The sequence below is a fragment of the Pelodiscus sinensis genome, chromosome 26, assembly GCF_052426305.1.
Source record: "Pelodiscus sinensis isolate ZL-2025 chromosome 26, ASM5242630v1, whole genome shotgun sequence".
Taxonomy (NCBI): Eukaryota; Metazoa; Chordata; order Testudines; family Trionychidae; genus Pelodiscus; species Pelodiscus sinensis.
Window position 1 is genome coordinate 2,117,715 of NC_143077.1, and position 141,824 is coordinate 2,259,538.

Genomic DNA, 141,824 nt, shown 5'->3' on the forward strand with positions numbered 1-141,824 from the left:
AAGAAGGCAGAAAGATTCTATGGGAAATATACAGCAGAAATTAAACAGAACTTGGAGAGAGGAACAGCTGTCTAAACTTTCGGATCTCAAGAGGCACTATTCTACAAAGCAGATTGTTCAACATAAGCTAGGCATACTGTGCTGAAAAGCTTAAAAACTGTATCAACATACTAATAATGCAAATATAAAACTTGCGATAGTCATAATATTCAAATAACTAGTAAAACTTTTTAATCCAATGGTGTGCCTTGTATACATGCTTGAATGATGGTGGGTGTCATAGTTGTACATAGCTTTCCCTTCCAAAGGGGGCTAGTGTTGTCAATTTAGCAAACTTCAAAATGACTGTTACTCAGATCAAAACCTGAAGTTTTATAAATGTAGTTTTTGTTCGAATCAGATTTTGTGAAGTGGTTTTGACCATTTAAAATAGATGTTAACTAAACAGAACTGTGTGCCTGACTTTTTTTTAAAGCATTTCTTCCACACTAACAGGCTACATCTAGACTTTTTTTAATGACAAAAAGTTTTCCGTTTAAAAGCATTTGCGGAACAGAGCGTCTAGATTGCCACGGATGCTTTTCCGCAAAAAAGCCCTGATCGCCATTTTCGCGATCAGGGCTTTTTTGCAGAAAACAAATCTGAGCTGTCTACACTGGCCCTTTTGCACAAAAGTTTTGCGCAAAAGGACTTTTGCCCAAACAGCATAGTATACAGCATAGTATTTCCACAAGAAGCGGCCAGTGTAGACAGCTGACAAGTTTTTCTGGAAAAGCGGCTGATTTTCTGGAAAAACTGGCTAGTCTAGACACAGCCTAAGTGTATAGGATCTTTCAAGGTCAAATGTAGCCCAATTTGAGTCCTGGTGTGTGGGGCAGAAAGACAGATTGATATATCCTTGTTCTGTATAACATTGGAAACATTTGATTTTGCTAATCTTATTGAGAGATGTTCCCAGTTCTGCTATACAACTTTGCTAACCTGGTCCTGTGGTCCGGATGCCTGATCAGGGCCTCCCAAAACAGGTTCTGTTTTCTGAGCTGAAGGAAGGATGGAGGAGTGTTGGGGACCAGAGGAAGCAATTTACGGACACGTTGAAGGCAAACATGAAAAAGTGTGGCATCGGTGTACACACTTGGGAGAACCTTGCCCAGGACTGTCCCTCCAATAGCCACCAGCAGTTGCCCCATTTATGGTAAGACCTGTGGCTCCAGAATTGAGCTAGTTAGCCGTCTACGGATCCACAAATAGGAGGATAACAGGAAGATGTCCTACTCGTTATCGAGTGACTGCTGAGGGAGATGTGACAGTGGGCAAGTATCTAATTTCTCTGCTGCAGTTTTCCCCGTTTGTACAAAGGCAAGGGTAATACTGCCTCCCTGAAACTCATTACAAGTGTATCTTCCTACCTGCTATGCTATGATTAATACATGTGAGCAGGTGCTGTGAATATAAAAAAGTTTTCAGGTAGACATAAACCTCTTACTAACATAGTAATGCCAAAGAAGCAAGACTTCACATGATCCTGGGGGAGGTCTTCTACTGACTGCATATGGGAAGAGGCTGTTTCTTTTGATGCTGTGACAGACAATGAATTCAATTCTCCTTGGAGTTTGATGGGAGGGTGGCTCATGCTCTGCAACCCACTTGACGTAATGGTGCTTTCAAATAGGAAACTTAGTTTTAAGTTTATATCATGTGAAAGCACTTGCATAGTAATGTTTGTTTCAGATATGCTGCAGGTTTGTTAACCTTTTGTTTATGCCTGGCTCGGTTGGTCTGTAAACTCCTGAAACACGGGATTTACACTGGGGGGAGAAGGCAATTTTTGATGGGGAGCCACTCTGGGAATTTGGTAAATGGTGAGAGGTCACACTCTTCCATGATACTAATAGAGGTGGTGTGGAGTCTGGGATGGAGGTTGGGTTGGAGGAGGGGGTGTGAGATCTCTCAGGGAGTTTAGGAGGAGGGGGTTGTGAGGGGCAGGAAAGGAATCTGATGTGGAGGAGTGGAGGCCGGGTCTGGAAGGGGATTTGGGTGCAAGAGCAGGGGTGCAGAGGGTCTGGGTAACTGGCTAGTGGTGTTGAAGGAGAGCAGAGGGTGGCAGGCTGGGGTGTTAGAAGCAGGCTCTGGCCAGGTGGTACTTACCTTTGTGACTCCTAGCCAACAGCCCAGCTTGTTCCTCAGCCAGAGTCCCTGCCTTCCATGCCCCAGCACCAGCTGTAGTGGCATTTGTGGCTCTGAATGCTAGGAGCCCAGAGGGGGGAGGAATACTTCATGCAAACAGGCAGCTTCCATTGGCTGGAGACTGGCCAAGGGTGGCTGCAAGATATGCTCGGGGGTGGAAGCCTTTTCCCCTCTCCCACGGGGCTTGCAGCAATGTTCAGTGAGCTGCTCTGCACAGTGTGCAGGGGTGGGGCATGCAGGGAGACTGGCAGAGGCTCCAGCCCATAACCTTTCAGATGCGGATCTGGCCAATGTGAAGGGGCTAGAGTAGTGGTTTTCAAACTTTTTTTCTCATGACCCAGATGAAGAAAATAGTTGATGCTTGTGACCCAACATAATTTGACTAGTGTGTGGGCTCTAGGGTAGGGCTGAGAGCTTTGGGGTGTAGGAGGGAACTTTGCCTGATATTCCATGACCCACTAGCAGCTTGTGACCCATAATTTAAAAATGTTCTAGCCCATGGCTTTTCAAAATAAAAGACAAAGTTTGGGAAATGTGGCTGGATGGTAAGAGGGAAAAGGACCCTGGGATGGGAAGTATCAGGGTTCAATTCATCTCTGGGGGCATGTGTAAAACCTAAGCCTCACCCTTCCCACTGAAGGTGGTGTAGTGGAAGATGGAAGAGTCCGAGAACAATGCCTGCATTAAGTGGTAAAAAGGTTGGGGGGATAGTTGATCCCTTATCACACTCAGAACAGCCTTTTGCCCACAGAGCTTGTTTGTTAAGGGACAGGGGTGCAAGAGGTTAATGAAGCAGCAAATTAGTGGTGGTATAAGCTGGAAATCTTTCTAGTTTGACACAGCCTTCATGTACTTGGGTCTTTTTGAGTAGCTCATTTCCTCAGTGCATGTAATCACAGAAGCAACTGTACCCTTTTCCCAATGAAGTAGGAGGAGCTAGAGAGTATGACAGAGCAGAGCAGTGTTGTGAAACAATGGACTTTCTCACAAGCTGCATCATTTACCATGACTATAAGCAGCAGAGCCATCAGCCCCCTCATCTTTTTCTCCCACTTTGTAGCAATTGTCACAGTAAGTTCCTACAAGCAGGGGGAAAGAACTCTGAACACATGAGATTGATGCTGAAAGCACAACTAGAGCCCAGGAGCTTAAGTGATGCTCATGAGTTTTCAGTTTTGTTGCAGCTCCTGAATAGGCAGTGAGTATTCCTATACAGCACTGCAGTGTAGCCAAGACAGGGGTGTGTAGTAATTTTTGATACAGGGGCCAATCCCACATTCTGGTAAGTGGTCCATGATTGTATTTTTCTATGGCTAGGGTGGATGCTACATTGAAACATTTCTATTTGATTCCTACTGGTGATGGGGTGTAGTAGAGCTCCTCCCCACATTGTTCAGAGTTGACTATCCTGAGGAAAGTGATTTATTCACAAGAATAGACCACCACAAAGGTGGGTTTATTTCAGCTAAGTCTTAAGAAAAAGAGTGTTGGACATTTCCTAGTCTAAGACTAATATTTCCATTGGTCAGCCAAGGGAAGTGCAGCTAAGGGTGGTTTTTTTTTTTTTGGGGGGGGGGGGGGGGGGGGGGAAGAAGGTTGCAATACCTAAACAAAGAGTTTTGAAAGTAGTGCATGCTACTTTACTAAAAAAAAAAAAAGACACCACTGCATACAATGCAAATTTTATTGTGCAATCTATTTACATAAATTCCAGTTCAGACTTCACCCCCCTCCCCCAAAAAGTGAAGTGTTGTAAAATACCCTTAAGCCCCAGGAAATACTTAAACCTCACATTTATCTTCAAACACTACAAAGTTTAGAACTGCTGAGGACAGAAGGTTACTGTACACCAATGCTTCATACTGAAAGTGGCACAGATCACCAGTATAGGTTCAGGACTAGAAACAAATTAGGATAATATAACTTCGATTATCTTCACTCATCTCCTTAACTGCTTTGGAGTCCAGAGTATTTGAGTGTTATGATTTTAGAGGGGATTTGGTCATAAGTGTTTACAAGTCTGGAACTAAAGATGACCTGCGCTTAAATGTTAAGCATTAGAATTTACGTCCAAATTATAAAAAAGCAGGGACTGATCCCTTAAAGATTTAAAAAAATAAGTAAAGATGCTTGCATAGCAATCAATCCTGCAGAGATATTTAAGAATCATTCTCTGGAATAGGCTTATAAAAAAAAGCAGGGTAGGCCTTAAACATTTTCAAATTGAAATCCAGGTGTTGGTATAAAAAAAAACACTTTAAAAGTTGCTCCAACTGACTGACTTTCATATTTGCTTGTTACTTCATTTACTCAAAGCTAAATAAATGCCAGTTTACACCCACAGAGCTCAGACAACAAACAGAGGGCAGCTTTCCAGCATAACGGATTACATAGGGCCTTCAAGTTGCTACCACACTTCAACTTTTGAAAAGTGAAACAGAGGTTTTACTTAACTACATTATGAATGTTCATCAGTCACTGCTAAAGTAAGATTGAGAAAAAGATTACCCACCTGTAATTTCTACTCCATTAGTGATACAAAAATATTTACAAATATACACACAAGATTTCCACCACTTGTTTCTGAACCACTGTGCTGTGTTTTCATATCTGGAAAAAACCTAATGTGAAAATTAGTATCTTTAAAATGCTTAAAAATATACTGAACCTGATGCAAGGATTTCAGACATCACTTCTGGAAATAATGCATTTGCCAATAGTTCACAAGGCAGTGAAAGGTACTAGTGTGCTCAGAAAGATGCACTTAGGTGAAAAATTTAAAAAATAAGCGGTTTTCTTCCTTCTTGATAGGAACCCATTGCCCATAGGGATTTTGCTTTGTATCTTCTTTTCCCAAGGATACTGTTGGCTCTGTAGCAGAGGGACTTCCTGGTTTCTGGAGTACTGGCTTTGCCACTGTGTTCTAGAAAGAGATACTTGTTTCAGTGACCAGTTTTAAAAATTGAAGATCCACAATGCTACAGTTTACAAATCTATGGCTTACTTCTAAACGCTCTTTCCTTCAGAGCTCCTAAACTCACTAATTATATCCCTAAACACCACATTTCTCTGAATTACCTAGCTATATTATAAGAGGGTAGGTAGTAAGAGGAACTCAATTGACTTCCAATGTTAGGTTCAAAGTACTACACACATGCAAGTAACTTGGAAATCAGTATTTTCCATCTTAGCTATATGTACTTACATTAAGGCTGAAAGATATGACTTTTGTTGTGGGAGCTCTCAGTTCCACTTTTGGTTAAGTCTTCTGTTAGTCTTCTGGATTGCTAAAGAAGGAGGCTCAGTTTAAAACATGGTTACAGATGTTCTATGTGAACTAAGGAAATTCTCTAGAGTATGTGAATATTCTAGTATAAATTCTCTACTTTACTGATCAATAGTAGCTTAAATTATAGAGTACTAGAATGCACATACTGATCAGTGTTGATAACTCAAATTAGGAAAGTTTTGGAATTTATCAATACAATTGTGTCAATGTACATGATATAAGGCTATACATATACATGTTTTAGCTTTAGAGAATTTAAGTGATAACTGACTAAGCATGGACTTCACAAACTGAAATGGAATTGTTACAGCAAGCTGTGTGTGAACCCTGTATCCACCCTGCAGAGCTTTGGAGAAGGACAATAAACTTATCTGCAAGTGATGCAGGCCTCTTCTTCTGTAATCTCTCAATATCTGGAATATATTACATACATTATGCCTGTGCCATTTATGTAGTTGTCTAAGAAACCCTTATTAATTTTACTTTGACACAAAAGTTTGGTAGCTTGCTATGTAGTTACTATTGTAGAGATCATCCGACCACATGTAAAACATTTAACATTTCTAGTACAGCGCCAGTTAAACCTGAATAAGTTACTTCTTTTCCCTCCCTTAATTCACAGTAACTAGAGCCCACAAGTCCTTTAATTACCACCAGATTTTCTTCATCAATGTCTGGAGACCATATTCATGATTTCTATAAGACAGAAATACAGCATGTAAAATGCATTTGGGGTCTGGGTATGAGATGTCTGGGCACAATTTTGATGCACATGAAAACTGACAGTTAAAGATCATCTTTACAAAATCCTAATAGGCTTTGGCAAGTGACTCCCTAATTGTTTTAGGCTTTGGCAAGTGACTCCCTAATTGTTTTAGGGCAAAAACAGATCAGCCAATGAAACTGGCACTTCCTATAGACTGGCAATTTCTCTCTCCTAACATGCCATTAGTGGCAAGTTTGTAGGCAGAGAGAGCAGCCAACCAGGTATGCAGTAGGTCTACAAAAGTTGTTGGCATCTTGGTAAGTTTAAAAGCTTTTTGATGTTTTGTCATGAAGTAGTACTTGAAAATTTAGACACTTTGCAATGGAAAGCAAAGGCAAACAGCTTTTCATGCATGTCATGTCAGTAGCATAGGCCTTAAAAAAAGATGTTTACCTTTAAATCTAGATTTCTCTAGTACATAATTACCTCAGACTCCACAGAATCTTCGCTTCTGCATTTTCCACCATTTGTCTCTTTGGATGTGCTGCAGACTCGCAAGCTAGCTGGCAAGACTATGTTATCTGTTCCCAGGGCTTTTGCAGCATTAGCCTTTGCAATTTCTAGGAGTTCCCGCCTTTCTACATTTAAAAAAAAAATCTTCTGTTAAGATAATCCTGGTGTAGTGACTAACACAAAAAGAAACAGTCCAGTGCAAGTCATTTTCCTTTGGAAAAAGCATGTTTCCAAACTAAAAAACTTAGATACTACACCCTTATTAAACATAGTTAATATGGCAATTCTAAAAAGAACATAACATGGGGCAAAGCAATCCCAGTCAGAGTGGTAGCAGAGTTAATCTGTAGCTTTAAAAAAAAAAAAAAAAAAAAAAAAAAAAGAGTAGTCCTGTGGCACCTCAGAGACTAATTCAAATATTTTAATATGAACTTTCATGGGCAAAACAACACCCACTTTATTTCTCTCCAGCTCATCTGATGAAGTGGCTTTACCCCCCCAAAAAAAGTCAGCTGACCTAAGACAGAAATACATCCCTGAGTCTATATGACTCTAGCAACAGGAAAAGCCTGCAAGTGAGTCAGTCTTGAGTTCATCTGCTTCCTAACATGGATGGGAAGGAATAGTATAGCTACTCCGAGTGTAAATACCTTTTTCACTTAAACGCAGAGGTGTTCTACTATGAGATCTTGTTCGTGATCTGCTTCTCCAACTTCTGTAAGCCTCAGGATATATGGTTCTCCCAAATCCATAGTATCTTCGACCTCTTGATCGTGATCTGCTCCTTGAAAAACTTCTATAATATGGTCTTCCACGAGACCATGACCTTCCACGAGACCTGGATCTGGTACGTGATCTGTATCTTGGAGGAGAACGATGATATCTCCTGTACATCCTAGGATGGTACCTTCTTCTGTATTGAATGCTACGTGATCTTGACCAACTTCTGGAATACGATCTGGAGTATCTTCTATACCTTCTGAAACCATTTCTTCTAGCTCGTGATCTTGATCTGCTTCTGGACCTACTCCAACTCCTTGAGGAAGCTGAAGTGCTTGAACTAGAACGTGAACTGTAAGATGATCTGCCAGATGATCTTGATGATCTGCCAGATGATCTTGATGATCTGCCAGATGATCTTGATGATCTGCCATGACTAGTATTAGACTTTGAGCGACTCTCTCTCCCCCTTGGTGAGCTGAGAGTTAAGTCATCCATGTAGTTTGTCATAGCCTCTGTCTTTGTGTTTGCCTTCAGTTTATCTGAACATCCAGTTTCAGTTCCTGTTTAAAAAGATTGGTCTAACATTTATTCCTTGCCAAGACAAGCTAAAATCCAAGTTGTAACTTTGTCTTCTACAACTCACAAGCCTTGTATAGCTAGAAGTGAAAAACGTAAAAGCTGTTTGGCAGTCTTACTTCTGCCCTAGTTCTGTTTCAAATTTCTCTTAAGAGTTTCTCCCTGGCTTCCACATGCATTTCCATAAATGACATCAGAATGTGGCTAAATTCCCTAAAAAGCATACGGCTAATACCTAGTTATTTTGTGCAAAGTGAGATACTGCATTTAATTGGTTGTGCCATTTAATTGTGATTTTTTACAGATGTTCCAACAAAACTATTTTCAGTTTCTAAAGGGTTATTTTACATGGGGGAAAAGAATTTGTTGTGAAATGCCTTTGCCCAATGAATAATCCCAGTAAAGACATCAATTTATACACAAATACTAGAAATGTTAGTTTGCATTCTTAGCTCTAGTAAACACACAGAGCTAAGATGGCTGCCATCATAGCAACAGCTGCCACTGTTTTGGTTCAGTTATTAAGATGGTAGTGCATTCTAAAGAAATACTCCCTATTTCCACCTTTTAAGTCCTCTCTTGCTTTTATTATAACTGCCACCTTCTTCTGCTTGAAGGAACTCCAGTGAGGACTACATACAAATGCCAGAAGTGAATGAATTAAGAATTTATGGAGCAAATCTTAGGACTTTATCACCACACCACCCACAAGCACAAAGCCTTTTTATTTCCCTCAGTATTAATATGAATAGCTTCATTTGCATATCCAACTTTGCCTTTAAATAAATGCAAAGGTTGCAAGTCCTGGAGCAGGGTGCACCTAGAACAGGGAGCCCCGCAGTGAAAGCTGGGTTCAGTGCTGCATGTGTTCAGAGAAAGCAACGTTGGCATCTCTACCCCCCCCCCCCATGGCCCAGAGGGTCTCCGACCTGCCCCCCAGCACTTGGGTGCATCCTCAGAGCACGGAGCACAGCAAATGCCAAGGTGTGCGAGGACACGGGCAGGAACGGGGCTGGCTGGGCAGAGAAACGACTTCGGAGGAAGTGGGTCTGGCCCACGAAAGCTCGTCACCCAATAAAGCCATCTTGTTAGTCGTTAAAGTGCTGCAGAGTCCTGGTTTGTTTCCCTGCTCACGGGCACTTACCACTGGGGGCCGCGGGACTCCCCTGCTCCTGGCTCCCGGGGGGCATCTGCGGGCTCCTGCAAGGGACACGAGCGTTAGCGCGCGAGGCGAGCCCCCCCCCCCGACCCACAGTCTCCCCAATGACAAGAGCCGGCGGGGCAGCCCAACAGCTTCAGGGCGCAGACGCTTCCGCGGGGAAGGGCACGTCCCGCCGCGCAGGCGAGGGAGCGGGTCGGGCCTGCGCCCCCAGTAACTCACCGGCCCCAGGAGGCCTGGTCCCCGCCACACGGATCCCGGGCTTGCGGCGGCGCCTGAGGGGACAGCCCCGTCTCGCGGGTCACGGCCATCGCGGGCACAGCGCAGCCTGCCGGACCGGGCCCGCCGCCCTTCAGCCTCCTCCCGACGCCGCGAGCCGCGCAACCTAGCAACAGGCGCTCGAGCCGAGCCGCTCTCAGCCGACAGCGCGAGCCGCCGCCCAACCGCCACTAACCGCCGCTCCCGACTGAGAAGATTCGAGAACCGCCGCACAGTTTATGTAACCTGGGCAACAGGGCGCATGCGCCGCCGGGGGCCTAGAAGTTTCTCCCCCTCCCCACCCAGAGCCAGCTGTAGCGCATGCGCATTGAGCGCACTGTCCTCTGACCAGCACCAGGGGGCGCATGCGCAACGAGAAGCCTGCCCCTTCGCGTTGCTAGGGGTTACAGCGCATGCGAAGGGGCAGTAACGCCGATAGCGTCTCCGCCTACTGGCGGGGGCGCCTGCGCGGTGTGACCGACACCAGTCGGTGACTTGTGACGTCTCAACATCCGGGTCCCTGAGCCTCAGGTTTGTTTACTGCGCCGCGGGGGGGTGGCGCGTCTCCGCCGAGGGGGAAGAGCCCGCGCGCTGCCCGCCGCCCGCCTGCCACGCGCTGGGTACGTGGGGCCGCCGGGCGCCCCTCCCGCCGCTGGCCCCGGGCGAGGCTGGGCGCTGGGGTGCGGGGCGCCCGTCGCCTGCTTCCTCCCTATTGGCTGGCGCCCCGGGCCCCCTGCGCCGCTGGGCTTTGGGCACGGCCAATGGGGGGCGACAGGTCACTGGCTGCGTGCCATTGGCTGCCCCTCGGGGGGGCTGCGGCCCATTGGCTCCCTGGGGCCCCAGGCCACTTGCTCCCCCGCCCTATTGGCTGCCACAGGCCAGGGCCCGCCGAGGGGGGGGCACTGTCCCCTGACCGGCACCTCGTGCGTCCGTCCATTGGCTGGGCCCCCCGGCGCTGGGGGGGGTGGGGCCGGCACGGGGGGGAGCGGCGCTGGGGGGCGGGGGGCCGGCAAGGGGGGAGCGGCGCTGGGGGGCGGGGGGCCCGGCAAGGGGGGAGCGGCGCTGGGGGGGCGGGGGGCCGGCAAGGGGGGAGCGGCGCTGGGGGGGCGGGGGGCCGGCAAGGGGGGAGCGGCGCTGGGGGGCCCGGCAAGGGGGGAGCGGCGCTGGGGGGGCGGGGGGCCGGCAAGGGGGGAGCGGCGCTGGGGGGGCGGGGGGCCCGGCAAGGGGGGAGCGGCGCTGGGGGGCGGGGGGCCGGCAAGGGGGGAGCGGCGCTGGGGGGGCGGGGGGCCGGCAAGGGGGGAGTGGCGCTGGGGGGGGCCGGCAAGGGGGGAGCGGCGCTGGGGGGGGTCGGCGGGGGGGGGCTCTGCCCCCGCACAGGCTGGCTGTGGGGTCTGGTCTGAGCAGCCTGGGCTCAGGCGCCACCAGCGAGCACAGGGAGCCGAGCGCAGCCGCCCCCGAGATCACTGGTCACTCATCCTCTAAAACAATGGCTGGGCCTCTTCCCAGCCAGTCCTTAGGAGCGCGTGGCGTTATACCGGGGTTCAGATCCCGCCTTTTATCAGTTACGAGGCAGGACCCAGTATGAGTCCTGCTGTGAGGGCAGGGGACTGACTCTCATGGTCCTGTCCAGTTCTGTGAGATGGTATCTCCATATTATGGATGATACGATTAACAGATAAGCCTAGAGTTATCCATTAATCTTGACTACTCGCATTTCCGGCCCCTTCTCCCCCTGTTCTTGGAGCAGCCTCTATTTGCAGGGAGCTCGGACAACCCATGGACAGGGGCTGCTGCCACCCTGCACTGCTGCCTCTGTATGAGAGGCAGCAGCGTGGGGCAGTAGGGAAGCTGGTTTTTAAACTGGTTCCCCTTGTGGACTATCTCCCACCTGTCACCCCACACGCTGCTGCCTCAGACACAGTAGCACGTGGGCCCGGGAGTGCACTGGCTGCCAGTCCCACCCTCGGGGACTATGAAATAGTCGTGTAACTGATAAGATTTCATGTGGTTACTTGATTGAAATTACTTGATATCTAACATCCCTACTGAGTATCCGTAGATGATCTAACAATGAAGGATTAGAGATCCATGCTGAATTTTGTCAGCTGTCTCTGGTTTTCTTGATTGTTAGGTTTTGTTAACCCTTGAGGGAGTAAAGTGGTCTGCCTTACAGTGGATTCATTCTTATCTCTTAGGGTACATCTACAGAGCAGGGTTTAATTTGAAATAAGCTATGCAAATTGAACTATGTCAATTGCATAGCTTATATTGAAATTGGGAGTGTCTACACAGCACTTATTTCAAAATAGAACGCTCTCCCTACGACTTCCCTTACTCCTTGTACAGTGAGGGTTACAGGAGTTGGAATAAGAAATCCTCCGGCTTGACAGTATTTCAACATTATTTTAAAATAATTCATGTTTCTGTGTAGACATACTCTCAGAAAGCAATTTTGGGCAACTGCTCTTCTGCTCCGAATGGTTGCATTCTGACTTACTTCACTGTGTGTAGGTCCATTGTCGTGGTTATTGAGAAGACTGTTTTTGATTATTCTAGCTCTTTTTAAAATCTTCATAGCATTTCCATGTCATCTTATATTTGTTTCATACTAGTATGAGAAGATGTTCTTTGTAGGAGGGGGAAATAAAAATCATTTCATTTTCTAGTTTTTCAGAGAACTGAAAAAATGTCTGGATTTCTTGAGAGCATGAGATGTTCAGAGTGTGTTGACTGGGGAGAAAAGCGAAATACAATTGCATCTATTGCTGCTGGTGTGCTGGTGTGTATAATTAACTATTTTTATATTACATGTGCTTTTGGCCTGTATTCAACAAGTCAAGTACTGCACTGAAAAGTCCCTGCATAGGACACAAAAAGAACACCACTTTGAATGTACAGTAAAGCTCCATTGGTCCAGCATCTGATGGTCTGGCACTCCTGATGGTCCGGCACCATCAGGAACCCGGAAGTGCTCCAGGCAGCCAGACCATTGGAGCTGCTTTGCCCCCGGCTTTCCTGATTCAGCCGCTGCTGAAACTGACCAGCGGCTGAATCGGGGAAGCCAGGGGCAGAGCAGTTGGAGTGCTGCCGGGTTGGTCCTGTAGCGCTGCCCCTCGGCGCTGCGGGACCAACCCGGCAGCACCCCAGCTGTTCTGCCACAGGCATCCCGATTCAGCTGCTGCTGAATTGGGGACGCCTGGGGCAGAGCCAGACTGTCAGAAGGGGGGGCTATGAGGAGTCTGGGGTGGCATCCCCCCACACCACCCTAGACCCCTCATAGCCCCCCCCTTCCGATAGTCCGGCATATCTGATAATCCAGCACCCCTTGGGTCCTAAAGGTGCCAGATTATCGGAAGTTTACTGTATTATGCTGGCAGCTAATATTGGATATTGTGTGGTTGTCTTCAAAATAAATTATTCTGAAGAGGATTGGTTTACTTAAGGAAATGGTCTGCAGGACCAAATAATGTTACTGTCTTAAGAAAATCAGTGCTAAAATTCAGTTTGGTCTATACCAGTGCTTCTCAAACTTTTTGGTTCACGGCCCACCCCGCTCAACACAGACTTTCCACAGACTACCAGCCAACCTCCCATGATGACAGAATGGGTGCAGGTGGAGGTTGGGAGGTCTGGCTGGGAACTTGGGTCAGGAGCTGGTTGGCGGTAAGGGTCTCCACATGAGGTTGGGTGTAGGTGAGGGCGCAAGATGTGAGCAGAGGGGAGGATGCAGGCGCAGATTGGGAGTGCGGGGTCTCAGTGGAAGGGGGATGGAAGGTGCTTACCATGCCTCTTTGCGGCTTTCTGCACCCCCACACCCTGAGCCCCGGCTAATGGGATCAGTGGGGAATAGCCTCCAGGCAAGTGGTTTCCTGCGCTGCCTTTCCCCATACAGCAGTGCACAGAGCCACTTCCTTCCCCCGCAGGTTGGATCTGGCCTGCAAGGCACATTCCTCACCCCTCAGCAGCGGGAGCTGGTGCTCCAACCTCACAAGCGGGGCAGGGCCCGTCTTGCAGGCCCGCAGCCCACCTGCAAGACCTAGCAGTCCACAGTCCACACTTTGAGAACCCCTGGTCTATGCATGTGAGAGATGACTTTGTAACACTCTCGGATAATATAAAGCACATTTTTTGGTTGTTCTTGGTACTATAGAAAGCCTTACAAGCTGATCAGTTAGCACATTTGTGTCATATCACAGTTTGCCTGGTCTTTAGCCACTGTCATAGCCGCTTCATCCTTTATTCTATCCCATGCAAGGAACTTCTGGTGTACCACAAAGCTAGTTTACAGCAAGACTTAATTCAAGTGAATTACAATGACATGCTTTAAATATATGCACTAGCTGATATTACATCACATTTTTAAGAGGCTATTGTAAAATGATCTTTCTGTAGAAATTGTAAGCATGTGCTACTTTATTTTTCTCAGTTTCTTCCAGTTTAGTGCTGCATGTCAGTGACCTTCACTGACTTGAATGAAAGCTAAATTGGCTTTATCTAGTGTTCCGATGGGGTACTAATATTAATTTTTGCTAGACAATGTTGTAATGATGCTGCATGTAAACATGTCTGTATTTTAACTTGTATTTTAAATAGTTTTTTACAGGCTGGTGGATTATCATAGATGCAGCTGTTAAATATCCTCATATGGAAGACTTCAACCATTCCTACCATGCTTGTGGAGTTATAGCCACTATTGCATTCCTAATGTAGGTGTAATTTCTTTACCAGTACAACATACATTATTGAAATTGCATCATGTGGTTAATACTTTTTTAAATTGCAGGCTCTTATTCTGAACTTCCACAGTCTTGTTTATAGCTATATGTCTATGTTCAGCAGTTAAACTAACGCTATTTCTGCTGTATTGAGAGGTTATTGTGTGGAGTATTTTGTCACCTAAATCATGTGAAATGTATATAAATCAGCACTGAACCACATATATACAAATTTACACGTAGGAAAATCCTCATATTCACATGTGACCCTGTTGATCTCTTTTTAAATTATACAGATTTTTTAATTGTGTAGATTTAATTAATCTGGTTTTGAAACTGCTTTAATTTTTTTCAAATTTGAGCAACTAAATTAACTGTGCCCTCCTTTTCAGAGCAACAGTTGGGGAAAATATTTATAAAGTAATAAGATGCCACCATTCTTGTAAATGAAAATAGAAGAAATTATTCAAATATGCATTTTCTTTACAGCTTCATCTGCATTTCTCAATTGTATTCTGTTTTCATGCAGGATCAATGCAGTATCCAATGGACAAGTCCGTGGTGACAGTTACAGCGAAGGCTGTCTTGGGCAAACAGGTAAAAATGTTATAAATAGCTGGTTGGTCCCCAGCCTGTAACAATGCTTGGGATTCTTCCGTCCCAAGTGCAGGACTCTGCACTTGTCCTTGTTGAACCTCATCAGTTTTCTTGTGGCCCAATCCTCCAATTTGTCTAAGTCACTCTGGACCCTATCTCTGCCCTCCAGCATATCTACCTCTCCCCCCAGCTTAGTGTCATCTGCAAACTTACTGAGGGTGCAATCCATCCCCTTATCCAGGTCATTCATAAAGATATTGAACAAAACCGGTCCTAGAACCGAACCTTGGGGCACTCCACTAGAAACCGACCACCATCCTGACATCGAGCCATTGATCCCTACCCGCTGGGCCCGGCCTTCTAGCCATCTTTCTATCCATCTTACCGTCCATTTATCCAATCCACATTCCCTTAACTTCCTGGCAAGAATATTGTGGGACACCATATCAAAAGCCTTGCTAAAGTCAAGGTCTATCACATCCACTGACTTTCCCACGTCCACAGAGCCCTCATCATAGAAGCTAATCAGATTGGTCAGGCACGACTTGCCCTTTGTGAATCCATGCTGACTATTCCTAATCACTTTCCTCTCATCCAAGTGCCTCAAAATGGATTTCGTAATGATCCCTTCCATGATTTTTCCAGGAACCGAAGTAAGACTGACCGGCCTATAGTTCCCTGGATTGTGTCTCTTCCCTTTTTTGAAGATTGGCACTACATTTGCCTTTTTCCAATCATCCGGGATCTCTCCCGATCTCCACGACTTTTCAAAAATAATGGCCAAAGGCTCCTCAATGACATTTGCCAACTCCCTCAGTACCCTCGGATGCATTAAATCCGGACCCATGGATTTGTGTACGTTTAGCTTTTCTAAATAGTTCCTAACCTGTTCTTTACCCACCAAGGTCTGTCTATCTTCATCCCATCTTGCGTCACTTAGTGCATTAGTCCAGGAGCCGACCTTGTCCGTGAAGCCAGAGGCAAAGAACACATTGAGTACTTCAGCTTTCCCCACATCATCTGTCACCAGGTTACCTCCTTCATCCAGTAGGGGCCGCACACCCTGGCTGATCACCTTCTTCTTGTTAACATGCTGTTAGCAGCAGCAGAAGAGCCAGCACTACCTGAGCTGGGATGGGGGGAGAGTGCACAGGGGAGAGGCAGGGCGGCTGGGATGCACACCTGCCCCCTGGCTGCGGGGCTCCGTAGCTACCCTGCCTCTTCAGCAAATGAGCTGTTTGCGGCACTTTGGAAGCTTCCCCAAAGAGGAGTTGCTGAGCACAGGCCCAGATTTTCCCCATGAGTGCTCCAGCCCAGAAGCACCCAGGGAAATCAGGGATGTTAATGGTTAACGGGTAAGCCGGTAGAGGCTGGAGCAGCCCTCTGCCCACTCCCCTTCATCCCATTTCCCCAGTTTAATCGGTTAACTAGCTACATGACCGGCTGGTTGGTTCTCCCCCACTTCTCCTCCCGATCTTCCCCGGCCAGCCCCGCTGCACCCATTTAAGGTGTCAAGAAACTTTATCTCTGCATCCTGTCCTGAAGTAACATGTACCCCATCAATAGGGGGATATTTGAAATCTCCTGTTATTATTGGGTTTTATTTGTATAGCCTCTCTAATCTTCCTTACTGTGCACAATGTGCATCCCAATCTTGAAATATGTGGTATTTGTATAAACTGTTTTGAAACTAGAGTAGATGGAAAGTCATTATATTCATGCGTGTGTATATTTTTAAGGTGCTCGCATCTGGCTGTTTGTTGGTTTTATGATGGCTTTTGGGTCTCTGATTGCTTCCATGTGGATCCTCTTTGGAGGCTATGTTGTTAAAGGTAAGATATGATACAAATCTTATTTTTTCATGGTTTACTTTACTGTGATAGTGTTTTAAATGAATACTGAATGAATGAGTGAGGGTTGTCTTTCTGCGACATCTTCAAGAGAGCATTTTTTAATATTTAAGCCTTAGTCAACTGGTGCAGGCCCCATCCCAGACTTTCTCTATTTTACCCTCTTTTCCCGTCCTCTTCCTTATCATCCATTTCTATTGTCACTATTTATCCTATTCTGTACTTTTCTTTATTCGTTTTTTCTCCAGCTATATTTTTCCTCCCCTTTTCCAGTCACCTTTTCTCAATGGTAATATTCCAGCAGATAATCTTTTCAAAGAGTCTGTTCCAATTTCTGTAAAGTGTATGTTACTGTTCATCCGTCTTCTGTGCTATAAAGCCAGCAGTTGGCATCACTGAGAACTGAAGGAGTGTCTACACAGAAAGATCTAGTGGTGTAGTTATGCCAGTTTAACTCCCTGTGGACACTCTCATTCCAGCATATCTTTCAACCACTTCCAAAGTGATATAAACAAAACCCGAAAAAAGGCATTCTTTGCAGAATAGAAGTCTCTGCATATAGAGTTTTACTAGTGTAACTATAATTTTCAAGTTACATTTTTATATTGGCGTAATTTCTCATGTAGACAAGCCTTGAGAAACCTGAGGGAATTGGACACTGTTTGGTTCTTGTATAAATAAGAGATCATTTTATAAAATATAAACAAAGCCATGAGCCAGTTCCAGCCAGGAATAGCAGAGGTGAAGGTAATGTGATGTTGAAGTTTGGCAGGAGTCATAGAGTACTGGCAAGGGTGAGAGACATTCTGTTAAAAGTGAACCTTTACATTCTTTTCTGCACTGATATTAGTTACCCATCTGCTCTATGAAGCATTTAGGGTGGATTTCTGAAGGAGCCTAGCAGAGTTAGCTAGCCAACTCTCAGCAAGATCCTTCCCAACTCCTTTGGTTCTGTTCTATGTACAGGCAGTCCCCGACTTACGCGGATCCGACTTATGTCGGATCCGCACTTACGAACGGGGCTTTTCTCACCCCGGAGCTCGCGGGCGGCGGGACCGCCCAGAGCGCAGCGGTCCCGTCACCGCGTCCTCCGGGGTGAGAAAAGCTGCTCCGGGTCTCCCTGGTGTGCTGGGGGGGAGTCCCCCCCAGCACAGCAGGGAGACCCGAGCAAAGCCGCAGAGGCAGCGGGATCTCTGCGCCTCCGCGGCTTTGCTCAGGTCTCCCTGGTCTGCTGGGGGGGAGGGGGTGCAGCTAGTGCGCCCCCCCCCCCCCCCAGCAGACCAGGCTTTTGTTGCGGGACGCCTGGGGTAGAGCAGCTGGGGTGCTGCCGGGTTGGTCCTGCGGGGACCTACCCAGCAGCGCTCCAGCTGTTCTGCCCCTGGAGTCCAGATTCAGCCGCTGTTGAAACTGATCAGCGGCTGATTCCAGGAAGCTGGGGGCAGAGCAACTCTGCCTAGGGCTTCCTGTAGTCAGCCGCTGATCAGTTTCAGCAGCGGCTGAATCTGGAGCCAGTTCCGACTTGCATACAAATTCAACTTAAGAACAAACCTATAGTCCCTATCTTGTACGTAACCTGGGGACTGCCTGTATCTGTATATTGTACTGACTTGTTCCTCTAAGGTATTTGAAACAGGGACATTCTTATTTGTGCAGCACCTTGAATATATGCAGTGTCGTACAAAACCAGGACAGTGCTGATAGTCCCATGTGGTCATTGCATTTATGATCTATGTTTTAGTCTAAAAAGTGAGGTATGTCTAAGGTAGTAAACTAAATGTTTTTTTCTGAACAGAAGGCTATTGTATGATGCTCCCAGGGAGCTGGACGTTATGCTTTTTCTTCTGGTGCACACAATTGACAGATGGCGGGTGGAGGTTCATCATGTTAGAAATGGACATAGAGAGACAAACTTCTATCCCATGTCATAAGATAATAACAAAATTGCCTAAGTGAAACTGTAATGACAGCAATGCCCAAAAAGCTACACTATGCTCAGTTTACTTGGCTATGGAATCCTATTCTTCCTTTCTGTGCCCTTTTCAACTATTTTTTTCAGGCATTTACAATGTTAACTGCAGCATTACAATTTTGAAGTCCTTGTTGATTTTCCCTATGTACATTTTTTCCTGTTACTTTGCATCATTTAATGTGTATGTGTTAGTGTTTAGTTCTGGTTAGTGCTTTCCTGTCAAACTAAATTTGTTCCTTAAAGTTACTTGACAAAACATAAGCCAGATTTCTCCAAATATGCTTTTCCTGCACTGAGCTGCTAATATTTGTCAACGTGACACTGGAGCCTAGTGTCTCTGAAATATCAGAAAGAGAGAAACAGGATATTGTTGAGAAAACCATTCTGAAAATCTAATAGAATTTTTTTTTCTTTTGTCAGAAAAACCACTAGTATACCCAGGAATAGCTGTCTTTTTCCAGAATGCATTTATCTTCTTTGGGTAAGTCTGTTTTCCTTCGTTTTATCCCTTTATCCTTCTAAACCAGTGGTTTTCAAACTAGGCTATGGGAATTCTTAACAGGGGTAAAGGAGCAAAATCCTGTAATGGCGAACCATGCATTCTATTTAGTAACACGTGGCAATCTAATCAACCTTTAATCTCCTTTCAATTAAAACTGCAGACATGTTGGTGATAGTTTCCTCAAATTGTGGTGCACACTCCACTTGGGAGTGCAGAGGAACATTCAGAAGAGCAATGCAGCAATACCAAATCACTTTTGCCACAAGCTGTTGTGGCTGTGCACATCCCTGAATATTTCCTTGCATCCCCCAGTTTAAAAACCAAGAAGCTGTTGCTAAATGGAAGGCAGAAATTGGGGGGGTGAGCCTGGGGGAGAGCCCACAGGAATCCCACCCCTTACGTGTCACCTCTGCCTATCTTAGGCTATGTCTGGACTGCATTACTCTCTCGAAAGAGGATTTACAAATCTCGCACTTCATTTGCATTATCGCGTCCACGTACTTTTTTTTGGGGGGGGGGAACCCCGCAGTCTAGATGGGTTTATTTTGGGGGGGGAAACCCTTTTTTGAAACAACCCGTACACCTCATTTTCTCAGGAGTATGGGTTCTTTGGAAAAAGGAGTGGGGTGTTTTGTTTTTTTTTAAAAGAACCCTGTCTAGACTGCGGGGGGGGGGAGGTTTTCGAAAAACGCTTTTTCGAAAAAGCGCTCAGATGCGATTATGCAAATGAAGCACGAGATTTGTAAATCTGTGCTTCATTTGAATATTCTATCTGCTTCATTTGCATTCCTCTTTCGAGAGAGGAATGCGATCTAGACAAGCCCTGAGTCTAGTTCATATTAATATCTCACATCGAACATTAAGTATAAAACTAGTCTATTGTAATTACCTGTTACTGTTATTTCTACAACCCGCTCACCCCCAATCTTTGAATGATACACATGTGGCTAGATCTCCAGTGAAGTTAGTGGGGTTCAGGGATCTGCCTCTATGGATCTGCTTGAAGGATCAGGCCTCAAGTTTGTGGGTTACAAAAGTCTATACTATTTGAAACTTTGTCTCAAGACTTGCGATTTTGAGTTGCTTCCTTTTGAAGTTGATGGCTCTTGTATCCTGTGCAGCTAAACTTTTGTATTTATGCCTATTTGTTTTATTTTTGAACAGAGGGCTGGTCTTTAAGTTTGGTCGCACTGAAGACTTGTGGCAGTGAATGGGTCAGGGGAAGTGAGTCAGACCTATGACTTTTTTTACTGCACTGACCTGATTGGTTTTTGTTTGTTTGTTTGTAATGCAATTTTATAAGTGGTAGCTCTTGAATTATTGCTAAGGATAAAAATGAAAATATAAAATCATGAGGCAATACAATTTCCATTTTCTGTTCTGTTTAAAACCGTTTTTTACTATTGGCTGTTGGTTTTAAGTGTTGTATCATGTGAGTGAGATGAAACGCTAATGGAGAAAGTGTAACAATGGAAAACACTCGTATATTTGTTACAAGTAAATATAGAGGAAAATGTCTGTATTTAACTAAATGTTTTGCACTGTATTTGAGGTCCAAAACTGCAATTAAAAGTACTTTAAAACAATTTTAATACTTATTTATTACAATATGGAATGTCCTACATGATGCTGAACACTATGAACGTCCTGGATTTCAGTATTTGATGTGGTATTTCTTCATAGTGTACAGTACTCTGCCTCATTTGGTTTTATATGAAAATATTTGATGAGTCATACTGAAATGGTTCAAAAATTTAGAATAAAAATTAGTTATTGTTGTGTAAGAGTTCATGAAGATTAGAGAGTCTGTAGCCAGGTGTTTAGGATGGGCATCTGGGAGGAGAGACCCAAATTCAAGTCCATGTGCCAGTGACTCTATAAAACGTGAACCTCCTTCTAGGGTTGCCAGATATTTTCACAAAAAATACCGAACATGGCGGGGGAAAAATTGGTTGAGCAAAAGAAAGGGTCACTGCGCCTTTAAATCCCAGTGCTCCACACTCCCCGCTCTCCCCACCAGATGCGGCAGGGGAAGAATGTCCCAAGTGGCCTTCCATCCGAGACACACAAAATACCGGACATTTTACATGTCCGGTATTTTCTGGTTTTTTTTACCGGACAGAGGCCGCAGATACCGGACTGTCCTGGCCAATACCAGACACCTGGCAACCCTACCTCCTTCAGCAGGAGAGAATTGTCGCAGGATATCTGAGGCCAGGAGCTAGGCCATGGCATTCTCCTGACAGGTGGGAGAGACCAGTTTCTGTGCAGGGCTCTAGAGATAAGCAGGTCAGTGATTATCTTGTGACACAGAACTACAGACTAGCTTTTCCTGTACCTGGAGCTCCTTCATTACTGCCAATGGAGTAATAAGAAGCGTTAGTGACCAAATAAGTGTTAGTTTCCCTTGCTCAAGGACCATATACACATTTCTGTATCCAAGAATATCATTTCAATCTATTATGGCAGAGTGTTGCCAGTTTGCTTTATTTTCAAGCAACTGTACTAATTCAAGACAACCAATAGAGGCAATAGTAATAGAAATGTAGCCGTGTTAGTCTGGGGTAGTTGAAGCAAAATGCAGGACTATGCAGCACTTTAAAGTCTAACAAGATGGTTTATTAGATGATGAGCTTTCGTGGGCCAGACCCACTTCCTCAGATCAAATAGTGGAAGACGAATGGAAGAGTGGAAGAGCCAGACGAATATCCAGAAACCATCTACTTCAAGACAGACCCAAGAAAACCAACAATAGAACACCACTTGTCATCACCTACAACCCCCAACTTAAACCTGTCCAACACATTATCAATAAACTACAGCCTATACTGGAACAGGATACCATACTCCAAGAGGCTCTGGGAGACAGACCCATAGTCTCCTATAGACAACCACCTAACCTCAAGATGATTCTTACCAACCACCACAGGACATACCACACTAATACCAACCCTGGTACCTTCCCTTGCAACAAACACCGTTGCCAGCTTTGTCCACATATTCATTCTGCTGATACCATTATTGGACCTAACCAAGTGAGTTATAAGATCAAGAACACATATTCCTGCGCATCCAGAAATATAATTTATGCTATCATGTGCCGAAAGTGTCCGTCTGCTATGTACATTGGACAAACGTCTCAGACGCTTCGCCAAAGGATCAATGCCCACAAAACAGATATCAGACAAGATCACAAAGAAAAAACTTTCTTGCCATTTCAACCAGAAAGGACACTGTCTCAACGACTTAACCACCTGCATTCTGCTACAAAGACCTTTTACATCTGCACTTGAAAGGGAATCCTCTGAACTGTCATTCATGTTAAAATTTGACACTCTCCGGGGGGGGGGGGGGGGGGGGGGGATTGAACAAAGACCCCGAACTAGCTTCCCCAATTATCACCTCTAATACCATTAGCTCACAGACATCTAACTCTCCCCACCTCTAATATCATTAACTCACAGACACTTATCTTCCTTCCTCCCCCCCCCCCCCCCCCCGCATCCCCCTTCTGTTCTGAAATGTGATTTGTCCTTTTCATACGTGTTCATTTTTTTTAATTGTATCCTTTGGTATATATGGTTGTGACTATTTTCTTCCACTATTTGATCTGAGGAAGTGGGTCTGGCCCACGAAAGCTCATCATCTAATAAACCATCTTGTTAGTCTTTAAAGTGCTACACTGTCCTGCATTTTGTTAATAGAGGCAATGTCTGTATTAATGTAGGCAATTGAAAAGCTTTGAGTGAAATAAAGAAAGAAACTCTGACTTAAGATGCTCAAAAGGTATGTAATGGCCTAACTCGTGGAAGTCAGCAGAGGTGCATGCCTAAAGATCTTTGAAGATTGGGCTCTCAGTAATAAGGCCTCAGTCCTACAAGGAGCTCCATGTGGGTACAGGAATCTGCGTGCACAGAACTCATTACAGCATTGAAGATAACTATATACTAAGATGGGGTGGGCAAGAATTTTTTACCTGGGGCCACTTTAGAAATTTTTGAAGTGTAAGGGGTGAGGGCTCAGGCAGAAGGGATGGGGCCAGGACATTTCCATGCTTCCCCACCCACAGACCCTGATTAGTCTGGGAGTGGGGGAGCATGCAAAGTCTTTGCCCCTCCAGAGAGAACCGCCAGATGTTCTGAACTGCTGGCAGTTCCCTCTAGGCACCCGTGTCCTGGCAGAGGCAGGAGACTTCACCTGCTGCCCCCCGCTCAGTCAGGGCTTGGAGAGGGGGAGCACAAGAAGTTTCTCGCTCCTTGCCTCCACCCTGCAAGGGAGCGCCGGACCTAGAGGGAACCGCCAGCTTAACAGCAGCTGGCAGTTGACTTTATGTGCTGAATCCCTCATAGGGCAGGAGGAGACTTCACGCGTTCCCTTGCCCCTGTCCCCAGGCCAATGAGGGCTTCGGGGCAGGGGGAGCACGCTGTCTCCTCCTGCCCTGCCAGCAGCACACAGGCATTCCTTGCAGGGCGGGAAGAGACTTCATGTGCTTCTCTCCTGCCCCCAGACCCTGATTGGCCTGGGAGCAGGAGGAGCGGCAGGGCCACCGCAGGCTGGATCAACTTGCTTAGTGGGCTGATGTGGCCCACGGAGGTCCTTTTGCCCATCCCTGTGCTAAGACCATGGTCCTGAGTCCAATGCAGGTAGGCCCTTGTGGTGACTGCTAAAGTCTGTGCAGAGTTGAGGATTTCAGTGCAATCTGATGCAATACTTGTCTGCTTTTAACTACAGGGGATGCATTTTTCAGACAAACTGATTTCTCATCTTGACTGTGCCCCATAAAAGGCAAAATCATGTTGAAAACTCCCCCCGCACAAGGCTTTTTACATTGTTTGCTTTAACACGTGTTTAAAGGTAAAGCATTCAATATTAGGGGTTATAAACATCAAGCCAGGATAAAGCCCTTTAGAAAGTGGCTTATGATGAGCTCTGTTACCAGAACTGTCTGTTACACTGTACAGGCCCTATTCTGCAAGCCCCGTACTCCCAAAACTAGCTCCATTTGAGGCAATGGAGTTACTTGTATGAGCAAAAACTGCCCTTAGTCACTTCAGTACAGTAGAGTGCTGCTCACATAGCCGTGGCGGCTCTGACCCTTTGAACAGCTGAATATTTTCAACTGCCAGGGAAGATTGTGATTGAGACCAGTGGTCCCTGTAACCTGGGCACTTGGGCAGCCGCTCAGGAGAACTTCAGGTGCTGCCCAGCTGATTAGCAGAGCACCCACAACTAGGTGGTGCACATTCACCCATTACTCAGTGCACCTAAAGTTTGTTCCACACATGGAGGGAAAAAATTAGTGGGGCACTGATTGAGACTCCCAGGCACTCTCCACTGCTCAGGATTGAGTACAGGCAGTCCCCGGGTTACGCGGATCCGACTTATGTCGGATCCATACTTACGAACTGGGCTTTTCTCGCCCCGGAGGAATTGGACGGCGGGACCACCCAGACGCGCCACGGTCCTGCCGCCCGGGTCCTCCGCGGCGAGAAAAGCTGCTCTGCGTCTCCCTGGTCTGCCGGGGGGGGGGGGCACCCCCACCCTCCAGCAGACCAGGCTTTTCTCGCTGATGCCTGTGGTAGAGCAGCTGGGGCACTGCCGGGTTGGTCAGTTTCAGCAGCGGCTGAATCAGGATGCCTGGGACAGAGCAGCTGGGGTGCTGCTGGGTTGGTCCTGTAGCGCCGAGGAGCGGCACTACTGGACCAACCCAGCAGCACCCCAGCTGCTCTGCCCCAGGCGTCCCCAAGTCAGCCACTGCTGAAACTGACCAGCGGCTGACTACAGGAAGCCCGAGGCAGAGTTGCTCTGCCCCGGGCTTCCTGGAATCAGCCGCTGATCAGTTTCAGCAGCAGCTGACTTGGGGACACCTGGGGTAGAGCAGCTGGGGTGCTGCCGGGTTGGTCCCCGCAGCGCTGAGGTGCGATGCCGCGGGAACCTACCCAGCACCGCCCCAGCTGCTCTGTCCCAGGCGTCCAGATTCAGCCATTGTTGAAACTGATCAGCGGCTGATTCCAGGAAGCCCGGGGCAGAGAAACTCTGCCTCGGGCTTCCTGTAGACAGCCACTGGTCAGTTTCAGCAGCGACTGAATCTGGACGCCAGTTCTGACTTACGTACAAATTCAACTTAAGAACAAACCTACAGTCCCTATCTTGTACGTAACCCGGGGACTGCCTGTACTCTGTTCGCTCGAGCAAGTCTTGTACAAGTAACATGTAAGCCATTGATTTCAGGAGTTCTGCTTACACCTCAAGCCTTTTCATTTCAATTACATGTCACATTTTCGCTTCTTACCATTTGAACTCTCAGAACTACTGGCCTATGCCAAAGCAGCTACAGCTTTCCTTTAACGAGTTATTTTAAGGATGGGCCCTTGCAAGATGCAGGGCCCTCTGGCCCCAATCTAGAACAAGCACTTACACCTCTCCTTGAAGTGAACCTCGGTGGGACTGTATGTGCTTGAAAATATGCACCTGCTGACGTGCTTTGTTGGATCAGGACTATCATGCTTAGCACTTACAGAATCAAAACCTTCATGTGCATGATTATTCTGGACATTCGAAAGAGGAATTGCAAATATCTTCCTTCATTAAAATCTGGAAGCAGCTTAAAGTGGTAAGTTATCCAAGCTGGATGGATCCATTTACTAAAGAAAACATTGAAGGCAAGGCTATCTATGAAAGCAGAAAAGTGGAATTAACTATTTTACCAGTAATTTTACATATTGTATAATTTAATAGGAGTTGAAAATAGCCTAATGCAATGTTTCTTCATTTTGAAATTCAGGAGTGATATTTAACCTTTTTTTTCCTCCCCCTCCCCTTTCATGCCAGTTATTTTCCTGTCAGAGAATAAAAAGAGTTTTCTTCATTTTGATGTAATCTTCTGTAATTTGGTTCCCTCTGTTCAAAATCCATGAGCCAAATGAGGAAACTGTGAATATAAAGATACTACTGTAACATCATCTTACTCAAAAAATTAAAAGCTATATAAGACACTGAAATCATAGGGTATCCTGCTTTTCTTTAGCATCCAGATTCAGGAAAGCTTTTTTATTCCAGATGGCACTTAGCTAACTTTAGGCATGTGCTGATCATAGAATCCTAGATTTGGAAGAGACCTCAGGAAGTCAAGTCCAACCCCCTGCTAAAAGCAGGACCAATCCCAACTAAATCATTGCAAGGATTTAAAACGCTAGTGATGGAGATTCCACCACCTCCCTTGGGAACCCAGCCCAGTGCTTCACCACGCTCCTAGGGAAATAGTTTTTCCTAATATCCCAGCTAGACCTCCCCCGCTGTGACTAATGTTTAAGTGCTGTCATAAATGGGAACCCATTTAATCATATGCTTAAGAGCTTTTATTATTTAATGCCAGATGCATGTAGGACCTGGCCCTATTCATAGAACTCTGTGAGGGTTCTACACATAGGCAAAGGTTAGGATTTTCAAAGCAACCTGGGCTATTTGGACACCCAGTTTCCTTGGGGGCTTTGAAATTCTATCCAAAGTTGGAATATATTTATAATGTCCAGTCTCAGATTCAACTTAGACCAGGCCATCCAAGAATTATCAAGAAATATTTTTAGTATTATTTTAGCAGCTGGAAACCCAGACCTTGCCATAGGGTAGCATGGGCATATATATACACACACACGCAGAGAGAATGAACTTTACATTGAAACTTACCTCCCAGTAAGCTTGATCATCAAAATACTTTGATGCAGGAAGTGTCTTCCATAGTTTGAAAGTTAAGAAGAAACCTGTGTTTAATAGTGATATATGTGGGTGAGAGGAGATGTTTGTAAATGGCATATTTATTCTTCACATATCACAATATAATGCAGAGCTAAATATGAAATCAGAACTATAGCCATGCTCCCCTCCCCCACTAATCTTTCCTGTGTCAAAGTCTTTAATTTCCGCAGAAGTGAATTTCAGATAAAAATAACACCACTGGTCTTACTTTTAAAAGCATGTGAAGCCCTTTATGTTCCAGATTTCCTAATCCTGTATAAATTATTGTAAAATGTTCCCCAGAATATTTTTCCTTCTTTAGCTCATGGAAATGAGACAATGTTCCCCACAAGCAAAATACTTTATTCTAAATCCATGATGCAACAGAGCATCCTAGCCATCAGATTCTTTAAGCTTGACATAATTTGGGGAGAAAACCCATGTTTCCAGAAAAGCCAACTATTATTTTCTCTGTAGGATTACATGGATTCCTTCTTCAACCTTCAGTCATGCTCACACAGTGAAAGCAATAGATTGAAAGCAAAGCTCCTAAAAATATCTTAGGCCCCAATCTTGCAAGCTATTTAGTCTGGGTCAAACCTACACATGCCCCTTTGAATTTCAGGAGACCTGCAGAAATGATGCCTTCATTGTTAATAATTAACACCACAAGTTACAAGAAAAAAGGTAACTGTCTTTTCTGTACTAAAGCCAAGTGAACAACCTGCTAGATTCTCAGGATAAACTACATGATGATGAGCTTTTCATATGAAAAGTTACCCAGGCACTTTAAACAGGCAGGCTTAGCTCCACTGTTAAACTTGAGAGTTCAGCTGCGAACACCCTGCTTGTTAAATGACTGGATCAACACCTAATGTTTGTTTATTTTTGCTGTTTATTTTTTCCAGGTCTTGCAGTCAATTGAAGTAGACACTTAAAAGTCTGCTTGATTAGCTCAACCTCTTAATTACATTTGCGCAAGTTCAGGGAGTTATAATTAATTATAGGCTGAAACATTCATTGTAGAAACCGGTATTTCACAGAGGTTCTAATATGCCGTTTCACTGAACTGAAGCAGGTGTAAATAGCTGTAGAAAATATTGCAATTGCCATAATCCCACAAGAGAGAGAGATGTTCCAAGATCTACAACCAGAAGACCAGATCCTCAAGAGCAGTAAAATCTACTATTGCATTCAGGAAAGCTATGCTGATTTATAGCAGCCGAGGATCTTTCCCAGCAAGTGGAAAACAGTGTCAATATTTTTTTGATCACTAAAGCAATATTCCGCATATAAAGATTTCTAACTTATCCTCTCTCTTATCTGAAACCTGGAGGGTGCTAGTGAAGCATCAATTAAAAATAACCTCGGCAAGCAGAGGAATGATGCTATAGTTTGGGGCACACTGAACATCACCCTTTCTCCAACGCTGCAACTGAAAGAAGCCTCATCACTCAGTATTTCTTCTGGCTTTTCCTACAGTAGCAAGTCATTTGCCTACATGTATATTTTGAGTGTGTCAGTCACCCCTGTATCTAGGTACCAAGAGCTGCAATAAGCCAGTGAACACTGATGTGACAGCTGATGTAACAAATGCATACACCTGCTCTTCCAAAGATCAAAGCCAAAGGTAATGCAGAGAGCTTTCCCATACTGACCTGTAATGAATCCTGCTCCCAAACCTATTGCAGTGGTCAGCATGAAAGAGCCAACTTCAATCAAGACTGGATAACCCAGGCTGAAAGTGAAAAACCAAACTTTCACACTGAGCAAAGGACTGTAGTAAAAAATATTCCTAGAATATTTGCTGCTTACAGATTCCAGGGTACACATTAAGGCTGTGCATGTGTCTGCTTGAATATATATATCATTGCAACTTCTCACTAACTGAAGAATCATGTCATTCAAAGTTTATTTTTAATCATCACATTATTGTTAGCGTCACTTGAAAGGGTTAACACATTCCACTGGTTCAAAGACTGCTGCAGAATTCTACGGCCAGATTTTGCCCTTAGATTGCAAAGCCCAGCAACACTGGCAGGTGAGCATATACGTTAAAGGGCAGAATTCAACCCATGTACAGTCCCGATTCTGCAATCTGATCTGCCCACACAGTGCCCTAATTAAATCAGTGACACCATGGAGGAATAAAGGTTGGAATGGGTCAATTATAGATGAGATCTAAAAGAAATACTGGGACATTCAATCCTTCCTCACTCCCCCTGTGAGTGCAGGATGGTCCCCCAAGCTCATGCTCCAGGACTTTGTCCTGTCTAGTTTTAACCCTTAAGTTTGCATCTTCTCATTTGTATTGCCTCTCTTTTTAAAAGTTGCCCTTTATTGCCAATTTTAATAGGTCAGATTCCCTGACATGTGAAGTGTCAATCAAAAGCCACCATTGGGAAAGGATTCACATCACCTCAGGCCTCTTTGTGGCAGGGGGCTGCTGCCAACCCACCTAATCCCCCCAGTGCAGGCTACAATCAAGGGGGATAGATTGGGGCTGGTTGAAAAGCTTTATGTCTGCCGGGCAACCAACACTTGCCAGCCTGGTGATCTACCCAGGCTGGGAAGGAGCCAGAGAGATGGAAGTCCTCTAGCTGCTTACTGACCCAGCCTATGGCAGGGGAGAAATCTATAAAGACTATACAAAGTTGGGCATGTAGAGCTGATCATTTTCCCAACTGGACGAACAGGGCACCTTTGCCATAAATGGTGTGCGGTCCATCCGGTCAGGAAAGCTGGCAAGCCTCGGTGGGAAGATGCTCACCGGATGAAGGAAACGGGTGTTGCATGCAACCGCCTTCTCCCTGGACTTAACTGGCAGAACAACCAGGGCTGGAGGACGAGGGGCTGGCTGTGCACCCCGTTCCTGAGACACTCCTCAATGCCTCCTTGTCTTCCTCTTCAATTCAAAGCTGCTCACGTTCAGTCTCCCTTCCACTGAATCTCTGCTCTCGTTTCCTCCATCTCACATAGCTGCGCTCCCTCTCTCCCCCAGTGCCGGCGACCTCGCCCATTTAGCAAGTCAACGCTAAACGTTACTTTTGAGATCCTGATCCAAAGCCCACTGGTGTCAATGAGAGACTCCGCTGATTTGAATGGCTTTGGATCTAGTCCTACGTTGCTATGAAGGGGATTAATCTACAGTGGCCATGTAGAGCTATCTGTGTGCTGCATGTGCGCTCTATGACAACGCGTAGCCATTAGGTGAACATGTTACATACTAAAAGGACCAACCTACCTTGATAAACTGGCCCATTTGATTATGATGAAGAGGATGACGTTGGCTATTGCTCCAAGCAATCCAGGCAACCCAAAGGTGTAATGGATGCCACAGGTGTCATGAATCTTGAGCACTGGGTTCAAATATATCTGGGGGGAGGGAAATGTTTAATAACTACAGAGATTAACATATTTACTGAGCAGGAAAGTTTCAGCTACACATCCCAAAACAGAATGCGCCTGCTCAGTCCCATGTGCTAGGACCAGGCTGCACTGCAGCCTGCTTCCCAGGTGATTAGTCAGCCCCGCCCAGTCAGAGGCTCAGGGCTCCCAGCCCGGGGCTGGCTAATCACCGGTGAAACTGTGCTGCCATGCAGCTTAGAGGGAACCCTGCCCAGGAGTCCTGGCTATAAACTCTAGACGTGCTATTTCTTAGGGTATGTCTGCACAGTAGCACGTAGCTCAAACTAAGCTACACAACGTGAGCTGTGCAAGTTGCATAGCTTCTCTCATAACAGGCTATTTTGAAATTTGGCGCCGCCTAACCAGTGCTAATTTAGAAGTAGAGTGCTATGCCGACGAGTCCCGTAATTTTTGTGCTGGGAGGTTTACAGGATGTCGGAATAACAAGCCCGGTATTTCCAATATATTTCGAAATATCAGGCTTGCTGTTAAGACACCCAGAATGCTATTTCAGGATAATGGACATTCTCCCAAAATAGCGCCACCACGTAGACACACCCTTTGGGCCCGTCTACACTGCAGGGCAAACCTCGAATTAAGCGACGCAACTTGAGCTACGCCAATTGCGTAGCTGAAGTCGAAATAGCTTAATTCAGCTTTTGGTGCTGTCTCCACAGCAGGAAGTGGAAGGAAGAACACTCTTCCCTCGCCTTCCCTTCCTCTTCGTGAAATGAAGGTTACAGGAGTCAGAGTAAGAAGTCCTCCAGCTCACCAGTATTTCGAAATAACGGCTTGCAGTGCAGACACGTTCTCTGTTATTCTGAAATAACGCTGCTGTGTAGACATAGCCTTAGTGTGTAAACCCTCCCACGACAGCATGTGCTGGGATTTCAGGTTTTGGACTTTACCTCTAAGCAGCGAGATCCCAGTACCGCGATGTTGCTGGCAAGCAGACCCAAAATCATGGCAATCCAAGGATATGGAATAAAGGGAGCAGAGAAACCAAGAGCAACCCCTCCTGCTAGTGTTGCCTGGTGGATATGGATCTGTGGGTTAACATCACAGAAGTCAATTCACACACACGATATTTCACTCTTTGGCTTAAATTCCCTCCAGTGCAGCACAATACCCCTGCGCCCCGTGGTGTTAAGTGCTATTTTGTGGGATCCAATTGGAGTATAACTGGCCCGTTGCAACAGGGCAAATCTCACCCTTGCAGCACTGAGGCTAGTGAGCATCTTCAGCGCTCTGTGCCTGGGGACTGGAGATCGTCGTCGGGCTGAGAGGCTAGCGGTGTGGGAGCTCATTGGCCGTTTTACTTTCAATGCTTTGCTAGAGAGGAATGACAAGTGACGTCTCCCAGCAAAGCAGCCTTTGTTTTCCTCTTACCATCTGGATTTTTCCGTCCCTGCTGCTCAGGGCTGACAGTGCAAAAGCAGCCACGGCGCTAACCCCCATGGCGTAGTAAGTGTTCGAGATGGCGTTTCTCTTTTCCGTCACATCCACGATCAGCACAGAGTTGAAGCTGGGCCAGAACATCCACAGAAAGAGGGTGCCTTGCAGACAAAGAGAAGCAGTCGCTGGTCATCAGAAGGCTCCCAAACGCAGTGGGCCCGCCCCACGTTGTTTCCGCTGACAGGTTCTAAATCACATAAAGGGCACCCACTGCACCAGCTGGTGGGACTCCATTCTCCTGACTGCCCCTAGCGCTCACTGCCCAGCAGAACCAGGCAATGAAGGGGCACCCGGAAGGGAGACTTAGTGGGAAAAGCACCAAGAGCCTCCTGGGCAGGGCCAAAGGCCCTCAGGGCAGGAGATGCTCAGTATCTTTCATGGTCAGGTCTCAAAGCATCAGCCTTGCAATCCCCGCGCTCCCTGGAAACAGATTCAATTCTCAACGGGACGGACTCTGCCTTCCCTCCTCAAGAAGTATGTGCAGCATGCAATTTACTGCGCGGGGTCCTTTCGGAGACCTTGAAACCCAACACCCTGCCTGCCTGGCTGCTGCAGTACCTCGTAACCACAAGGACCGTGAAGTCAGTGGAGGCATCCAGCACCTCTGAGCATGAGGTCTCCAAGGGCACAGGAGGGCCCTTCCTGAAACGTCTTTGGCCACAATCTCCCAAGTCTCTCACTGCTGTACAGCATGCTGGTCACCCGGCTCAGGGGCACTGACCACGATAAAGCACATGGCTGTATTCAAACCATCCTTCATGGAGGAGTATCAGAACACCAGCACAGCTGGCACTAGCTGGCTCCCTCCCTGACAACTTAGCAGAGAAGCTGAGGGCTGCGTGAACCAAAGCCTGAATCCCCCTTAGTGCGGACTCCGTGCCCGCGGCTACACGCAGCATGGAATAGGTAATTCGAATTAGGCTAATTCGAACTACCGTTACACCTAATGGAACAAGGAGTAACGGTAGTTTGAATTAGAAAGCCTAATTCGAACTACTTACTCCGTGCCACGTGTAGCCGCGGGCATGGAGTCCGCACTAACAGGGAATTAAAAATGGCGGCGCCCGGCAAGATGCAAATGAAGCCCGGGATATTTAAATCCCGGGCTTCATTTGCAACTTCAAACGCCTACATTAGCCACCCTAGTTCAAACTAGGGTGGTAGTGTAGACATACCCCTTGAGACTTATTTTGAGAATATCCACCACTGTAATAATTGGATCTAGGGTATGTCCACACTGCAGTCCTCTTTCAAGAGAGGGATGCAAATGCAGCCGAGCAAAATTGCAAATGAAGCACGGATGTGAATTTCCCACGCTTCATTTGCATAATCGCATCTGGCCGCTATTTCGAAATACCCTCTTTCGAGATAAAAAACACTGTGTAGGCGCGGTTATTTAGAGAAAAAACCCTTCTTTCGAAATAACCCTTACTCCTTATCAAATGAGGTTTAAGGGTTATTTCAAAAGAAGGGTTTTTTCTCTAAATAACCGCCTCTACGCAGCGTTTTTTATCTCGAAATAGGGTATTTCGAAATAGCGGCCAGACGCGATTATGCAAATGAAGTGCAGCAAATTCAAATCCGCGCTTCATTTGCAATTTCGCTTGGCTGCATTTGCATCCCTCTCTCGAAAGAGAACTGCAGTGTAGACATAGCCTAGCAGAGCAATTAGCATTCCTGTTAGACAGCTAGGCCCCTGTGCGGTAACAAGTCCATGGCTGCATAGACTGTAAGGCGAGACATGGGGTCTTTCTGCACTAATAACTACTCCTGCTGAAATTCTGTGCTAGTGCACAGTGCAGAATGAGCGCAGGATTAACGTTCCCTGCAGAATTTTATTTTTTTCTCTGTGGAATTTGTGATTCCCCCCTCCCCCACGGCTGGCACAGGCAGCTGGGGCTCCCGCTTTCTGGCTGGGTGGATGGCCACAGGATTCTGTTGCACTGTGATTATATTGTGCTGTTTTGACAAAATATGTAGGTTTTTCAGACTTTTAAAATATTCATGCAGAATGTTTAATTTCTCCCAGACGTAAATAACACAGGCCCCAATCAGCAGCGAATGGGCCAGCCACCGAAGGAAAAGGACATTTCTCACACCCGCGCATATCTGAGTCCATCCAATAGAGGGCAGAGGGTGCACTCACAGGGGCTCACATACTGCACATTTTAGGAGCCAGCTTTGTTCCCAGGAGTTTTATGCCACGCTGGACTATTTAGGGACACAGGCTGTATTAAAGACAAGATATGGTTTATCTTCCCTCCTCCTACCTCTATGGCAGAGGGGACTCCGACACAGACTCATTAATGTTCTACTGTGTGCTTGAATTATACACAATACATTCCACATGCTAGTCACCTCATAGCAAATTTCAAGTGCTCTCGTTAAAATCGGTAACGAAAACACACGTGTCCAGAGTGCAATGTGTCTCCAGAAAAACCCGGCTGGTTAATCGCTGCTCCCAGCAACATCACATCTGCATGAGCAGGAGTGGGGGGCTCATGGGTAGAGGCTCTTTCAAGTTCCTAGATGCTTTTGCTGCTCACTTTCGACCCTCCAGCCTGAGGAATGATCCCCTGACACACAGACTGGATTTCAGCCCAGTGACCTTGATATGCTCTAAAAAACCAACAGGGTCCCCAGCAAAACGATATTGTCTGGTCAGATCGTGTTCCAAGCAGCTCCTTTTCCATAAGCGCAGAGTCATTTCCATCAGGCATAGCCCCTGCGAACTGACGTAAGCTGCACTTACCTCTGAGTTCATCCCTCCTGAGTCCTCATGGTCTATTCTACTCTTTACATTACAGTCAGGACGCAGCTCTTCCATTTTCTTTAGCAGGGCTGTCAGTTGCAGGATGACTTTTTGCCCTTCATCTTGACCCCTGGCATCCTTCCCTTGCAACCAACATGGCAGATGATGGTTGCAGCTTGTTACCATCTGTGCTTTGAGCACACCCCTAAAAATACACTCGACATGCTGTCAATCACCCCCTGGTAACAAACAGTCGGAGTCAAGTGGATGTGTTATGTTATCTCACATCCCAGAGACAACAGGTGCTGGGGCATTTATAATTTGTGGCAGCCTGCATGCCAAGACTGGCAGTCTCTGAAGTCAGCAGAGACTAGGCAACAGTATCAGCCTTATGTCTAAGAAATAACTTGCTCAAGGTTGCTATTGGATATTCTGTGTCCCAAAGGTTCCAAGTTCTCCCATCCCTCCTCTTTATCCCTTCTCCTTCTCTCATTTCCTCCCTCTTCTCCCACTTTACTTATTGTTGCCTGGAGGGCAGAAAAGTAATGTAAATGTTCAGAGGGATCTTATGCCCTCAAGGTCGCCTCCTCCATTCTCCTGAGGTTGCCCTAGGTGGCAGTACTCCTACAATTTACCCGTGGAACTCACAACTGCATGAGATTGGTTAATATTTCTACAGTGCTTTGAATATATAAAGTGAAGTGCTGCATTGTTACAGATGCAAATCCTGTGTGTGTGAAATTCAGCCATGTGCAGCACATGACCTACAGCTCTACGCTGAAATGAAACAAGTGGTGTACAGGTCTTGTGCAGGGTTGAATTTCATCCAGATAGGAATAAGAATCACAGCTGCAGCTACACTTCCACGGGTTATGATTAAACGGTTGAGCAGGCTTCATGCTTCAGGGTATAAATTAGCCACCGGCTAGGGCTCAGGAAGAAACAGACACCCTTTTCCAGCGTGGTGCAGCATTGCACAAGAGGAGGTTTTACATCCTTCTCAGAAGGATCTAGCATTGGTCACTGTCACAGTCAAGACTCGGAAACCCCATTGGTGTTTCCCACTATGGCAATGCCTGGCCAATGGCAGGAGTGGGGACTGGAAGGAAGGATCCAGATTGCGAATCTCTTATTCCCACTGGTCAAGTAGCTATTCCCATAACTGCAAATAGGCCATTCATAGGAGTTGCAAGTGTCCATGAGGCTCTGAGTTTCTGGGAGGGGCAGGGGCCAGTGAATTCTGGATAATCTTTATCCCGCCCTCCGGACACATTGTGAAATTGCTATCTTGGTCGCTCATCTGTGAGTGTCTGCACTACCTCGGCACCGCTTTCAGGAATTATTCATGAAGACATAATTACTTTCGATAGCAAGCACTTGGGGGTAGCGAGCTGGCACTAAAATTATAATGAAGAATTAACAGTGTCTTGATGAGTTAGATTAAAACACCAATTGCTTTGAATCACACCGCAGAGCAAGAGCTCTGGGGACTCCGCAAGATGAGCATTTAATTTTGCCTTTTTACCAGTGGGTGAAGGCTGTCAGGCTACACCAGACATGTGCCAGTGAGCCCTGGGGAGGTTCCAGCCAACGTCCAGAATCCGCCCTCCCGCTGACAGCAGATCTCAGCATCCCATACAGGCGCAAAGAGCAAGCGGAGTGAGCCCAATAACCAAGGCCAGAGTGGGGATCAGAGGGGCAGATGGAAAGGACCCAATAGAGCATCCGCTCCCTATGGGCAGAACACAGCTCCCAGTAAAGGATGCGGGCACTCCCATGCTCCAGGGAGAGGTGAGATAAGTATTCACTGGATTCTAGCCACAGAAATCAAGGCCTCTGTCTCGATGTTGTTTCTTTAAAATACGAAATTCATTCGGGGACGGCACGAGGTGACAAACTGACAGACCTGGAAACCTGCATTTTCTGTGGTGCCAAAGCAGGGCAATGCCACAGAACTGTGTCCCGGAGATGAAAATAAGAGGGAAAGACATCACGCCCGGAGCGTTTCGCACGTGTCGCCTGTCGTTTCCCCGGCCCTTTAGCCACTTGTTCTTTTTCGATTATTGTGTCTTTGTAAGTGTTTCCACAGCACCCAGCAGGGCGTGGCCTCACTCCAGCTTGGGCCTGCAGGCCCTGCTGCAGTACAAATATTAATAATGAAACTGCCCCTGCCAATAGGCAAATCCACAGATATCCGCTCTACAGCCACGAGTCTCTGCATCCTGCAGGGGGCGCTGACAGGCTTCATGAGCCCCTGGTCCAGAAGGGCGGCGGCTCTGTGCTCCAGGGAAGGGAGGGGCTTTGGACAGAAGGGGCGGAGCTAGGGAAGCCACCCAGGTCATGCCGTGTGGGCTCGGGCAGCGATTTAGAGGGCCTGGAGTTGCAGTGGTGGCTGGGAGCCCCGGGGCCTTTGGAATCGCCAGGCCCCCGGGCACCTGCCCCCTTTTCACACACCCCGTCGGGCCTGCGTCCGGGCTGCAGTCGCAGCGCGCGGCTCGTTTGTGCAGAGGTGGATACTAATCTTGTATTCATGCGGCCTCTACCGACGTGTGGAAACAGCGAGGGAGACACCCGTCGTGGTGCGGGAACCATTTCGCCACCCTGGCCATCCTGCGGAGTCTGCCGAGAAGGGGCCCCCCGGTGGCACGGCAGTGGTGGTTTCCAGGACGGGGCCTCAGCCTAGGAACAGGGCTGAGACTCCCCATGTCGGTAGCATCTGATGGTAACACCCTTTGGTCCTGGGGGCTGTATTCAGCCCTTCCATTGCACAAAGGTTCCAAGCCCCATTCCCACTCCCCAAGGTCTGTCATCCCACTGCCCACCCTAGGCTCAGAAGTTCAGAAAATGCCTTACCCAACATTGAAAACAGCTCAGACAGCGGATTCGCCTTCTCCTTGTCCACCCCTTTGCTCAGGGAAGAATGGTACAGCCACCAGGAGGCTGCCAAGCCGAAGTAGGTTCCAAAGATGTGGACGTGCATTAAGCTTGTGTGCTCCTCGACCTGCAGGCAACAGAGAGATTCCAGGCCTGGGCATCAAGCTGCCGCTGGACCCCCGGCCTCATGGCTCAGTGACTGATAAAAAGGGGTACGTCTACACTACAGCGCTAATTCGAACTAACGCATCCAGACTAAAAAACTAGTTCGAATTAGCGTTTTGCTAATTCGAACTAGCATGTCCACACAGAGTGGACCCTGAAGCGGGGTTAAGGATGGCCGGAAGCAGTGCCGGCAGGGCATCAGAGGAGGACTTAGAGCGTGGAGCTGCTGTCTCAGGCAAGCCAAGGGCTGTGCTTAAAGGGACCCGACCCCCACCCCAGACAGACAGTTCTCAGGGGTGCCCCACTTGCAAAGCAGTCCTGGCTTGGAGTGCCTGGAGTACCCACACTGGGCACATCACAGCACTCGGCCATCAGCCCGGCTGCACTTGCCGCAGGCTCCCATCTGGGGAGAGGAGGCAATTGGGGGGCTGCAGGACAGCTTCCACCCCCAGAAGCCCACAGAGCCAGCCCAGTCTTCCCCATCGGGGGCTCGTATCCCATTCCTCCCTCACCTCCTTCCACGTACCCCTCCCTAGCCCCCCTTCCTGATGTACAAAATAAAGGACAATTGTGTTCAAAAATAGAATCTGTCTTTATTGAACAAAACTGGGGGAGACTGGGAAAAGGAGGTGGGAGAGGGGAAGAGAGAGGCTGGGAGAGGGGAGGGCAACTACAATGATGAGGGGTTTGGAACAGGTCCCATATGAAGAGAGGCTAAAGAGACTGGGACTTTTCAGCTTAGAAAAGAGGAGATGGAGGGGGCATATGATAGAGGTCTGTAAAAGCACGAGTGGGGTGGAGAGGGTGCATACAGAAAAGTTCTTCATTTGTTCCCATAATAGAAGGACTAGAGGACACCAAAGGAAAGGAATGGGTAGCAGGCTTCAAACTAACAACAGAAAGTTGTTCTTCACAAAGCAAAGAGTCAACCTGTGGAACTCCTTGCTGCAGGAGGCTGTGAAGGATAGAACTAGAACAGAGTTTAAAGAGAAGTGAGATCAATTCATGGAGGTTGGATCCATGGAGTGGTATTAGCCAGGGGGTAGGAGTGGTGTCCCTGCCCAAGGTTTGTGGAAGGCTGGAGAGGGATGGCACGAGACAAATGGCTTGGTCACTGTCGTCGGTCCATCCCCTCCAGGGTCCCTAGGGTTGGCCGCTGTCGGCAGACAGGCTACTGGGCTAGATGGACCTTTGGTCTGACCCAGTACGGCCTTTCTAAGCTCAGGGCTCAGGGTCAGGGGTCTCAGTGGACCACCTTGATTTTCATGCAAACCTGTTCCTGGGTGGCCAGGCTGGCAGCTATCCTGCCCTAGACGGCTGCTTTCCTGTGCCTAGTGCGGAGGTCGTGGACGAGGTCCACGATGTCTGCACTGGACCAGGCGGGTGCCCGTCTCTTGCGGTCCTGAGCAAGCTCCCGGGAGCCGCCAGCCTGGTCCCGGGAAGAGGGGGAGGGCTGGGGGGCATCGGGTGGCTGGCTCGAGCTGTGCCAGGTGCAGGGTCTGCTGGCTGGGTGCTGGCAGGCTTGCACCTGGCACGGGCACTGTAGCCAGCCCGTGCCCCTTTAAGGGGTCCGGAGCCGGGAGGGGGGCAATAGAGTTTCCCTACACAGCCCTTAACTGGAACTAGTAAGTTCGAACTAGGCTTAGTCCTCGTAAAATGAGGTTTACCTAGTTCGAACTAAGCGCTCCGCTAGTTCGAATTAAGTTCGAACTAGCGGAGCGCTAGTGTAGCGCCTGTGAAAGTTAATTTGAACTTACGTCCGTTAGTTCGAATTAACTTTGTAGTGTAGACATACCCAGGGTGTCATAAGGAGGAGGGAGAAAACTTGTTCATCTTGGTCTCTGAGGACAAGACAAGAAGCAATGGGCATAAACAAGGGAGGTTTAGGTTGGACATTAGGAAAAACTTCCTACCTGTCAGGGTGGTGAGACACTGGAATAAATTGCCCAGGGAGGTTGTGGAATCTCCATCTCTGGAGAGATTTAAGAGCAGGTTAGAGAAATGTCTCTCAGGGATGGTCTAGACAGTATTTGGTCCTGCCGGGAGGGCGGGGGGCTGGACTCGATGACTCTCGAGGTCCCTTCCAGTCCTAGTGTTCTATGATTCTATGATACGGTGCCCTCCCTAGGCACCAACTCCACTCTCACATGGTGTTCAGGAGCGCATCAGTGGACACAGCTTTGTGCGGCTCCAACACAGCTGGCCCTGCTGCAAGGAGCCTGCAGGCTAGTTCAGACAAATCAAAACCACTGGTCCTAGTTCTAGTGCAGGACGAGGTGCTGATGCCCGCCGGCTACAGCAATGCTACCCCGAGGGAGCGGTTGGAAGGGATATAGGCTTGGTGGATGCTGGGGCAGAGAAGGCTGCTCCTAGCTTGGGGGGCAGCACGAGGGAGGGAGCAAAGGGGCCGATTCATTCATATGACAACTACTCTAGGGGGTCCCCGCTATAAGTCGCCCTGGTATTCATCCGTTCCACACTCAAGTCAGTGATGTTTATAGGAACTGACGTGTCGTAAGTCCTTCCATTCCCCTCTATGAGTCGTGCAAAACACTCCCCCCAATTTACTTAAATGGACGTCAGCCGCGGGGAAAAGATGCCCTGCTTGAAGTTGTTTTGCTACAAGTCCCAGTTTTTTGGAACGTATCTTGAACTTACAGCGAGTACCCCCCTGTACTTGCTGGTGAAGGGAAGCCATAGGGAGGGCGAGGCAGGAACCTACGGAGGAAGTGAGAGGGGGCACAGGTGTGTAGGAGCAGAGCCCTGAGGGTGAGGATAAAGATCTGTGACTGAATGCAAAAGGAAAGACGCCCCTCCAGAGGCTGGGAAGGGGGGATCAGAGCAGCTGGAAAGAAGCAGCACCCGTGGGCAAGGTGGGAGGAGAACGGGTGAGGTACAGCAGGCCAGAGAGGAGATGCTGTAAACAGAGAGAGGCAGAAGGAGCATCCCCAGCCGCAGAACCCTCCCCCAGGCCAAAGGCCCATCCACTTCCGAGGCAGCGGCATGTGTGCATCCACCGCAGGATCGGGCCTGGGTGGGCCAGCTCAGGAGAGTGTCAGTCTCGGGCCAGCAAAGGGGAATGTTTCTGAAGGAAAATATGTATTTGTTTAACTTCCACCCCCATAAGCCTTCCCCCACACACGTGGAAATGAGGTTTTCCTACTGTGACGAAGTGGGGATTGCATTCGCTCTCGTCCCTTTGTTCTGTTGCATGCGATTTCTGCTGAGCTGTAGTAACCGCGTGTGTGTGCCTCAGTTTCCCTGGAGACCTGCACCACTACCTAGGTGGGGATGGGAATTTTGGAGTGTCTCCCTCACGTACACAAAGGCTGAGCCTGGGAGGGGGTGTGACCGGGGGTGCGCTATGCAAATTGCGTTGCTTATTTCAAGGTAATTTTCAAATAGCTTATTTCCAAATTTGGAGCTGTCTACACAGCGCCAAGCTTCGAAATAACCCGCTGTTCCGAAACGTCCCTTAGCCCTCGTGCAATGCGGTTACAGGGACATCGGAATAGCAAGCCCCTTGTATTTCAATAACCGGGCTTGCTCTTAAGGTGCGGAACGGCTATTTGGGTAGCGGCGGTATCCCAAAATAACTCCGCAGTATAGACATAGCCCAGGTGACATCTTTTGCCCAGGAAGCTGGACAGGGGCCAGGAGTGGGGCTGGCTTCTGAGTGAGTGGGCTGTCTTGCTGGCTTGGGGTGCAGGGCCCGGGGACTCCCCGCACCTCTGGCACCTACCTTCAGGAATTGTACATTGATCCACCTGCTTGCACTGAAAGCTGCTACCTCCACCATCGCCATCCAGATCAACTGAATTGGGTTAGCCTTGCCCAGGAGCGCTCCAGCTGAGATTAATACGGCAGTGACACTGATAGTGGCCTTTGCTACGCTTAGAAAAAAAGAAGGAAAAAGTTCATTGAGACTAATGGAAGCAGAAAAGAGTCCTTCGCAGGCAGCACAGTTCCAGGCCTTCTCCTCACACCTGAGACGCACTGCTCCATTTTACAGCGGGCTAAGCCTAGACCCAGAGGTTTAAGGGCCACCTTTTCAAAAGTGGCCTCCGATTTGGGGCGCCAGCATGAGATACTTTGGGACCAGTTTTCAAAAGCGCACACAACTCTGACTGACGTCAGCGGAACTGCAGGCGTGCAGCCCTACCGAACCCCACCGCACGGTGCAGCAAACTGAGCACCCCACCCCCGAGATGCCCTAAATCAGAAATCACCTTTGGAGATGTGGCCTTGGTGGCTCGCTGTCCACACTGCGCCGTGGCTCGACATAAGATACGCATTTCAAGCTACGCAAATTGCGTATCTTAATTCAGTCTTATTTTGCAATTGCTTATTTCGTCACTTCAAATGACCCACTAGTCCGAAACATCCCTGACTCCTAATGGAACGAGGTTACAGGGATGTCGGAATAGCGCGCCTGTTGTATTTCAAAATAACGGGCTGCTGTGAAGAGGCAGGATAGCTATTTCGGGATACTCTGATATCCCAAAATAGCCCTGCAGTGTAGATGTAGCCAGAGGGGGTTCATACCAGAGCCAGGCCTGGAGCTCTGGGCTTCTTGGCTCCCGATGCTGTGCCCCGACAAGTAGGTTACACCAGTCTCCTGCACAAGGGATCCACGGTCCTACCGTCCGCACCGCACGGTGCCCTTCTCTTTCGCCCTTCTCACAAGGCTGTCCACAAGCTTGTCCCCCGTGTGATGTTTGCCAAGGAAGCAGGGGCACAGAATGACTTGGAGACACTGTAATTTATAGACCCCTTCTAGGCTGCGCTTGACCTTCACGATATTCTGGAATTTCAATTAGTTGCTTCTCCTGACTCTTCCCATGAGAAAGAACATGCTGGAAATCCTACTCACTGTCCCTGCCAAGGTAAAGATTTGGTCTTGCTGCTGCTAAGCTGATCTGAGAGGGTATGGTTCTGTAGCTGCAGACGGGTTTCTTGTGCATGCAGCATACACAGCTGGGGCAGGAGAGGATTTTTATTTAGATTCTCTGGCTTGAGAGCTGTGGAGACCAGCCTCAGTCTATCGTCAGTTGCTTTCACATTGCGGGGCCAATGATTCTTAACCCTGACCCGGCGAGATCACCTGGAGGAGTAAAGGGACTTCAGTCTCTTCTCGGGGCCCTTGTCTCTTTGCTGGGTCTGCCATGGAAGTTGTGGTTTGTGAGGATGATTTTTGTAAATGTAAACTCCTCTAACGCTACCCCTAAGGCCACCTTCCTGCCTCACAGGGGTGTTGGGAGGGTAACGGCTCAGAGGCGCTCACATACAATGGTAAGGGGGCTGCAGAAGGAAAGTGACTAGATGGAGAGATGGCAAAATGCAGTTAAAACTACAGAGCTAATAATGACATAAAAAGTCCTGCCGTGTGACTGTGTTGCTGAGTAAATAGAACCAAAACCCAGGAAAAATTGCCCTTAGCCATAGAACTCGGATATGCTCCCTTAAGAACAAAGGATCCATTCCGGGAGGTAGAAGTTACCTGGGCAGGCTGATTTTCACTTTTCCTGATGGGGAACTAAACAGAAATCCTTCCATGAGCAAAGCCCACTGAATTCCAAGGGTGGCAATTAGCAGGTTGAATCCAGTGCTGCTAAATCCGTATCGTTTCAAGAAGGCCAGGAGGAAGCCAAATCCCAAAATCACCATGACGCTGACATCTTGAAATGCTGTGAGGCAGAGGGACCGAGAATCAGTCAAGTTATCAGTGCAGAGCAGACACAGCGCAACGTCACAGCAGACATCAACACACCTGCTGACAACCCTCAGCCATCCTGGCCGACAGGCAGGGTGGGGCGAGACCAGGCTGGACTGAAGCCTGGAGCAGAGACTACAATGCTAGCACAGGGTGGGGGGATATAAACTAATAACAGTGCATTTTCAGAACACTGTCAAGGGGCAAAGCCTTCTGTATTAATCCATACGGCCTCCACTAGGCATGGAAAATCCCGTTTATTTGCTTAACCAGTTAAACATTAAAATTAAAGGGGACATGGGTGGGAGGGTAGCTCCAGCCCTCCTGGACTGGAGCACCCCCTCTCCCACATCTGCTGAGGCTGGGCTGGAGTGCCCTCCCGTTTCCCCCACCATAGCCTGGGGCCAGCACAGTCTCTGCATGCACAGTGCCTGGGTCTGCCACGGACCGGGTCTGCTCCAGATGCCCCTGTGCCCCCACTGGTAAGTGGTAAGTGGGTGCCGGGTGACCTTTCACATCCCGAGCCTTCACCTGTGAGGGCGATCGTCTTCTCTTCCTTTTCCGGATGAGGACCTGAGGCCCTCGAAGGTTTAGTGTCCTGCCCTAGGTCAGAAGAGCTGGGAATGGGAGCTGGGTCTAGACCAGTGGTGCGCAACCGTTTTTCAACCACAACCCCCATATTTTATTGTACTCGTGTTGTGATCCCCAAGGTAATTTGAGCAGCGCGGCGCTTAGCTCTGGGCAGCCGGGGGCTGGACCCGGCCGTCGGCAGCCCCACAGTGCAGCGCTTAGATCCAGGCGGCCGGGGCTTATGCCCACCGCTCTGGCAACCCCCCAGAAAGACACCCGCGACCTCCTTGGGGGTCGCAACCCCTGGGTTGCGCACCATGGTCTGGACGATGAGTTACTAGACTGGATTGGAGAGGTCTGGGTTTGTCACTACTCCTGGATTCTCTCAATGACCTACTGTGTGACCTGTCTTAGGCTTGCACATCCCCACTCTGAGCCTCTGTTAGTGCTTCCCCTCTCGTGGTCCCACTCTCGTGTATTTAGCGTGCCAGCTGCGGGTTACAAGCCTGGGAAGATGTTCATAAGCACAATGAGAGACAGAGGCAGGAATACGTTTACGAGAGCTCTGGTAATTGCTTTAAAATTGTCCCCTGCAGTCAGTCTGCACAAAGGACCCTGTTCTGTCTTCCGCAACCCCCGACCCAACCAGCAGGAGGGGCGCAGAAGTAACTGAGCCAGTTTGGGCCAAGATCTGTAAAGAGTCTCGTCTTGCTTCCTTTGCAAGCACTGACGCCCTCCTTTTCCAAGTGGCCCCCGCCCCATTTCACCCTCCCCGGAGGAGTGCTGCGGCCAAGATAATGCTCAACGAAGCAGAACTGGCCTCGACCACAGCTCTGCCTGCTAAGCAACATGTCTTCAGAACAGAGTTCCCTTATCAAGGCGCACGCAGAGTCTCTGCTCCCTGCTGATTTGAAACCCCACTTAGCGCACGCACCCAGCCCCAGCCCCACCCCCAGGTCTTGCCTGAAACATCTTACGCCTGTTCAAAGTGGCCACTGGCAGTGTGCAGACGTGCTGTGCCCAGGGCTTGGGATATGCCAGTCAGAGTGCCTCTCCGAAAGAGCCCAACCCCCGGATGATTCTGCAGGGACTTACGCGAGTAGTTTCATCAAAGCCCGGGGAACGACGGCTGCTGCATCCGCCACATTCCTGTGGGCACTTGACAGCGTGGCCCCTACGCCGACGACCCTTCCCTGTGATTTTAGATGGGACGCAGAACGGGAGAAGCAAACAGCAGGAGAGGAAATAGAACTAGCGAGAGCTGCAGCCTTGCTGGCCCCAGCGTAGGAGAGAGTCAGTGGGGGTGAGGCAAGATCTTATTGGCCCAACTTCTGGGGATGAAAGAGAGGAGCGTTCGCATTGTCACCTCTGCTGGCAGTCCGATCCCCCCGCACGTGCCCTCCTGGGCAGCCAACACAAAACGTGGTCCCTTAACAAATCATCACTGTTCATGACTCGCTGGGGGAGAAGGGAATGGGCAGGGCTGTGAGGGAGCAGAAGGGAGTGGTTTGGGGAAGTGCCTGGCCCACGGGGAGGAGGGATGAGAAGAGAAGGGTCACAGGCTGGACCCGCGGAAGAGTAGAAGGGGTCATCCTGTGTATAAATCTGTGTCCTAGGCCTGGTAGCCCCAGAGTATGTGCTGATGGGTCTATTCTGATGTCCATGTGCAGGGCTCTACCCTTCAAAGCAAGGATTAAAGCCAGTTATATGGCTGCACATTTGTGGCTTTTGAGTAATTCACATACAGATTATTAATTGAATCCAGTGCAGTGCACGAGAGTGGAAAAGTCACATTCCTTCTCCGTACTCTGGGTCATCCCATCTGTGTAACGGGAGGGAGGCCCCTACTAAGACGTATCGACCTTCCTTACAAGGATGTCATGAGGATGAATTGGTAAATATTTGTACAGCCCTGTAGACAGGTTACACCGTATCTATGTTTTATTACCATTGCTAGTATAGCTGTGTATTTGAGAGAGTCTGTCTGTCTGTCCAAGAACTCCGCCAAAACGGTAAGAGCTAGGGCCCCCAAATTCGCTAGACAGCTTCTTCTCATCACAGTTTAAAGCCAGGCCAGGGTGTGGTTGTGCCAGGCCACTGGGATGTGCTGGGAATGGGATTGCTTCTCGTCCAAGCACACAGAAAAGAGAGAGAATCCCAGCCCCACGCCCCTCAGGCACCTTTTAGGGGGGGAGGGGATCACTCAAGTTCACTCCCCCCGAATGCTACAGGGACACTGCCGGCTGCCCCAAGCAGCTGTGGCAAAGGAGTGCAGGGGTTGTTGCCTCTCCTCGGGGCAGCCTGCACACTGACCCAGCCCCCACCCCAACCCAGAGCAATGATTGAAAAGAAGCCCCGACTTTTCATTTTATTTTCTAAAAAGAAAAATGAATTGAGTGAAGGCCCCAAACAACACCGGGTAAATGTTCTAGTATCTTCCATAAATGTAGAAAACACATTTCTCAGCTATAGGATTGCATACAGCACTGAAAATGCAATGCTTGCACGCAGAAACAACATTTGGGACCATCAGATAATCTCCAGGGGTATGTCTACACTACAAAGTTAATTCGAACTAACGGACGTTATTTTGAATTAACTTTGATAGGCGCTACACTAGCGCTCCGCTAGTTCAAACTTAATTCGAACTAGCAGAGCGCTTAGTTCAAACTAGGTAATCCTCATTCCACGAGGACTAAGCCTAGTTCGAACTTACTAGTTCCAATTAAGGGCTGTGTAGCCCCTTAATTCGAACTAGTGGGAAGCTAGCCCTCCCCAGCTTTCCCTGGTGGCCACTCTGGCCAACACCAGGGACACTCTATTGCCCCCCTCCCAGCCCCGGAGCCCTTTAAGGGGCACGGGCTGGCTACAGTGCCCGTGCCAAGTGCAAGCCTGCCAGCACCCAGCCAGCAGACCCTGCACCTGGTACGTCTCGAGCCACCCACCAGATGCCCCCCAGTCCTCCCCCTCTTCCCGGGACCAGGCTGGCAGCTCCCGGGAGCTTGCCCGGGACCGCAAGAGACGGGCACCCGCCTGGTCTAGTGCGGACATTGTGGACCTCGTCCACGACCTCCGCACTAGGCACAGGAAAGTGGTCGTCTAGGGCAGGATAGCTGCCAGCCTGGCCGCCCAGGAGCAGGTGTGCATGAAAATCAAGGTGGTCCACTGAGACCCCCGACCCTGAGCCCTGAGCTTAGAATGGCCGACCTGGGTCAGACCAAAGGTCCATCTAGCCCAGTAGCCTGTCTGCCGACAGCAGCCAACCCTAGGGACCCTGGAGGGGATGGACCGACGACAATGACCAAGCCATTTGTCTTGTGCCATCCCTCTCCAGCCTTCCACAAACTTTGGGCAGGGACACCACTCCTACCCCCTGGCTAATACCACCCATGGACCCAAGCTCCATCACTTTATCTCACTTCTCTTTAAACTCTGTTCTAGTTCTAGCCTTCACAGCATCCTGCAGCAAGGAGTTCCACAGGTTGACTCTTTGCTTTGTGAAGAACAACTTTCTGTTACTAGTTTGAAGCCTGCTACTCATTCCTTTCCTTTTGTGTCCTCTAGTCCTTCTATTATGGGAACTAATGAAGAACTTTTCTTGATGCACCCTCTCCACCCCACTCATGCTTTTATAGACCTCTATCCTATCCCCCCTCCATCTCCTCTTTTCTAAACTGAAAAGTCCCAGTCTCTTTAGCCTCTCTTCATATGGGACCTGTTCCAAACCTCTGATCATTGTAGTTACCCTCCCCTCTCCCACCCTCTCTCTTCCCCTCTCCCACCTCCTTTTCCCAGTCTCCCCGAGTTTTGTTCAATAAAGAGAGATTCTATTTTTGACCACACGTTTTCTTTATTTTGTACATCAGGAAGGGGGGCTAGGGAAGGGTAAGTGGAAGGAGGTGAGGGAGGAATGGGGTACGAGCCCCCGATGGGGAGGACTGGGCTGGCTCTGTGGGCTTCTGGGGGTGGAAGCTGTCCTGCAGCCCCCCAATTGCCCCCTCTCCCCAGATGGCAGCCTGCGGCAAGTGCAGCCGGGCTGATGGCCGAGTGCTGTGATGTGCCCAGTGTGGGCACTCAGGGCACTCCAAGCCAGGACTGCTTTGTAAGCAGGGCACCCCTGAGAACTGTCTGTCCAGGGTGGGGGTCGGGACCCTTTAAGCACAGCCCTCGGCTAGCCTGAGGCAGCAGCTCCACACTCTAAGTCCTCATCTGATGTCCTGCCGGCACTGCTTCCGGCCATCCTTAACCCCGGTTCAGGGTCCACTTAATGTGGACGCGCTAGTTCGAATTAGCAAAACGCTAATTCGAACTAGTTTTTTAGTCTGGATCCGTTAGTTCGAATTAGCACTGTAGTGTAGACATACCCCAGCATATTATGAAATAGGGAGGAGGGTTACTTTTGCCAGCTATGATACCCGTTTGATAAGGCCTAATGCAGAGCCCATTATTTAACAGTTTCTCCTAGGAAGGGCACAAGCCAAAGCCCAATTCAGAACAGCCCAAGATCCTTAGGGAAGGTTGGATTCAGGTGCTGCAAGTCATCCCAAATGTTATCTGTTCCTACGAGCGGTCACAGTATTTCAGTCCTTATGCTGGGTTCTTTGTTGCCTTTCACCCTCTGCATTTATTTGCACAGGATTTCCTCCAGCCTGACTTTTATGACTACTCTTTTGTATTATCAGAGCCAAGATCACCAATGTTGGCCCAGGACCCATTGCGCTAGGCACCGTACTAACACCGATCAAGAAGTTCTTTCCCCCCAAAGAACTTACAATCCACACATTAGACAAGAGACAGGTGGCTACAGACTGATGACGGAGCACAAGAACACAATTCAGTAGCATTTTCCACTCGCTTTGGCCTGCTGTAAATGACTGCAGACGGTGCAAGGCAACAAGGTACTTAAAGGGAAGTACCAACATTGTATTTGCACTCTCAGCTGTCAAACGTACAGCACTGTTGAAAACAAGCTCCAACCCAACAAATAAAAGTGCACACGGCACGCTGCCTTTAACAACAGGCTTGCAAACTTACCGGGATAGATTGTGAGGTCTTCTGATTGACTTTGACATTCATATGAAAAGCAAAAGTAAAATATGAGGATAAAGGCAGTTTCCAAAATGAAGATGAGCCCAGGCAGGCCACTTCGGAGACTGGGCGAATATTCAGAACCCATTGTACTTTAGCTCTAATGTGGAAAACATCCATACACACTAATCGTCTACTTCCATAAAAATGTTCCAGCAAGCTCAAACCAAAAGAAGGTGGGGAGTGAGCAGTTCAGCACGATAAGAAAGCCCAAGAGGCGTTAGCAAGAAATAGCTCCTTATCTCCAGCAGGTCAGAAGACCCGCTCACAACGACGAACAAGTAATCGTGTGACGTGTAAGAGCCGGCATATTAAAATGGTAAAATACTGGTGTGTCAGAGACCTCTTCACCAGCTACACCATCCGTGGATGAGCCTTATTTGTTAGCTGGGTCATAATGAAAGACCAACATGAACCGAAACGTGGGAGTTTTGCCATTGATTTCAATGGAACCAAGATGTCACCATGAATCTGAAATGCTCCCCATACTGAGAGAGGAAATATCCTGATCGAGGGGCTTGGTTTGTGAGTCTGTTAGGGTGGCTTTGTGCCAATATTGCAGCAAACAGCCTCCCTAAAAGCCGGTGGATCTAACCAGTTTCTAATGAAACCATACAAAATTAATCTGGGGTGGTGTAGAGCGACCATAGTGCCTCTTATGTTCCCCCTCCAGGCCTCCCGTGTACAGAGTGTGGCTGTGGAAATGGGGACATGGCAGGAGCATCCCTAAGGTGCAGTGATCCCCAACTGCTAGGACAGTTATCCCCAGTCATATTTTCATACCACAATTGCTTTTCCATAGTGGGACCATCTCAGAGCCCTGCATTCCCGCCTACCTGGGAGCCGCTTCCCTTTAGCAACCTCTCAAGGAAAAGGTGGAGAGCACCAGGGTTCACAGACAGCACTTCATGCAAGCTAAGGCATTCCAGAATCAACATACTCTTGCTGCTCTACTTCTGCTCGCTAGAGTCTGGCTGAGATAAGCAGAATGATGAAGATTGCCAAAGTCCAGATGTGGAGATCTGTTCAGCCTCTGCACCCGCAACACCACTCCGGATGGATACCTTGACCAGCTGGCTGAAAGACAGGCTGTTTCACCACCAGCTGCCTAACCCTCAAATAAACACTTGTGCTTTGCATGTTCAAACACTTGTGCTTTGTGATTGGATTCCATCCTGGGACTTGCCCACTGCCTCCCCCACACCAACAAGCCACTGTTAGTATTGGAAAGAGGAACACTTTAGAAATGAGGGTCATTAAACATTTCTGTAAGCTCTTGGTTGACTTTAAATACCTCCTTGTCACAAAGGAGCATTGTACCTTGCTTGATTAAAGACTGTTTGGGTGTGATGGAGGGATAAGTTAACGAGTCTGTAATCAGAACACCCTTTTCACATCTCTCAGTGGCCAGCACTCTGTTATGCACAGCTAGTCTAAGGGCCAGTCCTGGGGGAAATCTGCAATTTTGCTATGGCTCCAAATGCAACAACTGGATTTCCCCCAGGACTAAAGAGCTAATATTATAATGCACCGTGAAATAATGATGCCCAAAGATGTGAGTCCACTGACTGTAGTCCATCTTAAATGATCCCATCCTTGATTTACAAACTGCTTAACAATCAGTTTGTGGTGGTGCAAATCAATTATTCCACCACTAAAATGCTGCCACTTCTGGGAGGAAACATGGTGGCTGTAGAACAGAGCACAGCAATATTACGCAAGCGCTCAGGGTGGGAAGCAAAGAACGATACTGATAGTCAATGGTGCTCCAGGGGAAGGTAAGGAGGTGGAATATGATAATTATCCAGGTTGGAGTTTAGCTGAGCTATCGCCTATTAGTACCATTATGCTGGGGGGGGGGGGGGAGTGAAACCATGCTAATGCTGGTAGGCAGCAATTAATTAAGCTCCCATATGGAATAAGTAGTTAAATAGGAGGAACTGTTACTGAAAACACCAATGCCATGGAAGGCCAGTGACGAATGTGAATTACCTACGTGGAAGTTTTTCACTGGGGGCTGGGTTGGATATTGTTTGCTGGAGAGGCTTGAGCGTGAGTGACAGAGGCAGCTGATGCACCACAGACAGGAGCAGGGAAGCTCTTGTAGCATGGCTCTGAGAAACTGAGGGAGCGCTTTAGTGCTGAATGAAAAGGGGCTTGGAACTGTGTCATGTTATTGGATTTTGAGCGGAGCAGCTGGGTCACTGCTGCGCCCATGGGGGGTGTTTGCCCCAAAAGTGGTACAAAGGGGGCCATGTGAGGTATCTAACCAAAGCTTACTTTCTACTGATCCTGTATATGCTCTTCATATAGCTGTATAATGTCTGTGTGTGGAGTTATGAATAGGTACTCTGTATGGAGACTGGTAGTTTCTCCATATGGGGTTGAGTAATGGGCCAGGAATGTTTGCCCATGGACATGCTAATGAGCAAGTCTCCATGGAACAGTAGCCCTCTATAGGCCAAGGACACACCTCAAGAATGGTGACTGATACCTAAGGGCTACCAGCAGGAGACACAGGGATAGGCCACGGGCCAGGTGACCTGCTGCAGCCAAGAAGAGACCAGGAAGGAGGTATAAATATGCCATGTGGTCAACTCCATCTTGGTCTCCAGATCTGCTTCTGACCCCAGATGCGGCCTCGCAGGGATTCACGAGTCGGGAAGAACTGTGGACCCATCCTGGCATAGGATGTGCACCAAGGACTTTTAAGCCAGCAGTTATAACATCTCTCCTGCAAGCCTGCATCGAGAACTGGGAGATTCGATGCATGTAACGTATGAAACTTTAGCAGCCTTATTCTCATGCTTTTCTTTCTTATAGTAATAAACCTTTAGATGTTAAATTCTAAAGAATTGGCTCAGCGTGATTTGTGGGTAAGATCCAGAGGGTAAATTGACCTGGGAGCTGTGGCTGGTTTCTTGGAACTGGACAGAACTTGTTTGGGGTAGGTAAAATTGGGTTCTAAGACCCCTCACCTGTGTATGAGGCCCGGGGCCATCTGGGGCATGGATATTGCTGGGGTGTCAGAGGAGTTTTGCTCGTGAGGCTTCAGGTAGGCAGCTGAAGCGCTCTGTGGGACTGTTTTGTGGCCTATTTGGGAAGGGGGCTGTAAGGAGCCCCGCATTTGAGCAATTCGCCCTGAGCGGATGCCCTCAGCTGTACCCAGACCCAGCCTGGTCCGTCACAGACTGTATGCAAAGAAACCATTTCCCGCTGTTTGATTCCTACTGTGCTCAGGAAACCAGGACATTGCAAATGGGGGAGGGATAGCTCAGTGGTTTGAGTATTGCCCTGCTAAACCCAGGGTTGTGAGCTCAATCCTTGCGGAGGCCATTTGGGGTAAAAATTTGTCAGGCATGGTACTTGGTCCTGCTATGAAGGCGGGGAACTGGACTCGATGACCTTTCAAGGTCCCTTCCAGTTCTAGGAGATAGGCAATCTCCATTAATTAAAAAAAATAATAATTGGGAGTGCCTCAAAAATACCTGTCAGCAATTTCTTCTCCCAAGAGTAACAACCTACAAGACCCCTAATACTAGCTAACTGCTCACATCAAATGGGGCGGCAGCATTATACACTGAGTGCCATCAATGTGCTCGGTGCTGTACAATGAGAGGGACTTTGCGTCAAGGATTCTGCAATCAAAGTTAGTTTATCTTAGACACATAATTAGGATGACTAGATTGGGACCCTATTGTTCTGGACACTATACAAACCCAGAACAAAAACATGGTCCCTGCCACGAAGATCATACACAATTCACTGAGAAGTAGCGGTCAGAGAAAGAACTAACGGCGAGCTGGGCATCAGAGCAGTGGAGAGGAGGTAACCCTCCGTTTGCCCCTTGCCCAATTCCAGTGAAAGCAGGACCGGAGCGCGCCGCAGCTTGCGAGATCCAGCTCTGCATGGCTGCGGCAGGTGTGCCGAGGCTGAGAAGCCGCACAGAATGGTTCCTGGATGTTCCTGGGATGCTCTGAGCAGCCTGAAGATTTCTGCTGGTGCTGGTGAGAAGACTCCTCCTGAGCCAGAAACACGAGCCAGGGACACGGCCCCTCCTGGCCCTGGCCCCGGGAACACGAGCAGACGTGGGGTGCTGGGGGGGCGGTTAGTCGAGGCCGCATGTGGGGGGGGGCCAAGGGCGTTGCTGGCCTGTGGGGCCCGGGGGGGTCGTGGATGGAGGGAAGGGGGGGGAAGGGGGGGCTGTGCCGTAGCCCCCCCCCCCCCCGACCTGCTCCCAGGCTGACTGACAGCTGCCAGTCACTGCAGCTTGGGGTTGCCCGCCCCTCACACCTGTCGGTTCCCAATGCTCCCGGACCGGACAGCCCTGCCGCATCATGTCATCCCGCACCCCCCGGCTCGGTCGGGAGAGTTGGCAACCGCCCTCGGGCAGGGGGCACCCCAGGCCAGACCCATTCTCATTGGCTAGTGTTCGTTCCCCAAGCTGAGCGAGGTAGCCTCTGATTGGCCATGCCCAGGTTCCCGCCCCATTATGATTGGCTGCTCATGAGCCGGGTCCTCTCTTCGGTCCGACCATTGGGACGCGTTGCTGCGCCGCCTCCTCCGTTCAGCGATTGGGCGGCTCAGCTGCCAGTTCTCCTCTCGCGACTCCGTCAGTCACTCTAGGGCGGGACTAGGGGCGGCCTGGGAGGCTGCATGACGGGGAGCCGGAGCCGGACAAAGGACCCCGTGTCCTCCTGCGCCGGGGTGTCGCTCTCCCATTCCTCGTAGCCTATTAGTCAGCGTGGCTGTCAATCAAGGCGAGGGGTGGGACTCTCCTGTCCGTCAAAGAGAAACGAATCCCTCCTTTTTGTCCGTTTCCGAGAGGCTAGTGTCCCGCCCACTCGTGCTTTTCTCTCTGATTGGCCAGCTGTGCTGTCACTCCCAATGCGGGGCGCGTGCCTGGCGCGGGGGCCCGGATGGGAGGGTTGCGAACAAAGTGCTTTCCCGTCATTGGAGGGGGCGCTGTCAACTCTCCCTGCTCTCTCTCCGCCAGGCGCCACTCACGGCTCGGGGGCGGGCCTTTGACACGAACTCGGAGCAGGGGGCGGGGCCGCCGTTTTGGATGGGCTCTGCCGCCCGTCCGTCCGTCCCTCGCGGTCGTTGATTGGTTCACCCTCCCGTCAGTCCGGGTCTCTCCTCCTCGGATTGGAGGGGCCAGGCAGGGGCGGGGCGGGGCGCGGCGTCTGCGCGCGGGGGACACGGCGGGGTGGGACGGACCTGGAATTATTTTTATTTCTTTGTTTCTGAGGGGGGAGGGGGAGCGCGCCCCCCCTGCGCGGCCGCGGATGCGGGCGCCCTGAGCGCGCGGGCCGGCAGCATGAAGCGGCGCAGCGCGGACTGCAGCAAACTCCGGCGGCCGCTGAAGCGGAACCGCATCGCCGAGGGCATCTACGGCAGGTACCGGCCGCGCGCCCCCCCCCCGCCCCCTCAGCGCGCGGCGCCGGGCCCGCTAGGCCGCGTCTGGGCCCGCGGGCCGGGCTCCCGGCAGTGGCGCCCCCCCCCCCCCCCCCCCCCGCGCTGCCGCCTTTTCCCGCCCCGGGACCGACCCCCTTTCCCAGCCGCTGCCGACCCCTCCCCCTCCCTCCATTCAAACGCCTCCCCCCCCCCCCTTTCCGTGTCATCGGGGCGAGGGAGAGCGGGAGCTGCTGGCCAAGGTCCTGGTGGCGCTAATTGAAGGGAGCAACTGGGGGGGGCTGTTCAGGGAGCTGCCCCCCCCCCCCCCCCGGCAGCCTCCCCGAGCGTTGCGCGCTGTGGCGAGGGGGTGGCAGGATGGGCCGGGGCCGCGTGTCCCGCACTTCGCTGTGCTCGGCCGCGTGAGTGAGTGGGGCCAGGAAGGCAGAGGAGTGGGGCACGGCGGCGTGTCACGTGAGCCAGGTTTTTGTGTGGGGTGTAAAACCTGCGAGAAAGAAGAGAATTGAGGCATCACCTGGTATGATGATTTGGTACTTTAGAAAAGTTCACAGGACTTTAAAACAGCACGTTGAAGAGTAAATTTGGCTTATTTGAATCAGAATTAGTACAAATTGTTTTTCTTTAAAGGGACATTGCCAATTTAAAACATAGTCCTGTGTGGAATCTTGTAAGGAACACCTAAGTTTAATGTAACTGAAAAAGATGAGAGGTTTAGTTTGTGTCTTTGACAACACTTTATAGTCAGTTTCACTGTATCTCCTGTTGTGTGTTTTTCACAATCGAGGAAATAGACATTTTTAAAATATAAGAAAGAATAATTGGATAAATAAAAAATGGTAGCAGTTTAAGGTACAGTCCATAAAACTGACTTTTAGTTAATTTTTAAAAGTAATTTATTAGATTGCAAGTACAGGCGTCCCTTTAAACTAGAGTTCTTTGATAGTAAACAGGAGGCATATATTAAAATAAGAGCAAGAAAATGTCAGATAGAAAGACCTGTTGTTTGCTTTATTGTAATCAGCAAATATATGGCTTGTGTTTGTGTGATAGAAATATGAAATTACAGAGAAATAATGAATAGGTAGATTGGGATACCTGAGAGAGTACTTGACTATCAATATATTTCGGCAAAAATTGAATGACTATAAAATGTGTTTAAAGAGTATTAGACATTTTGGTGCTTGGTAGTAACTGATGGCATCTTTTTTTGGGGAGTGAAGATGTTGTCACCACAAATTATCAGGAGATCCGCCTTACCTCCTGATTAAGGATGTGCTTGCCCTCTCCTAGCATACCCTAATATACTAAAGAGCTGTGTCCACACAAAACTTTTGTATTAAATTTCCCCACCATTGCGGAGCTGCATCTCTAGTAGAAAATATGGAACTTGGGTTCATTACTCCTTGGATTAAATCTAGATGACTTGGTGGTAAAAAAAAATGCCAGCAGCTGCCAGCACCTTGTCCACATTAGAATTTCTGGCAGTGGAGCTGAAACAGTGAGAAAGTTTAAGAAAAAGTATCAGAGGGGTAGCCGTGTTAGTCTAAATCTGCATAAACGTTGAGGAGTCCTGTGGCACCTTACAGACTAACAGATTTATTGGAGCATAAGCTTTCGTGGGCAAAGACCCAGTTTGTCAGATGCATCTGACAAAGTGGATCTTTGCCCACGAAAGCTTATGCTCCAATAAATCTGTTAGTCTTTAAGGTGCCACAGGACTTCTCGTTGTTTAAGAAAAACGTTTGCTAAACAAATAAAGGTAGATAATTTGATCAAGAAGGGCTCTGAATATGCTTACATTATATGTAATTGCATGAATCTTGACTTGTTAAAATAAAATGGCAATAGTTTAAAATAAAACTTTAAATATTAAATTATTTGTAAAGATGGAGATTATAAGTATCTATACTACTTAGGTGGCAAAAGGCACCTGACTTTTATATGGTGTGAAATAACTGAATGCATTGGCATGTTCTATATGGTACACATACATCTTGTATCTTTTTGAAACTCTGGTAAAAATGTTTTAATCTTAAGAATGTTTTAAAGAGCAAAGTTAATTTAAAGTATACTTCGTTTGAGTATTAAACTTGGTAGCTTCCTTAGTGAACAAGCCCCCATCAATTAAACCCCTAAACAGTTAGGAGGAAGCAATGTTTCTGAGCTAGTAAGAGGCATGTCAAATTCAGGTAGACAGTAATTATATAATTCTTGAAAAAGAGAAATTTTGTTATTGATAGTTTTGCAATGCTGACTGATGAAAATTGAGCTGTGGCAATGTCTCATTTCTAGTCATAGTTCAGTTGAGGTCTGTATGTGCAGTAGATTGAAAATGTGAGCAAATGGACATAATATCAACTTTAGCTTTGTAAAAGAGAACTAGTTTCATAGTGAGCTCTGCTATAATGAAATTCCCACAGAGTTTTACTTCTTTTCAAAATGCAAATTGTGACTGGTTATAGTGACCCTTTGCTTACAAAAAAAGTTGTGTGAGTTATACAGTCACTCTAAAAGTGTTCCTTTGTATTTCTATATTTGGTTGGTATCTGGAATCCCTTATCTATACATCTTAATTACAAATTATATACTGGCACTTGTTTGCTAATTTAATAATTACTTGCACTCATTTTTCAGAAAAATATATATTTGTTACTGATTATTTCATTGGATTCTTTTTATCTGTTTTCTGTTTAATCTCTTGTTCATGTCAAATTGAGAATTTTAAATGTAGTAGAAGAGTAAAATAGTTTTACTTGTAACCATTTGGAGGTTACAAAGTAATTTCATCTTCTGTGTATAACAGAGGTGGCCAAACTATGGCTTGCAAGCTATATGCATCAATAAAGTGAGGCTCACCGAGCCTCCCATGCCCCAGGATCTCAGCTTTGCAGTGGAATGGTGGGGTAGCGTCTTCTGACCAGTGGAGAGTGGGGTCTCGGGGCTTCTGCCCAGCACACCTGTCAGGGCTTGGGGCCTCTGCAGGAGTGGAGCTTGAGTACAGGGTTTGGCAGGCCTCTCCTGTGGGACTGAAGCCCTGAGTCCTGGCAGGTGCACTTTGACTTTCCCACTTTTGAAGATTGTTGTATGAGGCTCATACATTTGGCCACTCCTGGTTTATAAGATAATATTTAGGGGGCACAGGCTCTTGGAATATAGTTTATATATAGGGAAACCCTTCTAGAATCCTACAATCAGTTGCTTTTAAACAGAGATTGAACAGTATATAGACCTTCTCTTTATATCTGAACAAATTTGGTGGTGGGGGAGGAGGAATGGTGGGTTGGAATATTAGATGGACTATTAGGTGGGTGGTTGCATACACAATCACGCTTGCTGTAGGTATATCTTCAATACTGAGCATCACATTTCTTGTAGTAATTGTTTCCTATGGAAACCTTTGTTTTACACTTAGGCTTTTCATTTCATACTGACATTTTCTGTTTTGAAAATTCAGAAAGCAGCAGAGTATTTTTCCAGGAAGAGGGTAGGGTAAGCTAATATAGAGGGTTTGCTTCTTTGGTAACTAACCAGCAATAGGTTTTTTTATATGGAATGCTCTTTCCTTCTCTCTCATCCCTTCTCTTGTCTCTCTTCCCTCCCATCTTTTTCAGTCATCGTTCAGTGTATATAGTATGCAAGTAGTCTCTGATGTGACATGACAGAGTTCTTAAACTTTTAAGATTGGTAATCGTTATCAGTGGCCCACTAAAAATGGTAGTAATAATCATTATAGAATGTTAGGGTGATAACTTAATAGGTTTTGTGCTTGGTGATATGAGGCTCCAAGACCTGATAGGTGAAATGAAAAGACCCTTGCATGCATCCTGACTCTGTTAAAAACAAAATAACATCCATAATACAATGTTGTCTCCATGATTGGAATTGGACACATGCCCACAGCATTCTTGCCCTCAATTTTGTATAGCAACCAAGTGACATTTATGAGACTCCTGGTCACCTCAGTGCTCAGAGCAGCATTTTTGGTCAAGCGAAGTCTCTTGTATGCAAAGAGAACATACAAAAAGGGAGAACAGGAGCCATTATTGTTTAAAAGGCAAAATTGATGCTTTTAATCTATGTCGTCCAGTTCAGCAACCTAAGTTTATTGCAGAATTGTTAATGAATTTTGCAAATGTTGCACACACACTACAAACATTTCTCCATAGGTTTCCTGTGCATGGTTTAACCTCTCACAACTCATTGGCAGGGCCCCTTACTGTGTTCACACTTAGTTTGTCTTAAAGACCCAATTCTGCTGTGCTGCTAGTACCTCCCCTGTATCTAGTTGACTTTTATTAAAAATCTGTTTTTAAGCTGGTTCTCCATGGGCACTGGCTCCCGCCTCCTCTTCCCTTGCTGCAGAGGCAGCAAGGGGCGTGGAGTGCCTGTAGTCGTTAGAACTAACCAGTAAGCCCAGGCTTATCAGTTACTAGTTTACATGATATACGCTAACATCCCTAATATACAGTAGGGCTATAAAACATTTACAAAAATTCGTCCATGTAGCCAATCAAAATTCTATGTTATGTGGTTAAATGTTTTCAGAGGATATGGGGTAGGGAGTGAAGGGTGCTGGAGGGGTCCCCCCCAACTCTAGGCTCTCAGCAGCCGGCCCCCCACTGCGTGCTCCTTTCCTCTCCTGGATTCTTGGCAGCCAGTTGTGTGCCACAGCTCCTGGCCATCAGGGTCCTAGCAGCTGGGCCTGCTGCTAGCCCAGCATCTGAGTTTAACCATTAACCTGATGTTTATTGTTTTCTATTATCATTAAATGGTTAAACTCTTACATCCCTAAAATGCAGCGCTTTTCCCAGTGTTCATTCCATGTATTAAATTAGCTATTTCAAGCAATGGCCATTAAAGTCTCTTGTCTTTGAGCGGTCCTCTTCTTGTTTTCTCCTCTCTCCAGTTTACAGTAGCTGCTCTCCTGCTTCTTCCATTACATTCTCTGTCTTTTCTGCGTTCCTCCCTTTTCTCATTTAGTCTGGTTCTTCATGTACGATTTGAAGCTACTTCAGGCCATGATTAAGTGCTGTGTAGTGTAGGATGCTGGCTCAGTTGCTGGCTGGCAGCTTTGTGCTTGTCTGTGGTAACTGAAACTGCAGATGCCAGTAGTGCAATCTCACAGTTTAAAATGATCATTGCTTCTGAAGTACTGTGATAGTCTGGAGAGGCTAGACCTCGATCAGTACTGTGTGCAAGAGTGATAGTTCTGTGCTGTAGTGCAGGATTTACAGTATTTTTCAAAAGAACTTCACAACTATTTAAGCATACAGTGTTCCCATAAATCTTCTGGTCACCTTTCTAGAGAAGCACTTGCTCTTTTATTTTTCTATAAAAATACAGTCATATGTCTGCATTTCCATTTGTTAAATTACCTATTCCCAGTATTTCACAATCTTCATTGGGTGGATCAGGTCTTTTCCCTTTTCTACTGTGCATATATTAAAATCTTTGTTAATCAAAGTATCCACTGCAATTTGACACTAATTCTTTTTACCTCTCAAGCTTTTTTCTTTTCACTTGCTGTATCTTGTTTTTAGTAGTCCTCCCAAGCCTCATTTTTACATGATCTGTTTAAAATCTTTCAATTTAATTTCTGATACTGCCCATTATATCCCTACTTAATCATGTTAACACTTGATGCCAGTTTTATAGCCAGTTAAGTTTTGAGATGAATTCCAAATGCAGTCTCTACAGCTGGCTTAATTTCTACTTCTTCTGACTTTCCTTATATATCCTAGAATTCCAAGCTATGTTGCCTAAAGCATTTTGTATGCATTCAGTGTTGTCTTTTTTTAATACCATATATTGCCCTCAATCACAAGCATTTTCCTGGGCTGCCAGCCAAATGAATGCTTAGGAAGCTGTGTATATGTCTGAAATCTTCAAGTGATTTGTGAGCTCCACATGTGGAGTGAGGACAGTATGTGCCTCTGAATGTCCAATGCCTTTTTGCTGCTTTTCTTGCGGAGATGATCCCTTTCTGACAAAATATTCACTAGATTGTGTGTTCTAGATAACTTCTAATTTGAATTATATCCAAGTTGTTAAGCCTTTGACTATACTGGAAACACAATAAACTGTAAAGAAAATGGTACATTCTAACTCAAGGAATATGGTCTTTGCTTAGATTTTTTTTTAATCCATAAAGATTCTTCCCAATGATGCTTTCATGTGGCACATTTTGTCATCTTCCTTTTAACAGAAAAACATTTTTTGTTTACCCTTCTCAAACTGTCCTGCACATCTGTAACAAATCAACAATGCTGCCTTTTCTACCTAAATTCAAAGCCAGGTCTCAGATATAATTTGGCTTGTAGTTAAATGTTCTACTATGTGAACCCCACTACTGCAAGTAATATTGCTTCCCTTTGCTTATGTTTCTTATTCTGCACACAATGCAGTTCCACTTCCTGCTTTTCTTTTACCTGTTCCATAGCTTGGTATTTTCAGCTGAGTTATTTTGTAGGTATAACTGTGTGTATTTACAATAACATACGGTACTCTTTGCTGAGTGCATGCCACTATTTTAGCCACTGTATAGTATTTGCTTGCAGAATTTCTGTAAAAGATATGTAACTTTTCCATTTCATTGTCCCTTACTCTCATTCTTGTATACAGATTTTCTCCATATGATGTCCTGGTGTAGGCAGGTCCCTCTCGATTTTTCAAATCTCTGGTCCCCATTGTAAAATATTTTCCATATACATTTCCATATTAGCCTCAGTCTATTTGCTTCATACCATTTATATGTATTCTGTCCTGTATTGTTCTATTTCCTACTGTTCTTCTGCACATCTTGTTTCTCCCTCCCCCGCTCCCCGCCATTCTATCCCCATTTCTCTCCAAAAATCACCTTTGCACATATAAAACACTTTTTTCATCTGAGAATCTCCATTCATAGATCCTATATATCCCAAGTATTTGGCTGGAGTCCACTAGACAGCCTTGAGATTTTGTTGACTGACTGTGACCTCTGTAGTAATTCTGCATAGGTGCTACACTTCACCTCTTTGAAGCCTACCCCTGCATTTGGCATTTTGCCAGTCTCAAGATGCCTTCCAGTCCATTGTGTTGTGTGAGTCAGACTGCAAAATGAAACATGCCATCAATTCTGGTAAGATTCACTTTGCTGCCTTTGGGACTCACCGATCATGAAACAATAAAGTGGAGCAGTGTAACTTGCTATTGCTTTGGATTTTGTGTGCGCTGCAGACTGTAAAATAGTTCTTACCAAGTATTTTGGAAATTTTTTACCTTACAGCGCGTGCACATGCAGTGGTGTAAAATAGTAGAGAGAAAATAAATCAAATAAGAGAGCAGCTTTGGCCCTTAGGGGAAAAAAATGACAAGAACTGACCTTTCAAAAATATAAAAGGAGAAAGATCATGTGAGGTTTGAAGCAAAGTTGTATATTCATTGTATGAGTATACTAGTATCAACCTTTCGCGTCAGTGCCTCTTTCTTTTGTCTTTACCTGCTCTGGCCTCTTACTCAATAGTCAGATCTTATATCACTTTTATAGGGAAAGCTGTGCCTTTGTCTGACGAGCCCTGGGCAGATGCAACATTTGTATCCACAAAAGTGAGCCACAGAGATCCGCATCCACATCTGCAGATGCAAATATCTGCGGGTATAAAGTGGATATCTGCAGATTTGCAGGGCTCTACTTTTCAGTTAACTGGCTGAGAAGTGACTTCAGCTTTTTGTATGATTTAGTATACCAGAAAACTAAATATCTAAAATGCAGGATAATTATCTACAACCTATTTGAGCATGCATGTTTTTCTCTTCTATACTAAGAATTAACTTGGGGAATTAAAATGGGTGCAGTGTGATACATTTGACTCTTTCTAACATGGAGGGACTGATATTTTGCTGTGCGATAAATATTATCTGTAAGTGAGGATACTGACATAGCAGCTCTCAAAATTGGAGAGACGTGTGGATGTGCTTAGAAAGATCAATGAATATGAGAGGGTCATAGATAATAAATGGCTGATGCCAAACACCAATGGAATACCAGCAGTTTGAGTTGCAGGATGAGCATGTTGGAGGTGAAGCACAGTAGGGACAGTGACTAGTAACAATGAGAAAATGTAAAGAAGAATATTGTCCAGAAAATATCAGTGGTTGAAAAGTGTAAATATTAAGGCAGTAGAGGGGAATAATACAAAGCCGAGGAAAGGAAAAGAGCAATTGAGAAATATTGTTAGTAACTCAATCATGGAATATTATTTTAGCAATTTTGTCATAAGGAGCAAGCTAACAGAATTGTGTATCAACCACAGATCAGGAAAATGATTTAGAAATTGTTATAAAATCAATATTGTAGAAGTGGAGTAGTTGACTTAGTCCAGCAGTAGACAGTGTTTGAGATCATGAAGCTTCTTATCTCATTGCCTATTAGATTTCTTATAGTATCTTGTTGATGTTTGAATGGGGCTAGTCACAGTGAGTAAGAGTTGCAGAAATGGACCTACCAAAACACGAGATCCTAACATTTTTTCTAATAATTTAATTTTACATGTACATCCACAGCTATTTGAGATGTTTACCACATCAGCATCAGTGAGAGTGCTTTTTGTCTACTTAGCCCCTCAAATTTGGGTGACAAGTCTGCTAAGTAGACAATAGAATTTGTCAGCAAACAAAGGTACACTATACCTAGGTGGAACGAGGACATGCAAGGGGTTTTGGCGCACTCTTCTTACTCCTAAGGATCACTGCCATCTGGCCCAGTGAGTGGAAGACATCACCAGTGTCAAAAACAGGATTAATTTTGTGTTACTGTTTTTAATCCCCGTGTAGAATCATCAAAATATATTTGTGCCTTTTATGTATATTTTGTGTTTCATGCATATTTAGAATATACTGTACAATGATAACTCTGCTTTCAAAACCAATGAGTAGTCCTGTGGCACCTGAGAGACTGTACATGTTTTTGTTAGTATCATGAGCTTTTGTGGGCAAAACCCACTTCTTCAGATGAACTTTAGCCCTGCTTTCAAAGGCAGGTACTTCCTGAGGCCCATACAAGTGAATAGCATCCCCTTTTTAAAATAATAACTCTGTTGTGTTCCAGTCTTATCTAATGAAGCTCTTAATTAGCTTGAGTTTCTTGAACAACAGCAGACATCTGGCGAAAAAAAGGCTTTTTTAATATTGGTGTGAGAAACGTTATTATACATGTTAAGAGGGCCTCTTAAAAATATGGGTGGTCAGCATAGTTTTCGAAGAGTTAAATGAGTTTAATGGCTGTATTTCAAAACTGTACATAAAAAAGATTTAACCGAGACACACTGAATAATTACTAGATTTGCATTACGTTTAGCAAAACTAATTTGTTGGAGATGTTTATTATTATGGACTTCAGCTGCACAAGAGTAGACACTGAGTAAATGTCTTTTGTTTCCCAAAATGTGCTATGATGGGGCAGTCAGGTAGGTTTGAATTGATGATTGGTATTTTTGTATGTCATTATCACTCTCGATGTACAAAAAATAAAATAAAATAATCTAGGCATGGAATTCTCAAATAACGCACCTGACTTGGGTAGTTAAGCTTGTGTCCACCCTGCACGTACCAGTCACTCTTCCGCCACTTAATCCCAAGTGCAGTGTGTGCCCTTCACAGCTCTGTCTCCAGTCTAGTAGCACTAATAGCATCTGCATGAAGGTTCCTTCTGTTGGGTCTGCTTATATGCAAATCCAGTGGCCTATTCAGTACTGACATGAATGGAATCTACTTATGAGGGATATGAAGTTTAGAGGTTCTGTTACACAGCCATAACAGCTGGCCTCCTATGCATCCCAGAGTTAGCATTGCACAGGTTCTGTGTCATGGAGGGTCTTTGTACAGGTCCTTTGTCAGAGATTGAATTTAACCCCAAAATAACACAATATAGTGTACAACTAAAATCCAACTTTTTTTTTAAGTATGTGGTAAGGTGAAGTTATGAGGTTTCTGCTGTCATGCTGCTGTTTTGCTATCCTTTAAGGATTATTATTTGAATTGAATGGTATTAACAATGCTGCAACCACCTAAGAAATGCTGGGGCATCAACCTAGGAGATTAACATTTCTTATTACTTTATTAGGCTCATTTTAAGGACTGCATTTAAAATATATGCAAATATTTTCATTCTGTGGGGTAAACACTTCAATCACAAGTACAGGAAAATGATTTTGAAACTGTTTAAAAAACCAATATTTTAAAAGTGCAGGAACACTAGAAGATTTACCCAGCATTGCTCCGGCCCTTAACTCAGTTTTTGCTCATTTAAATCATTGCTCTGGGGTGGGGCTGGGGACAAAGGGGTCAGTGTGCAGGCTGCCCCAGAGAGAGACAACTACCCCAGCCCTCTCTCAGGGGTAGGTGAGAATCGCCTCTGCATAGCTGTTGCAGCTCCAGTGGGCACAGTGAGGGGAGGAGTGCATATCCCCTGGCTGGGGCAGGTCCAGGTCTAGGTTTGTCTGCCCCCGTGCTCCCCATCCAGGTTGAGGAATGGAGCAAACTGTGCATTTCCCTTTGCTCCCTGACAAATGGGAACAACCAACAATATTCCCATACGATGAGGTGGGGGTTGCAGGCCTCCCTCCCACCCTTCCTAAAGAGTGCCTGAGGGTTGTGAGGCTCAGGGTGGGGGCAGTCCCAGATGGGGGGGGGGGCGGGGAGGAGGGGGACACACTTCCAGCCAGCCTCTTACACCTGGCTGGTGATTCTGTCTCTTTTCTACATGGTTTTATGTGTTCCTGTATTAATTGGGGTGTGGGAGGAGCTTCAATCCCTCCTCTTCCCTCCCCCTCTTCCCCCCCCCCCCACAACCAAATCCTTGCCTTGCTTTACACTGTCATCAAAGGAAGCTGCATACCGAATTTGGTGGTGCTAGCTCTTACCATTTAGAAGTTCTTGAACAAACAGACTCACTTGCTCAGTGTCTCAAATATATAGTGGTTGCTTGCTCTCTTGCAAGCAATATAGGGTACATGAGAATTAAATTTATAAATGAATTAATATAGGTTTCCAAAGATTTAAGGCTTCACCTTTTAAACTTAAAAATTACATTGCCTCAAATATATAGTAGATTTATAAATCTCTTGTTAATTTGAGTAAAGGTTGCAGAACTGGGCCTTCAGTAGGTTTTTTTAGTAAGGTGAGAAGGATTACCAGCTGTTCCTCTGCTCTCCAAGAACAGTGGAGTGAAATAAAAAGACCACGAGGGTTAACAAATGCAACGTTTGCTTCCCATATAGTCATTTGATTTAACTATGTGAATCCAACCATTACAAGAAATTAAGGTGGAAGTATGCTGTTTTCCCAGTCTTAAATCTTGGGATCTGATCTAATTGTATAGATAGATGTTAGGGATGTTAAATGTCAATTGTTTGGCTAATCGAATAGTCAGTGCATTTTGCATCGACAGTTTGATTAGTGGATAAGGGTGCCTTCGCCTTTGAAATGTAGCAATAGCTCTGGGGCTGTTGCTACACTTCAAAGACAAAAGCATTGTGGGGAGCACCGGATCAGTGGAGACTCAAGCAGTCCCCCACTAACCCCATGCTCCCGCGGCATTTCAAAGCAGCAGCGCTGTGTGGAGCCCTTGAGTCTGGCTGCCGCTTTGAAGCGCTGCTTTGAAGCACCCCTTCCTCTCCTCCTCTCCCCCGCTGCCTCTTTCTGATAAAGGCAGCAAGTCAGGGGATGTATCTAGTCGACTGGCATGTCGACTATCCAATAAGCATTTGCTCTTCGGATATTCAACTAGTTGATCACATCTTAGATTATATAGTGCTTCACAGGAATGCACGATGTACATATCCATTCCTGACATCTTTCATTTTAACACATATGGATCCCATGGGTACAAAGGGAATATTCCTGTTGTAGCTTGCACTGACTACTGAAGTATTTTCTCTCTGCACTGTGAATGAGCGTATACATTGTTTCATTCATATAAAAGGGGGTGAATTACATAATATATTTATTTGTATAGTACAGCTGTGTACTATGCACTTTACAGACAAATGTGAGTACAGGCAGTCCCCGGGTTACGTACAAGATAGGGACTGTAGGTTTGTTCTTAAGTTGAATTTGTATGTAAATCGGAACTGGTACATATTGTAGGGGAAACTCTAGCCAAACATTTCTCCAGAGCTCAGTTTTATTCTCCCACACCTCACTCCCCTCATCCTTTATTCTCAAGCTGAGGTGTCTGCTGAGAAAAGCCGCTCCGCGTCTCCCTGGTCTGCTGGGGCGGGGGGTGGCGCTAGCTTTGCATCTCCCTGGTCTGCTGGGGGGAAGCAGCTAGTGCGGGGTTGCCTCACCCCGTTTGTAAGTAGGGATCCGATGTAAGTCGGATCCATGTAACCCGGGGACTGCCTGTATATGGGTATGAGAATCTGACTACTGCATACCTGTTTGCAAGCTAATGTTTCCTATGCAAATCACTTCCAAATACGTTAACATTCTGCCTCTACATCACAGTCATTCAATGGTTGCATAAATATGAAACTTCAGCATTGCTATTTAAAGCATTATTGAAATGGTTACAGGTTAGGGGTTTCTGAGCTGTATGGAGGGTTGTCTTGTTTAAAATAGTTGCTAATACAGGCCATCCAGAGAATCATCATCTTTGATGTACGTATCAAAAAGGTATGCAATTGCTCAGCAATTAGCCCAGTAAAAACCCTAGGTGGTGCCTTGCAGTAGAAAAGAATAATTCTCAGAGAATTGGCAAGCGATAATGGCCTCTCTCTTTCTGTGATAATTTGCTTCATCACCCTGAGATAAGAACCTTGTTGAATTTTAATGAAATGGAATAAAGTGATCTACTTGATAGGCAACAAGCTCATTACTTTTCACCACTGATTTTCTTCAGGGCTAACAGGTATTCAGTTGTTTGTAACCCATTGCTTATGTATAAATTTGTTCTTCACACAAGCTTTCTTTTTTGTATCACTTATGAAGACTTATGTAACTTTCCAGATAATATGAATGGCTATGCACAGTACAGAAACTTGACAATCCTACGCAACCTCACACATGTTAATTCTTGGCAGTTTGTCAATAGACATCCCAGGGCGAAGTTCTATTGAGCTTGCTGGCACTGTGATGCAGAAAGTGACTGCTTGAGGGTATTATGGAAGAGCCGTGCTTGGTTAAAACAGTTATTTATATTGTATATCTTTACACAAACACCTTATTGCACAAGTTAACACAAAGCAGTAAGAGGTCATATTTTGTGATATTGGAGCTCTGATTTTTATGATCTCTAGTGCTCTTCACCTTTCTGCCGGCTTCATTGATGTAGCAGAATATATTAACTAATGAGGTAACACTTGTAGTAATGACCTATATAAACACTTGAAAGACCACCCGGTGTTTGTGTCAGAATATTTTGAGACCTATTGTGTCCATTGATTAAAGTGTTGGACTTAGCGTCAGGATATATGGTTTCTGTTTCTGGCTCTTCCGAAGCCTGTGATATCTTAAGTTACTTGTGCTTCCATATTTTAAAATGGACATCTTTACTTGAAAGGAGGGTTGGGGAACCTACGGCCTGCGGGCTGGATCTGGCCCCTGCCTTACCTTCATCTGGACCATGGTGAGACTTAAGGTTGCCAGATGGTTTCAGGAAAAAATACCCCCCCAAAAAAGGACCCCGATAGTTGTTAAGCAAAACCCCCCAAAAAACCAGTGTGGCCCCTTTTAAAAAAAAAAAAAAAAAAAAAAAAAAGCATGGTGAGGCTTTTGGGCCCTAACAGGCTGCTGGCAGCCGCCCGCCATCTTTCCTCCCTGCACGTGGCAGGACAGCTCCCCCGTGGAACCTGGTAAAGATGAGGGTTGCCAGGCTGCCTCCATATTGAGCCCAACAGCCTGGGTTTTTCACCTCCTGGCCGGGAAAAAATCAGAAAGTACTGGACATTTTAGGTGTCTAGTATTTGCTGAATTTTTTTACCGGACAGGAGGCGAAATTACCGAACTGTCCGATTCAATACTGGACAACTGGCAACCCAAGTGAGACTCGGGGCTTCCCCCTTACCTCACCCAGCAGCTCAACAGCAAGTCTCTGACCCTTGGTGCCCTCTTGTCCCCCTCCTTCCCCAGGCTGGAGAACGAGGCGAGCCCTGATGCCCCAAATTGTGTGAGGGAGGGGAGGTGTTTTGTGTGGCACCCTGCCCCAACTGATTTTTCTGGGATCAGTGGCCCCCAGCTTTAAAAAGTATTATGAAAAACAACACTTTGGCAGTTTGGAATTGCAGCAGGCTTCATATTGATTGTCTTTTTTTTTTTTAATTGTATGATGTCATGTGAGTTCTAAGTTGCTAGCATTAAAAAAGTGTGTGCATGAGAGAGAAGACCTAACTTCAGCAGCACTTACTGGGAAAAACACAAAAAATTACGTGGCCTTTGCAAGGAGATATGAGAAATAGAAAAAAATGGGACCCTTTCAGCCTTGACAACGTGCATTTGAATGATCAACCAGCTGCTTATATGACTTCACTTTCTATAAAACCAGCAGACTTACCTGTCATTGCCCGGGTCCTTCGGGATAGGGGGCTGGTAGTGCGGGGGGTGCAAGAGTCAGGGTAGAGCTTTTGGGCTATGTGGAGGGCAGTGCAGGAGGCTGGGGGCCAGGCAGGTGTGAAAGGGTTGAAGATGAGTAGGGTTCAGGGAGGAGGGCCTCAACTGACATGGGCCCTTTTTCTCCCTGCCTGGTTGCCAGGAGCATCCCTTCCCCTCACCCTCCCCCCATCCCGGCACTGCAGCTAAGGGCCCAGGAGGAGGTAACAGATTTAGGAAAGGGATGTGCTGGCAGGAAGGAGGTACAGCCCCAGCCCTGTTGGCCACTCTCTTTGGTGGTGTGGCTGCTTCCAGTGGATAGCTCTCACGCGTGGGCTTGCAGCCCCCAGTGGCCATTCTCATCGCGTCCCTCCGAACAGCAGCCCCTCTCTTTTCATGTTATGGAAAACAGTCCTTTTCCCGGGGATTCCAGTTGTCCTGGCAAACCAAACCCTGACCTTCCTTTAAGTTAGGAGAAGAGGAAAATGCCTACCTAATTTGGTGGCCCTAGCTCTCACAGTTTAGGAAGAATTCTTGAACAGACTCACTCACAGATGCACTCTAAAATATGTATATAGATATGAGAGAAATTTAAAAAAAGATTGGCATAAAACGTTTTGTAACAGTAGTAAAAATTTCCTTTTTGCCACTTTGTAAAAACAAAAATTCAAAAGCATTTTGTGTAATTTTAAAGATTCATTAACCTAAACCATCTTATGTTAGAATAAACCTGTTTTGTTCTATTGGTGGTCAGTCTTATTTCAGGAAAGCTTTTATAAACAAAAAGTATGTTGTACATTTTTTTTATAGAGACAATGTTTTCTTGTCTTTCCACTCTTAACCACAAGTGCTAAAATTAATATCAGTTGTCTTTTTTTTTTTTTCCCCTTTGCAGTACGTTTCTCTACCTGAAATTCCTGGTTGTGTGGGCTCTAGTGTTGCTGGCAGATTTTGTCCTGGAGTTCAGGTTTGAATATCTGTGGCCTTTTTGGCTTTTCATCAGGAGTGTTTACGATTCATTCAGATACCAGGGTTTGGTAAGTATAACAGAAAACACCTGAAAACTCATTTTCTGGTTCTGATAGCAAATACCCCGTAACAGGGGAGAGTTCCAGGGCATATACATACAAGCAATTTGGCATGCTTTATTGATGATTGCTCTTGAAAGAAAAGATGGTCTAGCAGTTAGGACGCTAGCATAGGACTTGAGAGACCTGGATTCAAGTTTCTTCTTTGCCACAAACTTCCTGTTTGGCCGTGTGCAAATCATTTAGCCCCTCTGTGCCTCAATTTCCCAACTGTAAAATGGGAATAATAGTACTTTCCAGGGGGTACTGAAAGTATAAATGCACTAAAAAGATTGAGTCCCTCTGGTGTCATAGTAAGGAGGGTCATAAATGGGTTAGTTTGATTGTGTAGCTACTTTTTTTTTGTTTTGTACTTTCTCTCTGTCTCCTCCCTATAGCCTACCTGAAAATTAGCAAGTTTTGTAATTCTGCTGCAACTTCCTCAAATTGATTAATTTGTTATAGAAATCAGACTGCTATTTAAAAACAGAAAATAAATAGTGAAATCTACATTTTTTGTTTAAACAATCTGTGGTGTTCCTTTACATGTGTAATAAATGTGTTATTTAAAAATATGGGCCAGTGTTTTACAAAATGCCTTATGCAAGTAAGTGCCCAGTTCCAATGAATTCCAATAAGATTTGGGGACTCATTCCATGAAAAATCCTAGCTACAGTTCGTAATTGGACACTGTGCCTATTACTTAAGTTGGCTCAAAATTCAGGTTTTACTTTACTTGACCTTCCCCAACAGGAACAGTATAACAATAAGTAGGATTATAGCTGCAGTTACTAAAAATAAGTGATAGCAATCTACTAATAACACTTTCAACTATGAGTTAATAAGGGAAATAATTATAAAATACTGTGTTTTTATGTGAAGAAAAATTATGAAGATTTGTGGATTTTTTTCAGTGTGAGGATTATGTATTTTAAATATAGCCAAAAACTATTCTTTTAATGCAAATTGTTATTAAACATTGGTTAATCTGTATCTTAAAAATCTTAGGAATATAGTGCACCTTTTAAAATACCTACAGTGTCTGTTAAAGGGCAGTTATGCCTATGGAAAGAGAATATATTCCTTTAAATTATAATTTGGTATTTATAAATCACTTTATGGCTTTAACAGCTTTATTTCCCAAACTACTAATAGGGGGTTTTGGTGGTTCATGTGAGAGAAAAAGTCTTGCTGGCCATGCAGTTACAATCAAATAATTGCACACTTCAACTGTAATGAGCCACGAGGCAAAACCCAAATTTCTCCAACAATTCAGAATAGAAATGATCTCCTAATTCTGAATGCCCTGGAACACCGGAAGCATTATATCATATCGTATAGTAGTGGTCCATGTAGGCCCATGTCCTATCTAGTAATGAAAATAAGGAAAGTTTCTGCATTGCTGCTGTCGGTGATTTGGCTTTTGTGCTGAAGCATCAGGATTTATATCCTTATATATTTTTATCCCATTAATATAACCTGGATGTTGTCATCCATTTAAATACCTAATTCTTTTTTGTAAGTTTGCTATCACAGAATGGTATTGTTGACATCAAGAGGATAATTCTGAATCTGGTTCTGTTTGTATAAGTGGCTAATAATGGTTCTAACCAATACAACCAAATTACTCTGTTAGTTCGCCCCATTGTATAAATAATAGTAACTTTTTAATGTTGAAATAACCCTGATGACACCTACTCTGTACTTTATATTTAGCATATAAAGCAGTCGTTTCCTCTGGAATATAATTGAACCATTAAGATGCTGTCTTTTTTCCCTTTTCTCAGGCCTTTTCAGTATTTTTTGTTTGTGTAGCATTCACATCAAATATAATATGTCTGCTCTTCATCCCAATACAATGGCTATTTTTTGCTGCCAGCACGTATGTATGGGTACAGTATGTCTGGCACACAGGTAGGTCAACATTCTTTCAGCTACAACTTATTAGTTAAATATAAATCTTACCATTGCATAGCAAAATTCAGTAATATAGTTTATTTATTAAATCATCATCTTTCAACTAGAGTTGTGCCTTCCCTTTGTTTCATAGATCTATTTGATGTCCCTTTTTTATGGGAACTAATTAATTTAATTTAAAAATAACCTTAACTCAATGTCCTGTATTTGAGGTTTCTCTTTCACCCTTTTTTGTGAACAATGAGGCACCTTAACTAGTGGCACAAAAAGTGTAGCTATGGGGGGGTTCCCAGAACAGCCTAATCTAGCTATGTCTGACCTTGCTACAAAACTGTTTTAACTCAGGAAATTTGGAGCACAAATACAAAAAGAACTGGAGTTTTGTGAAACAATACTGTCACTATCTTTCTATTTACTGTAGATTAGAGTTGTTGTCACTGAGAGAGTAATGATGAAGCAAATGTATATTTCCCCCCTTATCAGAACATGATTTGTACCTTTTTATTTAAAAAATTATTTTAGCTAGCATCATTAATATTTGCTGGTTAATGCAATTGTCACACAAACGTGTGTTGCTGTCTCCAAATGGTTAAAGTAAAAAAGTCAGACTCCCAAAAATCATGACTGGTTTAAAAATCCTAAGACTATTTTAAAAATAAATGTTGTGTTTTTGTTTGGCTTCTAAACCTTAGAGTGCACTCAAGTTATGTTTTCAAAGTGTTTTCTACATCCACGAGGGCTAGAAACTTTTTTAAATGAAAGTGGAGATTTCACCTAATCATGTACCTCAAAAAGCTGGAGCTTTAAGAAAAACACGAAATATCACAAGACACCATAAAATCACAAGAGTTAGCAACTCTCCAGTGAGAGTTTCTTTACCTTCCTGCGGAGACCTCTTGCCAACAATCTAATCATTTGTAATAACAGCATGTGGGAGCCCAGTGGAAGACTGAGAACCCTTTGCTGCCCATATTTAATAACGGTTTAAACAACCCTAAAATAACTCTAGGATTTTTAAAAAACATTTAAAATGATTGCCCAAAGTTTTTCTTGATGTCACTTCTCAGGAGGTCCCTGTAGACTCTGCCCGTAGACTTAGAAACCCTAAAGCAGTAACTTAGTGTCTGCTTTCCCTACTGAGATCGTTTAAAATGTTCCAAAACTTGCACAGAATTAATCCATAAAACACGTGGGAGGTCAGTGGGAGTTCTGTTGTTCAATCAATTGCAGCAAAATAAATCATTAGCATTCTTACTGGTGATTGAGTCTGACCATTCATCAAATACTGCTGTATTCCCCATATCTGGATAACACGAGAGTAGCGGCTCTTCCATGCTGAAATGTAGCTGGAATGCCCTTCCCATTTAGCAGTGTGGGCAGAGAGAATGGTGACAGCTCCCTGGAGTTTCATGAACCCCAGGTTCAGACTCCATGCCCTGAAGTTGCATTCACGTAAATGGAAAGGCATGTAGTAAACTGCTGGGTGATATGGATGACTGACAAAGAACAAAACCTATGTAAGGTAACAGTTTCCAACTTAAATTGGCCTGTAGTATAATCATTACATATCACATGAATAACATTCACAAGCAGCAATTCTGTTCTCTACTAGATAAGGAAAGTTCTCTCCCTCCTAACTGCACGAATGAAGAGTAAAATGTGAGAGTAGTACAGAAGAAAGTCAGGATGGGCTCCCAATGCTCATCTATCTAAAATGTATGTCAAGGAGACTGTTGGCTGCATTTGGGGAACAAACTTGGTCTGTTGGGTAACAAGTGTTATACTTACCCATAGGGATGTTACATTTAAATTAATTAACTAATTAAATAGTCAATGGGATTTCCATCAACTATTCAATTAGTCTAGGACGTCTCTGCCTTCGAACTGTAGCAAGACCCTGCCGGGAGTGCTGGGCTTCCTTGTACATTTGTGGGGATCTTGTACATTTCAAAAAGAAACCCCTTAGGGAACATGGGAACAGTGGGGGACCTCTCTGGCCCTGCGCTCCCTGCAGCGCCTCAGCCTTTGAAATATACCAGAGCCCTGGTGGGGCTCTTGCATATTTCAAAAGGAATCCCCTCAGGGAGTGTGGGGCCAGCAGGGAGTCCCCTCTCTCTGATAGAGGCAGCAAGGGGTGGGGAAAGCAACTAGTCGCATCACTAGTTGACTGTCCTGATAAGCTTCTGCTTAGCAGATAGTCAACTAGTTGACTAGTCTCTTACATCCCTGCTTAACCACTCATGTCTTTTCAGTTATCACATTTGCTCACATGCCAGTACTTTAGCCATATTCACTTCAGGCACTAAGACCATGGTATCCAACCAGTTCTGAATCAGTAGCCCCTGTAGTGGCTACTGCTATAGCAAACTAGCCATATTAAACTAGCCAAATAACCATTGTTCAAGCCAACTAGCCACATTCAATGGGCCAAATAGCCACAGGTGGCTAGCATGTTTTAGACACCATGTCACTAAGAGATACCTAAATGGGTATTACTAGTTCAGTCTAATGTACTAATAACCTTTCCTTGATACAAAGATCATAAACTGTAACATTGCCACAAAGTTTTGCAGTGTTTCTCATTTGGCTTCACCCATATTTTAGATGCCTAATGAGATATTTCTCTGTCTTCTGCTTTATTTTTCTGAGATATCTGGCAGTTGAGTCTAGATGATAACACAGAGCTTTAGAGCTAAACTTTTAATTAAAACATCTTTAGGGTTTGGTTTGGTTTGGTTTTGTTTTGCAAGAGCTAGTCTTCATTTAATTATAGATATACATCTGACTTGACTAACTTCCACTTATTTGAGTCTTCTAAAAGAACAACTTAAAAGTATTTGCTGCTTTTAATGAGTTGCTGATGCTTGTCTTTGTCTTTTCTCCATAGAGAGAGGTGTTTGTTTGCCAACAGTATCGCTGTGGATACTTTTTGTTTATATAGAAGCAGCAATTAGATTTAAAGATCTCAAAAACTTTCATGTGGATCTTTGTCGTCCTTTTGCTGCACACTGGTAAGTGTTCCTTCCCTTCTCTTATTTTTATTGAATTTTATATTATAACACAATATTAATAAAACCAGCTAAATGTCACAGCAAAAATTACCATCGAGACGGAAAAAAAACCTTCCATCACATTAACGTTGGCAGAGAAATAAAATAGAGATGACATTAAAAGGCAATAAAAATAGAGCAGAAGCAGATGCAGGAAATAGGGGACTGGATTCATACTAGGACTTCAACACCTAACTGCCATTTTAGACACCTGAATCTCAGAATCAGGTCCCATTGGATTCACAAAGACCCCGCTCAGCTGCCACTGAAACTTGTAGACATCTTAACTGTCTCAACACCTAATTTTTTTTTCAATAAAAGCTATGCTTCTTCTGCCTCTCGATATGTGCACTGAAGCCCTACTCCACACATCAGAGTGCCTAATCTTCAGTGCCGTGTGAGAAACAGGACAAAGTTAGATATTTGGCAGCTGATTTGTCCCTGGGGCCCAATCCAGTAGGTGTGCTCAGGGTAGAAAAGAAAGGGAGGGGAGAGAGCACCAGAAGACCCTACTCTTATTAGTAAACTTGTTGTCATTGTACACATTCAGGGTAAAATTTGTCTCCCCATTAGCAGCCATTAAACATTCTAGATATAATGTGGGATGAAATATTATCCTAGTGCACCCAGCTCATTTGGAGACGGTTGGCTTGTGAGATGCAAAGAATTACTGTGACAGTGCCATCTATTTTATTCATAAACTGTTGTCCAATTAGGCCAGTTCTTGATACAGTGCTCCAAATCGTTCACTTCTGAGTTCTATCACACACCTTGCGGTAGAGTAAGCTTGGTTCCTACCACTTTTTCAAGAGCAGCTGCTGCAAAGTGGTTGTTATGGAAGTATTTGATATTTCAGCAACATTAGCCTTATTTCTGGAACACTGAAGTCTTTGTCTAGGAGGTGCATCAAATGAGCACTGCAACCATATATTATTATGCCTTGATTTTAGCAAAAGCTTTTGATATGGTCTCTCACAATATTCTTGCCAGCAAGTGAAGGAAGTATTGTTTGGATAAATGAACTGTAAGGTGGATAGAAAGCTGGCTAGATTGTTGGGCTCGATGAGTAGCAATCAACGGCTCAGTGTCTGATTAGTGGTCCGTTTCAAGCAGTGCCCCAAGGATAAGTTCTAAGGCTGGTTTTGTTCGACATCTTTATTATTGACCTGGCTGAGGGGATGGATGGCACCCTCAGCAAGGCTGCGGATGACAGTAAGCTGGGGGGAGAGGTAGATTCATTGGAAGGTAGGGACAGAGTCCAGTGTGACCCAGACAAATTGCAGGATTGGGCCAAAAGAAATCTGAGGTTCAACAAGGACAAGTGCAGAGTCCTGCACTTGGGACAGAAGAATCCCAGGCATTGTTACAGGCTGGGGACCGACTGGCTAAGTAGCAATTCAGCAGAAAAAGACTTGGGGATAACAGTGGGTGAGAAGCAGGATATGAGTCAACAATGTGCCCTTGTAGCTAAGAAGGCTAATGGCATATTAGGGTGCACTAGGAGAAGCATTTCCAGCAGGTCTAGAGAAGTTATTCCCTTTTATTCAGCACTGGTGAGGCCACATCTGAAGTATTGCAGCCATTTCTAGGCCCCCCAGTACAAAAAGGATGTGGGTACATTGGAGAGGGTTCAGTGGAGGGCAACCAAAAGGATTAGGGGGCTGGAGCACATGACCTACTAGGAGAGGCTGAGGGATTTGGGCTTATTTAGTCTGCAAAAGAGAAGAGTGAGGGGGGATTTGATAGCAGCCTTCAACTTCCTGAAGGGAGGTTCCAAAGAGGCTGGAGAGAGGCTGTTCTCAGTGGTGATGGATGGCAGAACAAGGAACAATGGGGGAGTTACAGTGGGGGAGGTCTAGTTTGGATATTAGGAAAAATTATCTGGGGAGTGGGGGAGGTGAAGCACTGGAGTGGGTTACCTAGGGAGGTGGTGGAATCTGCATCCCTAGAGGTTTTTAAGTCCCAGCTTGACCAAGGCCTGGGCTGGGATGGTTTAGTTAGGGTTATTCCTGCTTTGGGCAGGGGACTGGACTCGAAGACTTCCTACAGGTCTCTTCCAGCCCTATGATTCTATGATTATTAGCTTAGGACTCTTCTCTCTCTTCTAAACTTATTCTCATCTTGGAAACATTTGTAGCATTGTCGGTGACCAAGCTGCATACTAGACACTTGAATGTTTTTTCCACGGTTCGTTATAACTTTTACTGCTACTTCTTGTAGGTATTCTGTTGTGTGTGCATTTCCTGAAGTATCAGTTGTTTCTGTAAGGAAGACAGTCCCTTCTCCTGTGGTCACACACACATACAACAGGGTCATTGCAGACATTGCTTCACCCATCAAGACCCAGGTTAGCAATTTTGCCCTCTAGACTAGTGTTTCTCAAATTGGGCCACGGCTCCACATTGGGAAAGCTGCTAATGGGCTACTCCAGTGTGTTTACTTAACGGCTCCATAGCCACGGAGCCTTGCGCCTCCCACTGGCCACAGTTTGCCATTTGTAGCCAAGGGGAGCCATGGGAAGCAGCATAGCCCAGGCCAACCCTTCCCACTGCTACAAGGCTCCGTAGCTGCAGAGCCATTAAGTAAATCAGGGGTGGCTAACCAGTTAGACACGAAGAGCCAAAAGAGCTGTGAATAGTAGTGCAAAGAGCCAGGCATCCCCAGCCCCCGCAATCCAATGCCCATCCCCAGCCCCCACAATCCAATGCCCTCCCCTAGAGCCAGGCATCCCCAGGCCCCTCCCGTTCTAACCCAATGCCTGGGTCTCACTGGAGCTGCCACCGCACAGCCACACACTTCTCCCTCTCGGAACTGGGGCACACGCACAAAGCAGGCATGTGGCTCCGAACAAGCCGTAACCCTGAGAGCCACAGGTTGGCCACCCCTGAAGTAAACAAACCATAGTGGCCTGTTAGCAGCTTTCCCAGTGTGGGGCTGCAGCCCGCTTTGAGAAACACTGGTCTAGACTTTTTGCACATAGCTCAATTTCTCTTACACACGCTTTATCCAGCGATTTGCCTATGACATCTGGTCTGTTGGGTGGACTGTATCCTGGTATTAATGACTGAACCATGTTCATCACAACTACTTAAAAATGATAGTACCATAGAGTAACAATTATATTTGTTTGCTCAAACATGAGAATTCAAGAACAGTCCAGAAGGAAGACAGGCAGTCCTTAAGGAAGAAGTATGAAATAAAAGATTACCAACCTGAAGATCCTACATGTTCAGATAGGGTTGACAGATGGTTTAACCAAAAATACTGAACATGCCTCCCCCCTTTCCCTCCCTCAAAAAAAAAACACCAGGGAAAAAATTCTGTTGAAGTGGAGGGGAAGAGGGAGAAACCAAAGTTGTTGAGCAAAAAAAAAAGGACTCTGAGTTAAGGAAAAAAATTTAAAAATAAAACAACATTAAAACATCATAGCCCCTTTCAGAGTGCATGCAGAGTCAGAATAGGGGACTGGTGTTGAGCACTAAGACCCAGGGAAGGCATTGCTTCCCCTTAGGCTTTAGGCTTTTTGCTGGTGGCCATTTTGTTTTCTTGATCAAGCCAGAATGCAGCTTCCCTGCGGAACTAGGTAAGCTGGGCAGGGGGAGGCTGGGGGTTGGGACCAGTTGCCGGGTGTGTTGTAGGGTTTCCAGGTGTCTGCTTTTTTCGCCTCCAGGCCGAGAAAATATCAGAAAATACCCGACATTTTAGGTGTCTGGTATTTTCTGAAATTTTTACCAGACAGGAAGCGAAAATACTGGACTGTCCGGGTCAATACTGGACACCTGGCAACCCTACCCACAGGTAAAAGAACGTCATTAAAATATTCCCAAACTGGGTCTCTTTTACAGAATGCTGCCACTATAGGTTTTCTCTTCTACTGAGAGAATGGCATGGTAGATCTCAAATCAATGAAGGCCATACTCAGAGTCAAGACTTCTGGAATATGCTGCTCAAATAGATTCACTTTTGTTTCTACTGCCTGTCCCTTCTTTCTCACATTTATCTCCAGACTTCTCCTTGTCCAGATTTATTCTGCCTCCAATAATCTTTTGTTCATTGAGCTTTTTAAAACTTTTCATTTTTAGAGAGAGGTAAGGGATTGACTCTGCGTATACAAATTTGCAGAGAGACAATAGGAGTTGAGACCTGTAATTTCTCACCTCTATATATTATTTATTTAAAAATATTTTTTGCTGTTAACAAGCATGTTATCACTGGAGACGCAAATCCACAGTTTGAGAACTGTGGAACTAAGCATCTCTGATAGTATCTTCTAGACTGAACAGTGAGTCCTACTGATGGATGAAAGGTTTAACCTAAATAAACCATTGGAACCCCTTAAGATTGGGTCTCTAATCCACAAACTGTTGGAACTCCTTTACAAAACTTTTCTTAAACACTGCATGAATATATTGTCTCATACTATAGAATTATAATTTATAATCCATGATGAGATACATTACTGCTCAAAGGTATCTTAATTAAATAAAATAATAAATTTTTAATTTTTTTAACCATCCTGGTCAATGGTGTGATCTGCTAGCATTCTGTATTACTCAAATTCATATTAGCTAATAATAATATTTAGGTCCTATAGGCTATACCTCAATGATATGTAAGTAGTAGTGTCTCCATTTTACTGATGTGTGCACTGAGGTGTGAAATATTATATATCTGATTAACTCAGTAACATGATCAGAAAGCAGTTAATAAGTGTCTTCTTTCTAGTATTGGCTATCCTGTTGTGACTTTGGGCTTTGGCTTCAAAAGTTACGTCAGCTATAAAATGCGATTAAGAAAACAAAAAGAAGTGCAGAAAGAGAATGAATTTTACATGCAGCTTCTCCAGCAAGCTCTACCCCCAGAACAACAGATGTTACAAAGGCAAGAAAGAGAGGCAGAAGAAGGTAGGTTTTACTGTCTAATTGTCATTTTGCTGCCATCATCTGTAATTAAAAGAAATAATGCCTGACTCCATTGATAGTGGCTATGAAGCATAACAGAGTTTCTAACCACCAGGAATAACCATCATGCTGAAATACATTTCCTGGGCTATCTAACTGCTGCAGTACAATGGAGATCATTTAGTACAGTACACATACTGTTATGGTTGCCAGATGGTCGAAACAAAAATACTGAACACCCCCCTCCAAAAAAAACCCTGGGAAAAAATTCTGTTGGGGGGGGGGGGAAAGGTTGCAGGGGGAGGCGGGGGTGACCAAAGTTGTTGAGCCAAAAAAAAAAAATGACTCCAAGACTTAAGGGGAAAAAAAAAATTAAAATAAACCAGCATGTCCCCTTTCCCTTTATGAGTGAGTGCAGGTATAGGAACAGGGGAAAGGTTGAGCACTAAGACCCAGGGGAGTCATTGCTTCCCCTTGGTCATTTTGCCGGCAGCCTTGCAGAACCAGGTAATCTTGGGGACTGGGAGTGTTGGGGGTGGGTGGAGCTTGGTGGGGCAGGGGGAGGCTGGACACTGAGTATTTGTAGGGTTGCCAGGTGCCTGGCATTTCCGCCTCCTGGTCAGGGGGGAAAAAATCAGAAAGTACCGGACATCTTAGGTCCTTGGGCAAGGTGAAGGGGGACTGGCTCCATGATCATGGAAGGGGCAGGGTGAGGTCAGCCAGCTCTCAGCACTGCCGGGAGCACACCATGCCAGCCTCTCCCCCCTCACCCCGCCCCCTTCCAGTCCTCAGAGCCATACAGAGCTCATTGTGCAATGCTCCGGCCCTTTTCCTAACTAAAGATTAAAATCTTGTCCCCTTTTTAAAAACAAGACATTAGATTTCAGATTCTTGTCTGACTTTTTTTTTTTAACCTAGCATCATTACTTGAAGTAATCAGTAATATTGGGTGGGGGGAGAAAATCTTTCTGGTTTTGATAGCACTTGTGAGTAATTAATTTACAGTTTCCCCTGTTGATTTCACGCAGTAACAAGGTGGGAAATTCCTTTACAATTATGCATCTGATGAAGTGGGTCTTTGCCCACGAAAGCTTATGCTCCAATAAACCTATTAGTCTATAAGATGCCACAGGGCTGCTTGTTTAAAATTATAAACATTTTAGAAAGCCATACAAAATGAAGGAGGGTGGACTTGGGGGCATTAGAATTAAAAGCAGCTTTATGTAGCACAGGTCTTTTAAAATTGATTAGATTTCAAGATAATTGTTTCTCTAAATCTAGCTAGCCTCTTAACTTTCAACAGTTTATTAGCAACTTTTATAATCTAGTCAGTTAGTAGTATTCTTTACACTTTAGGGCAGGTATCTACAACTAAACTAGCTTTTTTAGAATTGTGTTTTGTATCCAAAAATTATTAAGTTTGTTAAATTAAGCTTTTAAATATCTAAGTATGTTTGATGTGCTTTTTTCCTCAAAATATAACCTTGATGGTGGTTTTCACTAAAAACGATTGACGTTTGCTTAATGATTTGTTTGTTTTTATGTTTGTTTAAAACTGGTTATACAGTTATTAAATCATTCTGTTCTGTGGCTTTAACTGTCTCGGTTTCTTGCTATTGCAGCAGCCAAAGGATTATCTGATATGGATTCTTCAGTACTTTTACAGCACAATGGAGGCATTCCAGCCAATAAAAAATTATCCACAACCTTGCCGGAGCTAGAATATAGAGAAAAGGGGAAAGAAAAGGACAAGGATGCCAAGAAACACAACCTTGGAATAAATAACAATATTTTACAACCAGTAGACTCTAAAATACAAGAAATTGAATATATGGAAAACCATATCAATAGTAAAAGATTAAATAATGATCTTGTTGGAAGTACAGAAAACCTCTTAAAAGAGGACTCATGCACTGCCTCATCCAAAAATTACAAAAATGCCAGTGGAGTTGTGAACTCCTCGCCTCGCAGTCATAGTGCAACTAATGGGAGCATCCCTTCCTCATCTACTAAAAATGAGAAAAAACAGAAATGCACTAGCAAGAGCCCAAGCACACACAAGGACTTAATGGAAAACTGTATTCCTAATAACCAGCTAAGCAAACCAGATGCACTGGTAAGGTAAGTTTGCTATGTTCATTGCCTAACAACTTCTTTCTCTCATTATGCTTGTTTTACAGTATATTAGAAACCTTTTTTAGGAAACCATTAATAAATCAATTTATGTCTTCATTAGAAAATCAGCATAGCCTAGTGATTAGAAAAAATGGGCTGAGAGGTAGGTATCTTGTTTCAGTTGCTAACTCTTGTGGATTTCCTGTGTGATATAAGCAAATCACTTTACAGCACCATGCCTCAGTTTACTCCTCTGTAAAATGGGTATATACGTACCTACCTCACAGGGTTGTTGTGAGGCATAATAAAGTGTTTTAACAATCCTTTGATTAAAGGCTCTAGAGAGGTACAAAATAACATAATTACAGCTTTATTGAACATCGGTCTCTATGCCGTTTACTTCTCCAGGATAGAAAAGGTAGTATAATTTGAACTTGAGAAGTCTAGTAGGAAATGCTTGGGGGTTTTTTTTTTTCTTTTAATCTTTAGTTCACAGGTATGAATACAAGTCGTGAGCTGTTACATTCTTTTGATAGTGTATTCACACTCCACCTGCAATTATGTTTTACCCTGTTGGTCTGAATACAGTGCACACATTTATTTTCACTGCATTATGCACTCTAATGATCTGAAAAGTCACATGTCCTTATGGTTGCTAATGTGAGGGTTAAATAAAGATATAGTTCTGGTAAGCTGTTGGGTTCTTAACTGTGCCGTCAGTTGGGGTAGAAACGAGAAGTTGCAAACTTCTCATAGAAATGAACACGATTGTCTCAAATTCCTTGCCCAAAGAGGAAAAATAGTTCTTCAGCAGTTAACATTGTACAGTCTGGTGGTGGTATTTTCTACTGGAATAGTTCTGTGTTCTTTTCAAGAATGTGAATAGTAAAGTGCAAATACTGTTTTTGATCAGAGTTTCTTTTATTACCTACCCAGCAGTAAAAGCTAGCAGAACTGAAGTTTGTGTTTTGCCCATGTCTGTTTTCACTGATGTTTCCTGTCTCATTTCCCCAGACTAATAGTCAGGAGGCAGTAACTGAATCTAGCCATACTACAGGGGTTCTTTATTTGTGTTTCTTAACTCCAGTTTTCAATCAGATAACATCTCTCTGGAAGTTGTCAATATGGAAAAGTAGTATCAGAAAAGCATTTAGTATGTATTTAGTTGAGTGGGCTTGTGCCCACAAAAGCTCATGATACCACCAACATGTTTTGTTAGTCTTTAAGGTGCTACAGAACTATTGTTTTTTAGTTTTTAATGCTATTTAACAGCTGGAATAAGGAAAGACAACAAGTGCTTTGCAAACCACTGGTGATTCATGGAGTACAGTTCAGGAATCATTGCTATAAAACATAATGGAAAAGGTTAAGGTTAAAAAAGGTGAACTGCTGCAGTTGGATCCCACTGCTACACACACACACTACCTATTTGATATTAACTGTCAGAGAATCATGTTGTTGCTATGTTTGCAGGCATATCGTCAATTACTTCAGTTGCACTATTTATCAGAACCCTTTTAGGAAAAGAAAACAGCAAGAGGTGATATCCTGCTATTGAACAATAAAGACCTCCTTCCTTTTAAAAATATATTAAAATAAAAAGACCAAAACCTGCTATAAAGATAAGACCTGCTGCAAACTCTTCACATAGTATGTGTAAGCACTGAGGCCTAAAATAAATTAAGCCAAAACAAGCAGAAAGCAGCAAATTTGGTATCATGTAGAAGGCAAAAGAGTTGTGACTCTTCTTCTAACACTGAATGCCTTATGGTAAAGGATTAGTACCAGAATACCCTCTCTCTCTGGCTTCTGTGGAAAATTCCTCTAAATATCTTATTGCTGCTGCTTTGTTAACAAACAGAAAATCTAAGTTCTTTGTTCAAGCTCTGTGTGCCACTGCAGATCCATCTGAAGGAAAGAAAACTGCATGTAATTAGGATGTGATACAGACCTGTTAGAATAAGTCTGTCGTTCCGTTATACCTCGTCCACTCCCCTTTCCAATCTCACTGTTAGCATCTCTTTTTTTCTGTTCCGTAGTGTTGCATGCTTACTGGTCTAACTTCAGCAAGTCCTTGTTGGGTAATTTAATTGGCAAGTCACACTCACATTTTCCCTGCGGGAACCTTTAGGTAATTGGAATTCTGACTCTAGTTTGTCTCTGAAGATTCACAGTATGCAGATACAATTACTTCCATGAAAATACCCTTTTCTCTTTTGATAATGATTATACCCACTAATTGGCATACCTTCTGCCAATTCATGTGGCTTCCTTTTCTTTCCTTTTTCCTTTTTCTTTTCTCTTGAAATAGATCATTTTTCACGTGTAGTATCTGCAGAATAACTGCATGAAGTAAACAAGGTAGACGCTAGCTAACCTGACCTGTGAACCAAATTCAGTCCTGGACCACGTTTACATTATGGCCTGCCAACCAGTTATGAAAGTGTTTCTCTGTATGTGTCCATGATGTGGGACCAGATTTAAGATCCAAAATATTTTGCTATGTTTGAATATATACTGAGACACACATTTACTGGGCCACATAAGTTAAGTTAGTGTCACAGTGATTTCAAGATTTTAAAATACTAGAAATTGTCTGATGTTGCTTGGTAGTATTTATTACCAATATAAATAACTGGAAGAGTGGATTGAGTGTTGTCCCTTTTAGACTATTGATCTGCGTGTAACTCTTGAGTTTACATCGAGTCTCTGATAATGCGTGTCTTTAAATGCATGCAAAAAACCCTTTGTTTTGGGGAAAAAATTCTATGTGGATGGATAGTTTAATTTAAATTAAACACAAGATGTTTATTTCGCTTGTCAGTGCCCCTGTTCCTATATCGTAAATCATTTATTCATTGTTTTCTCCATTTTTATGTGGCAGTAACTATTGAACTTCTAACTTATGTGTGATTCTAATCTAAAAAGCAGCTATAAAAAAGTGTGAGGATCTGTATTTGATCAGCAGTCATTCAGACAAACCTGTCCAGGTTTCAAATAAAAGGATGCTTTTCACAACTTTCAAACTCACCCTGGGATCTCTAAGCCAAGCTGTGTTCTTGTTTGTTCATAAACACGGCCCTAAACTAATTGACCAGTATTAGATGTAGTTAAAGTGCCCTTATAGTGACTATTGAACTGAGATTTCTGGTGATTATTTAGAGAAAATAATTCTGAATCCCTACACTGCCATTTATAGACTTACAATCTGGGTAAAACAGCTAATCACTGTGTGCTCTCTAGTATTTTCTCAAAGTTGATATTGCATAGTATGCTACAGTATTTAAAACGGCAATATTAACTCATTTTTTTAGTAGCTTAATATGTTTATGCTAGTTACCCCCTTTCTAAAGCCAGGGTGTTTTTCCTCAATGGCATCTTAAGTTAGTAAAAAGAGAGCAGGAAAAGCAGTTACTAAATTTGGAAGCTTTTTTCCTTATCTCATTGAAATAATGTTTGTCAGTCATATGTTGATATGGAACTAAAAGTTTCACTTTTAATATGTCGCTGTCCATGTTTGTGTGTCCTTGCATTCTCTGGGAATGTTAGCTAACTTGTTCTGAAAACTGCCAAGAATAACTAGTGGATTTGTTAACACTTCGGTTCTTGTGTCCAAAGAAACAATTAGATTTCTAGTAGTTCACTTTGGTAGATAAGTGAAGTTTGCTGGATAACGGTTAACCATTCCTAGGAGCAGCATCCCGCAGGTGGAGGGCTGCTCCAGCCCCATGCAGCGGGCAGCCAAAGCTGAGAGTCAGTCCCAGCAGCAACCCTCTGTATGGGGGCCAGAAGTTGGCAGCCCCACAGGCTGAGGGCTGCTCCAACTGTGCTGGAGTGGCCCCGCCCCCGGGGTCCTGCTCATTCGGCTAACCCATTAAACATTAGGATAACCTAACAGTTAACTGATTTATTGGGATTTTACATTCCTAAAGTGCACCACAGCTCAAAGCCAAGTAACTGAAATGTAGAACCTAATGGTCATCTTTCTAAAATGATGGTTTTTATTTTGTCACAAGGAAGGTTTTCACCTTTAATTTATATATATGAAATGTACTGTACAAGACTACAGAGATGGTAGCCTTCACTGTCACTCATTTTGTATTTGTACTTTTCTGAATGGGAGTTATATTTGATCCCTTTTCTTAAAAATGTGTCTTTTTAGGTGTTGCAGTTAACAGTTGCTTTGGCTAACAAAAAGGGAGTGGTTGTGCTCTGCTTGGTGACAGTAGTGGGATTCTGGGGTTTAATCCTAGCACTGGCATTTGGCGGCTCTGCAACCCACACCTCTGTCTGCCTCCATCAGTCAAGTGGAAATATTCCCAATCTCTTGACAATGTTGTCAGTAGGACTGCCAACCCTCTAAGTTGGACCAGAACTCGCAGTTCAAAAAACTTTGGTGAACTCTGATCAGCACCGCGGGTGCAGTGGGGCTCAGGTAGGCTCCCTGCAGTTCTTGGAAGCAGCTAGTGTGTCCCTCTGACTCGTAGGCACAGGAGTGGCCAGAAGGCTCTGCATACTGCCCCCTCTTCAAGCGGCCTTTCTGCCACTCCCATTGGCCAGGAACCGTGACCAATGGGGAGCTGCAGGAGTAGCGCCTGCAGGCAAGGGCAGCACACAGAGCCTCCTGGGCGCACCTGCACCTAAGTGCCTGCTTCTGGGAGCCACCTGAGGTATGAACTGCTCAGAGCCTGTATCCTAACCCTCCATCCCAGCCTTGAGCCCTCTCCCACATTCCATTCACTTCCAGAGCCCATAACCCCACCTGCACCCAAACTCTCTGCCCCAGCCCAGAGCCCCTTATGCACTCCAAACCTCTATCCCCACCCCCACACCAGATCCCACCCCCCCCCAGCTGTAACCCTCACCCCCCACAGCTCAACTTCCTGCCCCAGCCTGGAGCTCCTATCTGTACCCCAAACTTTCATCCCTGGCCTCCACCTCAGAGCCTGCACTCCCAGCAAGAGTCCGCACCCCTGCCGCAGCCTGGTGCAAATGAGTGACTGAAGGTGGGGGAGAGCAAGTGGCAAAGGGCGGGGGCAGAGCCTTGGAGAAGGGGTGGGGCAGAGACTGAGAAGTGTGTGTAGTCTTCTGCGATCAGAAAGCTGGCAATCTTCATTGTGGTGTTTGTAAAATCACTTACGATTTTTGTAGGGTTTTCACAGCAACTTTCATCCAAACTGTTCATTTTACATTGTTACATTCATCAGGCCAATGGGGAGAGGGACTCTGGCGCCCTTTCCGTTTCGTAGAATTAGATAATTTCCTAATGGCTACCAGAGCAAGCTAGTTTAGCATTCTGTTTCAACTCTGTATCCATGCTAGGGGACAGGCTGATTTTCTTTCCATTTGTGGGCTTGAACTTTGTTACAAGTACAAATCATGATCATAACTAAATCCTTCGTTCCTTTGTAGTACAAAAAATACCAGAAGGCGGCTTTTGCCACAGCAAGATGCCTCTTTGTAACGATCACAACTTGCTGCTAGTTATTTGCATGCAAAAAGAGAGCATCTAAAAGCATGGCTTAGCAATAGTGTTCACGTGCACTGAAGTGCTGTCTTCTGGCTTATGCAGTATTGAATCTAGAAAACCAGTCTAACCCTTTCATGCATTATCCTCTAGGAGTATCTTTTGAACTCTTCAGGTTACTGGGCTACTACATTTGTGCATAGGGAAATATTTGTGGAGCAGGGCCTGGCTTATGTCCTTCCTCCCTGCTCTCACAAGATGTGGGGTTGCCCTCTGAGCAAAGCCTGAAGGTTTTAAGGTAAATATAGTTTCCTGTATTTTAGCTCTAGTTGTTTTCCATTGTCTATAGTGCTACTAATGTCCCCAGAGCTCCCAAACCTGTAGGGAAACATTTTAACCTGCCTGGGCACTTATTAATGGATTTAAAGTAGCTATTCTTTTGTAAAGGATTTTCACCAGCCAAATATAGCAAGAAAGTGGGGAATTAATAAACATCTGCAAACTGGACACTGTTTCCATGGGCTTGAACAAAGACATTAACTGAATGTCACATTATAAAGCCAGACTGTATCTAACACCTCATTTTTACATCAGAATCTAAGTACAGGACTCTTCCTGTCCACTTAATTAGCCCAATTAGCACCGTTACAGTTAGCAGGTACATTCCCTCTTCTTTTTCTGTATAATTTCTGGGTTCCTGTTATCCCTCTCCAGCTCATCTGAGGAAGTAGGTTTTTCCCACAAAAGCCCAGGATACTAATATATTGCTGTTAAAACTTCTAATAATGCCATGGGTAGAAGAAGAGAGCTATCACTTCTCTCTCTCTCTCTTTCTTTTAATGAAACTGATATTGGAGTGGAACTTTCACTTATAAATTATAATACAGATTCTCAGTTGTGAAGAAATCCTGAAGGAACACTCTACTTCAGACTAGAAACCTCAATTTGACAAACGGCTGTACAAAAAGACTTTAGGTTTGGGGAAACAGATGGGTTCAGTACAAATAGGATGCTCTGTGTTAGAACAGAAATAGAATTCTTCCACATGTAGAGAAGACAAATATGGGAATTATTATAGTTACAGTTGTGTGAGTTCAGACAAGGGCAAAAAAATGGAGGGATAGGAGGGAGTAGATTGATGGGAAGGCTTTTTCCACTTATTATTATTTTAAATAGAAAGTATGGCTCTGAAGTGTTGTCAATTTTGAATACTTGATCATTGGCACTTACTCTGGATTTGTCAGTCTCAGAGTTGCATAATGAAGCTTACGATTTTTCTTTTTGATGTTTCTCCCAGGTACGGTGTTTGCACTGTGCGCGTGTACCATTTGGGAAAGAATGATGAATTATTAGACTGTTCCATATCAAGAAATCTGACAGATTCTTGACACGATTTCAATCTTTTGGCTGACATGCAAACAGATTTTTTTAACTGTGTTGTATTCGCTTATAAATTTTCCGTTCAAATATGTCATGAAAAAAATCCATGTAACAGTTCAAAGATGGCTAGGTAATAAATTTCACTTTGGAGTTCATTTGATATGTAATCCCTTAGCCTGGCTGACTTGAAGAGGATTTTTTAATTAAAGGTATTCCTAGCATCCTTTTATATAATTTCTTTGAAGCTCTTTCTGCCAAACCATTTCTTAGGGTTAGTGCAGCCCTTGGGCTATTCAAAAACAGAACAATTCTTTTGAATTGCTGGCAACTTACAGCAACTCTGTTTAGAACTAAAGGTAAGTCAGAACTAAGGTTTCTATCTCTGTTCTTTCTAGAACTTTTTGATATATGGAAAATGCTTAAAGAAACAACCTGTGACGACATATTATTTTAAGTGGGAGGACCTTCAACTTATTTTCACATTGGTTGTTTTAAAGTGATATCATTATGGAAGACGGGTTAGGCAAAAAAAGGAATCAAGCAAAAAGTCTCATAAAGTTACAAGAAGAGCATTTCAGAGTATGTAATTGAGTCTTTTCTTTTTGAGGACTTTATTTTTGCATAGTGTTAATTAGTGTAGGATGCCCAGGTGCTTGGAGCTGTCAGTAATGTGTAAAACCAAGTAAATTAAGCAACAAGGGATTTTATGCACACAATGGATATAAATATCTAGGAGAATTTGCCTCAAACTGAGTTATTTTTCAGATAATTTGAAATAAGTATGGAAAGATATCCAGTCTTGAGGTGATGGGCTGATAAACTGCCTTATAAGTGGGGATCAAGAAATTGTGCCTTGCAGGATTGGGCCTTGGATGGCCAATTTGTAATTAAGCCATTATTTTAAAAGTAATTCTGTTTCAAGATGATTTGTTGCTTGTACAACAACAAAAGAGAAACAGTGTCCTAGAATTCATTTTTCCCCCTTTATTTCCTAGTTTACTGGGAAAACACAGTATAAAGTACAGGAGTCCTAAGCAGAAACTAGTCTAGTAGCGAAAATAATGCTGCCTTATTGGGTCATTCAACATTGTAACAAATAGTACAAAGTACTTTGGGGGATAGAGTCAGAGCACCAGTCACACTTCTAACCGCAAACATACCTCTCTGGTTCACCTTGATAATGTGTTTTATTTGGGGGAGAAGGCAGCAGAGGGAGAGTTTTTAAAATCTTGTATTCCCCTGAAAATTATTTATTTCCTGTGGGCGTAGGGAAGAACTTTATATAGCAGCATTCTACATGAGAAAATTTTGAGTAGACTAGGGATGTAAAATAATTTAAAATGTAACCGTGTAACCCCAACAGATCCTAGTAGTTACACTCGCGGCAGGCTCTGCAGCATATAGCTTATATATAAACTTTAAAGCTTAAGCTTAATACTGCAAAGCCTGCAGCAAATGCTCCCGGGGTGGAGGTGGCAGCCCCTGCCGACCCCGCTCTCAGGAAGCAGCCAGCCTGTAACCTGGATGGGCCCAATAATGTAGGGAAAACAAGAAGGTTCTGGTAGCTAAATATGCAGCTGATAATTTTAAAAAAATCGTCAAATGTAAATGTTCTTTTTCTATCCAAGTGGGTTTTAATATTTCAGAAAATGAGATATCCAGGTTTTAATTGTACATTTTAGATGCTATGGTGTCTGCTATACAGGTTATTTTCTCTATAAATTGTATTGAGAGCTTTCTTAGTGCTTAAAACTAGAGCTGAGGTTACCATTAAATGCAACGTAATGAAAAGAGATTGTTAAAATCTGTTTTTTAAAATGTTGCCCAAATTATTTTTTTTAAATAATTTTCTAATTATTATTTTGCTATAGATGCATTTCCCCTGGGATTTTATCAGCCATTGACTTTAAAGAAGTTTGCATTTCTCTTCATACTGTTTTGTTCTAACCACTTCAGGTTTCTGCACTACTGATTTTTATTTGCCATGATTCAAGTACATGGTCATGACCTTTGGTCTTTTCAGTTGAAGTAATATTTTCAATATTGACAATTCTGTTTAATCAAGGAACTCTCCATAGCTTTCTGGAATTCCTAATTTTGGCTCAGAGGTTTCTGTTGCATGGCAATCCATAATATCAAAAACACATCATGATGCATTTTTTTCAGTGGCATTTAAGTCTCTCGGTTAGAGCCAGAACTGAGAGTTAAGGACTCCTAGATTCTGTTCCTCAATGCCATTGGCTTATTGTGCTGTGTCTGGAGAGTCACTGAGGCACAAAAGGGTTAACTTTTCATCTGTAAAATGGGTTTAATAAAATAATTGGTGTACATGGATATTACATGACCTGTTACAGTATTTGAATCCCAGACAGTGAGCACTCAAGACAACATAAACATATTTTAATTTGATTCCGTGAGAGCGGGAAAGTCAGTCATCTAATCTAATTATTTGGGCATCCTTCTAGTGAAAGATTTAACTTTGTCCACTGACAAGTGGTTTCAATGTTCACATAGAAAGGTTTTGTCGTCAAAAGTGCTTGGCTCCTTCAGACACTCAGAGGCTTAATAGTAAGGTTACTCATTTGGCCAGGTTTTGTGATTGCTAAGAGAAGCAATTTCGCAGAGTAAGAAACTCAATTCTGTAAGTATAGTGAATCTGAATCCAAGCAGCACAATCAGCTTTTGGACAATAATGATCTGCTGGAATATAATTCATTGGACTGTGCTTCACCGTAGTGGGCCTTAGACATAAGAACATAAGAGAACATAAGAAGGGCCATACTGGATCAGATCAAAGTTTCATCTAGCCCAGTATCCTGTCTTCTGACAGTGACCAATGCCAGATGCTCCAAAGGAAGTGAATAGCACAGGTAATTGTCATGTGATCCCTCCCCCTGACACCCATTTTCAGCCTCTGACGAACAGAAGCTAGGGACACCATTCCTACCCATCCTGGCTAATAACCATTGATGGACCTAACCTGCATGAGTTTATCTAGTTCTTTTTTGAACCCTGTAAAGATCAGGACTTTAACAACATCCTCTGGCAAGGAGTTCCACAGGTTGATTGTGTGCCTGCCTTAGGCAATGAGGACTCTCAGAGTTAAATTAAATTTTTGTTTCTCTGAAACTTAATCTCACCAGCATGTTGGCTGGCAATGGGTAACTGATGAAGGGCAGGCTTCTGTCGGATCTCAATAAGAATTATCCCAAATCTCTGTAAGCTCCTTCAGAATAAAAGGAGCTGTATTTTTAGGCTTTGGTGTCCACTTGTAAAACTTAACTCCTATGTTCCTGGATCCAAAAAGCTTATGCTACAAGCATCCTCCTCCTGAAACACAAAGTGGTGAAGACAGCTTTATGGTTACGTCCTTGTGTCCTGTTTGAAGTGAGAGCTTAATTTTGTGTGTGGGGGGGGAACTCTGGTTCATACTTCACCTTCTAAGCAATCATGACCACAGTAAAATTTAACACCATTCAATGAAAGCATTCTCGGTGCATATGGTTTTAGGAAACTAATAGGAATGGCTTAATTTCTCTAAAGTTATCATATTTGAAATGGTTAATTTAGGGTCTTTATCAAGGATTTATATGCTCAGTTTTCACTTTCTGTCTTGGATATTTCCAAAAAAATTGTGCACTTATTACAAATTCTTAGAAGAGGAGACAGTACAGTCTATCTTGGTGGAACAAATGAGCAGAGGCGTTTCCTTTATGGGGGGGAAAAAAAAAAGCTTTCTGAAAAGACTTATGTTCTGATGAAAGCAGTCCCTGACACAGTGTTTTCAAAATTATCTCTTGCTTTGGAGAGCTCTAATGGAATTACTTTGGATATTTATCACTGTAAAGCCTGTGAATGTGATGCATTACATACATAGTCTCTTCCTGTACCTTACTCTGATGCCCATTATTCGGGTTAAAATAAAACATCTGTCAGAACCAGTTACGTCAGGGCTGGGCAAGATGTGGCTCGGGGGCCGGATCCGGCCTGCCTAACACTTTGATCCAGACTGCATCTGGCTGCTTTATTTATATCCTGCTGCCCGTGACACCGAATTTCCAGGCGGTGGCTCAGGTAGCAGGATCCTATTAAAATGGCTCTCGGCTTTTAGCTTGGCACTACCCTAGAAGGGGCCAGAGCCATGAGTCTTTTAAATAGCTGCAGCAATCCCAGCCGACTGCCAGGCAATGCGGTAGCGAAAGGGCCGGGAGCCGTGAGTCCATTTCTGTGTTTCCAATTCAAAGCTCCTTGCCCCAGACTATTGGGGGGGGAGGGGAAGAGGGAGGAATTGTCCCCAGCCACACCCCTTCCGCCCCTTCTGGGGGTGGAGCCGGCCCATGACCACATAACAAAATTCTTTAAATAGCCCCCTCCCATGAATATTACTGCCCACCCCCAGGTTAACTGTTGGTATGCAATAGCCTGTTAATCTCCATTGTCTCCTTGTCATGTTGGTCAGTTCTGATAGTTGAGTCCTCAGCTCACCTAAGAAACGATCATAGGACAGCAGAGGAGGAGGGTGAAATACCGATCTTTTCTTCTACCTTGAACCAGTATCTTTTGCATTGGTGCTTAGATCTGGATTTTTTTGAATACTTATGCCCCAAAGGGTCAGTGTAAAAACAAATGGCTATTACCATTAGTCTCATAGAACCATAGAGCTGGAAGAGACCTTAGAAGGCCATCAAGTCCAGTCCCCTGCCCAAGGTAGGACCAATCCCAATTAAATCAACCCAGCCAGGGCTTTGTCAAGCCGAGACTTTAACACCTCTAGGGATGGAGACTCCACTACTTCCCTAGGGAACCCATTCCAGTGCTTCACCACTCTCCTAGGGAAATAGTTTTTCCTAATATCCAACCTGGACCTCTCCCACCACAACTTGAGACCATTGCTCCTTGTTCTGCCATCTGTCACTACTATGAACAGCCTCTCTCCGTCCTCTTTGGAACCTCCCTTCAGGAAGTTGAAGGCTGCTACCAAATCCCCTGTTCTGTGGGGTCTGTTTGCTTCAGTTTCTGTTCACCAGTTACTGATTTTTCTAACTCTAAATATTTGAACGTCCGTTAATCATGCACACAACTTTTATGGAAACCTCCTATGATCAGCCTTGTTTAAAGTTTTTTTAAACTCGTCATGGATTGCCACTGAGCACATGGGAATTACATGCGTGTAATTAAAAACTATATTTAGTTCCATCTTAACTAGTATGTAATTCTTATCCTTGTCAGAGGTGGTCTTTTATTAGCGTGTACAGTATGATATTGTCTAAAGCACAAAGGAGGTTTTAGAAAATCTGAATACATTTAAATCCATAATCTGATGCTTCATTCATATTAACATAAGGAGTGTGATTGTTAGACCATTTTTATTTTGTTTCATATGCTTTAATTTCAGCTTAGGCAATTCCTTATGAAATATTATTTATAAACATAAAATGTATAGCAGAAGGTATCTCGTCAAGAAAGATTAAAATTAAATTTCTGGTAACTCATGTATATCTCTCTTTCTGTGTATTTTCAATGATCACATGCACAGAAAAATATAAATCTGAATTACATTTTTATTAAGAATGCAGATTAGTATTTTTATCCTTTAACAGATTGCAAGTAGGTATTCTAGGCACTCTTTTTCTAATGGAACAGTTGGATTGTGAAACTGTTCTTTTTATAAAACCTTTATTAAATACATCTTGTATTTTTGTTCTATGGGCTACAATTATTTAAGAAGAAATTAACTTTTAGATGAAAAATACGAATATGCTGCAATTTGAGCCATTTGTAACTTCAAAGCAAACGTTGGCCAAACAAAGGTTAAACATTGGTTTATATGTATGTGTCAGTGTTCGCACTTTTCAGATTTGCAGGTTTCAGTTCTTCTGTGAGAAATCATCATTGTGTAAGATTAACGTTACAGCATCGCAGTGCTTTGGAAGACTAAGCTAAAACACATGCTCTGTTTTTGCAGGAGAAATAGAATTATTGAAACAATTATGAATGTTTATATTGTATGGGAAGGGAAAGGAGATTTGTTTCTTTTGAAGAAAATAGGTATGAAGCATTTTAAAGATAGTTCCTGAGCATTGTCCTCTGTGCCTTCCAATGTAAAAGTATCAGAAATACCCCACATAATTTAGTCTGTGGCTATACTTAAGGAGACTTATATTTTTCTTCAGTATCATAGGTGTGCTATGGTGGTTTGTAGGAAAATAAAACTAACCGATTCTTGCTTGCAACCTAAATTACACCTAAAATAGCAGGGAAGGACAGAGGATAAAGAAGAGAGGGTGTAGTAAGGCAGGGGTTACACACAATGGAATTTCAGGAGGTATGTTATTGACCGAATGTGTGTGTGTGTGTGTGTGTGTGTGTGTGTGTGTGTGTGTGTGTGTATATATATATATTTTTTTTTAAAGTGCATAAAACTTAATATAAAAAATTGAGCCTTGGGACGGTTGGGGAGTTACAGTTAATTCTCTTTTTTAAAAATGCTTCTCGTTATCTTAGGTTGGAACAAGATATTAAAAAGTTAAAGGCTGACCTGCAGGCAAGCAGGCAAATTGAACAGGAGCTGCGTAGTCAGATCAGTTCTCTGACTAGCACGGAGCGGGGAATTCGAACTGAAATTGGACAGCTCCGACAAGAAAATGAGCTGCTTCAGAACAAGTATGTTTTGCTACAGAACTGTGTATAGAGTATGAACTTGGGCAATTGCAGCATGTTTTGTTTTATTAACGGCTGGCAGCATACTAACCTGGACTCTGGGGAAATCCTGTTTACCTTGCTATCTCTCTGATGGTCCCATCACTCAAATCTAGAAGAGTAGAGAGCAGAGCTTGTCCCTGTATCTTCAAGGAATCTAATTGAATAATCATAGAGCAGTTTTATTAGTAAGTAGAAATGTAGCTTTCCAAGTGTAGCCTAATCGTTTTCAATTCTAGTTGAAGGAGACACATTTCTTAGACTCCTAGTGAAATTGGTAATGTCTTTCCAACTGCCCTCTATTTTTCAATATAAAGTAAGTTTTAAAAAAAAACATGTTCAATCAAGAAGTCAAGCTTTTATACTATTCAAAATTGGCCATCATATAAACATTTCTTGTCCTCACCTTAAAGGTATTTCATGCTCTCTGCAAGCAATACAGGGCACATGAGAATTAGATTTAATAAATTAATATAGGTTTCCAAAGAATTAAAAGACTTAATTTTGCCTTTCTCCTTTTAAACTTAAAATTACATTGGAAATATATGTACAGAAATGTCTTAAGAGATTGCTTTAAAGGTCATATAATTCATTTTATTCCCTCTTTTTTGTAGTAACCTCTTAGAAGTCTGAAAACTTCTCCATACAGATATCTCTATCCAATAAGAATTTTCCTCCTATTTTTTCCCCCAATGGTGATGACATCAAACAGACCTTTTTCTTCCTTGACTTTTTTACTGATATCATGCATCTATTCAAGTTAATGGGCATTTTTCATTGACAAGATTGGCAGCAGCACCCCATTCACGAAGTTGTAATAACAACCAAATACATGGTTGCCACTTTCAGCACCGCCATTGTAAAAAATTATTCTAAACTCCCCTGCCAATAGGAGTTTAGAATCTTCATGATCCTGCCAGAAGGCACAGAGCACCTCCTAGAACAGGACCAATGTATAGCGCCCTGCTTGGACACAAAATGTGTATCCTCATCCATATCCATACCTGCAAAAATGAGCTGCATTTTTGGAGGATATTGGAGGATTTTCAGGGCTTTACCAATGTATACTGCTGCAGAGACCATGGAGGCTGTCCTCGGCACTGTGGCATTAATTGCCTTGTGATTCTTGGCGTGTCATTTCATTGTTTTGGTAAAGGGCTATCTTGTTTTTAAAAGACCGTTTGACATCTGGAAGCACTGTGCAGTAGGTCCAGAAAGACTAATTTGGGGCCTAACCGATAGAAGAACCTTTTTACACTTTAAAAAAAATTACCCAAATCTATTTTAAAAGCATATGCTTATTACTCCTCAGATTACACAATGCTGTACAAATGAAACAAAAAGACAAGCAAACTATCAGCCAGTTGGAGAAAAAACTGAAAGCAGAGCAAGAGGCACGAACCTTTGTAGAAAAACAGTTGCTGGAGGAAAAGAAAAGGAAGAAGTTGGAAGAAGCAACTGCTGCACGTGCTGTTGCATTTGCTGCTGCTACCAGGTACTTACCTTTATTTTAGTCACCGTTTTGCAGCAACTGAAAAGGCTTCACATCATTATCTAGTCCACTTGCAAAAGCAAGGTACTGTCCATTGGTAGTCAGGTATTAAAGAGACACCATCAACGTAAAGATCTCACTTTGTGTGCTCTTTCAGCCATGGGTAAAGCTGTAAGTGGTGTCTAAGGCCCCAAACCTGCAACTGGTTTGCACAGCAGTCCCGTGCAAATACATGGAGCATGAAATCAGTGAGGCGCTATATAAGCATGGGCTTCACCCATGTAAAACGACTTGCAAGCTTGGGGCCAGAGATTCTACAATTGCAAGATTAAAGGGCAAAATATTTTCCCTGATGTATTTGCTTCATTTACATTGATGCATTGGACACCTCTTGTGTGTGAGCTTTTTTAAAGTTCCCTCTGAATACACAGTTTGCCCTGTCAGTTGTGGCCCCTTTCACACAGCAAAAGGGAAGAGAAATGCATAATTAAAAATAAAAAACTGTCATGCGACAAAAGATTGCCAGGGACTTGGCATGAGACCTATGATGATGGATGTAAAAATGACTCTCTTAGCTATTTTTAAATTACCAGATTTCTTGTTGACGGTGCCCCTTTAAGTTGTAAAACATAACAGACTTGCTAAATTAACACTATATTTCCTTTATTTGAAGGGGCTTTCTTTTATTTTAGGGTTTTTATAGTTCTTTGAAAGTAAGACTATTTCTGTGTTTTTGTAAATTGATTCTGAAAAAAATTAAAATATTTAAATAAACACCAATGTGTTTTCACTTATTTTGATCTTAGTATGTTTTCCTTTGGCAGAATGCTATCATAATGACTATCTCTCTTTTTATAAGAACTTGGTTTTGTATTTAAAAAGTAATTCAATATTGACCTTTGGCATATGTTAGAGTATTTAATAGGGCTTTTACCTTCAGGAAAAAAAATGCAAAGGTAATTGTTGCACGCATTCAAGAAAGCACTGTTGCTCAGAGGTTCAGTGGTGCACTACTTGTGCTCCCATTAGGTTTTGAAGAAGTAACTTGCTAAATAGAACTAGTCTCTAGCTTGCTGAAGTGTGGGGTGGAATAGATAATGCCCAAAGCAATTAACTGCAACTGCAGGGGCTACTCCATCTTCATTGAAAATGTGTTGTGTAGTGATCTGTCATGCAGGGAAGAAAAGTGGTGGCATTTTGTCAGGTTCTTTGAGATGGGCTAAAAGTAAATATTTGATCACTTAGGACTTTTTCTCTTTGGGCTAGTGGCAGTTGAGTGAGTCACTAAGATGATGCACTTAGTCTATGAAGGTCCAATCCTGCAGGGCTCACTGAAGGATTTATGTGCTCAGCATTGGGTTATGTTGTCATGGGAGATGCCAACGGTATCATATCACCATTTGCCGCCATGAATGGTATCGATAGCATCTCGGAGAGCGGCCACCTGGTCTGCTCCAAGATTCTCCTTTCAGGTAGCAAGAAAGAAGCTAGTGAAACGGTTCAGGGCAGCCCTGAAAGATCTTTGGCACAAGGCTTTTTAGAGGAAAAAGGCAAATCTGGGGAACTCCTCAGTAAGATCTTTGCCTTAATTTAAATTGCTTGCACTTTCATGAGCTGCTAGCACAAAATTATAAGTTTGTGCCATAAAACAAAATCATACATTTCAGCAACAGTGTTGTTATTCTGATGACTACCCAGTAGACCTGTCTTCATGAATTCAAGTGTCCAGAAATAAATCACTTTGTGTGCTGTATAAGTACATGAAAATGGGTATCCTAAAATCCTTCTCACAATAACGGAGACTTTCATCTCTAACACAAAGCTAACAATTTAATGGGTGAAATACAATTTTTAGACAAAACAGTTATATTAGTGTCCTATCTGTAATTTCTCTTCACCCGTACTAGGAAACAACCTTTAAAGTCTGTTTTTCATTATTCTGGAGAATCAAAATATCTAAGGCTTGAAAACAAGTCCTGTTAATGATATATTGTAGAATATAGTTGAGTTATAGCTATTGTCACTGAAATGCCTTTTTTTTTTCTTTTCTACATAAAGAGGAAATTTGCGGGGAGCTGATTTCATTTTGTTGGTAGAAGGAAGTCAAATGTATATCATGATACAGAATCTTAGTTTATATAATTTTTTGCATAAAAGCATTGGGAGGGAAATGTTTCTCATGTAGTTGTGGATGCTAAATTAGCATCCTGCTATAGTAAATTCACAGGATGGTGATTCCTGATAAATATTTATGCTTTATATTGATCAGTTTCATGCAGAGTCATTGTACTACCTGTGTCATGTGCATCCCTTTAAAAAAAAAAAAAAAAAAGTGTGTGTGTGTGGGGGGGGGGGGGTCCCTACCTGTTCTGCGTGGATATGAAAGACCCTAAAGTACTTTTTACATGAACCAAGGTTTGCCCTAGAAATTATGGCCAAAATTTCTTCGTTACCTCAGACCTCCACTGTTGTACCCAAGGTGTCATGTTCAGGCTGGTTACCATCCTTCATCCCAGAGTTGGATGCATTTTGGTGATGTGACCAGATAAATAGTTGGAAAGCATTTGAGATTTCCAAATGAAAGGCACTGCTGAATCCATTAAGGCCCCCAATATCTCAAATACTAATTCCTGCTTTTTCTCTTCTCCAGAACATACAAATGTCTCAAACTTCTTTGTTTCAGGCATAATCTTGGCTAATGATTTTTCATCCTTTTGTCTTACTTTCATGAAGGAAAGTCTGTCATTTAAAAAAACATTATTCTCCTTTCTAATTTTATTCAGCAATATTCATAGTAACGTGACTGATCTGAACCTTTCAGGGACACTAACAGAAGAGTTGCCTTTGTTTCACTCCCTTTTATGATAACACTTCCTTCACAGAGGAGAATGCACTGAAACTTTACGAAATCGTATCAGAGAGCTGGAGACAGAATGCAAGAAGCTAACAATTGACATAAAGCTGAAAGAAGACCAGATACGAGAACTAGAAATGAAAGTTCAGGTAATGAGAAGGCACTCTGGGCTCAGACTTGCAGCGTGTTGAGTGCTTCAACCCTCAGTGTAGTTGGTGAACCTTCCTAGCACAATTGAACCTTTCAGATGTGTTGTGCCCATCTAACATTAGGGTTTGGGGGTGAAGAAGATTAGTAATAGTTTCTTACCCTCCTCACCACCTCGTTATGTACTTGTAGATTCTCTCCTCCCTCAAACCAGCTAATTCAGGTAAGCTAACTCAAAATGCTAACCCTCTATGCCCCTGTGTAGGAATACATTGTCAGCCCTGGCACCCTTGTAAGATTCTTCTTCCCAGTTAAGGAATAAGTTTGCCTGCACAACACCTTCTAACTGACATGAAATAACTTTTGGTAAAAGTGAAAAAGCTGAAAGGAACAGACTGAGTTGATTTCAAACTTTGAAAGCACCCTATGAGGCTACATCTGTCCATGAGCCTACCTGGTATTTCTGTTTTTACGGTCAATGGTTTGCCATTGAAATGTCTTCCTCTCCCCTGTTGCTGCTTGAAAGTCCCACACAAACCAAAACTAATTATATGAAGGGAAAGCAGCGAAACTGTGCTGATTACATACAGTACAGCCAAAGCAAAACTGAAATAATATTTTATTCTTTAATTTTTTGTTGCACTCGTTTATCTGGCTTGTAACAAGGCTAAGTAAAAAGATTCAAATGAGTGAGGTTTTTCCTTTAAAACACATGCTTCTCAGGGCACAGTCAGATAGTGAATTGAGAATTTGTATGTCAGATGCTTAACTTTGATATATGGTTTGTTTAGTTTTTTTTACTATATTCTATCTTCTGACACATTCTTTAATCTTCAAGATCTGACTGTGAGCTTTTTCCAGGTTGCACATATAATGTTTGTTTTAAAAAGCAGGTAGTTGTTTAAATGATTAAAGATCTCAAAAACATGAGCTATGAAGGAAGGCTGAAAGAACTGGGCTTGTTTAGTTTGGTAAAGAGAAGACTGAGAGGGGACATGAGAGCAGTTTTTAAGTATCTAAAAGGGTGTTACATGGAGGAGGGAGAAAAATTGTTCTCCTTGAGGACAGGACAAGAAGCAAGGGACTTAAATTGCAGCAAGGGAGGTTTAGGTTAGACATTAGGGAAAAATTTCCTACCTGCCAGGGTGGTTAAACACTGGAATAAACTGCCTAGGGAGGTTGTGGAATCTCCTTCACTGGAGATATTTAAGAGCAGGTTTAGCCTCCATTCATTAGCCAGGATGGGTAGGAATGGTGTCCCTAGCCTCTGTTTCTCTGGAGGTGGGTGATGGGAGGGATCACGTGAGGATTACCTGTTGTGATCCCTCCGTCTGGGGCATCTGGTATTGGCCACTGTCAGCAGACAGGACACTGGACTAGATGGACCTTTGGTCTGACCCGGTCTGGCCGTTCTTATGTTTAGGTTAGTTAGGCCTATGTCAGGGATGATCTGGACGGTGCTTGGTGCCATGAATGCAGGGGACTGAACTTGATCTCTCGAGGTCCCTTCTAGTTCTAGTGTTCTATGAAGCTACCCACAATGACTGGTTTGTGGGGGGAGGGTTATGTTTCAAACTGTTGCTTCTGTAGAAGTTTTGTTGTTGCCTCAGCACTTCAGAATTTCTCCTCTGTTTTTTCTTACCCACCAATTTCTCTGTTTAAAACGCTAGGTTTTTTAATACCAGCTTTTTTAAAAAATTGTGAAATTTTAATATTTGTATTTCCAGCCTTATTGATTGGTTGTCTTTGTGCAAAGTAATTATTTTTTTCTTGTATTTGATTTTTGGACTTGTGAAATAATTACAAAGCCCAGATCACTTCCTGGCTGAATTTACATCTTGATTCTTCCTGAGCAACTGAAATGGCTCAACGTACCATGTTTACTCATTAAAAAAAAATCTCAGAGGGGTAGCCATGTTAGTCTGTAACTTTATATATAAAATCTTGGTTTCTGTTATTTCCACTCCAATTCATTTGAAGTGGGTTTTACCCACTGAAGTTCATGGTTCTGTACCTTTTGGTTAGTCTCTAAGGTGCTGCAGAACTACTCCTTGTTTTTATATTTACCCAGTGTCACTTTAAACCACTGGTTCTCAAACTTCTCAACTATTGTAGCCCTTTCAGGAGTTTGATTTGTCCTGTGTACCCCAAATTTCATCTCACTTAAACAGTTTTACAAAATCACACCTAAAAATACAAGTGTCACAGCCACACTATTACTGAAAAATTGCTGACTTTCTTGTTTACCACATAATTATAAAATAAATCAATTGGAATGTAAATATTGTGCTTACATTTGAGTGTGTAGTAGTATATCGAGCAGTATGAACTAGTCATCCAATGCTTTTTCTTTAGCCTGTTGTAAAACTAGGCAAAAATCTAGATGTGTTGATGTACCCCCTGGAGCCTCTGCATACTCCTAGAGGCACGTTTCCCAGGGTGAGAACCACTGATTTAAGCTGGCAATAGTGGGAGCCGATCTTTTGGTGCCCATTTAGCTACATTGACTAAAATAACAATCTAAAGTCCTTTATATAAAATTCCATTGGGGGATTCTGTTTTTCCATCCCAAACCTGGTTCTTCATGTTCCACAGTGAGCGACTCAGCTCTCCCACTGGCACTTCCAGGGTGGAAATGAGCTCCAGAGAGGTTTTTCTCACATCGCTGCAGTCTGCTTGTATAGTATTATTCACTTGGACAAAGCCATGTGTAATTAAGAACAGTATAATATCACAGGCAGTAATTACCTACCATTCGATAGCGCACTAGGCTCAGTGGTGTGCTAGGACGTGGGGGAGGGAGAAAGACCTGGCTATACATCTCCTGCTTAAAGTCCATATGAATAGCATTTTTGTCTTAATTACTTTGATAGGAACTGCGGAAATACAAGGAAAATGAGAAGGATACTGAGGTGTTAATGTCAGCACTTTCAGCCATGCAAGATAAAACACAGCACTTAGAGAACAGCCTGAGTGCAGAGACAAGAATCAAGTTGGATCTGTTCTCTGCATTAGGAGATGCAAAACGGCAGCTGGAGATTGCCCAAGGTAAATGCAGTTGTTTCATTCACCTACTATTTATTATGAGCTGAAACATTAGAAAATACATTGTCAGGATTACTCTGGCCTATCTGTAGGGCTGGATTGAATGTTCTAAAGGATTCACCTAATTCCCCCTACTGTTGACTCAAAGACAATAAAATCCTTGGTTACTGGTGCTTGTTAGTGGGAGCTGGATGAATACGTTCCTCATACAGTAGAAATCTATCTCCAACCAGAACAACAAAAAGCTTTAAAAAAGTTCTATGCAATGTAGTGGTTCCCAGATACTAGAGAGAGTGTGGGTGAGCTAATATCCTTTACTGGTGCCACTTCTGTTGGTGAGAGAGACACGCCTTTGAGCCACACACAGCTCTTCAGGTCTCTGCAAGAAGTCGTCACCCTGCCTTGCAGAGCTCAGTGTGACTCGAAAGCTCATCTCCCTCATGAGCAGAAGTTGCTTCAAGCTCACCCACCTTGTGTGTCTTTTTTTTTTTTTTTTAAGGGTATTTAGTCAATTACTTTAATTCCTCTTAATTATTTTGTGGAAAATATTCTCTAGTTATTGGGGCAGGGGGAGGAGTCCACCATGATACCTTTGAGGAGTGGGGAAGAACAGACCAAGTGATGGGCAACTTATGCAAGGGAGTGTGCTGCATGAGTGGCCTTCCTCCATCCCAGGGGGCTGCACAATTGTCGTAGCCAAGACGGTCTCCCCGGAGACGGTGATTTTGCTCCCTGTGCTTGTGTATCTAGGATTTGCCAGGTGCGTACACTGAACCGTAGCAGCGCTTTGTACGCAATGGGAGCGCCCGGCTCCCAGTCACTGCTGCGTGCAGTCAACACGCACCTCACTTCACTTGCCCTGGCTTTACCCACGTGTCAGAAACTATGTGGCTGGACCCAGCAGAATCTGGGTATCCTATGCGTGAGCAATGGTAAACACAATGTCTCATGGGCCACACGTAGAACCCTGGTTGCCCACCACTGACAGACTGTTTGAGATGTGTCTAGTTGTAGTCTGCCACTGTAGCCAGCAGAGGGAGCAAAACGTCAACTAACCAGCCCATTCCAAGACCTGTACTAATAGCTACTTGACTCTTACCGTGCAAACAAGGAAGCAAAAATGTATAAGATTTTTCATGTAACATTCATCAGAGCATCCCTGCAGAAACTTATTTGCTTCCAGCAATACTTTTTGACGAGTCAAGTAGATATTTTTTGGGTTTCTTTCATTGTGGGGTGGTTTTATGAGTGGTTTTTTGGGAGAAGGTGGGGATGGGCTGGGGTTATAGTCAGAATATTCTAAACCTAAAATAGGTAAAGCAATATCTTCACATTTTTCAGAGGAATTTATTTAAAAAAATGGAGAATGAAAATAGGAACCTTTTAAAAATAAAAAGTAAACGACTGTCTTAATAGTAGACAGTCTTATTCCATCTGGGTGCTAGTGAACTGCAAGCTGCCAAAGTGTAGACATCAAGATAAATAACATTTGTTTTGAAAATGTCTGCTACTGATGCTAATAGTTTAAAATTTGGCAGTAGCTATGAAGGAGTACAAGCCTGCATTAACTTTGTTCAGTGTTAATAAACCAGTTCTTGTGTGGATGGTCTAGTTGGTGTTAGGGCCCTGAATTTCCTTTGATTGTTTTGCTTGATCGGTTTAAGTCTCCGCTTTTCTCAAACTATAGTCTATGGGTTGCCAGGGGTAGATGAAAATGTGCTGCTTGTTCTAAGTGACACTCTTTGCTCTTCCAGGGCAAATTATTCAGAAAGACCAGGAAATCAAGGACCTAAAACAGAGGATAGCAGAAGTGATGGCAGTGATGCCCAGCATAACATACAGTGCAGCCACCAGCACCCTGAGTCCCGTTTCCCCACATTATTCTTCCAAATTTGTGGAGACCAGCCCTTCTGGACTTGACCCCAATGCCTCTGTTTATCAACCCTTGAAAAAATGAATGCCAACTTCCTTTTTGCCCAACAATTTTGTCAGACCGAAGGCATCGCACAGGAGTGTCTCTTGCAGTCAAGATGAAATTGTATTGTGTGAGACTGTATTTGTCATTTAAACAGAAAGGGGGAAAAGAACATCAATATTTGGCTAGAACTGCCCATCGGTTTTTCCTGTAAATTTTTAGAAAACCTCACAGAACTTTGCAATTTATTTTTCTTGGCCAATGCATTAAAAACAACTCTTGGTTTTCAAGTAGCCAATTTTTGCCTTTTTATGTACTCTTGCATGGTTTCCTCTTGAAAAACACAGGGCTTTGCTTGATTCTGAACCCTTTCTTTTTTAATAATCAACCTAAAATTGCAAATCAAAGTCATAAAGGTACGATGATGAAAATTCTTCCGTTTTTAGAGTGAAAGGGTTAAATAATCTAACAAAGCCTTGATTTATAGCTGTATTAAATAAAGGTACGTGATGTTGCAGAAAATAATTTGATTTCCCCTGAAAGGACCAAACAAATTTAAGGGGCATCATTTAAGGGAAAGAGTAAGTAACGAGAATAGATGATGTGATGGTGGTCGTTGTGTGAAATATAAATATTCCCATTGGTGTGTTTAGTCATTGAGAATTGCTAACAGTCTTGTTCACAGTGCCTTGGGAGAAGACAATTTCAAGAGGAAACTTGATAGTTTAAACTATTTTTCCCCCTTCACTGTCATCTAGCTTATAGATCAAGCTCATTACAGAGTCTACTGCAAATTGTTCACGGTAATTTGGATGTTCATTACAATCCACGGTTACATCTTCTGTTTATTTTGATACAAAATCAGCAGTGTTCTGTAACTTGCCTTGATTGTAATACATCAGAGAAGGCACAATATTAATATAGGAAGCGTTATTGTGAAGGCGGAACTGTGCAATGTACTGTATACAAAAGACTGTAAAGCTGGCTAATAAAAGCTGCAGTTCTGGGTTTTTATTTTATTCAGCTGTGATTTATATTTACAACAACTTGTATTTGACCACTTAAATGGAATTGAATATTTCTCAGCTGTTGTGCCAAGGAGTTTTAAAGAGTTTTAAAAAGCAACTCATAAATTGCACAAAGATTTAAGTTCAAATGTATATTATACATTGGTAGAAAGTGTTTGCACTGGCAACTTTTGAAGTGTTTTTTGGGGGGAGGGATGGGAAGCAAAATTGTATTAGAAACTAGCAAAATGACAAACCAAACATGATTTTGCAAACCTGCAGTGGACTCTGGAAGGACAAAGTTCTTCTTTTAAAAAAAAAATTAAAGGTTTCATGTTAATTGGAATGTTTGCCTCATTTAAAAAATGAAGTAGGACAAGAAAATCAATACAATAGAAGTATTAAAGATTCATCATTTTAATCACAGATATTCTTTTGGGATAAAACTTCTAGCTTTAGCCAGCTGTGCATGTTGCTGTCATTTGCATTTTTGAATCATCTTGTGTAATTGTCACCATACAAGTGTTACTCAGAAATGTCATAGGTTTTCATCTTTGTGCAAAACATGAAATATTGTCACTGACTTTGTGTTGAGGTTCCCCTATTTTGCTGCCTTTTGGGCACTACTTTCGTTAAATACTTGGTCTTGGCTGCATTATTTTTTCTGTGGGGTTTACAAAGAATAAACATTTTCTTGCAGATAAAAAAAGAAACTTTGCTTTTTTAACTGACATGATTTGCCTAATATAAGGAATGCATTTTATTTAAAGAGTTCTCTTAAATTGATAATTAATCTTTTTGCACATTATTTCTCTGGCACTCCAGGTAAGAATTCATCTGTGCAGTATGACTTCACGCTTATGAAGCAGAAAGAAGAGCAGATATCCCTGGTACGCTGTATAAACCCAGCATGTCACTTTTGTGTGTGGAGGGTTTTTAATCATTATCTCTTTAGAATCATAACAACATGCTCTGTGAGGTTGGGTGGCAGACCGAAGCAACTGCTGCTGAAACTTCTTTAGTCCCTATCTTTTTCCTTCCCTGACATGTAGAAAATTTTGAAGCATAATCATCGTCCTCATCTAGGACAAGATATGACAGACAACGAATCCCAGCTTCTGGATATATCTACTTGAGGGGATTCTTTGCTATTGGATCTTCAGTTGCTTTCACCCATGGACTAGTTTCTTCTACATTAAGACCTCTTCTTCTGCCTTTCTTCTTTTTCTTGAGGAACCTGCCGCCCTGCATCTTCCCATTTTGGCTGCTGTTGAGGTGGGCTTCGTTTGGAAATTCTTCTTTGGCCCCTCAAACTTGAGCATACGCTCCAGATCTTACTTTGGTTCTCAGTGGTTAGGCCTCTTCAGAGAGACTTACCTTGGTGCTTTATAGTCTGCAATGCCAATACGCCTCTCTCATTTCTTGGGGAAGAGTCTCATCCATTTTCCTTTTCATACAATAGTCCCGTAAGGAAAGTGTCTTTCCTTTAGGGCGTTTTCTCCCAAAGTGCGCAAAGAAAACACACTTATCAATATACACACTTATCAATAATTATGGGGGGAGGGATAGCTCAGTGGTTTGAGCATTGGCCTGCTAAACCCAAGGTTGTGAGTTCAATCCTTGTGGAGGCCATTTAGGGATTTGGGGCAAAAGTTTGTCAGGGATGGTACTTGGTCCTGCTGTGAAGGCAGGGGACTGGACTTAATGACCTTCAAGGTCCCTTCCAGTTCTAGGAGATAGGCAATCTCCATTAATTTATAATTTAATTTAATTTAATTTATTTACTCTAGGTAAACTTGTGATGATAAAAATCACATTCCACTGCAGTGAAAGATGGATTCTCCACATTCTTCTTCTGGGTGATTGTGAAGGATAATTTGCATCACTCTGATTAAAATAATTAGTTACGAAAGATGAAATTGTTTGGAGAAGTCTTGCCAGCGATATCATTTAACCAAAATAAGAGGGGTTAATGGGATGAGATCACTTAAACATTCAAAACTTACCTTGACCAACCTTTGTGCTGTAAATACTCAACTACTTGAAGAGGAAAATATCTTAATGGTTGAGCATAAATTGTATTTGTAAGACTAACATGCAAATAGGCTGTGAATTAAAGTAATTAAAAGGGGCTTAGATTCTGACCGTCATTTGGAATTAGCACTTGGTAAATAACTTTATAGAGATCTGCTTATGTAAAATGTAATGGTTTTTCCAAAACTGCTAATCACTTCCAAACAAAACTTTATCTATACTTGGAAACCAAATCATGAAGAAAGGGTCATAATCAACCTTATTTATAGCATACCACTGTATTGGCTGAGCCCTTTAGTGATGGAATTATTAAATGAACTCTCAACAAAATACATAATTTTATACTGTAAATTGAGAGAAATTATCCTCCTTATGTCAGAGATGCCATTGCAACTAATTTTATTAAGATAAATTAGAGTTCCCTTTTTTAAACTCTTTGGAATCAGGTTTAATGAATTCAGGGCTACTTCATTAAACAGATTACCCTAAGGAATATGAGTGTGGGGGCGAGGGGGAGTGATTAGTTCAGCTGAACTGCCATTTATGGGAAGCTGGAAAAGGACCTTATTTTACAAACCTGGCAGTATGGAACTTCATAAGCAAACTTCTATCCAATTTAACGTTGGGGCCTCGCAAAAACGTTTAATGTTGAAAAGCTGGTGTTTCTTCTGATGGCCGACGTGGGTTGGAAAGGTGCTTAATCTTCATCTTGGCGATTCTCATGGGCCGATCACATTAATATCTAGGTACAAGACTGGTTTTAAAGCCAAAAGGACCCTGCTTTCCAATCATCCCTTATTAAACTGCTTCCTTGAGTGGGATTGCAGTTAACTAGCTAGCTCTTCTGTATTTGCCATGATGGGTGAGCGCTGTGGGTAGAGATGGGGCTGTTGTGCTCCAAGATGTTGAGAGCTGAACTCATTCAGTGACCCAGGGCTCCTGTACTCAACACTGCCTTTTTTGAATTATTTTTACTGGGATTGTTATGGAGAATGAGATTTTCCAAGATTAGCACCAAGAGCCACATAGGGTGACAGAGGCTTCCCCCCCCCCCCCCCCCAGAAAATCCACCTCATTTGACATCGCCTGTAGAGGCTAGCAAACTGCCAGCGTTCTCGTGGCATAGCCTGGCAGCATGGCCACTTTCAGCAGGGAGTTCATACCTACTAGTCACGTCACGAAGTTCATTCCCCGCGTCCATGTTGATCTCACAAGTGCTGCTTTCCTACTGCGTGGGAGAGGAGGCGGCTCTTTGCCTTTAAGACTACGCTTACTTTGCGTTAGTAGTTCTAAAACTGAACCACCCCCCAAAAAAAAGTGAGAACTGAAGCAAATTGTAATACTAATTAATGTATAATAGATGACAAAAGGGAATCTGAGATGCCTTATTTCTTAATTGAATCAGAGCTGCTTTGATATGCTGCAGCAATGCCACAAATGCAGTCGAACAAATCATTTCTAATAGAGAGGGGTTGGGAGAGAACTCTATCCAATCAGATTGAAAGTTAAGTGGCTCATTTAGGTATAATATTCCCTGTGTGTGGCACTTGGACTCAGTTATAGGGACATGTTGTCATGTTCAGCAAATCCTCATTACTGCATACAGAAAATTCCTCTTCTCTTTCAATCGTATATCTACGATCCTTCGTGGATAATTAAAATACAGTTATTTCCCTTAGAGTTTATCTGAGTTTGGATGATGATGGCTCTGTTACATAAAATAAAAGCTTTAAGTAGATAAATGCTTTCTTCTCCCTTTAAGTATCTGGAAATGCTTCAAGAATAGCATTTTTGCGGTGAATTCAGGTTCCTATGTAGTGCCCCTGAAGAATAAACCTAAGCCTCTTTTGTCTAACAAACATAGTCACTTTCTAACCCAACAGACCAACTTTGACATCAACTGCCTTGGACTTGCAGAAAGATCCAAATTCTCTTGTTTTCTTTTATTGATCTATTGCGACAAAGTCCAGTTCTCATGGATCCTATAAAAATATCTCGCAGTCCATTGGGACAAAATCCAGTTACAAGTTTTCTATGGCAAATGTCTGGGAAGTCTCAAATTCACCAGATCATCTTTCAACACCATAACAAAGCAAAGGGATTCTTACAAGTAAATTAATTAGCGCACTCAGCGCCTCCCATTCTTTTTATAATTGTTAACCTGAGCTGTGTATTCTGCCATATTTGCTACTGTATCCTAATTTTCAACAATCTTAATTAAATAATTGATCTCTTTGTGCTCTTCTTTTCAGACAGTCATTCCATTTTTTTAGACTTTTCAGGAAGATCTTAATTTTCCAAGCAGTTACTGACCTAGAATTCCTTCTAAATAGCTTTGTTTCTGATTAGTCTCTTCTGAAATAATTTAATGCTACATAGAATGGTTGCAAGCAGTTGTAGAATTTAAAGATGTATAAATTGTCTGTCTGTAACTGCAGATACCAAAGTGCTGACCAAAATGACTAGGCAGGATACCTTACAGAGTCTTATTCTCATGAATAAAGAAAGGTTCTGCTTCCAGAAAATGTTGATACATTCATTGTGCATTCAACAGTTCAGTTAGAGCAAGGATGGGCAAAATATGGCCAGGGGCCGGATCTGGCCCATGGACCACCCTGCTGGGACCCTCAGGCACACAGCTGCAGTGGGTTTAAAGTGGAATCCAGCAGCTTTCTGCTCAGGGGTGTGTGTGGGGGGGCTTCATGTGATCTCCCTGCCCCCAGCCCAATCCTCAGCTCTTATTGGCTGGAAACAACCAGCCAATAGGAGCTGAAGAGATTGGCCTGGGGGAAGAGGGCAGCGCAAGTCTCTTCCTTGTCTCGGGACTGAGAGCCACGTGGGGGGAGCAGCCTGCAGTTTAAAGCGATTTGGAGCTGCAGCAGGCAGGGAGCCCGGCCTACCTTGGGGGTGCGGGCCAGGAGACACCTGCCTCTGTCACCCCAGCTCCTCTTGCACCCCAACTCCCTCCCCCAAGTCATCATCCAAACTCTCTGCACCCCCCTGCTCCAGGTCACAACTCCCTCCCCGGCTCTGCACCCCCCTCCCCCAGGCCAGAATCTTCTCCTGACCCCAACATCCTCCCAGACCCTGCACCCCATTCCCCTGCCCGAGGTCACCACCCAGATCCTCTGTAGTCTGCACCTCCGTGTCACCCCCTCCTTCACCCAAACTCCCTCTCAGACATCTCACCATCTCCTGCACACCGTGCGCTCCTCTGTTCCCAGCCTCCATCCTAGACCCTCACACCGTCTCCACAGAAAAGCGCAGCCCTTGACCACTTTCCAAAATCTTGGCGTGACACCCCTCCCCCCCAGCAAAACTTATTGCCTGCCCCTGAGTTAGAGCATCCAGCCACCATCTGGAACTTTAAGACTTTCGTTCAAACACCAATGAATAGATTATCTCCATGGGAAGGAAGGGTAGCATACTGGGACTAATCCCAACCAATCTCGAATTGCTTCCCAAATTGGGAAGGGTCTAGATGAGGCAGAAGATTTACTCGTAGAGTTGTCTGTGAGCTCTCCTGTCCGGCTGGACCCGTCCACACACAAGGCTCCTCGTTCTCAATGAAAGGTTAACCAACTCCATCTGGCAGCAGAGAAACCTGTCACCTGACCCAGGGCAGTTGTGATCCGGGAAAGCCACAGGTTGCTCAGCTCCTAGGAGAGCGGAAACAAAAGACAGGACTATGTAGCACTTTAAAGACTAACAAGATGGTTTATTAGATGTTGAGCTTTCGTGGGCCAGACCCATAAATATTTGATCTGAGGAAGTGGGTCTGGCCCACGAAAGCTCATCATCTAATAAACCATCTTGTTAGTGTTTAAAGTGCTGCATAGTCCTGTCTTTCGTTTCAGCTACACCAGACTAACACGGCTGCATTTCTATCACTATCCTAGGAGAGCTGTGTGTCTGGGAGAGGCCTGGCCAGGGCCCTCCAAACTGAGGCTTGGATATCGGGGTTATGGGCAAGTGGGGGTAGCCTGGCTACCTCCATGAAGGACAAACTTTGTCCCCCGTCCCACAGAAAATATCAAAAAGAAGGAGTCTCGGTTTCAGCCGCTGAACTCTCCACTCCTTGGGCCAGAATGCCCCACGCCGGGGAGACCGACGGCCTGCCGTGGAAAGGTTGGTCTTCCAGTTTAATGCGCTAGCTGGCAAGACTATTGAGAGCTGAGATTTTCAGACAAAAGACTGAAACGGAGCCATTTTCTAATGTTTCTTTTTGTACCTTGTGGTTTAGAGAATCCCTGCTTGTGGGAAATGTTGAATCTAATGTTGATCCTTGTGACGTAGTGGGGATGCCTTACTAGGGCTGGGGCGGCCTCTGCTGTCTGGTCATTATGCAAAGGGGGCTCCAAACCTGTCTGACCAGCTACCCCCCATGAGGAGGAACAAAGGGAGGGGGATGCTGCCCTGGCTGGGGGGCAGGGCTGGAGGGGAGTTAGTTTAGTTTCCTGCTGGGAGCATGGAGGAAGCAGCCTCAGCAACAGGCTGGGGGGTTTAGAAGCCGAGACCCCCCCCCCATATCAAGGGGGGCTTGAGGCATCCTAGGCCTGTCCTGTAACCTGATGACATCTGTGCTGGGCTGTATCCTGGAGAGGCAATAAACCCCCTCTGTTCTACTGGCTGGGGGAGTCTGTTCGTGCCATTTCGGGGGTGCAGGAGGCGGGGACCCCAACGCGCCGTCACAATCCTACAGGGCTGTTGGCCCAGTGGCTATAGCTCACTCTGGGGGTGCTGAACCTCTGTGTTCCCTTCTGACTCCCTGTGCATCCTACGTACGGTCATGCTCTGCTTCTGTTTCCCCATCCGCAACATGAGTCTACGATTGCTCAACCCATCCTCACAATTCCCCTATTAGGAATCTGTAAAACACTGAGATTTTCTGATGAAAAATGTTCTAGAAGTGCTCAGGAATAAGAGGAGATTATCAGATTAGCACAAACCAAAATCCCAGCTCAGAATGTCTCTGAATTTGGAGTAAATTTGCATCTGGATCTGAATGTGGCATGTAAACAACATGGGGTTTTACTGGAAATGTTAAATTTGCAGAAAGGAAATTAACTTTTTTCAGAAATAGCCACAAGAGGGCCCAGAAACCCCTGTGGTAGACAAGGCAGTCCAAATGTGAAACACGAACACACGTTCAACAGGTAAAATGTTTAAAACTCACTTTTTTTTTAAACAGGGCTCTCTGAAAATCTGACCTTAAGTGACTTGCCCAGATCCACACAGGAAGTCTGTGGCAGAGGTAGGAATTGAAGCCAGAGCTGAGTTTAGTAGCATGCTTTGCCATTCGTCTACCCGTCTGCTGTTAAATGTTCTGTAGAGTAGCGTGTGTACATATGTAAAAAACGGACTGGCTTCGATCAGCAAAAATCTCTGAAGGCCAGCCTGGTGGTGGATTGTACTCAGAAGGGGGGCCTTAACGCTCATTCTGGGTGGGCAAAGCTGCTGTGAGAAATGCAGCAGCTCCCTTGGTTCGCAGTGAGAACATTTTTCAAGTGCATGTTCTCCAGCGATTAGTCTGAGTGCAGATAAACCAGGCCCCGCAGTGTCCCACGCACCGCAGGTGTGTCGCGCCCGCTTTGCATTTTGTGTCTCTCCGTAACGCCAGGGTTTGAAATGGGGACTTGTTTTTAATTCATATTAAGAGAGGCATTTGGAAGCGTCCAGCGGCGGGGGCCAGCTACGGGGAGTCTAGTCCTGAGCGTTCTATCGACTCTGCAGATAGACCTGCCATTGCAAATGCGTTGTTACGACACCCACGCTGGTCGGGGTGTTAAATGCCTTTCTGCTAGAGCTGGAGCCAGGAACTTCTCATGTCTAATCTCAGCCCCTTCACTGGCTCCTGGTGAGCCTTAGGAAATGGCTTCGCCTTTGTGTCTCCCTCGCTGAGAAGTGGGAGTGCGAGTTGCTTACCGGCCGGGGCGGTGCCCAGCTGCTAGGAACAGCAGCTAAAGGTTTTGTCCAGCACTTGCAAGGTGCAGAGTCCTGGGCAAGTGCTAAGTATTAATGTGGTGGCCTCCTAAAGCAGGCATCAGGGCTTGTGCGTACTCGTCTCTGAGGGAATTTCTCTCCCTCGAAGCTTGAAGGCTTCGCTTTCCCATGAGATGTCACCTGACTCGCCCACAGCAGCAAAACATTTACTGAGAAGAAGAAAAAAGCCGAACTCTGCAAGCAGACGAGCTGGATGCCTTCTGGCCCCTCCTTTTTAATTTGTGTGATTTACGGCGGCTCACGGGGGGAGGGGAGGGAAGGCAGCAGCCCGGCGGAGGGCAGCCGGAGTTCTGCCGAGGCACTTGGGGGAGACCCTGGAGGAACGGAGCCATGGTCTGAGTGCGGGTTTGTGGCACGAAGCCAGGTGCTCCCAGCCCGACTTCACGCTGCACTTCGACATGGCACCGCTACTTAGAGACCAGGAGCCTGCCACAAAGCGAAGGGGGGTCGCTGCCGAGGGAGTCTCTGCTCCGGAATTATCGGGCGTGTTCCTCGCCAGCGTTCACACTCCGAATGCAGAGTTCTCTGGCAAAGTCCTGCCACAGGCCTCGGCCTGCCTCTGCCACCGACAGGCAAAGCGGGAAGAGCCCTGCCCCCGAGGGTATATCGACACTACAGGGTTTTGTTGGAAGAATGGCCGTTTTTCCGCCAAAACTTGAACGTCCACACTGCAATCGCGTTCTTCCGCAAGAAAATCCAAGGACCAGAGGGGTTTTCCCGACATTGGGAATCCGCGTTCCACGAGGAAGAAGCCTTTTTTCGGAAGAGCTCCTTTGGAAAAGAGCATGTGGACGGGGAGGAGGGAGTTCTTTTGGAAGAAGAGGAAGCAGCACAGGTGTCCTGGTGGTCGCTCCGCCCATAGCAATCAGCTGACACAAGGGAGCGTCCCTTCAGTGTGGCCGCTCTGTCGAAAAAGCAGATTGCGTTTTTGAGGCACTTTTGCAGTGTGGATGCTCCGTGGGAAGAAGTTTTTCCGGAAGATCCCAGTCAGACAGACGAACAGATGGAGGGAGGAGAGGCCAAGATACAACAGAACGTTTTTCTCCTTGTTTTTTTCAGTCTGATCCGTGTTCCATGGTTGTTTAACCTGACTTAGCCCCTGCTGCCTTCCCCACTAGTCACCTTGCCTGTCAGTCTGCACAGCCTGGCCGCTGTAGTCCAGTGGTGCACGAGGGACGTGCACAGCGGATCCAGCCGAAGGGTCGGTGTCTCTGTGATCCAAGCGCTGGCCGTGGATCATGCACACAGGCCCTGGCTGGCTCTGACAGCAGGAGCAGGGCAGCGAGGGCTGTGGGAGCAGGCTCGCGGGGCAGCGTGACTTCCCGGCTCAGCGTATCCGCAGGGCCGATCTAGCTCTGAGCTTGCAGACCTCTGCTTGGTGCCAGACCCGGCCGGCAGAGGGTGGGAAAGGCGGGTCCGTTGGATGGGGCCTGGGTTTTATAGCTGCCATTTGTTCATTGGATTTAGGTTGGCCTGGCCGTGGTGGCAGGCGGGCAGGAGACCTTTCCCCAGGGTTTTCCTGCTCCGCAGGCTCCGAGAACAAGTCCCTGCCACCTGCTCTGCATTGGCCGGTTTCCGTGGGCACCTGGGGTGAGTGGCCTCACGGCTCAGTCCAAGCGGCACCGAGCCAGGCAGGAGGGGAGCGAGGGGCAGGAGAGCCCCTGGGCAGGCAGAGGGTGCTAAGGGGGGAGGGACAGGACTCTGGAGATCCGGGAGTTTGGGCCTGGTACAGGGGAGAGCAGGGAACCAGCGAGGGGCGGTGAGGGTAGAGCCAGGCCAGGGGGAGAGGCCTTCAGGCTGGGCCCTCTGGCCCGTCAGCCCAGGCAGGGGTGGCCGGTGTCGTCGGGGCCGTGCTGCAGCCAGTGGAGTCAGCGTGTGGGAAGAGAGCACGAGGCCCCGGCACAGGCGGCCCCGGCGTGCGCCGCTCAGCGTGATCCTGGAGGGCTGCCGGGGCCCTGCCGCGGGGCCGGGGCGGGTAACGTGCCCCTGCTCCAGGTCTGTGTGGGTGGGCGGAGAACCGGCCTTTTATAGGTGACCCGCTGGGAGGGGGCACCCGCACCCCAGTCACAGGAGGCGGGGCCGACTGGCTGCCAATCCCAGGCCAAGGGGGGGCGAAGCGACGCCCCGGCCAGCTCGCGACACGGCTCTTCTGGCACATCGTCAGCACCGGCCCGTCAGGCGGGGGGCCAAACACAAACCAGCAAAGCGCCGGCTTGGGCGGGCTCGTTGTCCCCTGCTCCGCGCCGGGGCCCGTCTCTCCCCCTGGGCTTGCTGGTCGAAGCCGGCCTGTCTCCCTCGCGGAGCTCACTGGCCCCCGGCGCCGAGGTCTCCTCTGCCGCCCACGGGAGCTTCAGATCTCTGGGGGTTTGTGGCCCCCTGGGTCTGGATGCCGGAGAGGGGGGCCGCCAGCAGACCTGCCTCGCGGAAAGCCCTGCCCTCCTGGGTGCTGGTGCGGTTCATGGGCCACAGAGCTCCAGCTCTCGGCGCGAAGCCAGCCCCCCGCGGAGGCACGTTGGGCCGTGCAGCCGCCCCCGGCCTTTCCGCCTCCCCGACGGGCCCTGATGGGCAGCGACTTGATGTGAGGGACTCGTGTCAGGAAACGGAGCCTGCGGCGTCGATTGCTAGGAGACGCAAACGCCCCTGGGGACCGTGCGCGGCTGGAGACGGGCGTCGGCAAGCGCACGCAGACACCCGCTTGTGAGGCAGCAGGTGATGCGCACAATTATCTGCGTGTGGGCTCCCGCCACAGGGCCCCCCGAGCCTCCGCCTGCCGCACAACCGGCTCTCGGCTGCGGCTCCTTGGCCACAAGCCAGCTGCAGCTTTAAAGGTCGCCCGGCTAGTGAGGTGGGTGCAATTCCCGCGGCGTGGGGGGCTCTGGCAGCCCCATTCTGCATCCCTCCCTGGACAGGCGAGCCAGGCGGCGAGCGGCTGCAGCCACTTCCAAAGCGCAGGCTCAGCGTGCGGCCGACGCGAGGGAGAGGCAAGCGGAGGCCACGTTTGTGCGGAAACAGCCAAAGCTCCCACACGGCTCCATGCTGGAATGAATCCAGGCCCTCCGCTGCGGTGGCTTGGTGCCTAAACGCCCTAGGCAGACGTTTGCCCACCAATGAATGTGAGGGGTGAGTCTCTGTTCTGCGAGCTCTGCCCACTCAGGCCTTCAAGGCAACTGCAGGAACCGTCCTCAAGAAGTACAGGGGCCGACCAACCTTCCTGCTAATTTTTTTCATACATGTGTGGACTAAATTTTGGCATGTGCACTGAGCATGTGCACCACCAGTCAAAACAAAATCTAGCTGTGGACACTCTACAAATCAGGGGATCTCTCCAGAGCGGCTGCACAAGGAAACACTGGTGCCTGCTATTTTTCCAGCTGAAGGAGACTCCTCTGCTAACGTTACGGGGCCTGTGACATGGGGTGTAGCTGTTCTGAGGGGCCCTGTGAAGCCGGGTTACAAACACAGCCCAGCCACGTGGTCCGTGGCCGCACTTCTCTCTCTCAAGCTCGTCCTCGACTAGTTTAGTTCATTGACGGTGCCTGGAAAGGGCAGGACGCCAGTGCTGATCTGCCTGCGACAGCCGCTGATCCCCTAGGGCATCGCGCAGGGTCCCCTGGGTTCTGGTCTCTCTCCGCTGCTCACTCTGGCACTCGCCTTCCCCCGAGTCTCTCGCCTTCCCCCGGCTTTCCCTTTCAGTGCTGCAGCCCGGGGGGTAGCACGGGCCCGGGGGGAGCCTCCAGAGCTCCCCAGTCCTGGTATCTTCCCCTGCTCCCAAAACCAGAGGCGCCCCTTCTCTACTCACCCCCCCAGGCCGAGCACTCAGCTGCCGGGACTCGGGGTCCGGGGTGGTACGGACTCTTGTGCGCCCTGCCCAGGGGGCTGCTGGGAGCTGGGGGGGGTGCTCTGCGGGAGGAAGTCGGCTGGCAAGGAGCCGTGTCCGAGGGCACTGCCAGCCCTGGCACTAACCCTCGCCCCAGCTCCGCCGGGTAAAGGGGAGCCAGCTCCGGGTGGGGACTTCAGCGGCGCCTGCTCCTCTCCCCAGCTGCAAACGCACAAGGGGCAGGTCAACCGGCTCCCCCTCCTGGGCCCAGGGAACGCCAGGGGCTGCTCGGCCCGGGGGGCGCTGTGCTGCCCGGGGGGGGGGGGGGCTGGCCAGGTCTCTCCAAATAGGCTGGGTTATGGGGGGGAGGGGTCCTGGCTGCTTCCATGGACAAACTTTGTCCCCCAGCCCAGGGGAAGAATCCCGCGGAAGGGGTCTCGGTTTGGACGGCGGGAGCGCCCCGCGCCGGGGACCCACGGCCTGGAGGCGCCTGAGACCTGGCCTCCGGAGCGCTGACGGCATCGCCGGCCCCCTGGGGCTCCGTTGCCTCCTGCACGTCCGGCCGCGAAGTCTGGACTCGCGTTGGGCGAGGCCGCTGTCAGGGCTGCCGGGCTGCACCGACCACGACTAGCTCCGGGGCTCTCGGGCGCCTGGACGGGAGCCGGGCAGCGCCGGTGCGGGCTCCGGACCCCTGCTCCCAGCGCACGGACGTGGCTCTTGGCCCCGGAGGCAGGAACCTCCGACCTCGCCCAGACTGTCACTGGGCAGGTCCCTTCACCTCTCGCGGACCCGACACCCCCGATGTGAACGTGGCAGGGCTGGTAACACGCCTGGGAGCAGAGGGGCTCGAGGAACGCGAACCCTCCATCGCGGAATGAAACTGGAAGCTCCTTGGGGCGGGGATTGGATTTGTTGTTCTAGACGTACGGCCCACGAGCCAGCCCCTGTCCGGCCACTGCTGCCCGGCGCAGCCCAGCCTCGGCCAGGTAAGGTATCCCGCCCCGTGCCACCCCTGTTTCCCACCCCCAGCACCCTGCCCTGCCTCCTGCACCCCCCAACCCCCTGCCTTGAGCCCTTCATACAGCTCAGCCCTGACTCCTGCATCCCCAGCGCCCTGCCTCCTGCACCCCCCACACCCCAACCCCCTGCCCTGAGCCCTTCATACAGCCCAGCCCTGACTCCTGCACCCCCCAACCCCCTGCCCTGAGCCCCTCATACAGCCCAGCCCTGACTCCTGCACCCCCACACCCTAACCCCCTGCCCTGAGCCCTTCATACAGCCCAGCCCTGACTCCTGCACCCCCCACACCCCAACCCCCTGCCCTGAGCCCTTCATACAGCCCAGCCCTGACTCCTGCACCCCCCACACCCCAACCCCCTGCCCTGAGCCCTTCATACAGCCCAGCCCTGACTCCTGCACCCCCCACACCCCAACCCCCTGCCCTGAGCCCTTCATACAGCCCAGCCCTGACTCCTGCACCCCCACATCCCCAGCGCCCGGCCGTACGGTTGACAGCAGACAGCCTGAATGCCCGCGTGAAGCTGGATTTGACCAGTTATGATGCAAACGTCAACTGTGCGAACAGCTGCAGCCACAGAAATCCCGTTAAAGTCTGTGCGAACAATGGTTCGTTTACAATTAGTAATCATCGTGTCAGTTATCGATAACGTTACGTTGCACATTTTCAGTCATGCCAATGGGCCTTCTTAGACGGCTCTTTGCTGAGCCTTTGTTCTGAATTCTGATGTAGTTTGGCCCTTTGCTTTGAACGGGTGGCTAGCCCCGTGGTGAGTGGTCTCTGTGCCGCGCCACGGGACGGTGCGCCACGCCCCGCAGGTGTGCGGGCCGCGCCACGGGACGGTGCGCCACGCCCCGCAGGTGTGCGGGCCGCGCCACGGGACGGTGCGCCACGCCCCGCAGGTGTGCGGGCCGCGCCACGGGACAGTGCGCCACGCCCCGCAGGTGTGCGGGCCGCGCCACGGGACGGTGCGCCACGCCCCGCAGGTGTGCGGGCCGCGCCACGGGACGGTGCGCCACGCCCCGCAGGTGTGCGGGCCGTGCAAGGATCAGCTTGGCTGACAAAGGGAAGTCGTCCAATGAAAGCCGAGGGACGCTGCTCGCCCACCAATCAAAGCCAGTCAGGTTCCCCACGTTCTCCGCATGGGAGCGGCGCCCGAGGGAGAGCAGCCGATGCCACCGGGCCTGACTCCTTTGGCGTGTGAGGTTCGAAGAAGCCGCATCCATGCGGGGCGAGGGTGCGGCAGGAGGGCCAGGAAAGTCCCTTCGGGCGAGGAAGGTGAAACGGCAGGAATCCCTTTGGCAGCTGCTAAGACGGCTCGACCGTGCGGCTCTAGCCCCTTCTGCCCTGGCGCCCTCGTTGCGGGGCTGTGACCTGGCCAAGAACAGCCGAGCAGCGGCCCAGGCCCCCCGACTCCTGTCTCAGCCAGACAGACGCTTGCAGACGGCTCCGGCAGCTGGAAGGGAAGTCGGCCCTTGTCTGGGGTCAAGCCAGCCGGTCCTGCCATTCTCGGGCCAATGCGGAGACAAAACAGCAGGGCGTTGTCGTCTGGCGTCGCACAAGAGCCACCCCACGTGCCCCCCCGGTGTGAACCTTGCACCCGGCCCGTGCGTGGGCTGTGGGTGATGCAGGCAAAGGAAGGCACGGTCTCTCCAAAGCAGCCTGCACACCCAGCCACCGGGAAGACTGGGGCCATGGTGCGGCAGCTTCCCTGGGGCAGTGGCGTGGCACCCCAGCTACCTGGCCACCGGGCAGGGCTGGGGCAACAGCAGGGCAGTCCCAGCCCTCTGCATGGCCAGGAAGGATTGGGCTGGGGTGGGTGGGGCTTGGCTCCAGGGGCGGGGCCTCAGGTGGAAGGGGCGGGGCTGGGGCTTGCCTTCACTGGGCCCCATGTGCAAGGGTGGTGGGATAGAGGGGACTGGCCTGGCCTCCTCCGTGTGGCGTGAGCTTGCCCACACCACGTCGTGGCAGCTTTTAATGAACAAGCCGCACAGCGAATGCAGCCCTGGCCCTGTGTACTTCACTGGGAATGGATCCACTGCAGCGGCATTTCCGGGCCCTGGCAAGCCAGGGGGCCCCGTGAGCAGGAGGCGGGTTTCCTCTTCGTGGCCGTGGGCTTGGGACGCCGCGGAGCACCCCCGAGGGCGTCCAGCCATTCTGGGTTCTGCCCTCCGTGCCGTTTACCCCGGGTCCGTACAGCGCCGTGCACAGCAGGGGCCAGCCGAGAGATGCCTGATTCCAGCCCCTCCACAGACGGGGAGATGAGCCCCGAATGCCCCGGGCGACTCGGGCTGAGGCCGAGCGCGGAACAGGGCCCAGGACGCCGTGCGCGGCCGCTGCCGGTCTGTGCTCTCCCCCCGGCGCTAGTTCTGCCCCTCTGAGGGCTCCTCTCCCTCCGGGGCCGTTCAGGCTGATCCGGAGCCGCTCCTCACAGCAGGGCTCTGCCTGGAGCTCGGTCAGCAGGAGGCAAAGGGCCAGAAAAATGTCTGCCTCAGCGGGGGGGCAGGATGCAGCTACCCGACCTGGAAGCTGGTTGCTGGCGCTGCTCTGGTGAGCAGTGTCATGGGACTGTCCCTGCCCGGACCAGGGGGCAGCCCTGGACTTGGTGTCCTCCGAAAGGCCAGGACCTGTGGCAGCACAACGCCCTTGCCCCAGGCTGGGCCAGGGCTCCGCAGGCAACGGGCCACCTCCTTAGCGTGCGGCACGTGGGCTCCCTCTGGGTCTCCCGACCACGCACAGACCCAGGCTCGTGGGAGCAGATGCGATCGCAGCCCGAGGGGTCGGGCCGCAGGCTCGTGTGCCACATTGGCCTTAGCCTGCAGGCAGCTGGCACGCCGATCCATCGGTCCCGGATGGGCTGTGGCGGTGGGGAGGGGGCACACGGGCGTTGGGTCTGCGGGTTGCTCCCTGTGTCCTCGTAGGGCCAACCCCGAGGCAGTGGCTGTAGAATAATCCTGCTGTCCCGTGGCAAGAGCTTTGGAATCTGGCCGAGTGGGGTAAGGTGGCCGTGGTTTTCTGGCTTATGTTACAATTAATGTCGGGACCAATCCTGTGAATGATGAACATCCTCGGGATGGATGGGCTGCGATCGATCCAGCAGGAGTTGATTTATTGGATCTAGTATAGACCCGATAAATCAACCACCGAGCACTCTCCTGCCGACTCCGGTCCTCCCCCAGAATGAGAAGAGTAAATGGAGTTGACGGCAGAGCGCCAGGGGTCGACTTACTGTGGGAAAGACGCCGCAGTAACAGACCTAAGTACATCGGCTGCCGCTATGTTAGTCACGCAGCTGTCGTTGTGTAACTTGGGCCCAGTGTACACAAGGCCTCTGCCCTCCTCCTAAGTTCAAAATCTGCTGCCCCCCCAGTAGAAGTTCCTGGCTCAAAGCCAAATGGCCCGCTTTAAGATAAGGGTGCTAATTCTGTCAGGAAAGTCTTCTCTGGGACTCCAGTCGCGGATCGGACACTTACCATCTGCCATAGTGGAAACGGGTTTGGGGTTTTGTGGCGCTGGACTTTTACCCCCCTCAAAAAAAAAAAAAAAACCCAATTCCATATTGTTCTTCCAGCTCTAGAAATGGTCCCGTTTCCACAGCGTTCCCTCTGACCTCGCACGCTCGTGCGCCCTTGGCGGGCTGTCCACGTGGCGAGGCCCAGCACTGAAGTGGCTTGGGGTTGTGGAGACACAAGTTTCGTCTTCCGCTTCCAGGCTCGCCGGGGAAATGGAGCATTTCTGGCGCCGGGGCTGCGGCCCGTGGAACCCTGGGTTCGAGCCGGTGACGCGCACCCCCTCTGTGTTTGGGGGTCCCAGTAGGTGAGCGCCCCGTTCCCCTGGCGAGGTGACCCGGGGGCAGAGAGGGATGGCTGCTGTCTCTCAGCTGCCCGCGCTCCCCAGGAAACCTCCTTGCTTCCCAGTCGGGAGCGCGACCGTTCCGGGTGGCCCCAGTCCGTGGCTGCTCCGGGCAGGCCCCACGTGGGCAGCCTGCAGGGACGTGCCGTATTAGTGATTATGAAACGGCCTGGGAGACGAATCCGTCCGGAGGTTGCCATGGAAGCACAAGCAGTGACGTGGTCTCCTCTTTAAGAGGCTTTCAACGTTCCACATGCAAATGAGCGCTTTTCAATACACACACGGTCCCCGCCCTCGGGGGGCGACGGGGGCTGCGTTGGATGGCCCCCTGCGCCAAACCCTCCCCGAGGGGCCAGGCAGGGGGGCTGGGGACCTGCGACAACCAGGACGAAGCTGACACAGGAGCCTCGGGGAAGGGACTGTGCTACCCTGCAGCCTGTAGACCGGGGTCGGGCCTGCCCCCGCTCTGTGCCGGGTCTCAGTGCGGCTGGGTCTGGGGGGCAGCACATCCCATCCTCGGTGCTGCCAGACCCAAGCCAGCTCCGGGGTCCCGGAAGGGGCGGGGGCGGGCAGCCAGTCCTACACCCCATCTGGTCTGTTCCTCTCGCCATCAGCGCGCTGCCCTGGACACTAGCGGCCCCGCCTCCTTTGAATCCTCTGCCCCGGGGCACTTCCCCCTTGTACCGGTCCCAGGACCTCAAAACCTTTGACAGTCGTGGTCCAGGGCCGGACGGGATCCCAAGGCCATCGAGTCCCATCCCCCATCCTCACCACCTAGACCATCTCTGACAGATGCCTGTGCAACCGACTCTTCCATATCTCCTGTGGTGGAGAGTCCACAACCCCAGGCAACTCATTCCAGTGTTTCACCACCCGGACAGGGCGTTTTTCCTGATGTGCAACCTCAACTTCCCTTGCTGCAGTTGAAGCCCCTTGCTTCTGGCCCTGTCCTCAGAGACCAAGGAGAACAAGTTTTCTCCCTCCTCGTAACACCCTTTCAGGTACTTGTAAATTATTACGTCCTCTCAGTCTTCTCCTTTCCAGACTAAACAATCCAATTCTTTCAATCTTCCCTCATAGCTCATGTTCTCTAAGACAGCTAATCGTGTTCACTGCTCTTCTCTGGACCGTCTCCAATTTGTCCACAAACGTGGCTCCAGAACTGGACGCACTAGTCCACCTGAGGCCCAATCAGGTCAGAGGAGAGCGGAAGAAGGACTTCTTGTGTCTTGCAACACTCCCGGTTGATGTTTGCTTTTTATGTCAACTCATATTTAGCTTGTGGTCCACTCTGACCCCCGATCCCTTTCTGCAGGACTCCTCCCTAGACGGTCGCTTCCCATTCTGTGTGAGAGACACGGATTGTTCCCCCCAAAGTGGAGCACTTTGCATTTGTCCTTATTGAACTTCATCCTCTTGACCTCAGCCCATTTCTCCAGTTTGTCCAGATCAGTTTGAATTATGACCCATCCTCCAGAGCACTCGCCACCCCTCCCAGCTCGGGATCCTCTGCACACTCAATAATCGTACTCTGTCTATGCCATTATCTAAATCGCTGATGAAGATATTGAGCAGAACCGGCTGCCAGACTGATTCCTGCAGAACCCCACTTGTTCTGCCCTTCCAGCAGGACTGTGAACCATTGATAACTACTCTGAGAACAGTTCTCCAGCCAGGTATGCACCCACCTTACAGCAGCCCCATCTAGGTTGCATTTCCCTAGTTTATTAATGGAGGTCATGAGAGACTATCAAATGCAAAAGTCCAGCTTTAGGTCTTCCACTTCCCCCTTATTCACAAGACTTGTTTATCCCATCGAAGAAAGCTATCTGATTGGTTTGAGATGGTTTGTTCTTTACAGATCCATGCTGGCTGTTCCTTAGCACCTTGTTATTTTCCAGGTGTTTGCTCATGGATTCCTTAATTATTGGCTCCATTGTCTTCCCCCGCACAGAAGTTAAACTGACTGGCCTGTAGTTTCCTGGGCTGTCCTTATTCCCCTTTTCATAGATGAGTACTAGATGTGTCTTTTTCCAGTCTTTTGGAATCTCTCCCGTCTTCCATGACTTTTCTAAGGTAATAGCTAAAGGCTCAACTACTTCCTCAATCAGCTTCTTGAGTATTCTAGGGTGCATTTCATCAGGCCCTGGTGACTTGCAGACGTCTCACTTTTCTGAATAATTTTTTACCTTGTTCTTCTCATGTTTTAATTTCTGAGCTTACCTTATGTCTCAGAGGGGTCGCTGTGTTTGTCTGTAACTTTAAAAACAGTTTGTCGGAATGGCTTTCCGTTTCGTACACAGATTTTTAGGAGACAAGGAAAACACCGCAATCCATGAATAAGATTTTGCATTTGCAAAAATTGCCTTGTCTCAAGCCATTCTAAAACCCCATGCGAGCCATTACCAGTGTGTTGTACTGAGGCAATGAAAAGCATAATGAATAGACAATATTTCTAGCAGGCCCGTTGTATCTGAGCTGGGAAGTTTTCACGCTAGGGCTGGTGCTTTACCAGGTTTAAGCCATCGGTAGTTAATTGACGGGATGGTAGCAACCAGACAGAAGTGCTACAATCGGCCAGCTGCTAAAGCCAGCGATCTGTGTATTTCAGTTCTTCGGTGAAAGAGCGACAGGCCGGTGCACTGACAGTGCGATTGTGGGCAGCAGGGATTAAAGGTGAGTGTGATCTGTCTTTGCTTAATTTTAACTTCTTTGCTCCCTTATTTTAATCGCTAACTCATCAGGCCCAAGAATAGTCTCTTAGCAGTTATTAAAAGCATCCACTGGTCCATTTTGCCACTGCAGCTGGTGCTAACCTCAATCTCTCTGTCTCTTGCTCCCGCTCCGTTGAATCTGCACCGTGGGAGCGATCAGCGGGGGATGCTAATTTAAATTGGAGAGGGGCAGATTGACACTGGCTGCAGCCGAAAAGACCTACAGAGCCATTAACGCTCTGCCGGAAAGGGGAAGAGAACAGCAAAGTGATTGGCTGCCTCCCCTGGGCCTGCGCTGGGTGGGCAGCAGGTGGAACCGGCGTTGCTGCGTCCAGCAGTTCGTAACCAGGGTTTGCCCAGCCGGTGCCAGGCTGACACCGACCGGTGGGGCCCTTCCCAATTCATGGCCATGAAAACTGTGTCCTGGACTGTGAAATCGGCTCCCCCGTGAAATCGGCCTTTTGCCTGCTGGCCCTGGGCCGTGCAGGTTTTGCAGCCTGGGGGGCCTGACCCACATGGGAGTTACTTTGTGGGGTCACGGTATTGCCACCCTGACAGGCCACTAGTGGGGGAGGAGACAAAGGGGGGCAACCGCCCCGGGCTGGCGATTCCAAAGGACCCAGGGCTCCCAGCCTCCACCGCCAAAGCCAGTCGGGACGCGCTCCGGGCAGGGCCAGGGGCTGACTGTCCCTAGCCCCGCCCCTTCTGCCTTAGGCCCTGCCCCTTCTGCCCTAGGCCCCGCCCCCTCTGGAAGCATGGAGCCCCGCCCTCCCCCCCCCCCCCGGCTTCTCTGCTGCAGAGTTGGCAGCTGGAGAGCCGCAGCCTCACGGGCGTTGTGACGGTGCCAGTGGGTCTGGCTGGGTCAGAGGGACGTGGGGGGCTCGTCCACGCCCCCCACAGTGCGGCAGCAGCCACGCCGCTCTGTGTGGTGCCCTAGCTCCGGCTGGGCTAGCAAAGCTGCCTGCCTGGGCCGAGAATCCTCCCCGCTGCAGGGCGTCGGACACCCTCCACGCCCCGGGACTCGCCTGCTTTGCAGCAGGGCCGGGCCCAGGGGCCACGTGTCCCCCTGGCTGTGAGGCCAAAGGGAGCGCAGGCCGAGGTTGCAATTGCAAAGTGGAGCCCGAGGCTCCGCACTGGAGGAGCCCAGCACGGATTTCAGCCCTCCTGTTCCCCCCCACCCCCGCAGGCTGCAGCCTCCTAATCGCCTTAGCGAAAGGGCTGCTGGAAATCTGCCCGCTGCAGGCCGGGGAAGAGGGCCCGGATGGCCCCATGTGCACGGTGCCCCCGGCTGCCTGGCTGCGCGCCCGGGGGCGTCCGGAGGAAGCGATTGCTTGACCGAGGCGCTGGATTTCTGGCCAAAGCAGCATCTTGCCACGGTGCCGAGAGGGGAGCAGCCCCGCCCTCGGGGGCATGTTCGGCGGCGTTGGAAGCTAGCGGGGCTGGTTAAACTCCAGGAGCGTGGAGTATAAAACCCTCCCGCCACGTCCACTGTCTCCTCCCGCCCACGGCACCAGCTGGCGGGGCACGCCAGGGTTCACAGGCCGGGCGCTGGCTGGGCAGCACAGCTGTTGCTGTGGGCAGTGCGGGCGGAACGGCGCCCGGGGGAGATACTGGCAGGGCTGCCCGGTGGGGGGCAAGTGGGGCAATTTGCCCCAGGCTCCACGAGAAGGTCTGAGACAGGGAGTGCCAGGAAGGGGCCCCCGAAACTGCTGTGCCCCAGGCCCCCTGAATCCTCTGGGCGGCCCTGGACCTGCCCCCCGATGGAGGGGCCGGGCAAAGGGAGCAGTAGCCCCAGAGCCTGTCAATTCAGAGGGGCCTGCGGCTCCGGGAGGGCTGAGCAGCCACTGGAGCTCCGGGCCGCCCGTGGGCAGGGCTGGAGGGAGGGCACCACGTGTTTCGGGCAGCGCTACGTGGGGTCCCCTGGCTGAAGGCTGGCTGCCCTCAGCCCCCTCGTCCAGGGGAGAGAGCCAGGCACCTCCCAGCTCGCCCAGGGCCCAGCAGAGGCTGTCGGCTCCCTGGCAAGGTCAGTCGAAGTCGTCTGTGCTGACTTACTGACACCGAGCCCTTACAGGCCGGAGCCCTCAAAGTGCTAAGGGGGGAGGGACATGCCCAAGGTCGCCCTGCAAGCCAGTGGCAGAGCCAGCAAGCTCATTTCGGTCGTGAGAGTCGCAGGCCAGAGCTCTGCCCCCTGCTCCTCCCTGGGGCATCTCTGCCAGAGCTGGGCTGGGAAACCGTCCAGGCCTCAACCTGGGCAACTGTGATTTGTCTCCCTTAGTTCCTCCTGCAGGGAGAAATTGCTGAGGTCAGCGTCTTCCCTTCTTGTCCTAACCTGCCGCCAGAGTCCGTGGCTCCCCGTGGCGGGAGGACCCCCTGGCTCTTCCGTTTGCCTGTCATCGCCGTGTGGAGCCGCCAGCATTCCCGCCGCGAACCATCGCCCAGGTTCAACACTGCACCTGCCTGCTCTGCTGAGCGCCCTCCCGGCCGAATTCCCCGAACGGGCCCCGGCGGGAAGAGATCGGCGCCCACTGACCTGGGAGAATTACCAGCCTCGAATTCCCGCCGATACCCCCGGCGCTGATGGCTGCCCCCCCCCCCAGGATTTCCTCCTAGGCTGACAGTGGGGCAGAATGGAAAAGGTAAATGCCAAGAACGGGGGGGGCCTCTGACCTATTGGAAACGGAGCCCCCAGACTCTCCCAGAATCACACGTTAAGCGGCGCGGGGAGGACTAATAACGAGACCCGTGTGCCGGAGGGAGCGGGGCCGGGGCCGGGCCGCGTGCCGAGCGCTGACGTGTTTAAAAGGCTGCGGGGGGAGAGAGGCACTTGTCAGCCGTAAGTGAAATTCACACGAGATGTTTTATGCGGCAGCCGGCACTTAAATCCAAGGCACAGCCTGAGCTGTTTGATGGGCAGTGTCATCCGGCCGGGCAGGGAGCCGCATGTCACACACGGGATACGTTTACCTGCAAATGGATGCTGAAGGTTTTGCAAGGAGCAAGTGCCCAGAGCCAGGTAGCGAGTAGAACAAACTTAACCCTTCGCTTCCTGTCACTTGACTAAGGACCAGGCGGGTCCCAGGGGTTTTACGGCCATGGGACAGGTGGGCTTGTCCGTCAGAGGGCCTGAGCTGCTGGAAGTGCCTGTGTGGGATGAAAGGTCCAACTGCTGTCATGGCGCGGCGGCATTAATCCCAGAATCATGGCTAAATTCCGGCCCTGGCTAAATCCATTCTGCTTTCCCCAATTCCCCTTCTCTCTTACACCGGGAGATCATTCCCTTGCACGTCCTGATCCAAGCTGTCATGGACCCTTGCTGGTCATTCTCAAACGACTGCTATGTTCCACCCCAGAGGCAGCTGCATCATGTGATTTCTTCAAGTCCTGTGGATTCCTTCTCAACACCTCACTGCTGCCTCGTTGCTCATTGGAACTGAATACAGGGTAACTGACCCATCAGACCACGCACTTGCCTACGCACAGCGACCAGGCAACCATTGGTGGCGATGAAGAAGGCTACAACTTTACTCCCCTTTACAGTTTGCAAACCACACTCGTCATCCCCACTCAAAAATTCAGCTGGAAGATGCTGGCGGAAGATGGATTTTTCTGTGGCTCAGTGGCCCCCAACCCAAAAAAGGTTCCCCGTCTCCGCCATACATTGACAACACTGAAACCGTTTGCTTCGGGCATAAATTAAAATTTTTCTTTATTTAAAATGAAGTTTGGTAAAATAACCTGAGAAAGTTAAAGCGCTGACTCTGTTTATTTAGATTTGGATTAATATTTCATTTCTTACCGGCTATATATGCCCCCTTACGTTAGAGCTGCAGTAGCCCAATAGGCAGGGCTCAACAAATAATACAATCTACTCACCCGTGGCAAGTAGATTGTGACCCGGAAAAGCTGGGATTGGGCGATCTGCGCATGCGGTTCGGCAAGCCCTGCTTATAGGAGTAATTCACTCAGCGCACAGTCAACCTGTGGAACTCCTTGCCAGAGGATGCGGTGAAGACTAGGACTTTAACAGGGTTAAAAAAAGAGCTAGATAGATTCATAAAGGTTAGGTCCATCAATGGCTGTTAGCCAGGATGGGTAGGAATGGTGTCCCTGGCCTCTGTTTGTCTGAAGGTGGGTGACAGAGGAGGGATCACGTTGTGTTCCCTCCCTCTGGGGCATCAGGCATTGGGCACTGGGCTGACCCCGTCTGGCTGTTCTTACTTTAATGGAGTATTTGAGGTGGTCAGAGATAAGCGAAGGCCTTTTGTTGTCCTGGCTGGCTGGCTGGTGGTCCCTGGAGAGGTCTGTGTGGGAAAGTGCCGCGCTGCTCAGTGCAGACGGGGACGCTGTCGCTATTGTCACCTCTTGAAAGGAAACGCCGAGAATCCAAGATTCAGGAGATTGGTCTGAAATTGCTAAGCAGGGCGCGGAGCAGCCCAGACTGGGCCAGGGAGGCTCTCGGCACCAGGCAGGGTCTGGCCCCACCACCTTCCGCAGGCTGGCCAGCGTGGTTTGGGGGAAGCGGCCGCGTGAGGGCTCGGCGCACACCCAGGCAGGCCCGGGGAGCACAGGGCAGCCGGCCGCGCACGGCCCGGCTTCGGCGCGAAGCAGCCATCAGGTAATGGCGGCGAGTGATCGCGCTCGCTGCCAAGAGCTGGCAGACGGGGGTTAATGCGCGGGGTTAGCCGCCCGCCAGGCCTGCTGGGAGGCAGCCGGGCGCCTGCAGGGGGTCCCTCGGCTTTCCGGGCCTGCGGCCATCTGCCCAGCTGCCCTGTCCCCTTCCAGCTCGGCCCCCCCGGCAGGGGCACTTCAAGGCCTTTGCTTCACTCCTCTGGGTTCATGCCCTTCTCCGGCCTGTGTGCTCCCAGGAGGAGGGTTTGCGCGGGGGCAGGGTCTGTCGCCATTGCGGGGGTGGCAGGACCGTCCGGAGACCGGCGCATGGAGGGGGCAGTCACTGTTCTATGGCTCCTCCCGGCCAGGCAGGCGAGGGACTCGCTTGGGCCGCGCCACGTCACGCCCGCCCTTGTCCAGCCGGAGGAACCTCCAGAGACGCCCGATGGTTTGGGCTGCAGCCGGGCCGAGCCAGAGGGGCCCGTGGGGTGGGCCCCGACGCAGGAGTCTCTGCCGGCCCAATGGGGCCCTGTGCCCCTGCAAGTGTTCACTCCATGCTGGGGGAAGGGGCGGGCGGGCAGCCCCGAGCGCTCTGTGCCCACGAGAGGCACCGTAGCGACCCGCCGGCGTCGCCCCCCGGGCCTTGCTGGACGTCTCCCGCTGAGGCACCAGCTCAGCACCGTGGGGAGGGGCATGGACGTACCGTGACCCGTTCTGAGCAGGGCTGGATGAGCCAATTCCCAGGCCATCCAGCAGGAGGCGCTGTGCTGGGGATTCTCAAACTGCTACAGGGAGCCCGTCCCTTATGGGGGGAGTTTAGATTCGGAAGGACTGGCCCAGCGTGATCTCGTGGGTAAGATCCAGAGTGTAAATTAATTGGGACCTGTGGGGGAGGGTGTGATTGGGTCCTAGAATTGGGTCCTGTGGGGGAGGGTGTGTTAGGCCCAGGGAGCCCTGGAGCGCCCCCAGGTGGCCAGTATCTTGCCCTTAGCTACCTGTCGTCTTCTGCCCCTTATGCCCCAAGTCCCTCCCCCTCCACCCAGGGTGCCTCTTCCTTCTGCCCCACAGCAGGGCCCCCACGCTCTGGGGTCCTCCCCTCCCAGGGAGCCCCCACCCTCAGACTCAGTGACCCACAGCCAATCGCAATCTAGCCCCTGCCCTGGGACAAACTGCCACCTGCCCTGGCCACTCGTCAGAGGTAAGGGGGGTGGACCTGCTGCCTGCAGCCTGCGAGTGGGGTCAGCCTGGGCTCCCCAGCCCTGCTCTGCCTCAGGTACCCCTGTAGGTCCCTGGCAGCCAGGTCCCTGCTACTGCCCTGCTGGAGCAAGACTGCAGCTAAGCTTAGCAGCCCCTATTTATACCACCCCAGCTGGGTCCTGACTGGCTGCTACCTGCCTAGGCTGCTTGCTCCCGGGCCTGGCTTGAGGTCTTATTTCTCCTGGATCAGGCAACCACCCCACTCCCCCTTCAGAGGAGCAGGGGCGGGGGCAGGGACGGACACGGATGGAGATGGAGGAGGGGTGTACTGCTCGCTCTCTGTCTGAGCCAGCCAAGCCAGGCAGCCGCGAATGGCCGGAGCCAGAAGGTGCATCGTCTGTGTTTGCAGCCAGCCAATCTCAAATTAAAGCTGCAAATCAAAACCCCATTTGCTGCTGGGCTGACCAGGCGCTGGCGGGAGGATAAGCTTCCTCTTCGTCATGTCTACAGCCCCGTAAATGTCAGCGGCGCGTCATGCTGACATGCACTGCCCCAAAGCGCTTACAACGGGCTGGCTCACCCGGAGGGGGCCCAGGGAGGGAAGGATCCTCTTATCATCCCATGGGGGCTGCAGGGGTGAGGCTCCTGTCCCAGGAAAAACCCCACACGGCCTCCTGCCCCCCGGTCCTGGCAGATCCAGGGATCCATGGCGGGAAACATTAGGCCAACGGGGTCAGGCGTTGGTCGGCAACAGGGATCTGCAGAAGTAGCAGTCGATGGGACAGACGGCAGCTGGCTATACAAGGGGCATCGCCTGGCAGGGTCCAGGGCGCGTGTGGGGGGTGCAATTAGTTTGGTTCGGAATCCCTAAGAACACAGTGTGGCTCTGAGTGGCCCCTTTGCAAAGGGCAAAGCTGCGACGAGTGATCCCGCGCACAAAGCAAACAACCATCCGAGAGCCGCGTAAGGAGATTACCAGGGTTAAAACGAGCTGACGGGATGGTTACAATTATTATTAGCGTCCAAGTCTTGGCAACTGGAGCAGCAAGTCGCTGCCCATCTGGTCTCTTGTGTCCACATGGCCGCAGAGCTTCCGTTCCTGACTGCACGTTAAATCCCATGTTCTGCTACAGTCTGAACTGGAAAACCATCAACAACCTGCAGCCATGAAATCTGATCTCCTGGCAGCGTGCGACTGAAGCCCATGAATCAGGCGGCGGTGTGATGCAGAAATAGCATCCGAGAAGTCTATCAATTTAACATGTGACAGGACAGACACAGTTTTGCTGGGCAGACAAAAAGGGAGCGAGAGTTTACCTAAGGAAGCAATGAGAAATGGTTATAATTAAGAGTGTATTGAATTGGACTCGGTGCTATGATTAGAATGAGCACCCCGGACGTTTTACACTGTTGAAATGATCCCCATCAGCATTTGCGTTATAAATTCCTTTTTCCAGAGAGTGGACCATGGACCGTGCAGGAGCTGCACAGATTTACCCACGCTAAGGCCAGATCTGCACTCAAGGGGACCGTCAAATCAAGATACACATTAATTATGTAGCTGGAGTCAACGTACCTTGATTTGAGTTTCTCCACTGTCCCCACAGTGGGAGGCTGATGGGAACAAATGCTCCCCTCCGCTTACCTTACTCCTTGCAGTAGTACCAGCCACCGATGGGGGCACCATCTGAGTTTGATTTAGTGGGTCTTTACTAGACCTGCCAAGTCAAACTCCAAAAGATCGATCAGGGCACTGTCGATCTTCCCCGGAGTGAAGACGTGGCTCAAGTCTCTGCCCCAGCGAGCTACCTTCTGCCATCCTGAATCAAATAAAACTCTCATTGGCTGGAGCTCAGATCCCCAGAGCGATTTAGGTTGATTTCAATAGGACTGAGCTGCCGACTAACCTTGGAGGCTTTGGACCTGAGTCAAAAGTTTCTGCTGCGTAAAGACTCCCGAACTTGGCCCACCGCTCAGCGAGAAATGTCACCATTGTACGTGGACAGACAGAGCCAATCGGATCCCTCGCAATGGAAAACTCTGTGTGTGTGGGGGGGGGGGAGGAAACGTTTTGATGAGAACCGTGGAGGGCAACCTGCCACCTAAGGGCCGCAGGAGGCCCTGCAAGAGATTTTCTTTGCCGTTGCTCCTGCTCCTGCACAAGGATGCTGCTGCCGCTGGTTTCCAGTCGTGTCATTCGTTCGTACCACTGTCACGAAAGTGACACTCGTGTAAAACTGGGGCACGGGAAGGGCAATGGGTGCGGATTGCACGTAGCACTGACGGGAAGGGCAATGGGTGCGGATTGCACGTAGCACTGACGGGAAGGGCAATGGGTGCGGATTGCACGTAGCACTGACGGGAAGGGCGATGGGTGCGGATTGCACGTAGCACTGACGGGAAGGGCGATGGGTGCGGATTGCACGTAGCACTGACGGTGGGAACCCTGCACTCCCGCTGCAGCCAATCGCAGCGCTGCGACGGGGCAATCACACCCCCTGCAATTTCTAGGTGCCCTGGCCTGGGAAACCGTCTTGGTTACGACACTCGTGCGACCACTCACCAGCATGGGTCGCCTGGGGATCAGAAGCAGGAGGGATACTGACGGGGGATGGGCTCGGCTTGTCTCCTCCCAGCTACTTTCTGTGCAACACAAGCACAAAATTCAAAGAGGAAAAGCCACTGCATTTTCTGCAGGGCGCTTCCCACCCTCCTGTGTTAGGGAGCCAGGGCCCACTGGATATTACTTGGACAGTGGAGGGGGCCCGTGGATGCAGGTTCTCGCCACGCTATTGCCAGATGCGGGAAAGAGAATCCGTGTCGGGATCAGGGTTGGGAGTTTGCCAAAGATCTACTTGAATTTCTTACGTACGATCGGAGAATCTGGCAAGCCTGCTTTGAAAAGGTCCAGGAAAAAGCCAGCTTCTCAGCGAGGCAGTGGTGTCTAATGGTTAGCGCAGTGGGTGCCAGTTGGAAAATGAAATTTTCATCTTGTGGGGAATTCTGATATTTTGCCGTTTGTTTTTGTCCCAAATCAGGACAAAGAGTCAAAAATATTGAACTGTTTTGTGGGCCAAACTATTTCAGCTTTAAAACCACAGAATGAACCTTGCTGAAATGAAATGGTTCAGTAAGGCTGCAACATTATACAAGGATGTAAACCTTACACAAAATAAATAATAAATATAATACAGAGGTGAAGACAAAACTGAATAAAATTAGAATGGACCAATACAAGAGAAGCTTCAAAGAGGGCCCACTCCTGCTTTCTTTCCTCAGGCAAATCAGCCAGTGAAATCATTGGAGCCAGGTGACCCTCTCAGGGCCACCTCCCTGGAGAATCGGGGGTGCTGGGAGCTTTGACCTCCCCCGGGGAGGCCAGCGGAAGCGAGGGCGGTGAGTGCGTAACCGTGCAAACGCTCAGCGATAAGCCTGGACTTACCGATTAACGTTCATGGTCACATGCAGGCTCCTGCCCCAGTCCCGGGAGCCGGCTGCCGCCTCCGATACAGGCCCGGGGCGACAGCCGGCTCCCCGGGAGCACCCTGCCCTGGCTCCCGGGAGCTGGCCGGGGGTGCGTGTAACGACTGAGTGTTTCGGTGTTATGTTACACAATTCCCCCATTGTAACCTCCCTAACGGAAGCACTTTGGCAGCGACTCGTTTGTCCGCCTGTCTCCGTGCAGTAGACCACGACAGCCGGCGCGGGGCTCGCCTTGCAGGATCTGCCCTCGGAGTCCATCTCACGCACCGCACCAGCCCCAAAGTGTGAAAGGGGAACGGCGGAGACGCTGGCTGGACCGCAGGGACGCCCCAGGCTCTGTGTCCTGCGCGACCTGCGGAGCCGAGCGGGCTGGGGGCACCGTGTGCTGCCTGCGACTGGGGGAGCCGCTGCTGAAATCGACGCAGCCCTGACCTCGGTTCCTGAGGTGCAGGCGGGGCCAGGCGGGCACGTCGCGGTTCTGGAAGGAAGGGCTCTGCACCATTGATGGTTTGTCCAGCATTTGCAGCTGTCAGCTGGGAGGCCGGGAATGGGCGCAGCAGCCTGCGTGTCCGTGTCGGGCAGCTGTTTGAGGCAGCGCTGGAAGTCGGCCAGCATGCGCGCTCAGGGGACGGATGTGCCCCGGGTGTCGCTGGGGCGGCAGGTGTCGAGCGTTGCTCGGTGTTCGGGGGGAGGGGGCAGCTCTGTGTGTTGTGGTGAGTGGGCGTGACAGCACACAAGTGCCGAGTGCGTGTGGCATGTCTGTGTGGGCGTGGGAACGCGCGTGTGTTTGCAGCGCTGCTCGGTGGCTGTGTCTGGGGGAGGGGGCAAGTGTCGGTTGCGGATGGAAGCTGGGGAAGGCACATCCCCCCCCCCCCCCCCCCCCCCCGCCCATGCTGCACGGCATTCACCGCCTTTATCTCTGCAACCCAGGAGCCTCTGGCATCGGCCCGGCTCCGCCTGCAGCACAGTCGCTGCATCGGACCCAACCCTGGAGCCCTCTGCATGGGCAAGCGCCTCCTTTCGCCAGTGGGGATCAGGGCCGGCCCTGCCACCGGGGGACTGAGGCGGCCACCTTGTGCCAGCCTGTGGGGGGCGCCACTAGGCCCCAGAGTGTAGAAACCTGTGTCTACTGCCGGCGCCCGAGAGGAGCAGAACAGGGAGGAGGCAGAATTGAGACCCTCCAGAGTTTTGTCCCAAGCGAGGGGGAGGGGGCGTCATTGTGGGCCGGCCCGGGGGGAATTGCGCTCACGTCCCATCCCTGGCTGCAGTCGCGGCTGCTGTGGCGTCACCGGCCGATCCCAATTCCACTGCGCGGAGCCGGAGCCGCTGTGCCCTGGCAGACGGCGGGCAGGGCCGGGAGACGGGAGAGCTGATGTAGAGCCGGGCACAGGGTGAGCGTGGGCATGTCCCCGCTCCTTCCTGTGGCTCGGTTTCCCCCTTTGTGAACCTGGGATAATGGCGCCGACCTTCCACGGGGCCCCTCAGGGAGGGCGGATACAGAAAAGCAGGTTGTGCCGCCGTGTCCCTGGGCTGCAGACTGGTTCTGTGCCCGTGTCAGCCTGGCTGGGGAACGGGGCCAAGGCTTTGGATTCAGGGTGTGGCGGAGCCGTGCTGGGTTCTGTGGCAGGTTTGAAACGGGGCCAGAGAAGTGAGTGTGAAGTAGGGATTTAAAAATCGTGTACCAGCGTCAGAGCTGGAAATCTAGAGTCCTGCCCTTGGGCCGGAAGAATCCCAAACACTTACAGCCTGGGGAGCGACCGGCTAAGCAGCAGTTCTGCAGAAAAGGCCTGGGGGTTACAGTGGATGAGAAGCTGGATACGAGTCAACAGTGCCCTTGTAGCCAAGAAGGCTAATGGCATATTAGGAAGAGCATTGCCAGCAGAGCCAGAGACGTCATTATTCCCCTTTTTTTGTCTCTGCTGAGGCCACATCTGGAGTATTGGGTCCAGTTCTGGGGCCCCCACTACAGAAAGGATGTGGACCCATTGGAGAGGGTCCAGCGGAGGCAACCAAAATGATGAGGGGGCTGGAGCACATGACTTATGAGGAGAGGCTGAGGGACTTGGGTCTGTTTAGTCTGCAGAAGCGAAGAGTGAGGGGGGACTTGATAGCAGCCTTCAACTTCCTGAAGGGAGGTTCCAAAGAGGCTGGAGAGAGGCTGTTCTCGGTGGTGGTGGGTGGCAGAACAAGGAGCAATGGGCTCAAGTTACAGAGGGAGAGGTCTACATTGGATATTAGGAAAAACTATTTCACTAGGGCTACATCTGCACTGCAGGCTTCTTGCACAAGAACTGTTTTGCGCAAGAGTTCTTGTGCAAAAGATCTTCCACAAGAGCGTGTCCACACGGCCATGTGCTTTTGCACAAGAGCTCCCATGGGAGTGTGGACGCTCTCTTGCACAAGAAAGCTCTGGTGGCCATTTTAGCCATAGGGCTTTCCTGCGCAAGAAATTCATGTTGCCTGTCTACACTGTCTCCTTGTGCAAGAGGGGGAGAGGAATCACTCTTCCGGAAGAAGCCCTGGTTTCCGACGCTTTACTGTAAATTTACTTGCACAAGAACGTGCGTGCAGTGTAGACACTCTGCAAGTTTTTGCTTAAGGACAGCGGTTCTTGTGCAAAAAGCCTGCAGTGTAGAGGTAGCCTAAGAGGGTGGTGAAGCACGGGGCTGGGTTCCCTAGGGAGGGGTGGAATCTCCATCCCTAGAGGTGTGGAAGTCCCGGCTTGACCAAGCCCTGGCTGGGAGGTTTGAGTCGGGTTGGTCCTGCCTTGGGCAGGGGGCTGGACGTGAGGCCCGTGAGGTCTCTGCCAGCCCTGGGATTCTATCTCAGCGGTTCCACAGTTACCAGCCCTGCGGCCGGACGCTTAGAGCCCGCGGCAAACCCCCCGGGGAGCAGCCCCCAGCCCCGGCCGGCCCCTCTCCTGGGCAGGCGGCTTCGCTGAGTGCAGCCGACGCCGTGAACCGATTAGCACCCGCTACCGATGAAACGGTTCGTCCTTCGCGCTCAAACACTTGTAGTGTGGGGGCAGCGAACCGCCCGGCCCAGCCCTCGCCGTGCAAACGAGCTTCTCTCTGACCCGCAGCGGCCCTGGCGCCGCTCTGGGTGCTCTGTCCAGTGCCCAGTGCTGTCCCCGTCCCCCCCCCCCGGAGGTTTCCGCCTCTCCCCGGCCTTTCCCTCGCCCGGGGGGGATGGGAGCGTGGCTTGGCGGCCGAGCGGAGGGTTTCACGCCATGGGTCTCCTGTCCTGTGACTTGGCCGCTGGGTGGGGTTCTGGGTTGGGGGTTAGAAAAAGCATCCCCGCGCCCAGTGGCACTCGGGCCCTGCCCCTCTGACACGCGTCCAACTCTCGATTGCACTGGCAACGAGGGGCCTTAGTACCACGTCCCGCAGCCACCGGGACTGCGAGCGGCCGGGCCTGTGGACAAAGCATCCGGCAGCCCGCCAGTGGCTGACCCTGGTGAACCACGTCTAGCCCCGGGGCTGCGTATTGCCCCGCCCCCGGTCTAAGTGCGAGGCCACGGGTCTTCCCGCACCAAGGCAGGGTCCGGCAGTGAGGCCCAGTGGCTAAATTCACGGTTTGTGAAGCGCTCGAGCGGGAAGGGAGCAATCCAAGTGCCCAGCACTACTCTCAATTTTCGTGGCCGTTGCTCTTTCACCAGCGGGTGATCCGTGACGGGCTGGAGCGCCCGGAGAGAAAAGGCAGCGCACGTGGCACCAGCGCTTGCTTGCACGGCACAAGTGAGGCCGATGTCTGCACAGATAACGAGACAAGCGGCATCTGGCCAAGCCGACTTCTCTGGGAGGTGGAGCACAAAAGTGACCAGACGGGCCTCTTCTGCAGGGCCCAGTGCATTATGGGACAGCAGTGGGAGGACTTCTAACACGGAGTGAATTACCCTAGAAACGGGCCGTGTCCGCATTGCCACCTCCTCCCCGGAGCCGACACCAGCAGGGATTTCCCTTCTAAACGGGCCTCGCAGCCACGCCCGGGCCGTGGAACACGCTTTGCAGCAAACGTGTATTGGCAAGCGGATCCCCCGCCTGGTGGATGGACACAGCCGCCCCTGGATCTTCCGTTTGCTCCCCCCGCAGCGGCCTCAACGCTCAGCAGCCGCGCCCCTGGGCCTCCTGGCAAAGAGCCCTGAGAAGAGGCGTGGAGGAGGAAGAGGCGGAGGTAGTTTGGCCGATGTTCCCAAGTGCAAGGGCCAGGGTGGGAGAAAGCACCAACGGGCTTGCTAGACAATGCAGCCAGTGGGCAGTGCAGGCTGGCCGGGAGGCCTGGCGGGAGGTGTCGAGTGCAGGGCCGTGATAGTGACGACAAGGCCAAGACAGGACCCTGGGGCTCGGGGGCTCCTCGCAGGCGCAGGGCAGGGCTGCGATGCAAAGCTCGTGTAGCCCTCGGAGCCGTTGAGAGGCGGTTTGATGACAAGGACGTTTGAAAGATCAGCGATTACTTTGGCGGAAGCTGGCCGGGTGCCGCCTGACCATGCTGGAGCCCTTGCTTTGATTGGCAGCCTCTCCCGCTCGGGCTGCCTCCGTGCTGTGGCCTCCGTGCTGGGCCTCCGTGCTGTGGCCTCCGTGCTGGGCCTCCGTGCTGTGGCCTCTGTGCTGGGCCTCCGTGCTGTGGCCTCCGTGCTGGGCCTCCGTGCTGTGGCCTCCGTGCTGGGCCTCCGTGCTGTGGCCTCCGTGCTGTGGCCTCTGTGCTGTGGCCTCTGTGCTGGGCCTCCGTGCTGTGGCCTCCGTGCTGTGGCCTCTGTGCTGTGGCCGTCTCTCCCGCCCAGGCTGCTGCGACATGGAGAAACGTGTTCTGCTGCTCCCTCGCCGGCCGGCGGCCCGAGCCAGCATCTTCAGCCCAGGCAAAGCCATTGCCGCTGGGGCTGGTGTTCATTGGGAAGAAAGCAGCAGCAGAGGCCGTTCCGCCGCCGGAGCGTGTGCTCCGAACATCAGCATCCAACCCCCAGTCCCACGTGTCTGAGCGTGGCGGCCATGCACGCTGGAGGGGCGAAGAGAGTCAGCAACGTGCCCCAGAGTGAGAATGGTGCACGTGCAAGGGTGCCACACGGCAGTCAGGAGAAGGCCCTGCCTCTGACGAGCGGCTTGTTTGTGCAAACGCTGCAGGGGAACTGGTGGGAAGGGAGCCAAGCGCCGGTGGGGAAGTGGCTGTCCGAGGGAAGCAGCATCTTGCGACACGCTCAGCCCAGGCGCGTGCAAAGCACAGCCAGCGGCGCCCAGCAGAGGGGAGACTGAGCCCTGCTGGGCCACAGGCCTGCTGTGTGGCTGCCTCCCCCAGCCTGTCCCAGGATTGGCGGGGGTCTGTGTGGCCATGCGCAGGCTGGCTCGGCGGAAGCTCTCCAGCACAAGGCACGCTGTCATCTGGGAGCCCGGCTCCGCCAGCAGCTCCGCCACTGGGCTTGGATTCAGCAAAGCATTTCGGAGTGCGCTTCCAGCCTGGGCTCCCACGCCGCTCCCGGCACAACGCCCGCGATGGGCCCTGCTGAGCAGGGATGGATTTCAGCGCACGCTTACGGGGTTTGCTGAATTGGGGCCTGCAGTTTTACAGGGACCTTTAAACTGACTTATTACCCCTTGCCACATGCCTCTGCTGTTGTTACCAGCTGCATTAAGAACCAGCTGTATCTTTTGATTTCAGTTAATTAAAATTTCCTCTTTCAAATTCAGGCTGCAGTTGGTTTTCAAGGGATAGTCAGGTTAAAAATCAGCCAGTACTTTTTGGAGCGGGGTGGGGGGGATATTACTAACAGGTTAGATTGTTAAAACAAAGAACAGCTTCCGTCTCGTTCATTTCCATCATTCGGGTGGCTCATCCGTGTCCTGCGTTTCACTCAGCGTGGCCCCTGCAGATCTCTCAGCCAATTCCACGTGCGCTGCTAGATCAGTTTCCCTTTCTGGCTCCCAGAGCAGCGCTGCAAGGGCTGGGGTGCCAGCGCCAGATGGGAAGGTTTAAATTCAACCCAAAAGCTGTTTTCGATCATGTTAAAATCCATCTATTAATAGGAAGTTTTGTAAAACCTTTAAAAATTACTTCCCAGAGCCACGTTTTGGGCCTACCCCGCCTCCTTCCACTAACAGCCCTTTCATCCGAGCGAGCTCCCACAGCCTCCCAACACTGACGCTTCATGGACAGCACGTTCGTCACCGCCGGCTGCACTCAGCTAGCGCGTGCATGGAGTGACACGGGGGTAGCTCGCTGTTCCCTGGGATGCCAAAGTGGTGCCTGGAATTTGCTTGTACCACATCTGAGGTTTAAGTTCTTCTTACTGCAGGGAGCAGTTCTTGTTTGTGATTCCCGTGTCCTGGGCACGATGCAGTGCAGGAATCTCATCGCATACATGATTTTCAATTCAGAATCTCAATAGGCTCCGGCCTTAATGGAAAGGTGACTCAGACCGACCATGGCCATAAAATAGGGTGGAAAGTTTCAGCGAGAAACGACCACTGATTGGAGCAGCTGGACACTCCGGAGTTGGGGGGAGGGGCAGGCAGTTGCAGGCATTACGTGATGTGTGTGGGGACGGCTGAGCTGACAGAGTTAAGCATGTGGCCTCCTTAACCGTAATGCAGGGAGGGTCCCTGTATCCGAGTGGCTGCCGCAGACACTTAGCGCCTGTGGCATGGGGCCATGAGGACGTGCCCAATCTAGAGGACACACGGAGGCAGCACAGGGCCGTCATGGCCGCTGACTCTGCAGGTGGGAGAGTCAGCGTGTGCCAGGGGAACTTGACCAGGGCTCCGAAGGAAAGCTGGACCCGGCGCTGCCTGAGGATGGGGTTTCTCAGCTTGTTCAACCTGCTCTGTGCGTCCGTCTGTCTGTGAGTCGGTTTGTTCAGGAACTCCTCCTAGGACCAAACATGCTTGTTAGCGGAACCGACAGCCAGGCCAGGCCCATGGGATGTGCCTGGACTCGGACTGGTTCTCAGCCAACCCTAAGGGAGAGGCCTGCGGGCGGGCACAGTTACACTGCAGCATGACCACCGGGGGACCTGTACACAGTGGCCATCCACAGGTAAGGGTCCATGCTGGTACCGTACGGGGTTGTCCGTCCCCCCTGGTCCCCATGACTGGACAGCCGGCGACTGGGGGGGGGCAGCCTAGGCAGGCAGCACAGCTCCTGCTGCTACCCCTGGGGAGTCACTGGGCAGCACTGCCCCTGCGGTGGCCCCAGAGAGCCCCCACATCCCTCCCAGTCCCCTGCCCCGACTCCTGCACCCGACGCCCCCAGCCCCACTCTGGGAATTGCCGATT

The 141,824-nt window shown here is 47.7% G+C and overlaps 5 protein-coding genes across 7 annotated transcripts in view; 3 read left to right on the top strand and 2 right to left on the bottom strand.

Moving 5' to 3' along the window:
* The window catches only part of SYF2 (SYF2 pre-mRNA splicing factor), a 5,068-nt gene extending 4,829 nt beyond the window's left edge, over positions 1–239 (top strand). The window contains exon 6 of the mRNA XM_006130467.5: positions 1–239. This exon is cut by the window's left edge and continues 91 nt beyond it. Within this exon, the coding sequence (XP_006130529.3) occupies positions 1–75 (75 nt within the window). The 3' untranslated portion in view covers positions 76–239.
* Positions 240–3,857: 3,618 nt separating this feature from the next.
* RSRP1 (arginine and serine rich protein 1) lies at positions 3,858–9,660 on the bottom strand. The gene is given in 8 exon segments (XM_075908931.2): positions 3,858–4,971; positions 4,973–5,110; positions 5,393–5,422; positions 5,424–5,474; positions 6,669–6,820; positions 7,346–7,978; positions 9,139–9,194; positions 9,376–9,660. Coding segments are annotated over 8 exon segments (1,212 nt in total). The 5' UTR covers positions 9,465–9,660; the 3' UTR covers positions 3,858–4,908.
* Positions 9,661–9,786: 126 nt separating this feature from the next.
* Positions 9,787–20,630, top strand: TMEM50A (transmembrane protein 50A). 2 transcript variants are annotated; one of them, XM_075908933.2, is made up of 7 exons: positions 9,787–9,942; positions 12,078–12,190; positions 14,005–14,117; positions 14,656–14,723; positions 16,463–16,555; positions 18,963–19,023; positions 20,209–20,630. In XM_075908933.2, the coding sequence occupies exons 2-7, from the start codon at positions 12,098–12,100 to the stop codon at positions 20,252–20,254; spliced, it is 474 nt and encodes a 157-aa protein (XP_075765048.1). In that variant the 5' UTR covers positions 9,787–9,942; positions 12,078–12,097; the 3' UTR covers positions 20,255–20,630. The 2 variants fall into 2 exon arrangements, with proteins under 2 accessions (XP_075765048.1, XP_075765047.1); XM_075908932.2 differs by having other exon boundaries at positions 9,886–10,031.
* Positions 20,631–25,101: 4,471 nt separating this feature from the next.
* On the bottom strand, positions 25,102–49,005 carry RHCE (Rh blood group CcEe antigens). 2 transcript variants are annotated; one of them, XM_006130464.5, is made up of 10 exons: positions 44,811–46,028; positions 42,933–43,119; positions 41,175–41,325; positions 37,247–37,394; positions 31,576–31,742; positions 31,095–31,232; positions 30,023–30,153; positions 28,437–28,516; positions 26,731–26,804; positions 25,102–25,975 (listed from the first exon to the last, which is right to left on the bottom strand). In XM_006130464.5, the coding sequence occupies exons 2-10, from the start codon at positions 43,097–43,099 to the stop codon at positions 25,949–25,951; spliced, it is 1,083 nt and encodes a 360-aa protein (XP_006130526.2). In that variant the 5' UTR covers positions 43,100–43,119; positions 44,811–46,028; the 3' UTR covers positions 25,102–25,948. The 2 variants fall into 2 exon arrangements, with proteins under 2 accessions (XP_006130526.2, XP_006130525.2); XM_006130463.5 differs by lacking the exon at positions 44,811–46,028 and adding an exon at positions 48,750–49,005 and having other exon boundaries at positions 25,103–25,975.
* Positions 49,006–53,995: 4,990 nt separating this feature from the next.
* On the top strand, positions 53,996–106,549 carry MACO1 (macoilin 1). Its single transcript, XM_075908991.2, has 11 exons — positions 53,996–54,203; positions 69,676–69,817; positions 71,635–71,761; positions 74,652–74,775; positions 79,540–79,718; positions 81,338–81,836; positions 95,182–95,340; positions 96,689–96,871; positions 99,751–99,871; positions 102,743–102,917; positions 104,669–106,549. The coding sequence occupies exons 1-11, from the start codon at positions 54,124–54,126 to the stop codon at positions 104,869–104,871; spliced, it is 1,992 nt and encodes a 663-aa protein (XP_075765106.1). The 5' UTR covers positions 53,996–54,123; the 3' UTR covers positions 104,872–106,549.
* Positions 106,550–141,824: the final 35,275 nt, after the last annotated feature.

What these genes read in the sequence shown, in the direction of transcription:
- TMEM50A (XM_075908933.2), top strand. Translation starts at nt 12,098, where the DNA reads ATGTCTGGATTTCTTGAGAGCATGAGATGTTCAGAGTGTGTTGACTGG. An exon ending in CTATTGCTGCTGGTGTGCTG is followed by an intron (nt 12,191 to 14,004) that starts GTGTGTATAATT and finishes TATTTTAAATAG; the next exon opens with TTTTTTACAGGCTGGTGGAT. An exon ending in GCCACTATTGCATTCCTAAT is followed by an intron (nt 14,118 to 14,655) that starts GTAGGTGTAATT and finishes GTTTTCATGCAG; the next exon opens with GATCAATGCAGTATCCAATG.
- RHCE (XM_006130463.5), bottom strand. Translation starts at nt 48,891, where the DNA reads ATGGGTTCTGAATATTCGCCCAGTCTCCGAAGTGGCCTGCCTGGGCTC. An exon ending in GTGAAAATCAGCCTGCCCAG is followed by an intron (nt 41,326 to 42,932) that starts GTAACTTCTACC and finishes TTTTTTTCTAAG; the next exon opens with CGTAGCAAAGGCCACTATCA. An exon ending in AAATGGGCCAGTTTATCAAG is followed by an intron (nt 28,517 to 30,022) that starts GTAGGTTGGTCC and finishes TTTCACTTTCAG; the next exon opens with CCTGGGTTATCCAGTCTTGA.
- MACO1 (XM_075908991.2), top strand. Translation starts at nt 54,124, where the DNA reads ATGAAGCGGCGCAGCGCGGACTGCAGCAAACTCCGGCGGCCGCTGAAG. An exon ending in AATGAGCTGCTTCAGAACAA is followed by an intron (nt 95,341 to 96,688) that starts GTATGTTTTGCT and finishes ATTACTCCTCAG; the next exon opens with ATTACACAATGCTGTACAAA. An exon ending in AACTAGAAATGAAAGTTCAG is followed by an intron (nt 99,872 to 102,742) that starts GTAATGAGAAGG and finishes TTACTTTGATAG; the next exon opens with GAACTGCGGAAATACAAGGA.